At 31.8% G+C, this 110,673-nt stretch overlaps 7 protein-coding genes and 1 long non-coding RNA gene across 20 annotated transcripts; 3 read left to right on the top strand and 5 right to left on the bottom strand.

Annotated features, from left to right (window-relative positions):
• The first annotated feature begins 4,243 nt into the window (after window positions 1-4,243).
• Window positions 4,244-4,996, top strand: LOC107942416 (uncharacterized). The gene has a single exon (XM_016876078.1). It carries the CDS (start codon window positions 4,244-4,246, stop codon window positions 4,994-4,996), a length of 753 nt encoding a protein of 250 aa, XP_016731567.1.
• Window positions 4,997-26,590: 21,594 nt separating this feature from the next.
• LOC107941124 (sec1 family domain-containing protein MIP3) lies at window positions 26,591-32,024 on the bottom strand. 6 transcript variants are annotated; one of them, XM_016874649.2, is made up of 8 exons: window positions 31,860-32,024; window positions 31,668-31,720; window positions 31,084-31,227; window positions 30,414-30,563; window positions 29,711-30,217; window positions 27,702-29,237; window positions 27,535-27,603; window positions 26,591-26,989 (listed from the first exon to the last, which is right to left on the bottom strand). In XM_016874649.2, the coding sequence occupies exons 2-8, from the start codon at window positions 31,713-31,715 to the stop codon at window positions 26,861-26,863; spliced, it is 2,583 nt and encodes an 860-aa protein (XP_016730138.2). In that variant the 5' UTR covers window positions 31,716-31,720; window positions 31,860-32,024; the 3' UTR covers window positions 26,591-26,860. The 6 variants fall into 6 exon arrangements, with proteins under 6 accessions (XP_016730138.2, XP_016730140.2, XP_016730139.2 ...); XM_016874651.2 differs by having other exon boundaries at window positions 30,522-30,563; window positions 31,860-32,022; XM_016874650.2 differs by having other exon boundaries at window positions 31,668-31,759; window positions 31,860-32,014.
• Window positions 32,025-32,891: 867 nt separating this feature from the next.
• On the top strand, window positions 32,892-42,111 carry LOC107941126 (uncharacterized). Of its 8 annotated transcripts, none has more exons than XM_016874661.2 (11): window positions 32,892-33,283; window positions 33,381-33,450; window positions 33,616-33,740; window positions 34,023-34,131; window positions 34,214-34,277; window positions 34,367-34,422; window positions 34,858-34,965; window positions 36,315-36,467; window positions 41,216-41,395; window positions 41,555-41,765; window positions 41,929-42,111. In XM_016874661.2, the coding sequence occupies exons 1-11, from the start codon at window positions 33,075-33,077 to the stop codon at window positions 41,988-41,990; spliced, it is 1,347 nt and encodes a 448-aa protein (XP_016730150.1). In that variant the 5' UTR covers window positions 32,892-33,074; the 3' UTR covers window positions 41,991-42,111. The 8 variants fall into 8 exon arrangements, with proteins under 8 accessions (XP_016730150.1, XP_016730148.1, XP_016730149.1 ...); XM_016874659.2 differs by having other exon boundaries at window positions 41,926-42,111; XM_016874660.2 differs by having other exon boundaries at window positions 32,893-33,283; window positions 36,318-36,467; window positions 41,926-42,111.
• Window positions 42,112-43,551: 1,440 nt separating this feature from the next.
• LOC107941127 (DNA repair RAD52-like protein 2, chloroplastic) lies at window positions 43,552-47,686 on the bottom strand. Its single transcript, XM_016874665.2, has 4 exons — window positions 47,261-47,686; window positions 47,129-47,166; window positions 46,964-47,055; window positions 43,552-43,806 (listed from the first exon to the last, which is right to left on the bottom strand). The coding sequence occupies exons 1-4, from the start codon at window positions 47,617-47,619 to the stop codon at window positions 43,666-43,668; spliced, it is 630 nt and encodes a 209-aa protein (XP_016730154.2). The 5' UTR covers window positions 47,620-47,686; the 3' UTR covers window positions 43,552-43,665.
• Window positions 47,687-56,378: 8,692 nt separating this feature from the next.
• Window positions 56,379-58,977, bottom strand: LOC107941122 (uncharacterized). Its single transcript, XM_016874648.2, has 5 exons — window positions 58,695-58,977; window positions 58,463-58,626; window positions 57,964-58,390; window positions 57,796-57,890; window positions 56,379-56,676 (listed from the first exon to the last, which is right to left on the bottom strand). The coding sequence occupies exons 1-5, from the start codon at window positions 58,944-58,946 to the stop codon at window positions 56,568-56,570; spliced, it is 1,047 nt and encodes a 348-aa protein (XP_016730137.1). The 5' UTR covers window positions 58,947-58,977; the 3' UTR covers window positions 56,379-56,567.
• A 9,191-nt stretch (window positions 58,978-68,168) lies between these two features.
• LOC107888518 (pentatricopeptide repeat-containing protein At3g12770) lies at window positions 68,169-70,518 on the top strand. The gene has a single exon (XM_016812658.2). It carries the CDS (start codon window positions 68,418-68,420, stop codon window positions 70,392-70,394), a length of 1,977 nt encoding a protein of 658 aa, XP_016668147.2. The 5' UTR covers window positions 68,169-68,417; the 3' UTR covers window positions 70,395-70,518.
• A 7,381-nt stretch (window positions 70,519-77,899) lies between these two features.
• Window positions 77,900-84,095, bottom strand: LOC107888519 (DNA replication licensing factor MCM2). Its single transcript, XM_016812659.2, has 17 exons — window positions 83,570-84,095; window positions 83,118-83,275; window positions 82,857-83,046; window positions 82,558-82,777; window positions 82,266-82,473; window positions 81,877-82,011; window positions 81,596-81,787; window positions 81,303-81,475; window positions 81,025-81,213; window positions 80,777-80,893; window positions 80,432-80,516; window positions 80,191-80,343; window positions 79,974-80,099; window positions 79,674-79,856; window positions 78,844-79,005; window positions 78,608-78,755; window positions 77,900-78,182 (listed from the first exon to the last, which is right to left on the bottom strand). The coding sequence occupies exons 1-16, from the start codon at window positions 83,958-83,960 to the stop codon at window positions 78,630-78,632; spliced, it is 2,808 nt and encodes a 935-aa protein (XP_016668148.1). The 5' UTR covers window positions 83,961-84,095; the 3' UTR covers window positions 77,900-78,182; window positions 78,608-78,629.
• A 2,009-nt stretch (window positions 84,096-86,104) lies between these two features.
• On the bottom strand, window positions 86,105-89,417 carry LOC107888520 (uncharacterized). Its single transcript, XR_001681388.2, has 4 exons — window positions 89,253-89,417; window positions 88,141-88,197; window positions 87,335-87,398; window positions 86,105-86,514 (listed from the first exon to the last, which is right to left on the bottom strand). It is a non-coding gene; the product is annotated as an uncharacterized lncRNA (long non-coding RNA).
• Window positions 89,418-110,673: the final 21,256 nt, after the last annotated feature.

Below are 110,673 nucleotides of genomic sequence, written 5' to 3'. Positions count from 1 at the left end.
GCTTTCAAACAACATAGCATCAATAATGGCGTTAACTATCACATGGTTAAATCCAAAGCTGAAACAACATAGCCTCAATAACAGCGTTAACTACAACTTATGGTTTCACATGACAGAGTTTGACAGACCGCACCAAGGTGTTATTGGCGGGCAATATCGTGTACACTTGCAAAATAGGACTTGCGACTGTAGGATGTTTGACGCACTTCGTTATCCATGCGCTCATGTAATTGTAGCTTGTCAGAATCTCCGTCTGGATCCAATGAGCTATGTCGACGAAGTGTACAAATTAGAAAACATGTACAACGTCTTGAGACACGTATTCCCACCGGTCCCAGATGAACGTAAGTGGCCGTCTGTATCGCTTGCTCCCTTTAAGCTGTTATCGGATAGAGAATTGCGTCACAAACCAAAGGGTCGACATTGCTCGACTCGAATACGTAACAATATAGATATCCGAGAAACAGCCAGTCAACAGAAGTTGTGTGGATGATGTAGGAACCCAGGCCATACAAGCCGATCATGCCCAAATTGCAATAGTTGAACGTTATTGTAAAAAACTTTGTATTATTTATATTTTTTTAAATCGAAAATTGGTGCAAATATTCAGAATATTGACTTATTTAAAAGAAAATATATTTTATTAAAAATACTAAAGTAAATTACAATTAATTTATTCAAAACAGCGTTTTATTTTATTAAATGAAATAATATAGAAATATTCAACATATTGCCTTATTTAAAAGAATTTCTATTATATTAAAAATGTAAAAGTAAATTTCTATTTTAGTACATGAAATAATATAGAAGAATTTCTATTTTATTACATCAAATAATATCAAAATATTCAAAATGTTTGTACAAATATATTAAAATAAAAATCAATCTTCATGCCTGCCGGATTTAGTGCCACATGGCGGTCGTCAACGGTTACACGCTAGATTCCTCCTTTGTCCAGCTTCCGGTGGGGGTTCTGGTTACTCCGGTAGGGGATCTTGTTATCGGTGTTGGGACGATAAGCCACCTTGATAGAATAGTGACTGTGGAGGTGTTTGCATCACCAACGGCGAAGCTGTTTGAAACCCATACGGTGATGGGGACTGGTAAAAAGAAAAGCTCCCCGACAGCCCCTCTTGCGATCCCTCGTGCGACGCTGGCTTATACATCGGCGGTCCACTCGGTGTAATCAAAAATGGAAATGAACCGGGTCATGGACTCAAACCTGCCATAGGACTGTAAAAAGAAAACATATAAGGGTTAGGATACATAAAAGGGCTAGGATACGCATTTGGCATCATCTGAAAAGGCTGTGTCGTGGGTATCGTCCGTTGAACTGCTGGGTCAGGTGACTGTGTCAGTGCTGTTACTGGGCCTGGTGATTGTATGGGCGCTGATGATGGGCCGGGTGAATGTCTGGGACTCATTGATGGGCCTGCGTCGTCGTCCTTTCTTCTTGGATTTAAAGGGTCACATTTTTCCCTTTGGACACGCAATTACCGCTACCTGTCCTCTGTCGGCAGTAAATACGGCTTGCCATGGATTCTAAACCATGGCATGTATTCCGGCACGCACGCTAACTCTGGAATGATGATCGGCTCTCGAGTAGGTATATAATCATACAGATCTTCCCACTTTTGGATGTAGTATGACCAGAATCTCGGCCAATTCGTATGCAATTGCCTTAGGTCGATTTTGTGACGATCATCCAACACCTCAGGTGCCACGGGAATCGGTTGTTGGAATCCAAATTACCGTAATACTTTGTCTGACTGGTGCATCTCCACGGTCGCATAGTTGACCAATGCGACTTTCACATGCCAAGCGTTTGGATTTTGGAACTACTCATCCGGAATTACTGCTCGAATTGTTGGATCCTCGTATGGTGTCCATTGAAACTCTATGAACATGATGGAAATATTAGTTATATACATAATACATAATACTAAATATTAAATACTAAATACTAAATACCAATCGACTAGCTCATAATGGAAATATCTATTTTATTTAATACTTACTTGTGCTTCCGACTGTTGGTCTAATAGAAGCCGTATATCTTCAAGAGAGGTAGGTAATCGAGCATAACTTCCCGAATGGTTCCACCTAATTAAATAAATTTTTAGCATACTATTATATTTTAAATCTACGTAATAATTGTAAAATCTAATATAAAATTTATCTCGTTATAAGTGAGAATGTATATGGGTGGTCCACTCGAGGACGTAAAAATGGAAAGTGAAACCGTGCCCATGACTGCAGTAGTGACAGGCAACCTCCGATTTTCGCTTTATTCGGTCGCGTCGCCTTGCACATCTCCCAGTACAATGTTACCAACACGGCAGACCCCTAACTAAATTCACCAGCTGCTCTAAAATCAACGAGTTTCAGTAGCCATCTTAGATGTACAAGGTTCCGTGACAAGTTCGGCATTAGATAACCTCTAATTATCTGGAGAATGTATGCCCGAGCATATCGGATTCTTTCTAGTTCAGTAGAATCATCATCTGGATCCGAGAATGTGTCTCGTAACTAGCCCATCTCGATCCGACCTCCGTTAATATTCTCCGAAATAACGCCCAAAAGCTCGTAGCATACCGGTCCCCAATCACCAGATTGAACAGACCCGATGATTGCGTACCCATCCACCGGCAATCTCAATTACAGATTCACATATTCCAAAGTGATAGTACACTCTTCACATGGAAGATGGAATGTGTGCGTCTTGAGTCTTTACCTCTCAATCAACACACTGATAAGTTTCGGGTCCAACTTGCATCCCCGGCCTACCGTCACCACTTGCCAAAAACCCGCTTCCCGCAGGTAATTCTCTACAAACGGTGATGGAGAACCATGCATATTACGGATATAGCATTGCAATATCCGATCTACAGACTTTTATAAAAAAATAATAAAATAAATAATAATTATTTAAAATTGTATAAAAAAATCTTAAATAATATTTAAAAATTAAATTTGACACTTACCATTTTCATTTGTTTGACGGATATGTGCTTGTCATCAAGACGAATTAATTCTCCAGTCATTGTTAAATTTGTACAAATTTTTACGATTTAAAAAAAAATTAAAAAATAAAATTTAAAACTTTTTTAAAAATAATTAAAAAATTAAAGCTTTTTTAAATAGGAATTTGACAGGAATTTGAGAGAATATTAGAGAGAAATTGAGAGAAAGAATTAAGTTGTGAAAAAAAATGAAAGGGGGTTTTTATAGTTTTTTTTACCGTTGGGGGGTCACCAACGGTCAAAAAAGTAGCCGTTGCTACTCTTCACGTGCGGGGCAAAACGCGTCCCCGAGGGAGCGCTGACGTGGCAAGAAATTGCGTTCTTGAGGGCGCATTTTCTGCCCACGTGGACAAAGCGCTTCCTTGAGGAAGCGTTTTCCTGTAACGTCCCCTGACAACGCACTGACGTGGACGCGCTTTCGTGGAATTGGGTCATTCCGGTAATTAATTATTTACCGGGCCAATTTTAATAAATTTTTTTTAAAAATGGCTTTTAATGGTATTTTGCCCCAAAAATGCCTTTAAAATAGTTGTAATTTTCCATCGAGTGTCGTGCCTCAAAATGCCATTTTGTATATGCTCTAGATCTGATTAAGAGTAGTGACATCCTCCTCACGACTCGTCTTCCCATCTCACCTCAACCGTGCAAGTCGTAATATCCATCAAAGATATTGCATTTCATCCAAGTGCCAAAATAATCACAATCATCTACTTTGTCTTGCGACTTTTATTTCGCTTTAACACTAAATATAGAAATTAAAACCCCACATTAAAACACTTCAAATGCAAGAAAAATACATAAATATTATTGAGAATCTGCCTTACACTTGCTTAATAATAGATCTGTATGCTAGGTCTTTAGGGATTTTTAATTTTTAATTTTTTATCACATGATTTTAGGAATAAGTTAAGTGTTTGTGGCATGATTTTAGGAGTAAGTTTAACAAGTTTTTGTTTTTTTTTTGCCTAAATAAACAATACAACTGATTATAATGTGTTTCCAATATATCTTTCTTTCACATTTTCTGTGTTTCATATTTTTTTACTAAAATACCAATAATTGGTATCTGAGCTTTTATCTTAAGGGATCTATGAGTTGTGAGAAACATATAAGCTTTAGGCATGAAAGTTGACACAACGCTTTCTCATATTGTTCCACCAATTTTTTATGGTGATAACTATCAAGCTTGGGCTATTAGAATGACAGTCTATCTTAATGCGATGGATCTTTGGGAAGCACTAGAAGAAGACTACGATGTTCCGTTTTTGCTAGTAAATCCAACGATGAATCAACTGAAGACTCACAAAGAGAATAAGACAATAAAGTCCAAAGTTAAAGCATGTCTTTTCTCTGCTGTTTCAAGCAAAATATCTACAAGAATCATGAATTTGGGGTCAGGAAAAGAAATTTGGGACTATCTCAAGAAAGAATACCAGGGGAATGAAAAAACAAAAAACATGCAAGTGCTCAATCTAATCAAAGAGTTTGAAATGATGAAAATGAAGGAGATAAAAACCATTAAAGACTGTTTTGACAAGTTGAAGGGCATAGTAAACAAGGTAAGATTGTTGGGTAAGGATTCTTTCGATGATCGAGTAATGCAAAAAATTCTTGTCACTTTGCCTGAAAAATATGAGTCTAAAATTTCTTCTTTAAAAGAATCTAAGGATTTGTCAAGTATATCCTTGGCAGAATTAGTGAATGCATTGCAAGCTCTAAAACAAAGGAGAAATATAAGACAAGAAGCATCAGTAGAGGGTGCTTTTCGGGCAAAGTTTGAAAAATTAGAAGGCAAAAAAAAGAAAGATAATACCAGTAATAATAACAACAATGAGACATATCCACCATTTCCAGATTGTAAGAAGATAAATCACTTGCCAAAGAAGTGTTGGTGGAGGCTTGATGTCAAATGCAGGAAATGTGGCAATATTGGGCGCAGAGAGTGGATCTGTAAGTCTCAACAACATGAATAGGCAAAAGCATCAATTGAGCAATAACAAGATGAGTTCCTTTTTGTGGCGACACGTTTCTCTACAAGTAATAGCTTTAGTGATTCCTGGTTGATTGATAGCTGCTATACGAATCACGTGACCACTGACCAAACATTTTTCAAAGAACTTGATAAAACTATCATTTCTAAAATAAAAGTTGGAAATGGTGAGTTTATTCTAGTTAAGAGAAAAGGAACAATGGCTATTGAAAGTTTAACAGGTTTGAAACATATAACCGATGTTCTATATGTGCCTAACATTGACCAAAATCTTCTGAGTGTTGGACAATTGATTGAAAAAGGTTTCAAGGTTATATTTGAAGATAAATGGTGCTTGATCAAAGACTCAAAATGCAGAGATGTATTCAAAGTAAAAATGAAAGCAAAAGGCTTTGCTCTAAATATAATGGAGGAGAAACCAACAACAAAGCAATTACTAGATTACACAAGATCTTTATCTAAAATTTATGAAAGGTGCAATGTTGTTGTACTTGAGTCTGCTGAGTTTAAAAAAAAAACTGAGAAGGATGACAAGTGGATTGAAACAATGAGAGAAAAGCAGTCCGAGGTATTCCAAGTCAAGAGATAGGAAGAGAAAGTTTGCATGTTAAACAAGGCCCATATGGTCTTAAACAAACTTTTAGGACCTGGTACAATAGGATTGATGAATATCATTTGGAAGAATAGAAGATTGGTGAAATCAAGTCTGGTTTTTGCAAAACTGAAGATCAAATAATAGATATGTTAACCAAGACTCTTCCAAAAGTTAGACTTAAAGTTTTAAAAAATAAATTAGACTTTTGCAATTACTAAGGCAAGGAGGAGTGTTGAAAATGTGCCTTAGACTTGCTTAATAATAGGTCTGTAGAACAAGTCTGTAAGGATTTTTAATTTTTAATTTTTAATTTTTTGTCACATGATTTTAGGAGTAAGTTAAGTGTTTGTGGCATGATTTTGGAGTAAGTTTAATAGGTTTCTTTTTTTTTTTGCCTATATAATCTGAACAATACAATAGATTATAATAGGCTTCCAATATATCTTTCTTTCACATTTTCTGTATTTCATATTTTTTACTACAATATCAATAAATGCAATCTCAAATAATGAAAATACTAAAACACTAAGAAGCAATCCTAAAACTAGTAATTTCATTTCAAATCTTTAAATCTAAACTAGTAATCAAATTAATTTGATTTCTTTAAATCTAACGCCACGTTTGGTTGGGGAAATTGAATAGCCATTCCCTCCTTATTCTGGTATAAATAGTGAAGTTGTAGTTTGATTCACTGCTTTCTTCATTCGGCGAATGGTTATTCCATTCTTATTATTTTTATTTATCGAATCATCATTCGATGAAGGGGGCTAAGAATTGCCTATTCAACAATGGAGGTATAGCAAAAAAAAATTCCCCAGACAATTTTACCATATATTTGTTCACCCGATTCATTCCACGGAATAACCCTCACCGCCTCCTCAAACTTGCCTCCTTTCTTATGTCAGAACCTCTGTATTTTCCCCTTTTTTTACTTCACATTCTTGTTCTGTAATTCCAACTATGTTTGTATTATTGGTTCCATTTTTCCTCTTTCCTTTTGGAAATTTTTTCAATTATCATTGTTATAAGAATGACCCAAAAGAATATTGAGAAACCTTGATTAAGTAATTATTTTTCCATAATTTTCTTGAATTTTGAAGAAAATGGAATTTTTTTTAGTTGCAAAGACTACAATATCAGGATAGGGCTAAAAATTGTAGATTTTGATATTAGGATCTTTTTCATTAACCAACTAGTTAAATCCAAGTTCAGAAATTGTAGATTTTGGTATTGGAAGTATTTTTCCACAAATCCATTTGTCTTACTTCATATGTATACACAAAGTTGCATGATGCTGTAAAATTGCAATTGCTTTCAACATTGAGGCGATGCTACGTTCTTTGGGATGAGATGAATCGTTTTTTTTTACCTACTTGCAATACTATATCATGTTTGAAGTCTTGGAGGTGTCAGGGTCCAATTTTTCCAATGAAATGGAAGTAGCCAAAGATCTTGATGGTCTACTTGCAGCACATGAAAAGTACCTCCACTTAATTGTAAAGCTATCAATATGTATGGGTCTAAGGAGTTACTGCTCATATTTAAGACATAAATGTAGTTCTTCAATTCACTATTGTCATTTCCACAATGCTTCCACTTGAATGAACAATTTCTTGGACACCTGGTAAACATTTAGACTGGCCAATTTGTACAACATCTCTTCGTTTTTTGGTAAGACAACTTGTACTCTTTTGTCAGTTTTGTTCAATATTTTTATAGGCATATGACGTTGTATATTATATTTTAGATGTCTTTCGAATGGCTTGTTTGGAATGTTGCAGTTGATTTGAAGGTATTCCTATGATTTTGTTTATGGTGTTTATATAGTAGTGAACAAGTTTTCGATCTGATAGTCCAAAGTTATTGGTGTTTTCTTACTGCTCTTACAACTGATATGTTCAAGGGTTGTATATATGTACCGTATTTCTCTATTTCTTAATTGATGAGCAATTCATGCTATATGTTTGATTTTTATCTCTCTTATTTTAACTTAACTAGTTCTTGTGTTATACCTTTGGGGACTTTATTGTGGCACTAAGATGTGGCTTTTATCTAGTATTTTATGCAAAGCTTGGGTTTTTTTTTTGCATTGGTTGTAAGTTTGGCTCGCAATGCAAAGTGTGGTGGCTCAATGCATGTGAACAAGGAAGTTTTACTCTTTTTCATAATTTTATACTATAAAGGACCATTAACCTACTTGTAATATCTATTCATTTTCATGTTCCTTCTCAATTTTTCATAGAGTAGAGATCAATAAGTACTAGAATTTTGAAGTTTAAGGTATGACTAGCAATCTGGAAAGAACCTTTTACAATTTTATTTTTAGGTAGTAGGAAATTAATAATATTTAAATGTAACTAGAATTTTATTGTCTTGACAAGGATTACATATGTTTATGTTCATTATTTTGTTGTGTTTCGCTATGGAACACAAATAGATGATATATTCAATAGTTTTGGATTATTTATACAATTCTTGTATCATGTGAACCTACTCCTTAGCTATGATCTTAATTTTGTAAGTTTTCCCCCCTAAAGTGCTTTTGCAAAATCCACATTACCAATGATGCTAATAGCATCAGGTGGTTGGGTTTTTACTGTATCAATGTGAAAATTCTTATTCTCATGGCTTATCATTATGGTTTCACCCAATGCCAAGAAAGTCAATGGTGTATGAGGTGAACTGAAATCCTCTATCCTTTCTACTTGCTCCTATTCGTGCCCCACTAATCTAATTGGTCCATGTGTCAGATTGAATTTTATATTTTTACTTCCTGTTAATGTCATGAACTCTTTTTCTTCTCCTCCTCAAGTTTCATTTACATTTTTCTTTATTTTACTTCCTATCAACTATTTATTCTCTGATTTCTCATGGTCATTTGTATTATTGAAGGATATAGAGTTGATTTATTTATTTATTTTTAGGTTTGTTTACAAGTCCTTATTTGAGTAGAATTTTCTACATGTTTTGCGTTTTGACCTTCCAATTTTAAAATTTGTAGGTTTTTATATTAATTTATTAGAGTAGGTGTGATTCTCTTCATTTTCTACTGTTTTGGTTGTATTGGCACTGCAAAAAGGAATTTATGTTGCTTGACTTGTGTATCCTAATTTCTTCCTTCCAATTTTACATGTTTTGGCCATATGATAACACTTCAACTTGGTATTCTCAGAAATTAGGAGGGCATTCTGCATTGGATTATTAAAAAAATACACATAATTTGGCATCGTAGTGCAGATACATGGAACTTAGGGAAACAAGATGAGAAATTTGATTTATTTACATATATTACATGGTAGGGATTAAGCATCATGAAAATCTAATCAGCTAACCAACAAACCAAATTATGAATTATTGTGAACTTCTATTTGGTGGGAAGAGAACATTGAATTGGAGGTATCTTCTGCATGGCGTAGTTGAGTAGTTGAATGACAGCTAAACACAATAATATATCTCGTGCATAGATGGTGAAGTTTGATGATGCACAGAACAAATTTTCCTTATAGATTTCTTTTAAACCTTTTTGTTCACATTTCCCTGTAATCAAGCCCCCTTTTTACATGAACCAGAGTAAGTAACATAGAACTTGGTTTTTTGCGTTTCTTGTTATCTCCTTGATTTAGACAGTAATGAGGAAGTAAAATTCAAGGTTGTTCATATCGCTTGTTGATAAACCTCAATCTATATAATGTGAAAATTGAAATCATTTTTTCCTTAATGAAACAACATTTTATGCCACAAACTTGACCTCATGTTCTAGCAGGTACAATGCAAGTGGTTGTAATTTGGAGGTTTAAAGATCAAAATAAACTATGCAAGTGCACTACTTTGACCATGTGCTTTTCTGTGTGTCAACTGTAATGAAGATAACTTGAGAAGTGATGGATTCTAATAATAGTGTATGATTTTAAAATGTAGTAAATTAAATATTTTAAATATTTTAATATAATTTAGTATAAAAATAATTACAATAAGAATGATATTAAATTATATATTTTAATTTTTATTAAATTATATTTAGTAATAATTATATTAAAATATGATTAAATTATTTATTTTTATTTTTATTAAATTATATTTAATAATAATCCTATTAAAATTTAATAAGAATAACAATAATCATCTACCTTTAAAAAATTCTACTAAGAGTACTTTAGTCATTTCAGTTTTTTTCTTTATGTTATTATAAATCTATTCCATTCAACTAAACACAAGAATACTATTACAGGTTTATTCCATTCCATTCAACTAAACAATTGAATTACTGATTACAGCTCTATTCCATTACAATCTTATTCTATTCCCCCAACCAAACGTGGCATAAATTGTAATTACCCAAATTCAAAGTTATCGGAATAGTGGTTTCGTAACCACAAATTTGATTTAAAGAGAAATTTATTTTAATATTTTTGCATGAATATTGATATGATAGGAAAATCATATGAAAATATAGATAGAAGAATTTTACTGATTTAGTGGTTAGTTAGAAAAAGAAAATATTGTAGAAATTGGGTAAAAACAAGGTATCAAGACCTCGATCTCGTAAAACCAAGTCAAAAATATTTTTATAAATATTTATGAAATGTTTGTAATATGGTATTAAAATTTCGTTAGAAAATTTTAATGTTTGGGTAGTCAATTAAGTGAAAAGGACTAAATTGAAAAAGATGTAAAAGTTACTAGAAGGATTAAATAGCTCAATTGTTAAATGATGAGGAACATAAATTGCAAATAAGCCCAAAAAAAGATATTTTGGGCGGCATAAGCTGAGAAAAATTAGGAGAATTGGTGAAATAAGGGTAAAATGGGAAAACAACAAATTTTACTAACATAAAAATAGGACCAAATTGGAATATCTAGAATTCTCTTTATTTTTCTGCATTCTCATCAGCCAAAAACGTCCTAGGGGTTTATTCAAGCTGGTACTTCATAATTTTTGCACCAAATGAGTTAATCCTTGCCTTTTTCTTGTAATTTTTGTATTTCTAAGACTTTTACAACTATGTCCTATTACTAAATTCATTAGTTTTTGATTTCATGAATAAAATTGAAAGTCACCATGGTTGAGTGATAGAAGTGTTTGATGAAATGGCATGAAATTGAAGCTTTAATTTGTTTATGAGATGATTTTAATAGGTAATTTCAATAGAAATTGATTTGTAGGACCTAATTGTGAAAAAGTTTGGAATTAAAGTCTAGTGCTAAAATTCTGATTTCCAAAGGTTATAAAGTAGTTTAAAGTGATAGAATAAAGTGTTAATTGAGAAAAATCATATCAATTGAGAGGTTAATTAAGCAAGGATGAAATTATCATTTATTGAAAGCTTAGGGAAAAATGATAATTAACATCTTGCACTAAAACAGTTTTGGACAGCAGAAGTAATCTAAATTTGAAAAATCACCATAAATCGTGGAAATTGAATTTAAGTATGAATAAAATATGGAATTAAATCTTATTGAGTCTAGTTTCTTATAGAAGAAATGGTGTAAGCAATGGAATTATAAATCATGGTATATAATAGGTTTTGTGAGAAAAGGTCAGAATGATTTCGGGTTCCCCTGTTCTGACTTTGGAAAATCATCAAAAATTGGAGAAAAATAATTAGGGGCTTAAATTTATATGTTTAAAATCGTTAATGAGTCTATTTTCAAAAGAAACAAGTGAGGCATCATTCAAATTCTGTACAACAAGATAATTAATTTTTAGTGAAGAGGGGTCGGAACTGTCAAACAGTGAAACAGGGGAAACTTTAAAGAATAAACTGTACTTATTGGCTAAACCAAAAATTTTGAAAATTTTATGATAAGAAGTATGTGAGTCTAGTTTTAGGGAAAATTAGCGGATTTTAATTTGGAGTTCCGTAGCTCAATAATTTAGTGAGTATGACTCAGTGAGACAACTTTGAATACACTATAAATAATAATGAAATTATAGAGAATGTTACATATGAACATGAAATGTATTAGATTAATGATTAAATTTATTTATTTAGATCCAGAAAATTCAAATTCGAAGCTAGATCGAGGAAAAGAAAAAGTTTGGGATTAGTAGATTTTTGTTTACGAACAAGTATCGAGGTAAGTTCGTGTAATTTGAATTATATTCTTAAATGCTTGAAATATATTTTCTTGATGTGAATATGATTTGGATGTTTATTGTATGATAATTGATGAAGTATTGATATTCTTGATGAAAAGAGAATAAATCCCAGTTGAATGAAAGGAAAATTCGATGGATCTTTGAAAAGGAATTGACGGTAAAAAGGATCTAGCCCGGACGGGTGATCCTATCCTGATATAGCCCTCTAGAAGAATATGTGAAAAATGGATTTAGCCCGGACGGGTAATCCGAATTAGGGTTTGAATTTAGCCTGGATTGGTAATTCAGATCCAAGCTCATTAGAGTAATTGTCATTGCAGGGGATTTAGCCTGGACTGGTAATCCCAACAATACTCTATGAGTTTATATTACATGGGATTTAGCCTAGACTTGTAAGGATGAGATTTGCGGGAGTGTGCTATCTGAAATGGAAATGTGCGCACATGAATATGAATTGACGGACCCAGATTTGTACACTTAGGTGTACTCCTGAAAATCCATCGAAATTCCGAGAAATTCAACGGGATAAATATGAAAAAATAACAAGGGAATGGAAATCATGGAATTGATGAGCTCATCAATCATGGTATATATTATTGATACATGGAAATTATTGGACTAATTTGAATGTTGAGTTTGTGCATTGAGTGGGTGTATGAATGTTTATTGCATTGTATTGAAAATATTAGGTAAGTATAATTCTTGTTACATGAGCTTACTAAGCACAAAGTGCTTACCCTATTTCCTTTTCCCCTGTTTTGTAGTGTTAAGAGCTCGGAGGTCGGATTTGGTCGGAGACGCATCACACTATCAACCTCAAGATCTCGGTATATAAAGAAACTTTAATTTGGAAATCAATGGCATGTATAAGATAGTAAAGTAAATGTTAATGTGAAATGAATGTATGGTTAGCCATTGGTATGGCTAACAAATTTTGGTTTTGGTATGTGATGAGGTTATCTTATGAATATGTTAAATATATCTTGAAAATATGTTGAAATGGATTGGTTGTGTTGGATTAGTCTCGGTTTAAAATTTCCGGGAAGGTTACAAATTTATAAAGGTGTTATATTGAGTTCAAAAAAAAAAACTTTGGGATTTTGCAAAAAAATTTCTTATGGTTTCGATTTAATCCCGATTTGGTCCCGATGTATGTTTTGGGCTTCGGAGGCCCAACCAAGGGATGTCATGACATGTTTCGATAAATGAATAGTATTTAACTCTTAATAATGGAAAATTAATTCAGTAAACTCTGGTAATACCTCATACCCTATTCCGGCGACGAATACGGGTAGAGGGTATTACATAAATTCTTCACTAATTGATTCTAATTTAATTGATTGAATTTTAAATTTGAGATTTGACCACTACACTTTAGTTTCTAACTTAATTTCGTCATTGTATTTTTATAATGATATTAATTAGTTCAAATAGTTAATATTATTAACTTTTCGATTAAAATATTACGTAGTTATATATAATTTAAATGTCCTAATGATCTTAGAGACGAATATGTGACTTTTTACTTCTCTTAGGTTTGGTTGACTTTTTGTTTTGTTTTTTTACATTATAAGACAATGATCAAATTTCATTTTTAGCCGCTATACCATGTTGAAACTTGGGATTTAATCTGTGTACTTTAGTCTTTTTGCATAATTTGATCATTCTACTTTTATAATGTCATTAGTTAGTCTAAATAGTTAATATTGTTAATTATCTCAATCAAAATGCTGACGTTAATTTTTCTTAAGAACATTATTCCAACAAAAGTTTATTTTATTATGATGAACGTTTTTAAGAAAACAAAATCCACATTAACATTTTCAACATTATTTTTTTGTTATATGAATACCAAATGATATATTTTTTTTAATTTCAAAATGTGACACCAATGAATTTAATAAAAGAATTTTAACAGTAATAACAACTGGACCTAATTTTTAAAATTCAAAAAGTAGAGAGTATAAATTTGTGAAAGTAAAAATAAAGGATTAAATTTCAAATGTGTAATGACTCAGTAGTAAATTTTAACCTTTAAAATTTAACACAAATAAATCTTTAATTTTGATAAGGAATTATGTTAATAGTTTTGAGTTATATTTTATCACTAAGATGGAATGCTTCTAGATCAATAATTTGTTAAATAGTAAATCATATAATAAATTGTTCATTTAATAAGAATTAAATAACTTTGTGTTAATAATTTACTTCTTTTTTGGTTACATTCAATTAATTAAATCATCAACCTTTTAAGATCGCTATTCACTAATTAGCTTACATTGTCATAATTAAATTACCACGATGACGTTTAAGAAAAAAAAAACATTTGATATAAATAGATATTCGTATTGTTAAAAAATTCGGTTGAAAAAAAATTAAATCGAATTTGTTGGGTTATTTATAGTAATAAACCTAAATTGAGATATATATGTACTTTGTGCAAGACGGACTAAAGTCGATCTTGGCTTTCAACCAAACAACCTCCTTCACTATCCTCAAACCATGAATTGCCTCAAGTGTGCGCTCGATCAACATGAACCAAATCACAAAATGAAAACAACTTATTTACTTTCAGTAGGGAAGTAAATTCTCTCTATAACCTGATAACTATTTGATATTCCCAGAAAATAGATTTTATTCTTTGTAGATAAAATACCACTACTTTCTAGCAAAATAACGACATATGTAAAAAGCGTGTCATTAGGCTTGTTGAAACCATTCTTATTTTTAGAAAAAAAAAACAAAAATTAGTTGTCGATGAAAAAGGGAGTCGCCACCAATTTTTTATTAAGGTGTGATTGGATCACCTAAAATGGCTTTGGTCTACGAGTTTTAGAAAAACAGGTTCGGGAGTCAGTTACGTACGAGGAAGGATTAGCACCCTCGTAGCGCCCAAAATTTGGTACCAAGTTGATTAATTAGTGTCTTAATGTCGAAAGTTAATAAATACGATCCTTATTTAAATTAAATTATTTAATAAGATTTTCTCATTTTGGAAAAAGAAAATATCACACCCAATGCGTTAGGGCACAATATTTTATTCTTTTCAAGATGAGTTGGTCCAAAAAAACTCGTGTAATAAAATTTAATAAAATATTTAATTGTTCAAAATTTATGAAGAAATCGCAGCCCAATACGTTAGGGCACGATCTCTTAAAATCCCAAACATTGAATATTTCCTTTATTTTTTTTTAAAATCTTTATCTCGAGAAATCAACGCGTCACATCCAATACGTTAGGACACAACATATTGAATTTCCGATGACAAGTTTTTATTTTGTTTGTTTAAAGAGCAATTCTCGATTGTTAGATTTAACGAAGAAAATTGGAACCCAATACGCTAGGGCTCAATTTTCTTGAGAATCCCAAATGCGAGTATTATCTCTATTTTGAAAATTTTCTATTTCTAAATTGAAGTAAAAGATGATGTAATGTTATATTGTATGTATAAATGTCGCAATAACAAATACAACAATAATAAATACAACAATGGCATAGAAATAATATAAACAAATAAATAAACGAAACTAATATACATAAGAAAAAAAATAATCAATGACATGCAAAGTATCAAATAAATGAGCAAGATAAAAAATATATATAAATGAAGACACAAATTAATAAACAATGAAAGAAATAAACAAAGAATATAAAGGAAAAAAATACAAAATATATATATTGAAATTATGAAGAATAAAAGACGTAAACATAACTTACACATAAAATTTTGGGTTATAAAACTTATATATATAAAATACATAATGCATTTATGAAAACAAAGAAAACAATATAAATATGTACATATGTACATATAAGAAAAATATATATATGTATGTGAATTATAAAAAATAAAAAAATAAAAAATATAAATATATATTTTTTAATATGTAAAAAAATAAGTATGTATATAAAATTATGAAACATAGAAAATATATAAAAGTATGTGTATATATATATTTATAAAAAATTAAAAAATGTGTACGTATATGTATATATTATAAAACGTATGTATGTATACATGCATATATATAACAAAATTTGAAATTTAAAGGCATAAAAAAAGTAAATAATAATGATACAAGATTAATGATGCCACATAATAGTATTAATAATATTAAAATAATTAATTTAATAATAAAAAACTAAAATAACAAATAGAGGATTAAATAGCATCAATAATAAAAGACCAATGAATTTAAAACAAAGAGTATAAAAAAATATAAGGCAAAATAAAATGTAAACAAATTTGAAAATAATGAATTTGAAAATGAATAAAAAGGGAAAAAGAGATTTGAAATCAACAATATACAAATCAATAAATAAATTATACACGAATCAACAAAATAAGAACAAGTCAAAGAAAATAAGAACGCAAAAGAGAGAAACTCGAGTGAATACTCTTAAGAATTATTATTACTCCCAACTCCCCCTCTATAATGAAGGGAGAGGCGTCTATTTATAGTTGAGCCTCCCCAAATCTAACGGTACAGATTAATTACATCAACGGCTAATATTAAACGGTATTTACAAATTAAATCTCTAAGATTACAAAATCATATCTTCTATGATTGCATATCATATCTAAGATTACATATCATATCTAAGATTGCATATCTTTGAAGATTATGTTTCCATATGCATCAAGCTTGTAGATAGACCTTCAACCTTTTCAAGTAATGGGCCATCCCGATCGGGCCAAATGATATAATTTTGGACTTTGCTTTATTATTTTAGGTTTATTATTTTTTTATGAGCCCGGGCTAAATTGGCCTATCACAAGGTTAACCGATGGTCTCTATTTATAGAGAAAAGTATAGGACTCTTGTTCGAATTAGGGTTGATTAAATAATAATATTTTAATAAAAAAAATACAACCAAACTCTATGTAAAGTAGAAGGTGGCTACAACATGCCCCATATCTTACTAGGGTTTGTTGCCCCTATGTATCATACAAGGCTTAGTTGGATTTTTTCTTGTATTGGGTCCGATTATATGTGTTTCCTAAAATTTTGATCCAACACTTATAATTTTATCCAACCCAATATTTATTTTCTATTATCCAAAATTAATTTCTTAATTAAATGATTTTCTCAACCTAATTCTAATTCTGTTAAAGTCATAACAACTTTACGATAATAGAATCTATGAGGAAATATATTTAATTTCCTTTTTCAACAAATCCAAAATGACTAATGAGAATATGGTACGAATAGTAAGTGGCATATAAGTATGAGAGTGTAACTAACATTGTGAAGGCATTTGCCAAAGACAGATGTGGAAAGTCCAAATATTCAAAATGAAGAACTTATTAAGAAAAGTTAAAAGGTAAGATGTGTTCATATTGAGAATTTCGTTAAGTTTTCTGTGTAGTAATACCTGAAACCCGGACTCGGTGAATTGGGTAGGGTGAGGGCATTATATTACGCCTATTAATTACAACATTATTTCGTCACGAAACCATTCCACTAAAGTATCATGACTAAGCACTCCCTTATTATATAACAGTACAAAAGTTATTAAATAAGTGCTCGTCCAATGACCTTGTCATAAGTGTGTTACCTTCATAGGATATCCTTAATCTCTTTGGGAGAAATTCGTTCTCCCAATATGATCTTACTTTATCTCATGGTAATCATTGCATCTTCCTTTATGAAAAGTCAATTACTATCATATATTAATTAAATAATTTATCACAAAGACAAATAACACATGGTTATGTTTACTTTTTATCTATCATGCAATATCGATAGGAGGATATCATTTACCCTTTATTGGGCTATGAATTCCATTATTGTGGAATGATGTTACATACCGATAGGAGGATACTGCAGAAGTTGTATACCTAACGTACCAGCTTTTGATTCCTTATCTATTTGAACTCAGGTTTTCTTTTACATCAAAGTATACAAGTTACGAATACATATTCATCATCCACTCAAGAAGGTATGCCACATTACGAACATCACAAGTGAATAAATCTATAAATGGATCTAGGATATATTCTACTTGGGTTTTGTCTGATGTACTGTCAGTCTAATCAGTCACATTTATCTCTCTACCTTTAGGGAGTCATTCACTTTGATACCCAAGATAAGGCATCTCCCCAATTGGACTTGGTAGACAACACATAACTGTTTCAATTGGTATGTTCATTTCTAATTTGACTAAGAACATGTTGAGGTTATCTACTAACATAAGTTGTCTTTTCGTATTATGATTGGACCACGTAATACCACTTAGTATTAGTTAAATGGTAGATAATTGGTAATACAATATTTGCTTCCATTTTGCTTTGCATGCAAAAAAATATTGAGGACAATATACAAAATATCTTAATGAAATTGATGGATATTTGATTAAACCAATTTGTTTGAAAATACAAGTACATATAGAAGAAAATACTACACTAAGGACACTATATCCCTACACATATAACTCCCAAAACCGCCAAGAATTTATTCTCTTGTAACCCCTAAAGAAATTATAAGGTACATTAATTCTCTTATCTATGTCTTTGCAACCTATGGTTATTGAGACCCTATAAATAGAGGACATGTATAAGCTTTTTGTATCCTAAGAAAAAGTAGAATTATCCTTTCACTTTTGTGTCTACTTGTCTCTCTTGTTGTAATGCCCCAAATCTCGGCCTAGAAGTTTAGATCGAATCCTGGAGGTTACATTGATCACTGAAGTGATCCAAAAGTAATCTTTCAAAACGAATTGTTATAATCTTATTTTGAACACAGTTTGCTAAATTCGAACTAAACCGTTTAACCATTTAGGATTCTAAACATAAGAGTTAGATTACATTAAAAACATTCGAGAATATAAATCCGCAGTTTCTAAAGTTCAGTCCGAATAGCAATTTGTGAAAATCCAGAACAAGGTTTATATCACAGTTCCTATTAAACATTTACAGTCCAAAATAGTTCACAAATCTAAAATTAATAGAAACACTTTATTTGATTAGTTCAAAGTTGAACCATCTGAGACTTCCGGCAGGCCGAGTCCAGCTATAGAACACGAGAGTACCTGAAAGGGAGAAAACTAAAGGATGAGCTACACGAGCTCAGTGTGAGTCCGAAACAGGCAAAAGACAGAGTAACTCCATGTAAATTCCAGTAAAGTATATGTTTACAAATCACATACAATATCTCAACAGGCAATCTGATTTACGGAAAGTTACCATTAACAAACCGAACACAATTATAATATCATTCCAAACACTTATGTAATAATATGTAATTATTCACACAATCATATAGACAGACTTATAATCGAATGAAATGATTGCAACGAAACAAAACCCACCCCAACCATCCAAACACTACTTCGACCACCATGCACACCACATATGAGCTATATCAAGCCCATCCACCCTGCACACCACATAGGACCATGATAGGTCCATCCACCCTACACACCACATTTGTAGAACCAAGCCACTCAAATCATAACACTATGCAGCTGAGCTGTCATATGCATAATATAGTGCGATAAACCACCGTATCGAATTATTACAGTTAAACTGCCAAACAGTCTTCCTTCTCTTTGTTACCAAATCCCAAATCTTAATGCAAATGCAAAAATGTCCACCACATACAACAGGCATACAGAAGCAGAAACACACATTTTTAGCTGCCCAAATTTAGTAACAGATTATCTTACTTACATACACGAACACTCGATCACAGAACTTCAAACAGATACACCAAATGTATAACTGTCCAACCAAACAAAATCACAACTCACTCACACTCAAACAAACTGTTAATTTAATTCCACAATTACAAATAAATGAACAATTCTGAACTGATCAGAGTCCCAAACATCCTTACTGAAGGTCGAAATACACAGAGGCATTAAATGAGTCAATTGTGACACACTATAAAAATTCTGTGAAATAGGGCCACACGGTCGTGTGGAAGTGCCTAGGCCGTGTGGAGGTCTACACGCCCGTGTGGAGGTGACACACGCTCGTGTGACCCAATTACATGGTCGTGTGAGTAGCCTGTGTAACTCATTATCTGAATTTTTTAAAATAAGGTGCAAAGTAGACACGGCTGTGTGGAAATCTCATATGCCCGTGTGGCTAATAGACACAGCTGTGTGTTTAAGGCACACGCCCATGTGGAAATCAACAAAAATCCCCAAATTGCAGCCACACGGTCATGTGGCACCGAAATTCACCCAAAAACCCTAATTCCCAAACTCACACGACCGTGTAAGCCACCCATGTGCGCGGCACATGCCCGTGTGGCCACTCATATAGTCACGAAACCACACCGAAACAAGCCGAAAATGTGAATTTCCTTAACGAAACGAATTGCTAATATCATTAGTTCTAAAACCCCATACTGAAATCAATTAGAAATCATGTAAACCAACGTCAAACGACCCCTACCCGCTCTAATTTTAGAAACATACAATTTACTTTCAGAAACATACGAAAATCACTGAATTTCATAGAATTCATCAACAATCCAATATCAAAATTTAATGGTTTAGAAACACACTAGATTCGTGGTAAAAAGCACCCACAAATCAATCGATGCACGACAATAACCACAATTCGAACTCGGAACTCCTATCAACGAAAAGTATAAACAAACTAGCGAAAAAAACAAATAGAAATTGGGTATGCACATAGACACCGACTTAACGACAAGGGAATAGAAATTTTCTGAAACAACAAACAAAAACAAAATTTCCCAAACAAAGAAAAAATGCAATAGTAAAAGAAGACGGGGAAGAGACAGACGTGAGAGGGGGAGAACGTGGAAAAATTTGGGGATATTTTCCTCTCTTCAAATTAATAAAAATAAAATAATAAAAATAATAAATAAGTATTTTAAACATGAAAGCAAAAACTAGAGTAAAATTGTTTCCCCAAAACACACATGATGACTCAAACCCAAGACCCAAAGATAAACTAACACACCCTCTACCACTGAACCAGCAGGCTCATTCTAGCATTAAAACGCGACTACAAACCCAATTGCTCAACCTACTTTCTGACCCTAAACACATACCTCAAACTTCTAACCCCAAATTTCAGGGTGTTACACTTGTTCTCACTATAATTCTCTTCGTTTTATAACACGTTATCAGCACGAACTTGCTCGATAGTATTCAATATTCCATTGGTGCACAAGTAGTCTAGATGTGCAACATCCTTGTTGGAGCATCAATCCTAAGGTATGTGATTTTCTAGGTGTGCTTAAACTATTTTGAGACTTTAGTACTCTTATTGAAAAAAAAGTTGAATAAGATATTATTAGATGCTTAAAAATGATGCTCATTGGTTTTTCTTTTTTAGGTACGAATTTATATTTTATATATCACATGATATGTTTGTTTATGATCTAAGATTTTGAATAAGACTGAAGTACCAACAAATTGTATATCTTTACTTAAATATGTATATCTTCAATAGGATATGTTATTAATATGGTTAAAAAATGATAGTCATATTTTTTTATTAGGTGACATTTACCAAATGTGTTATGTTGTCTATTAGATTATCTTTAAAAGTCACACATGATTTATGAGTATGAGCAAATTTAACTTTTTATATAAACAAAGCAAAAGGCATTTTTTTTTGTCTTACATCATCTACATGAAAGATCAAAAGCAGAATATCAAACTATGAAAGATCATCATAACTCTTGAATTTTGGAATAATTTAAAAGAATGGTTTGACCATCAAAAAACGATAGTACTCCCTAAAATTTATTATGGTTGAAATATCAAATGTCATCCTATAGAAACAATATTGTGAAAAATTCTTTAAAGTGTATTTCAAAATGATCTTATACCTTTTGGTGGTTGAACAAAATAATGAGTTATTGATGAAAACCATGAAATTCGTCCCACTAGTTATGCTCCATTACCCGAAATGAATGTAATAATACATAATAATTATGAAAGTGAAAATATAGAGGTCGTAGTCGTGGTCATAATCAAGGACTTGGTTGGGGACATACTAATAACTATTATCACAGTGGTTATAATAGTGATACTTTAAACCATCAAAATAATACTTATGAGGAATAAGAAAATGGTGGTCAAAGTAATCTTTCAAAGGTTATTGAAAACTCATGTTATTGATGTGGTATAAAGGGACATCGGTCACATACCTGTCGAACGTCTGAACATCTAGTGAAACTTTATCAAGTATCCATTAAAAAGAAGGGAAAGAATATTGGGACAAATTTTGCATCCTAAAATGATGAAATAGAGGCTAATTTCTCAACAAAAGATGAAGATTTTCACTATGATACTAAAGTTGACCATGCTTATAAGGATGATGTTTTTTGATGGCCTTAATGATATAACTCATCTAGATGTGACATATTTCTTTAAGAATCAGGAAGTCAAAAAGTAGAAAATTTGATATTATCTTAGAGTTTTGTTCTTGATGTTTTAAGCATGTTTTTATTTTTCCTTCTTGAAGAATGGTTTTATATATTTTCCTATGACTATTTGTAATATTTCTTATGATATCTTTTTTTAATGAAAAATATGGATTTTTCTAATTCTTTAGTTAACTCAAGAGCGAAGACACAAGTCCCATAGACTCTGGTACAACACATTTTATCTTTGAAGTTAGAAAATATTTTTCTCATTTGATACCATATCAATTAATTCAAAAATAATCGAAGACTCCAAAAGAGCTACGATAGTATTATTGCAATGGTAAAATTTTATTATAAATGATGTATTATTTTCATTTAAGTCCCAAAGAAATTTATTAAGTTTCATAGATATTCGTTGAAATGAATATCATATCAAGACTAAAATGAAAAAAATTAGTATTTACAAATCATAATAATATATCTGGAAAGAAATGTGTCTTGGAAAAAATTGTATGTCGTGTCTTCTATCTTGTATCATACCGTTAAAAGTACAATTGAAACACATGTTAAAGTAAACCAGAAGCTTACTATTGCATTTACTATTTGGCATGATTAGTTAGACGATCTCAAGTCATTTATGATGCGAAAAGTAATTGAGAAATCTTATGGATATTTATTAAAGAACCAAGAGATTTTTTAATTTAAAGAATTCTTATGTGTTGCTTGTTCTCATTGAAAATTGATTATAGAAACTCACTAGCTAAAGTTGAGTTTGAATGTATTGTATTTACGAAATGAATATGGGATCATTCATCCACAATGTAGATGATTTTGACATTATATGATTCTGATATATTCATCTACATGATAACTACATGCGTGTTATCAACTCGCAACCTGTCATTTGTGAGATTGCTTGTTCAAATAATTATATTTTCAAATTAGGCTTTTAATGATTGTTGTATATAAGTTTGAACAAATTTTGCAAAGCCTGTAATTTATATGCATAATGGTTTAGAGAAATTATTGATTGAACGTCTCTAATTAATATCTAAATCATTACTTATGAGAACAAACTTTTCTATTCAACATAAGACTATATTGATTTACATGTTACAACATTCACACGCATCAAGTCAATAAGTTATAATAAATACTCCCTATTACAATTAGTTTTTAGTTAGAAGCTAAATTTCCCGTCTTAGAATTTTTTGGTTGTGCAATGTATGTTTCAATTGCTCCACCGCAATGCACAAAGATGGATCTATTGGATATAGTATCCTTAGTATAGTGATTTTGTCTATATGCTTGTAATTTTTCAAATAAATTAGTTTAATAAAAATTCATCATTATGATTAATATCTTTTGTATAATGTCCTCAACAAATTTTTCACAAAAAACAAAATGAAAGCAAATATTGACTCATTGATTATATAACATTTAAACTAATATTAAACGGCATTATGTGGTTAGATCATAATGTGAGAATACAACTTATATTAGTAGATAATCAAAATACGCCCTTAGCCTAATCGAAATTGAGCATATCGATTGAAAGACTAATATGTCATCTATAGAATCCAAATGTGGAGATACCTTGTCTTGGGTATCAGAATAGATAACTCTCATAAGTTAGAGGCATAGATGTGACGAACTAAACTAATAGTACATTGAACAGGACCCAAATAGAATAGATCTTAGATCCATTTATAAATTTATTCACTTATGTTGTTCATTGTGTTACATACCTTAATCCTGAGTGGATGATGAACTATGTATGCATAACTAGTATATTTTTATGTAAATAAAATCTTGAGTTCAAATAGAAAAAGAATTGAAAACTCGTACGTTGGGTATACGATTTCTACTTGATGTAGCACCATTTCCCAACGGTGGAATTCATAGCCCAATAAAAGGTAAATGATATCCCATCATCGGCATTACATGATAGATGAAAAGTAACATTACCACTGATCATTTGTCTTAGAAATAAATGATTGAATTACTATTTGTTAGTAATTGATTTTTATGAAGAAATTTGTAATGGTTACCAAGCGATAAAATAGGATCATATTTGGAGAACGGGTTTATCCCAAAGAGATTAAGGATATCCTATGAGGGTAACACACTTCTAACAAGGTCATTGGGCGAACACTTGTTGAGTAACTTTTGTAATGGTATATAATAATAGAGAGTTCAATCATGGTACTTTAGTGTAATTAATAGGCGAAGAGCTGAAACTTAATTACAAATTATTTGAGCCTAATTATATATGCCCAATTGGTCCCCGCGCTAGCTTGAGATAACCCGAAATGAATTGTATGTAAAACCAATAATATGAATGAATGAAAATGATGAAGTAAGAGAAGCACACCGCATGCATCACTATCTGCACGGATTTTTTGAATGAGACAATTAAATTATTTCCTCATAAATTCTAATATAGTAAATTTGTCATGACTTTAACAGAATTAGAATTGAATTAAAAAATAATTTAATTAGAAAATTAAATTAGTTAAACCAATTAATTAAATTAATATTTTGGGAAATAGAAAATAGTTATTGGGTTAGATAAATTGTAAGTGTTGGATAAAATTTCAAATAACACATAATTGCATCCAATATATAAAAGACCCAAATTCTGCCCAGTTAAAGAGAGAAGTGTCAAACCCTAGTATTTTCTAGGGCATGTTGCCACCCATGTATTCTACCTAGAGTAGAATTTGTACTTTCTATTAAAATGTTATTATCTAGTTAGACCTTATTTGAACATAATTCTTGTATCATTTTCTATAAATAGGAAATATGAGATAAACTATTAACACACAAATTATTGAGCATTGTTATTTTGTCTAGAAATAGTGAACATTTATTTTGAGTATAAATTATATTTTCTAGAAAAAGCTTATAGTTTTCAGTTATAGAGAGAATTAACTTTCCCGCTTAAAGTTAAAAAAAGTTTTCATTCTGTGCACTTGGTTTATTTTGTTTGAGCCCACACTCAAAGGAATTTGGGGTTCCAAGATAGTGGCGAAAGTCGTTCGATAGAAAGCCGAGATTGACTTAGACCGGTTCGTACAACACATAGATATAATTTTGACTAAGAGTTTATTACTATAAATATCATAAGACTCAGTTTTAAGAGAATTTTAAACTTACACTATGCTTAAAAATACTATTTTCTAAACCAATTTTTCTAACATAATCCTCATAAGAGGTTGGGAATATATATTGATATGACTCTCCTTATATTATTAAATATTTTTTAGCTATTAATTGATATTTAGTTAAGACATGAATTGTCGATTATTATGAGATAGTTTTCACAACATTAGGGGTAGAAAATAAACAACTAGATAAATAAAATACTTGGAGTGAATTATTATTATCTAAGATCTTCATACAAAAAATGTAAACCAGAAGTTCATAAGATAATTCATTTTACAAATCTTACTTCAAAGGTCTCCGTGATACTTTTACTGAGCTTATACTTTTTTGCTTTGTCTTTTATTTTATCACTTTCTATTAAAGGTGTTCATGGGCCAAATGGCCTACTTGATCCCATCGGTCTAACCCACTTTAGTTAAAGTTTGAGTTCATATTTTTCAACCTTGAGCCTACTTGATCCAATCCATTTACTATTTATAAATAATAAAATATAAAAAATAATTATATCAATATTTATATAATTAAATTTAAATAAAAATACTTTTTATTATTTTTAAACAATAAAATGGACATTTTAGAGAGCCTGGATGGGTCGAGCTCAAATTTTTTTGGAAACCAAGTTATAACCTAGTCCAGCCATGTTCATGAACATATCTACTTATTAACCAAATGAACCTTAAACCCTTACCAACTTCTAACAATTCTAACAATTCTAACTTCAAACACTTCCAATTAAACTTGATCATGAGCTAAGCCATTTGACCAGATTCGAAGACCTACTCGAAAAGTAGGAGAGTTTGAGTAAAAATATAAACCCAAAAACTGAGCTTGAATAAAAAATAAAACTCATTTTCTAAACACTTACAATTTATCTAACCAATAACATTTTATTCCTACTATCATTTTTTGTTGTTTTACTACTATTTTGCTATTATATTGCTACTATTTCGTTGTTATTATTTGAATATTGTATAACTCTTACTTTATTATTTATTTTGCTTCTATTTTGGAAGCATCTGCTTGATAAGTTACAACTATATTAGTGTTATTAAGTATAGATATTTTTTTAATGTATTTTCAATTTATTGAGAAACATTTATTTTAATGTTTTTAATGAATTTGATGTATTATATTTTTAAAATTTAATTTTATATAAAAATAATATAAAAATTAACACAAATGGGTCGAGTCCGACTCGAGTTTAGCTTTTTTATCTAAGCTAGGCTTAGACAAAATTTTAAGCCAATTTTTCAGGCCAAGCTCAAACTTAAGAAACAGACCTAATATTTGACATCAACCCAACCCAACCCAACCCATAATCAAGTCTACTTCAGGCCATCATATAAACTTTGTGGATAAACAAAACTTTGTTCAATGATCTATGGTCAGCAAATGCATTTACACGCTTTTATCAAAAAGCAGAAGACAACTTACCATGTTGGTTGAGTGCCAATTTCCCTATCGTCAACGGTAACCATTGAGTATGAATAAACATATCAAAAACTATAAACACCTGAACCAATACATTATGACACAGGTATCAAACAAACATCAAGTTCTAACTTAATTCTTTAACCATGTATTCTTTCTTTGCGGTAACATTAGTGTATGTTAGAGAGAGAGAAGTCAAATGTAACTAGATTCTCCCAATAGCAAATCAAGCATGTCATCAGGAGTTAGAAAAGTGGTTCCACCAAGAACTAATTCGATATCAGGTCTTCCACTTTCTGATAATGCCTCTTGTGCTTCTTGTACCTTGCCACAATGAACAACAAAAGAATGTTTCATAGTTATTTGGGTTGAAAAAAGAAACTGAAGATTTAGAGTCATCTTGCTAGTCAAGCCGTATAAACATGGGAATACTTATTTGTACCAAAAAAGGTAACACTTAAGGTGAGATCTTATTATAATGGGATCTTGTGAGATCCTTTTTAAATCAACGACTAAAAGATAGAAATGAGGAATCTATAGCCATTTGATCAAGCCATGTCAGAAACTAGGAAATTGTGTTGGTCTCCTGAAACCTATTAAATCGGTTATTGAATATGTTGCTTTTCTCTAAAAATCAATTTCTTTCCTTCTTTAGATGTTTCTCAATGCAAATCCTACATGGCACGTTCAACGGTGGATTGATTTTCTTTTCCTATTTATTTCAATCGTTGATTTAAAAGGATCCCACTGTAATGGGATCTTTAGACAGATGCCACCCAAAATAAACACAGTTTAAGCAACAGAGATTTCCAAAGGAAGAAAAAGGCAAAAGAGAAGGAAATGCTGTAGAAGATGAAAGAAATTCAGACCTCAACACCGTTAATGCCTCCAACAACAAAAACCAGAATGAGATTTTGGTCTGCTAAACTTGGTTTAGCCTGTAGTATTTTTGAAAACGAAGTTGGTCACGTTAAAACTATTAACATATATAGTGCAGGCAATTTAAGAAAAATCTGTGGAAACTAATTAAAGTTACCTGTCCAAGACCAAATCTTCCAAACCCACTTTTAAACAGTCGACCTACTGTAGATGAATGGTACTCTAATCCTGGTACATCAAACTTGCCCAAAATCTTTGTTAGAAGCTTATAAAGTAATCCTTTATTTGCATAAGGATCGCTACTCAAATTGCTTTCCAAACCCAATGGCCCTTTCTTGCTCTTTAAACTAGATAACTTATGAAGATATTTGAAAAGGTTGTCCACTCTATCGCGCAACTCCAACTTAAGCTGCATGTCATCATATTCTTGCTCTTTATTATCATTCTCTTCATCTTCATCTTCATCTCCCCATTTACCCCACTGATCATCATCAAAATCATCAATGTTCAATTCATCTGTTGATGTTTCTTTGGTTACATCTGATTTAGTTTTGTTTAAATTGGCCTCAAGTTCTTGCGTTAGACCATGAAGAAACTTCAACCTAGCTACCGATGGGTTTTCAAGTATAGCATCCAAAATAGCTTCTTTAAGAAAGTGCTCCTCTTGCCAAGAAAAAGGGCCACCGGATCCAGAAGTTGGGAAGTTTTCGCCAGCCAATATATAACCAGTAATTGTGAGGAGCAAAGCATCTTGAAAAGAAAGTAGCCCTTGTGAGAGTTCCTTTTTCCCACTCTTTTTGCCATCTGATCCTGCAAAAGCACTCTTATTGATTAGATCACTTATTTGGGCAGCAAGACTTTGGCTCGTATCCCCAGCATTAACACTCAATATTTTCTCTGCACTGATAAATGCATCCCATCTGGCACTACATGATTCATCAAGGGCACGTAAAGTAGCTGATGCTAACTGGATAATTCCTCTGTTTCTTATTAAGGATGATTGGCTTTTGGTTAATGCTTTAATCATGGTTTTTAATTCTAATTTTGAAGCAAAACCAGGGCGAGTTTTCACATCAGTAGTCATATTCTCTCGACGTAGAGTTTCCTGAAGCCACTTCTTCACCAGAATAGCCCCATCTTTTGTCTTCCTATCTAGTATTGCTTCCAAATATGGTGTTCCTTTGAATGTTTCGGTAGAGACTAAGGACCCCTGTAATAGCTCAGCAGGAAAAAACTTCTCATCACTAGCTTTCTTGCTGAGACTAATCAAATCTACCATTTCTGAAGCAGAGTTATAGGAATCCCACCCACAGCGAAAAGCTTCAATGCCATTTGAAAGACCAGAATCATCTATTTCAAAATCTTCTTTGGTTAAAACTTCTCCAATTGGTATCTGAACCTCGAGGGAAGCACGTGCTAGGCTAGAAGGACCAGGTTTAAGCTGGGCCTGTGAGCATTTGATACTTGCAGAGGATGATGTTCTTTCCTTACGAGGTAGAGCTGAAAAGATACGATCTAAAAGTGAATCTCCATGACAGCATGGAGTAAGAAGGTCAAGGGTACGGTCAATAAGTAATAACCCCACCGTCCGTTTTCGACGCCCTACATCATAGAGACTTGACATGTCTGTCAAAATCTTCCCAATTGTTTTTGACAGATCACCAAGGGAAAAAATTTCCATTTTCAAGTCCATCTACATGTTTTAAAAGAAGACACAATGGTCATGATTCTGAAAAACAGCATGGCAAGCAATAGTGCAATGTAACAATTGCAGGAGATAGAAGAACAAAGTAAATGTATGGTGAAAAGGATTTTATATATTAAACGATAGTGCAATACAACAAATTACAGGACATAGTAGAAGAACAAGCTGCATGTATGCTATGAAAGATTTTATATGATCTTTCTTGTTCTTAAAAGTTCCATCCATTTCAAACCAAATGTTTAAGAGTTTGCCACAGGAAATAAAAGTAATTCCACGGGCTTCATTATACAGCTTTCACAAATATCTGCACTTTGAGTGGTTTCTACACTAAGCTAACATTTAGAAGATATGAAAGTATCTGAAGATAAACATATTCAGATCAATGGGACTTGAAAAATATATATATACATAATGTTACACAAAAGTAAATTTTGGGTTTAAGGCTGCAAAGAGCTTCTTACCTTGGCAGCCAAATGATACAGAAAATGAGCAGTAAGGGTTGCAGCAGGAGGAACCTCATCAACATCAGATGGCAATCCGGTACTCAAGGAAGGCAACCCAGCACTAATGGAATCCTCGTGTTCAGATGATAAGCATGCTTCAGCTATAGATCCCTCAGAAGGTAAGACAAACACTCTAGGTGAAATGGGGGATAAGATCATGGGGAAGTGATGGACAGAAACAATGGGTTTTTGTCCCAAATCTACCATTCCCTGTCTTGGACTATCCCCATATTGATTTTTTCCAGCAGAACTAGCCTCAAGGGAAGGAACATCTTCATTGGAGGTGAACCTGGACCATCCTTCATCTTCAAGGGTCAAATTTCCTTTCGTATTACTATCAACCAACTGACCAGACTTTAAATCAGAATTTTCAATAAGCTCCTCATAATCTTGGAGAAGCAAGGATTGATACTCATGGAATGCATCAGGTCCAAGAGGTGAATCAGGATATGTTGAATGAGCTACCTAGATTAGCGACATTCAAAAAGCATCAAACACAATGAACCCAAGAGATAAAGAGATAATAGTGTATTAAGTAAACACAAAAAGAAGAATCTGAAACATATAAAAAGCATGGCACAAGATTCCATCAATTGCATCTTTGCAAACTTCAATTTAGTAACCACCTAGTAGTTGAAAATGTCCAAAAAAAAGGAACTACCTCTGAGATAGATGTAAATATCGTAAAACAATGACCTCCTTTATGCATGCTCAGGCAACGTAGTATAAAACGGTGTGCATCACTTAATAAACGAGAAGTCATAATTACAATTTTCCTTGCTGATTCAAAACTTCCATTCCAGTCAGCTACCTAGAGGAGAAAGGCACGTAGCAAATGAGAATTGAAATGAATATGATCAAGGGAAATCTTATAAACATTTCCTAGTAAAACAAACAGGAGTTAATAATTTGCTAGATAACAAATGGGTTCTAGCTGCTGTACATCATTCTGTTCTTCCACCTTTATATATCCGTAGTCTAGGTTTAAAACAGCATGGTGCAGCACAACCAATGGATCTGGTGCACAAATTATATCTACAAAAAGTATTAATTAATGGCAAGAAAAATTATTTAGGGAAAAAAATTGCTAATCAATTTAAAGATAATGATTGGTACAATTATGTTTTGAGGTGTTTCCACATTTTAACATCCTGAAATACATAGCTGTTCACAACATCCTTTCTTTTCTCATATTTGACAGATTTAGACTTACAGCATTCTTTACTTGTTAATAAAATGAAGGAGGGAAACCAGTCTATTTATTTTCAAGTGGACACAAGACAATAAGCATTCAAAAGAGTTTAGGGCTGGAAGTGCCACAACTAGCTTACCGCATCAAGAGCACACATGTTTTCTGAGCTGCAAACTGCACGTGCTCCAAGGTCCAGGAAAAGAGGAAATGCTCCCATAAGCTGGAAACTTTCCGTGCATCCAGCATCTAGGTATACAATTGCCCCTTCGATGTGTTCTGATATCTAAAATGACAACAGAAAGACCATAACATACTTAATCCTGACACAACAGTACAATCCTTTTTCGAATTTAAACCAGATCTATGCATATTTAATGTTACACTTAAAGAAGGTTTTCCTATTAACACCATATGAACAAAAAAGAAAAGCAAGAAGGAAGATTCATTGCCTGATCATTTGCCGTATTAGGCACCAAATATCGGCATAGCAAATAATTCAGATGTAATTTATAGATAAGACAGAGAAAATGCCAACAAAAATCAAGCAGCAACAGAAATTTCTAACGTTGTTTAGTGAAAGTAATACCCATTGTAAGACAATTTTCGATTTCAACCAAGCTTCACGTAGTTGATAATGATAATGAAAATAGAATTTCTTTCAATACACAATTTGATACAAAACGGAGATGCTTAATTCAAAAATAGATTAAATTAAGAACTTACTTGGCGAATCGAATCAAGGCAAGATTTGGTGACATCAATCAAAGCCATCAGATCTTAAACCAAGAGAGAAAATCCGTCAGATAAAAAAGAAGCTGAAATCCAGATAAAATCATTGTTTACAACAGCGACAAACATTGCTGAAATCCAACCGATGAATTTGATTGAAATTAAGGGGTCACTTTTGAACTTTACCTGGAATGAAACGTTGTATAAAGGTTGGGTGTTGGAAAGCATATGATAATGATATGAGTGGCCTGAGCTCCTACAGACTCCTCTCCAAGCTCTGAGCCTCTGCCTCTGCCTCTTGCTACCTATTTTTTCTTTTCTCTCAAATCCTCAATTTTGTCTATTAATTTCGTCATATAATTTTTTTTTATTTCGTCCAGTTAAGTTAATTACTATTAATCTCATAATTTTTTAAATTTTAATAAATTTAGTTTTTAATTTTTATATGTTCTGTTAATTTACTTTTAATTTTAATAATTTATTAATAAATTTTCAAAAATTTATAAATAATTTCCATGAAATTCAATATATATAAATTCAGATTTATTAAAATCTATTATAAAATTTAAAAATATTAAAAAATTATTTAAAGTACTTAAATTGTTAAATTTTAATATATTGTCATGCCCTTTTTAATTTTCTTTTTTTCACTTTATTCTTTCCTCTCTTTTTTTTCTTTTTTAATATTTTTCTTCGCTTTATTCATTAAACATAGCATGTCCATCAGACTCTCCATGTAATGCATTGAAAGTTATCCAACCTACTGTCCAAATACAGCATGAAGTGCCCATGTAACTATGATACCCTCTAAAATGCAGTTAGGTCATTATATCTATAACTTATATTAATAGGAATTAAAATAAGCAATTAATTAGTAGGACTATTAACGTATGAGTTAAATAGTTTATAACATTAATAATGTTATCCATATTAATATTTTTGTGAAAGAAAGTGATTTAGAATACTTTAGAGATATTAATAGGTAATCTAATTTGTTCATTGATTACTACCACTAAGCTGGTACTAATTACTTCAAAAAAGTTTTCAAAGGAAATAAAAAAAAAAAGAAGAAGAAACATAAAGGTGTTCTATCCTTATATACTTAATTTCAAAGAAGAAACATAATTATTCTTATGTTTTTTGGCATTATTATTATTTTATAACATTTTACCATATTTTTATTATAAAGAACCCCAAGCCTACGTGACCAAAGCGCACTTGCATGTTTGTTTGGTGGAGCATGGTCTTTGCATCAAAAAATCAAAAGCCAAAGGAGGAGCCTATAGCTTTGCCGCATGCTATGGCATATGGGACAAGGACAAACGTGTTGAAACAAGCAAAGCAATTTCCAAGAGATACATACAACTAGAGACCAGTCTTAACAGGTAAACCCTGAACGATATGGCTAATTGCGTCTTCACTTCTCCATCTCCATTTCAACTTCATACTCACATTAGATCCTTCTCTGAATCTCTTCTCAAGTTTCCTTCACCGCCTGTAATTCGTCCCCGTTTAACTCGAAGAATCTTTTGTAATTACGATGGTTCCAATCGTAACAACCAGACACAGTCCTCTTCAAATTCAGTTCAGCTCTATCGGGATTTTGAGAGGTATAATTATGTCCTTTCTCTTCTTCCAATCCTGGATTTCTTTTATGGCTTCTTAATTTACCTATCGGTTCTTCTCCTGGTGTGTTTATGTTTTCAGATTACTTACCGAGACCGTAAGACAATCGCAAAGTGCTTGGGGTGGTTCAAGCGATTGGAGCCAAGTCGAGGTTTTATCCGATTAGTGTATCATATCATGTTTATTCATTATAGCCCATAAACTGTTCACGATTTTATTAAATTTGCGAAATCAGCTTTTTTTTTTATTAACTCCATCTTCAACAGAATCTCACCTAATTGCTAGCTTATTAATGAGATTACTTTGATGCATACAGGGAGCATGGGTTCTCAAACCCAAAGGCTTAAAACCTAAGTCAGTTATTCATTTTGTTGGTGGTATATTTGTTGGAGCTGCTCCTCAGCTTGCCTATCGTTTGTTTCTGGAGCGCCTTTCGGAAAAGTAAGTCTCTTCTATTGCTAGCCAGTTGCTTGCTTTCAAAAAAATTGATTGAGGGCCTCGAAAATTGACATTGATTGTGTGATAGTAATTGTACTGCCTGTAATTTATTTGTAAACCATTTGGAGTCATTCTTCTTAGCACCCAGTTTGTTGTTGATGATACTATCTTTGATCAGCCTCTTGACCTAAACTGCGATTTAATCTAAATAGAGCTGGACTCTAAACAAGGTTGTCCTACTGAGAAATAAGGGAATTCACCATTTAACCTTTTCCTATTATGAAGGGGCGTTTTGGTGATTGCAACACCATATGCTAGTGGGTTTGATTACTTCTTCATTGCCGATGAAGTACAGTCCAAATTCGACAGGTGTTTACGATTTCTACAAGAAACAGTGAGTTTTTACTAAAATCACCCCTTCATTTTTCTAAATTCATTTATGAATGAAACTGAAAATGTGACTTTAAGCTTCACAGGGGCGTGATCTTCCTACTTTTGGTATTGGCCATTCTTTGGGTTCTGTCATCCACCTTTTGATTGGTATTACTAGATCTTCTATCATAGTCATCCTAAGCTTGTAGCTGATTTCGTTTGCAGTGGGTTTTTTGATTAATGAATTCATTGTACAGGTTCCAGATATGCCATCCCAAGGAGTGGGAATGTGTTAATGGCATTCAACAACCAGGTAGTTCACCATCTTATTGTGCACGTCTAAAATTACTGAAAAATGAGGCAAGTTACATCATATGTGTGATTATGGAAGTTTCTGCATAGTCCTAAATCAAATTAGTCCATCAGAATTATTTCAACTTTCAATTTGCATGTCAAGGAAATTTGCAGGAAACTTAATATTTAAACGTTGCAAAATATTAGTGAAAGGGTCATCTTTTCCTTCTCTTTTGTGACTCTGATCTCAGTTTAAGCAAATAAATGAGATGGATAAGATCACCTTCACTTTGCTTATTTCGTGTGTCCTTTAAGGCAGAAGCAATCAGCTGATCTCATGTTGATATTTTTTTTTAGTCTGCACTTGTCATCTTTTATTCATCCTAAGGTAGCTACCGAATATCTCCTTTTATGAATTGAAATGAGATTGAAAATGTACTTTATACCCTCGCAGGAAGCAAGCTTAGCTCTCTCATGGCTCTCACCTGTTCTTGTTCCAATGGCCCAAAGCATTGGACCATTTCTATCACAGATTGCATCTTCACCCACAATCCGCATGGGGGTATTTTTTTCCTGCATTACATGCAATGATGCAAATAATGTTTTCTAAAGCACTCAACTTGCACTTACTTTTTTTAATAATAACCACAACTTCTAATCTATTGATCAATGTTATATTTTTGTTTATGAGATTTTTAGGATTTTAAAATCATGGATTTCTTGACTACATGCTACTTTAGATAAACATTGTTTCATTTTGAGATTGCCTGTTCCTCCCTTTGAATGCTTTATTTTCTTTTATTTACCAGAATGAATACTTTATTTGTTACCATTGTAACATTGTTCTTTGTTATGACTTCTTTTTTCGATTTTTGATGCTTCAATTCTTCTTATGCTTGACCTATCTGAAAATGTGGTCAAGGAATGAAAATATCAAATCTGGAACTGCAAACATGATTTTACATATCTGACTTGGTGACAAGAGTTTGATCTTTGTGTCACTGAAGAGCCAATGATAAAACCAAGAGAATTGGTTTCACCAATGATGACGGTGGTGAGGATGCCACTGTAGAAGTTCTTGAGGCTCAATGACCTTTTTAACCTTATCTGGTCCTTTGACCATGACAAGTCTTTTTTCACCTTTAGAGAGCTTGTCAGCCTTGGATTTGGCTTAGAATATATCTTATCCTTTTTTATAGTGGAGCTAAGAGTGGGACAGATATGCATTGGATTTAGAAAAACCAAGGATGATCTTTAAGGAAGTGTCTTGGGAAAAACTAGGAATCCACAGTGAATGGACATCGTGAGAGAGAATGAATGAAATTGGAGAAAGATGAAGTTAAAAGGAATGAAAAAAGGATAAAGAAAAAATTGATTAAGAACAGAGAACAAAAGCAGAATTATGGAATATTATAACCAATTATGATGTGACATCATAACTACGTGTTACTGTTTTGCCACAAATTTTCATTTTGGATAATGTGGAAATTTTAGGTTTTGTTACCATTAGATACTTAAATATATATTTGCATGCCATCACATGATACTATCAACGTTCTTATGAAAAATAAAGTGATGGTTAGGATATCACATTGAATATCATTTTAGTAAGTTGCTAACATTTGATTAAACTCTATTTATAAGTGACCTTTTCTTTTACTTGCCATTTTCTGTCCGATTTTGAAGCATGAAAGTTTGATATGAGGAGTGCTTTTCCTTTGTTTTTTCTTATCCGACCTAAAAGGAATGATATTATTGTGTGAAATTTGTGTCTAAAGCATCTTTTTCATTTTCCTCAAATATATCTTCCATTTACAATACTTCATTTTGTTTTTTCTACCTTGAGTATGTTCTTTATATACGGTTCTGTTCTGGAATGAATGACTAAACCCCTTTTACATCAACTACTAGCAGGCTGAGATGACGCTAAAGCAAATAGAAAGCCTTAGTCCTCCCATTATGAAGCAGGTTCTCCCCCTAGTTGAGCAACTTCCTCCCTTGTACATGGACTTAGCCAAGGGAAGAGAAGATTTTTCTCCAAAACCTGAAGAAGCTCAACGACTTGTATGTAAAATCTCCAACTCTTTTATTCCGAGGTTGCTGCATTTGACATTATTGTTTATTCTTGTTTATCATATCTCTCAACCTAGGCAAAGTGTATTGTCTACTTGTTTCGTGCTTTGACCTCATTGTAGATAGTTTTGAGCCATAGCTAGACCTTGTAACACGTGGTTGAGGTTCTTATAAAACCTTTAAAATATTTTCATTTAAAAACTTAATTCTAGACCATCTACTACCCGCAAGTGTATGGGATCATTATCGAGTAATAATTATAGCGAAATACAATTCTGGTGTAAATGGAAGTATTGCAATGATCAAATCCATAGGACGATTGTGAATTACTACAATTTAAGCTTACTTACTAAAACGGAACTCTAATAAACTAATTAGAGCTTCAATTACAAATGTTAGTTCGTTCTTATCTTGGTAACACAATCAACTATATATGAAAAGACATGAATTTAGCTACTTTCTATGATTATCTAAAACTTAACTAGTGTTAAACTAATAATGGATTGAAAACTTGAAACTTGGATGGAAGTATGGTTGATTGGTGATTTAGATTCAATTCATAATTTACTAATTCAGTCTCCATTCTTGTCGATTCACATATTAATGACTATCGAGTTGTAAGGTACCTAGGACTCTATAAAGTTAGAAAAAGAAAGAGAAGAATTAAAAGAGTGAAGTTTGAATTTTCAGCTTGATTATTCCCTCAAGCTAGTTGGATATTTATACTATAGGAAATGTACAAAAAAGAAAAGAAATACTGAAATTACAGTAGAACCCCTAAAATTGAGCCTATAATCACACTAGAATTTACAACATATAATTTCTACTTTTTGCAGCCTATAATCCCTATAATCATGACACTTCCCCTCAAGCTGAAGCATATATATCATATACTCCTAACTTGTTACATATATACAGAATGAGAATCAAATATTACTCTACAATTAAATTATATGGGAAGTTTACTAAGGGAAATCAAGTTGTATGGGCATTTTGGGGCATATAAAACTGACAATAACATAATAGAAGGAAGAGAATGAATTTCTCCTTACTCTTTGATGACTGTTTAAGATCCATTAGCTAAGGTAACTGTAGAAGAGTTAAGAGAAGCAAGAGTAGAGAAAAGGTCTCTATTACCAGAAATGTGATTAAAAGCACCGGAGTTAAGTATCCAAGAGCCATTGAAGGAAGACTATGTTAGGCAAGCAAAGGAATTACCCTGTTGAGAAACAAAACCATTGAAGAAGGAGAATGTTGTTTCGATTCTTGATATTCCAAATATTCATCATAATCTGCCCCTGTTAATGTGACTGATTTAGTTCTTTGAGCTTGGACATTTGGTAGTGGAAGAAGTCTATCTCCTTGAGACTGAGTCATGTGAGCAATGAGGTCGATTATGATGAGTATTGCAAGGAGGTCATCCATGAAGGGCCCAACAAGTGTTGCAAGTGTGACTCCCTATCACAATAAGTGCAATGGGATTTGAATCCTTTGCCCTTCCTCTTTTGATTATCCCCTTGCTGATTAATTTTCTGTATTGCTAACACAAAGCATTCAATCTCAATCTTGTTGGCGGAAATGCAAAGTAGACGAGCAAATGCATCTTCAAAAGTAGGAATGATTGGACTAGCAAGAATTTGATCCTGGACTGTAGCCAAATATGTGCCAAGTCCTATCAGGGATAATACCATGAAGAATTTGTCTCTTTCCTGTTCTTGATCATTAACATTTTCAGAAAGAGACATAAGGTAGTTAAATTCATGTTTTAGAGTTCAAATTAACCCAAATAACTAGTCATATCCTGTTGATTTTGTTTTAAATGGACAAGATTTGACACCCTTTTGTAAATAGGTTGAATATTGTTGGTAATATAGTGTATTAGCCTTGGTTCGAACATTGTAACAAGTTTTGCATGAGTGAAATAAAGTTATTTTGGCTTAAGAGAGTGCCAGAACAAACAACATAATTGTGCATCGATTTTCATCCACACATCTGCATTTTTCTCATCAATTATTTTAGCATCATTCTCTAAATGATCTTTATACCCTTGTCCCATAAACCATAACTCAACAAATGCAGCTCAAAAACATAATTATCAGTACCTTGTAGTTTAACAAAAGTAATAGCAAGAGAACTAGATATGGAGGAGAAAATGGGTTTGATAGAATCTAAAACCTCAGACATGTTTAGCGAAGAAAAAAAAAAGAAGACAAAGTCAAAATGAAAAATAGAGGTACCACTGGAGTTGGATGGGTTGGGTAAGAGGTCTGGAAAAATCGTGTCTAAAAAACAATGACCAGAGGTGGGCTCATGTGTGAAAAGGTTGGGTGTTGTGAGTAGAGAAAAAGAAAAAAAACCTAGTGGCACTTGGATTTACCAACTAGGCTCTGATACTATATAAAATTATTAAAAAAAAGAGTGAAGTCTGAATTTTTTGCTTGATTATTCCCTCAAACTAGATGGATATCTATACAATAGCAAATGCACAAAAAATGAAAAGAAATATTGGAATTGCAGCAGCTATAATCCCTAAAGTTAAGCCTCTATAATTCCTAAAATTTATAATCTCTACCATTTACAGCCTATAATCCCTATAATCATGCCAAATCCTTATAATCATAACACTCTCGCTATCATAAGCTTCCAGCTAAACACCAAATAGCTTCACTCTCTAATTTGATCCTTCTAGGATAATTAAACCTAAATTCTCGTTGAGTTCTCCCTTAAGGCCAGTTCTCTCATGCATTTTGGTTAGTTTTAGCTCTCTCAATACTAAAGTTGGAGGTATTCAATTGATTTAGTTAACTAATGTCAATTTTCGTTTGTTCCCTAGTTCATATAAATTAATGGGTGTCAATCTTTAAATCAATTTTAAGCCCCATCAGTTGAACACATTAATCATGCTTATCAACAAGTATCTCAACCAAATCAACTCAATTACTCATCAACCCTAATCAACCAATAGGAAATTTAGCTCATAATTTTGAAAAACAATTGAAGCAAACATAAATACCATCACTAACAACAATTATTCAAGCTACAAATACAAAAAGGTGTTTAGGAATGCTCATAATCCGAAGTGAAACTCCCTTCTAGCTTGACACTTGAAAATCATCCTTTGTCCAATTGGTTCCCTTCATCAAATGGCTCAAATTCAACTTACAATCCACAAAAACTAGAGAAAACTACTGAAAATTACAAAAGTTTTACGAAATTACAAAGTTCTAATGAAAGTCTAAAGAAAACTAATGAGGAAGTTGAGAGAAAAAAAATTCAGAAACTGCTTTTAACAAACTAATCAGCCTAAGAAATCTAATCTGATCCAGAATAATGGTTTTTATGCTCCAAGGCATGGAAGGATCGAAAAGACTGAAATGCCTCTGCTTAAATCTTCCAAAACCACTGATTTCCTGCTCAAAGGCAGCGTGGCATTGCAACACCAGAACCCGATGTCGCAACCCTGACTGGGCTGTAAGGTGGCGTTTGCTCCCTATTTGACTGTACTTCATGGCCCTGTTTCCAATACCAAAAGCTTGGAATAGAAACTTATTTATGTACAATTATGATATTAACTAAAATTCTAATAAAATGAAATGAGAATGGCCCTAAAATTTGCAAATGGAAAATTAACAGAATCAACTGAAATAGTCCTTTTCTGGTGTCGCAGCACCACAACTTCATCAAATTTTACTCAATTTTAAGCTGAAAGCTACCATAAACACAAAATGCAAACATGGACACAAGTTATGGGGCAACGGGAGGGAAAATATGCGTTTAATAGCAGAGCTTTTCCCTTGTTTCTTGTTCCTCCTATTATATTGATTCACTTAAGCTCATTAAAAAAAAGCATGAAACCTTAGGATTCTTTAGAAAGAGACCCAGATATACCCAGATCTCTATAGGGTTTGACAATATTCTGCTTACCTTTGTTTATTCATCATCTCTTTTAATAGAGATTTCGTATTACAATAATTAAGGAAAGTCATATCAAACTAAATAAAGACATACTCTTTACCTACATAGGCGTCCACAACTGCATCCCTGTTTGAAAAAAAAATGCTTCTTGCTCATTTTTGCTACTCTACTTCATTCTGAATGTTAAGGGCAATGTATATTAACGAGGGAAAGGGTTGATTGGTTGCTAATTCTGGCACTTCAGCCATATGCTTTTGTAGAGAGGCAATGGTTTTTACGTATATGCAACTCTAGAACACTGATGAGAAGCATGTTAAATCTGAAGATAGTTTAGTTAATAAATTTAGGTTAAAATATGTCATAGGTCCCTGTACTCCTCATATATTTGGAATTTAATCTCTATATTTTTATTTTAAGGAATTTAGTCTTTTTACTTTTTAGATTTCAAATTCTGATCCAATTGTTAACACTATTAAATTTTTTCTGCTAAATTAATTGGTATGACATTTTGAAATAAATAAAAAAAATACTCACCTTACGACAATGCAACTAAAAAAATGACATTGTAATAAATCTGAATTTAACAAAATAATTTTAACAATGTTAACAGTTGAACCTGAATTTCAAAATCTAAAAAGTAGGACTAAATTCCTTGAAATAAAAGTATAAGAATTAAATTCCAAATTTACTAAGAGTACAAGGACTTGTGACATATTTTAACCTTAATTTTATTGCAAAGTACTTCAAACTGCAATGTCCTTCGGATATAACCTTAGGCTAAACTTTTACACTTCTGCTTTTTGAGTTTCACATATTTTTTTCAGATAAAGTCATACTATGGCATTTCAAGAAATCTTTTAATAAAGTTCAAGGATGACTCGATTGATGAAACTCCAAAATTGGCTAAGGTGCTAAGTTCAGAGTCAGCCATCAGCTCAATGCTAGACATGTCAATTCGATCATTACCAGGAGATCACGGGCTTCCTCTACAACAAGTAATGCTTGTAATTTACTTTACAATGCCTCTGCATGAATGGATATTACTTCGGATCATTTCAGTATATGAATTTTATAAGACTAATGTGCTTCAGCCTACGCTTGGGATTGCTTTTCTTGCTGGAAACGGCGAGCAGTTTTAGTTATACATATTATTTATATTGCAGGCTCTTCCAGATGTTCCACCTGCAATGGCAGATGCAGTAAATCGTGGAGGTGAGCTTTTGGTGAATCTGAGTGCAGGAACACCATGGGAGACTGTAGCCAAAGAGGTCAGTAATACATTAGGTGTTGAGTCGAGCATTATACGTGCAGAAATTTCAAAGGACATGAACAATCTTGTGGAGGTGATCACTTCTTGGATGGCTTCAAATTCAGGTACAAAACTTTTTAGGCCTTGATACGCGTCCAGCTAAAATCATCAAAGGAACTAGTTTATTTCGATCATACTGCATTGTTTAGATTTGTAGTGTAATATAGAATAGTAGAAGAATATTGCCTCAGATTCATTCCCCTCTTTGACATTTATGTATCATAGCAGGGAGGGATGTCCAGTTTCACACACATATGATTAGCCATGAGCTTCCACCAATTTGTAATTAGCAATGCTTGTGTGTATGTAATATACGGGTGTGTAGTGTTAGTCTGTGTATAGAATTTTCGGCAATGGGATAAACAAGTACAATTTGACAAATTTGTTAATGCATTTGCTTTTAAACTTTAATTCTTAAAGTTCTTTTTACATAGATCAAAACTTAGACATGGTTTTTTGAGTGACCAAAATAAAAGTGACCTAGAAGTTAGATGATCAAAATGAAATTGTGGACATGATTTTTAGTAATGGAATAAATAAGTACAATTTGACAAATTTGTTAATGCATTATTTTAGTTTCTATCGTTTTTTCACTTTAATTATTAAAGTTTTTTTTTTATTACATAGATCAAGACTTAAAAAGGATTTTTTTTTAGTGATCAAAATTATAATGAATTAGGAGTAGGATAGCCAAAATGAAAATGTAAACATAATGTGGACATGATTTTGTGTGTACAATCAGTTGTCGTTAAGGTTTAACGCTTGAGTGACTAAAATAAAAGTGTTCTCTAATGGCAATGACGAAATTGCAATGATTTTTTTTGTGATAAAAATAAAAATGCTCTAAAAATTGAGTGACCAATTGAGTAGTTTACCTTAATTTTTAAATAGATTAGTATTATATGAAATCTATTTTTAAATATTAATTAATTTAAGTTGAAATAAAATAATAAAATTAGATAGTATAACTTCATTAGTTTTAAAATTTTAAAGAGTATTTACGTCGGTCAAAATTTACTTATAGATAAATAAAATACTAGACCTGTTCTAATTTATATAAATAGTGTGAAAAGAATTATAGAAAAACTCTATTTTAACTTATATAAACACTAGACCTGTTTTGGTTGGCTTTTCATTCTTTTTTGCTTTTCTCTTTCATAAGAGTTGTAAAGAAAATTAATAATGAACAATACACATATCTTCATTAGATGATTGTTGTTAGGTGCAAATTCATTGTTGTTGTTTTGTGTGCATAGTGGAGTAGAATTAATCCAAAAGAAAGCACATGGTAATTAACTAGCTATATGCTTCAACTTTATAAAATTTATGAATTTAATCCTTATACTTTAAATTAATTAAATTTAATATTTTTTTAATTTTTGTACTTTTGAATTTTTATTCCTAACAAAAATTTTTGAAATTTTGATCCTAACACATAGTAACAATTAATTCCATTTGATCAAATTCAATTACTAGTCTTTATTATGTGTACAATTGTGAATTTGATTCGTATTCTCCAATTGAATCATTTTAAGTCTCTATAATTTCCAAATTTTAAAATTTCAATTTTAATACAAGTGATAATCGTTAATATATCAACTAGATTTTTAGTGAGTAATATGTAAAAATAATAAACTAACATGACACTAAATATATGATAATAAGTTAGGCACATCAGATTTTGAAAATAGAAAATTTTAATATACTTAACTATTATCGTTTGGTGAGGACTAAAATTTTAAATTTTAAAATTTAAAGTATAGATATTTAATACACAACTTTCGCAACGTACAAGAACTAATAGTAAAATTTAACCTCACATTTCTAAAATAATAAATAACAATTTCAATGTAGGCTAATTTTAAAACCTTCATTTAATTATTAGGCGCATTTGGGTAATTAAAATGTGCTTGAACAGTAAGACTAAAAGCATAGTCCATATTTCCAATATGCTTTTGTGTGTATCTATTGTTTTTCATGATAGAGATATAAACCAAGACCAAATCGAGCACAGGCCCTGCAGAATGCTATTTCCTCTGCTGCGCCAACTGGATCTTCTATGTCAATGTCGCTAAGTGATACTGTCCCTGTTGACTCCCTATGTGCCTTCAAAACCACAGTAAACATAACACATATGTAACAATACCATCACAATACACATAAATAACAATACTATTAGTAAAACTACCATAGAGACTTCCCTACTAGGAATTAGATTATATTTTATCCTTTTTACTATGCTAAATCAAAGAGCAAACTATTAAAAACTGATGTAGTTGACGGAATAGCAAGACAATTCCACATGACATGCCACATGCACCTCACGATGACATACAGGGACCAATTTTTAACAGTAAAAATGGATAAAATTTTTAACAGATTTGATCTGACATACATGGACTAATTTACTATTTTTTTTGTAGAGGAAGCAAAATACAATCTTATTCCTAGTACAAGAGCTTCCATAGTATTTTTACCCAATACAATCACACAAGCAAGCAAAAAGGACAATAACAAACAACAAAAATATGAACATGGAAAATTGGTGCCGCCCACTGGCTACATTCATTTTTCCCTAAATGTTCCACGTATTTGGAGGATCAAACCCCCATATCCAATGTTAGTTGAATATATATACCGCGCACATAATTCAAGGAAAATGAAGTGTGAGAATCTAGTTAATTCCACACCGGTTCTGGCCAGTGCACATTGTTCCGGTAGTAAACCAAAACATTTCAACTTTCTTTTCTGCACCAGTGAAAATATTGGCATATATCGATCACATTGGCTCATTCCACCCAATTCTAGTCATATCAGCCGGAACATTGTGCACCAGCTGGTGCACAAATAAGAAAAAAAAAAGTAAAATTACATATATAAGACAATCTTCTTGTTTAATGTATGAGATCTTTTTTTTTTTCCATGGACTTGTCAAATGATGAATTTTTATCTGTGAGCTTTATTGGAGTATTTTATACAATTGATAAATATTTTATATTTGAAATTTATTTAATTTTTAGTCAATTGATACTTGTAAATTTTTCTAAAAGCATATATGAAATATTTTTCAAAAATATTGATAAATCCAAAACAGAATACCAAAACAGATCAATATTGGTATGTATCAATTCCAGTTGAAAAACAATACGTCCATCGGCACGGTATTGAATACCTTGGTCAGAACATAATTGATAACTACAATGAACATAATTTGGGTTTACTAAGTTCTGAACATCAAAATAGTGAAACAGGTTTTTGACTGGGCTAGCAAAACATCGTATTTTGGTAGCTGTTGCAAAAAATTTGGGAGTGAGACATTAACTAAACAGGATTTAATGACATAACAGGGGGTTTGAATTCTCTTCAGTTTTTCAAAAACTTGGATTATAGAATCACAGTAAATGTATGATAAAGGATTCTTCTAGTTCGAAACACTTCTCCACTGTTATAGCCAGAATTTCTGAACAATCCACACTAATCAAATGCCTTGGGATCCTTCATGAGGTCAGTTAAAAATACTATGGCAGAATCTTCCAAAAAAAGAAAAAAAAAACACTATGGTAGTTTCATTAAAAGCAGCAGCTACTTAAAGAGAAGTGCCTTTATAGTTTTATTAATATTTAGCTTTCAATCTAGGATAATATGGGATTTTGACCCTATGTTGTGATTTTGTACCTTATAACAACAAATATTTGAGGGAAGCTACTATTCAAGGACCATCTTGATATATTGAATTTGAGGCCGGCCAAAGTGAACAGTGGTGTAGGATTTCTGATATGATTCCATGGATATGATACTTTGGCTTCTTTTCCTTGGTGGTAACTTCTAGAAATCACCTAGGACTAAAGCTTAAGAAGCTTACTTGTCAAATGCGACAACAAAGACATAGTTATTACTAATTCAAGCAACGCCAAGGCTAACTTTTATTGAAGCTTAAGAAAAGCTACCGAATTTTTGGCCAATGTCGTTGCAACCCTACTAAAAACCAGCATCTAGTTTCATATGACAGAACTATCATGTGCTCCTAGAAAAGGAAAGGGTCGCTAGTAGTGTTCTATGCTATAAATGATTTTGATTTTCCTCATCAATGATAGTAGGTTTGAGATCTAAATACCTAGTGAATATTGAGATAAAAAAGAATTCTTCAGCATCGTTCCAAAGAAGATAATATAAATTATAAAGAAGATAAAATGATAAAAAAGAGGAAATGGAAAGAAACAAGAAACTAAAAACAGTTTCTATTTTATAGGTTTATAAATTATTTATATGTTCAAAAAAATTCAAAACATAATATTAATTATTTCTTATTTTGTATTTATTTATTAAAACATACATCAAGAGAATGACAAATTTTAATTTACACATCATATGGCATCTGTTATTTCATGGCCATTTTCTAATAGGGATTTAGTTGATATAAAGCATGCCATAAAGTTTGAGACCATTGGTGCTTAATTGAACTACAATTATATTTAGAATTTTACAGTTACAACACAGTTCAGTATCTAAAGTTCCACCTCCCCCCCCCCAAAAAAAAATACTTTAAACTTTTGCTTTCAAGCCAAGTTAATTGATTTTCAATTGGGAGTTGAGTATTTTCCGAGACATCCTACTTCAGATAGTGTAATTGTATGACGTAATCAAAATGCATGGTGTAATCAACCCTTTGTGCGATTAAGGAATTCTATACATGATGCTTATGGTTTCTTCTGTTCTCGGTTGTGCAATGCAATCAAGGAACCAAAGGAATGAAGCTTAGGGATCATTCGTTTTTTATTTCCCTTTTGCTTTATACAAATTAAGCTATTTATTTAAGAATGAAAGATTATTGTTTTCAGTTTTCCCAAAAGCTAGTCCCGTTAGCTGTCATGGATCATTCTCACTAAGCCCCGATATACAAATATATATATATCTATGAGAATCCCCTACAAGCCCCACAGTCCCTATCAGGCCATTGGATCATTCATATGAATAATATACTCAGCATCATCTCATCTAACAATAAATCTGAAAACATGGAACTAACATCGAATAGAAAACCTTAATGATTGTAGGCAACTCAGTCAAGATAGCTCCTTCCTATGAAATATATTATTTTTAGTTTATATTTCCCAATTAACTTAAAGGTGAGGCCAAATGTTCCTAGAAAAATGGGGACAAAAAGGAAGTAGAATGTAATATTGTTAGGTGTTTATGGTAAGGATGATGTTTTTATCATATAATTATAGGATAAAGAAGTAAAAGTGAGGAGAAGAAAGCATACTTCTCCATCAGATCCTCGAATAGTGAGTCGATATACAACAGTGATAGTTCCATTCTCAGAGAATATAACATCACGTACTTCTCCACACCATCCTGTGAGAAATACTGAATCAGGTTTGCAATTCAAGGAGGATATACAAAAGGAAATCAAAGGAAAAGGGCAAACCAGGGGCGTAGAAGCTCAACATGCGATTGGCATGGTACCTGAGGCAATCAAACAAGACCAGGTCAGATCAGATCGACTGATTTATTAGTAATAAGATTCCGAAATTCAAACATAAAAATTTAGTGGCAGTACCAAGGGAGAAAAGTGGAAGAAGAATCAGAAGGAGGCTTGACGATGTTATCAGGGATTCGCTTGTTGAGATCGCGAAGGATTTCAACTAGAGGACGAGTGATGTACGAAGAGTTTGATGCCGAAAACGACTTGTTGAGTGGCACAACGTAGTTTGAATTAGGGACACCCTTTTTAGCATCGCTGCTACCATTATTGCTGCTTCTGCTGTTGCAATGGACAAGGCCGATGAATCGCGATCTCTCCCAGCTCTCGCCCCCAATTACCAACCGCCGCCCATTCCTATTGTTACTATCCAACACTAGCTGCGGAGACCACCGTGAGAGGAAGACGCCGCCGCCGATTCGCAATTGTATTGCCATTTTTTCCAATGGATTTCCAAGCTCGTTTAGTCAAATCCTTACTGCCCTATTTTTTTTATTTATTTATTCCCTTTGCTTACTTGTTCTACTTAGAAATGGCAACTGGGTGGGGGTGGGTGGGGGTGGGTGGGCTGGGCGGGGCGGGGCGGTTTTGCCCCGTAATCCCCTACATCTCAACCTAATCCAATTTTGGTTTAATTCCAAATTAATAGGGTTAATGTGCAAATTAGCCCTTATACTTTGGATAGTAATTGAATTTTGCCACCATATTTTTATTAATATTTGTTAAAAGGTAAATTTATCACTTTCCTTTTAACTCTATATTGAATTTTGCCATTTCACTTTTATTTGATTGAATTTTGAAACTAAAGAATTTTACTATTCAATTTTAAATTAAATTAAATTAAGTTAAATTTAATAAAAAATATTTTATTTAAATAATTAAAAATAAATAATTAACATAATATTAAATATAAATAAAAATTTTATTTATAAAAGTTAAAATAAAGTATTTTAAAAAAAATTCAAGTCTTCTTCATTAAATAAAAAATCCAAGTTAATTTATAAATTTTAATAATTTTATAAATTAACTTAATGTTGACTATTAAAATATGAAATAATATTTTTTCATTATTTTTTAATGTCATTAAGTTTTGTTTTCAAATAAAAGTTTGTGGAAAAATTAATTAAAATTCAAAATTTAGTAATTAAATTTTTTTGGTAAAGAAAAACAAATATAAAAAGCTAACTACACGAGTTCTTTGAACAAGACTATCATATGCTTGAGCAATAGAAATGCCAGCACCTCTCTTAGAATCACCTTAAATATCTTCAGGCCATTGTTTGTACCAAAGGTCATCTTGGCTAGACAGTCAACAACTTTATTATGGTCTCTAGGAAAATGTTGTATGACCTAAAGTTCTGCATTCACTAGAAGAAGATGGACACGTCTAATAAGAACAAAATTCGAGCTTGTCAAGGAAGAATCCTGAATGATCTTGACTGCTTCCAAGTTCTCTGTTTGAATCATCACACCCGCATATTGCCTGTCGTGAATGAGGGTCAATCCATCAAGAATACCCCACAATTCAGCATCAAGAATTGAGCAGTTGCCCAAATGTCTGTTGTACCTCATAATCTACTCCCCATTTCTGTTTCTTATGACTCTTCCCGCTGCAGCATTACCAGAAGGAATTTGAACCTCTCCATCAGTGCACAGGCTGATCTAATTTTTTGGAACTTGAGTAGTTGAACTTGACTCCTACTATCTAGACACGTCCTCTCTGTGAAAAGAAACAAATTGTTTTGCCCAAATATATGATATTTTAACTATCTCACATGTATTCCATAAGGCACCTTAAAAAAGAAAAAGGTTTTGATTCTTCCAAATTCACTAGATTAGTAAGCCAAATACACAAGACCGGTTTACCTCATCTACTATTGATTTAGCAGGATTCTGCAAGTTAGACTTTAACCACTGAAGAAGGTCACCTGCAAAGAAACACCCATTAATTTTTTCCGGAAGGACATGCGTCCAAATTTCTTTAGCTGCCGGACAATCTCTGAGCACATGCAAAATGTCTTCAGAATGATGACCAGATATACCAAAAAAACTATCATACCCTATACCCCGCTTAACACGCTCTACATTAGTAAGTAAGCGTTGATTCAAGATGAGCAATATGAAAAGTTTGACTCTATGGGGTCCCTAAAATTTCCACGCCTAATTCAACTTCACATCCTTCGTATTCCACGATCTTTCCCAAATGTGCCAACACACGCTTTTGAGAGAGAAAATACCATTCGAAGTACGAGCCCAAATAATCCTATTAGAACCTGTAGATGGATGAGGTGGGGGAATACCCACAATACGTCTAATTATATCTTCTGATAGCCAAAGACGAAAAAGATCCAAATTCTAATATCTCTCATCAATGGTCATATCACTAGGAAGATAGTCTAAATTAATATTAGCAAGGATTGGAACTTGAAAATCAAAGGCCCCATATCCGAGATCCATAGGTCTCTCCAAAAACTAATATTGTTCCATTTCCAACTGACCAAAGCAAACTTTCCCGAATTAGGGGCCATGCATTAGAAATGGCACTCCAAAGAAAGGAACATCTCCCTCAAGAGATATTATCTGGTAAAGCCTCTTTCATACCATATTTGGACCGAAGAACTCGAACCTATAAGGCATCCTGTTTGGAGACTAAGTTATACCCCAACTTCATCATAATTGAGGTATTTTGGTTTCTCAAATGTGTAATGCCAAGCCCTTCACAAGAACGAGGTTGGAAAACAGACTCCTAATTCACCAAAGACATCTTCTGCCTGCTATCAGATTACCCCAATAAATTTCCTGACGATACATTCAATCTCATCATATAACCCCTTAGGGATCATCATGGATTGCATGAAGTAATTAGTAATAGATAGCAAAACTAATTGTGCTAAGGTAACTCTACCAACTAAAGAAAATTTCTTAGCATCCCATCTGTTTAGTTTACTCTGAATCTTGTCAACAATAAAACTCAGGATACTATTTGAAATCATTTCATGAAGAAGAGGTACCCCCCCAAATAGATGCTAATATTATGCACCCTATGAAAACTAAGAATTTCACTCAACTGCATACCAATAACATCATCCGTTCCTTTAGAAAAATAAATATTAGTCTTCCAAGCATTAACCCGGTGACTGGAATACCCATATAACTTTTCTAAAATATCTTTGAGGATCATAGTATGCTGGAGATTTGTGTGACAAAAAATGACAAGATCATTCACAAAGAAAAGATCAGAGAGACTCAAACCAGATCTCGATAAATGAATAGGCCACCAAAGACCACAATCAATTGCTATGAGAATTCTAATGTTAGGTGCTATGCATGACACACACATACACACACATATATATCTGAAGAATGAATGAGTCCTCTAATTTATTCTTTTCATAGAATTGTCATTTTATAACTAAACCCTTGTATTTGCCCAATTGTGGAGTTCTTTAGTTACTGTTTTAAAAACGCATTTGATGTTTTGAAATGTTTTGGCCCATTGAATATGAATATTTAATGTTTCTACCTTGTGCACATCTAATTTAATATTTGAAACTTAAGACCCTGTTTAAAATGTCTTTGAACAATGAAGTCTCGTTGGGTTGTAATGTACCAATCTCGACCCTATTGAAGGGGGTAGATTTGTGGCGCTACAAGCTTTGTCATCATAGATCCACAAACCATTATCACTATTCAAAGTAGTAATATGGTTTTGATTTCTTCTTTGAAGAGTACGATAGTGGAAGAACTTGGTGTTCCGGTCTCCCAAGTTAAGCCACTCGCATCTAGGTTTCTATTTCTAAAGAAGTTCCTCATGGTTGAGAACACTTTCCAATTCTTCCAGGGTTTCCACCTCAGACTATAAGAGCGTACTAGAACCAGAAAACTCCATCCTCCTTTGAATATATGAAAGTTTATTCACCAGGTGTCTTTTACGAGTACCTAAGTGACTGTAAATAGTACTATTCCACTTCTTAAGTTCAACATAAATATTAGAAAGAGAGTCAGTGAGGTTACCATTAAACCCCCACTAATTCTTAATAAAATCCTGAAACTTTGTGTGTTCCAACCAACCAGCTAAAAATCTAAAAGGCCGCTCTTTTAGAATCCTAATATTTGGTCTCACAGACAAGAAAAGTGGTATGTGGTCATATTTAAGCCTTGGAAGATGAGTGACTAAACTATTAAAGAACACATTCAGCTAAGAATCATTTCTAATAGCTCTGTCTAATCTTTCAAAAATCCCAATTCTGCACTAAGTAAAAGATGGGCCTCTAAGGCCCAAATCATCTAAAGCAGTAGAATCCATAAATCCCCCAAAAAAAGACATCTCCTTCCCCTATCTCATCCTCACTATCAGACAAGATAGCATTAAAGTTCTCAATATCAAACCAATGAAAGTTGCCTTGTGGAATAGTAGAAGATAACATTCCCAAAGCACTTTCTATTTCTGTTTGTCGGGACTTCCGTAAACAAAAGCTATAAAGATAGGTTGTGTAACACCTTACAGACGGGCTTGGGAGTTTTGACCATGCAAAGAGAAGGATCGCTAGTGTTAAGCAAAATAGGGGGTTCACCAAGGGTTAGGCGAGCTATAGGTTTGCCAAGATTTATACGAACAGGTGTTCACCAAGAGTTGTGCGAGCTAGGTGTTCGCTAAAAGAGTATCAGCAAGAGTGTTTGCCAATAGCAGTGTATGCCAAAAGTTATGGCAATTGGGTTCGCCAGTTTCACTGCGAGGCAGGTTCACTTATGTGTTGGTGAGCTAGGGGTTTGCCAGTCTATGTGGCGAACAAGATTCGCCAGGTAAATTGCAAACTGGGTTTGCAAGTCAAAGTGCAATACAGTCATATTCAAATTAGGAAAAAGTGATTTAGTGTACCTAGGAATACTAGGTTTAGCGAAAAACTTCATATTTTTATTTCGCTTTTGCAAAACTACTTCATTTGTACCCTCACTAGCTTTATACCTTTGGATATTTGGACTACTGGTCCAAAAACTCCACAAATTTAATTGCACTTGAGCTAGGTCTTTCTATTTTGACCAATTTATTCCATATCTATATTTCTCAATAGATTTATTGAATATCCTCATTTTATTTCATTATTTAAACAATAATATTGCATGTAAAACCATTGTCGACCACTTTTATTATCGGTTCCACATTTTTTCGAATTGACATAACGTATCAAGATTTCTTTATTTTCACTATTTTAATCTTCAGTTTCAGGTATCTAAATCTCTTATGGAGTTTTAGTTATGTTTTGAGTCTCTTCTGGAACACTCCACCTCCACTATATAACCATGTAGAAGAATTTTAATTTTTGGAACCGATCAATCTATTATTTATTCTAACTGATTGTCCTATTGGGACTTTGATTCAAAATATTAGATGGTATATAACACTTGATTATTCTCATTAAGTTTGTAAATACATCTGATAGTTAACTTGTAATAAAGTGAGTTATCCTTTTCGAAATTCAGGTTCAAATTACTCTCTTTAAGGATCTAGATCATGATAACTCATTACAAGTAGTGATTTCATTCAGCTATTATTCCTCTCCCCCTAATATCAAGAAAACTATCAAATCAAAATAGTAATTACGAATCATGTCATAACTGAATCTTCAATACATTTAAAACATATAATAATACAAGGAGACTTGTAATTAATATATATTCCCAACTTTCTTTAAGGATTCACTCATATTTGTGCGTTGCGGTGGAGTAATTGGAACATATACGCACGTACAAAAATGAGAAATATTTAGCTCTTGACTAAAAGCCAATTGTAATTGGAAGTATTTATAACTTATTGGCTTGATGCGTACAACACGTAAATCAACATAACCTCATGTTGAAATAGGAAGTTTAGTTCTCATAAGTAATGGTTTAGACATTAATCAAAGGTGTTCAATCAATAATTTCTCTAAACCATTATGCACATAAATAACAAACTTCTACAGAAGTTTTTCAAACTCAATTAATAAAAAACTGAAATGTAAGCTCATCAGCTTTAGCAATATGAATTGTCTTAATTGCATAATCTAAAATTATTTATTTAAACAAGCAATCTTGCAAACTACATGTTACAAGTTGATGACACATACGCGATTATTTTGTAGATGCATCTACCAAAATCATACAATACCAAAACCATCCACATGGTGGATGAGTGAGCCCATATTCATTTCAGAAATGCAAGACATTAAATCTCAACTTTAACTAGTGATTTTTTTAATAATCAATTTTCATTGAGAACAATCAACAAATGAGAATTCTTTAAATTAAAGAATCTTCTAGTTCTTTAATAAATGTTCATATGAATTCTCAATTAATTTTCGCATCATATATGATCCAGGATGATCTGACTGGTCAGGTCAAGTAGTAAATGCATTTGTATCAGTAAACTTCTAGTTTACTTTAACATGCATTTCAATTGTACTAATAATGTCCATATAAATTGCGACAAATTGATAATTTTACTGCCATTCCTTTTACTTTGTATCCACATATAAGTACTATTGTGACATTTACTACTGGAAATGTCTAAATCAATGTGAAGTTTATAATGCCACTAAGTCAACAAAATAAATATAATTTTCAAAAAAGTTATATGCATTATTCGCTTTAAGGAATATGCCAAAATCTTCAAATATCAAAAAAAAAATGATGACATAATGAGAATATTATATAATCTTTTCCTCATCCACAATCTCAATATGATATCCATTATAAATATCTTTTAAAACCAATGGATTAACCATCACAAGACATTAATATATTAGTTCTTCTGAAGCTTTCGACTAATTTTGTACTACAAAATATTGGAATAGTATTGGTTTATATTTTCTTTTACGTTCACTTCAGGGAATGCAATAGATTTACTAGGATGAACTCATAAACATCCCAAAAAATTATTTATTTCATAATCACCATCGCAAACATCGTGGATTTCAAATCAAAATTTATCAATTCATGTTGTCATGATTAGTCTCCAATTATAATAAACATGATATAATAAATAAATCCTAGTAAAATATACCTGAATATATGAGTGGTTAAAGGCTCTAATGATTACTCATAGTGCACAAGCCTCAATTGAATACTGAAATTGCAATAGCTCTAGCAGGCAATCGGCAATAACTTGAGCATCAGATTTGGAGTGACTATATTATAAAATAAAAGAGAATTGTGCTGATAACGTGTTATAAAATATAAAAAAATAGAGGGAAAAGAACAAAGAAAATGAGAGAGCAAAAGAGTGAGCGTATTTTATTGATCAATCGGAATGTTTATAATGCTTTTCCAAAGCCTCTATTTATAGGCATAAGAAGTATAAATGAAGTAGAGATCTACTTCTAATCACTATTAGAATTTAAAGTACATCAAAATTTATCTTGATATTGATGGACATCCACTTAATAGAATATTCATAACAGGATTGGGTTTATATTGGGTAGGACTTAGGATTGCTAGGGTTGGCCGATGGTTGGGGTTGGGGGGATAGTGGGCAATGGGCAGTGGGCTAAGCTTAATACATATAATATATAATATTAATTATTAAGTTCGGTTAATTTGGTTAATTACCCGATTTTGAACCGAATTAATCAACAACCAAATTTCCAAAAAGTCATTAATCGACCTCCAACCGAATTAGATCGACTAACTGAATTAGATCAGTTTGGTCGGTTAATTTGATTTTAATCGAAATTTGAGCACTCCTATTTAGAGTGACTAATGAGGGTAGTTTGCCCTATTTCTTTTAACATTATATATTTTTTTGAAAGTAACATTATATTATATTTTTGGCATAATAACTTTTTACGCCCTCCAATTTTACAAAATGTCATTTTAGCCCTCCATTTAAATTTTCGCTTTTTTTATCCCTGGAATTTGCATTTTTTTTTAAATCACCCCAAAATAAATGGAAAGTTAACGTTTGTTAACTTTGCTGATGTGGCATAGATGTGGATTGCCACTTGGCATGTTAGCATTTAATTAATTTTAAAATATTTTAAAATATTTTTGTACTTTTTATGTAATTTTAATGATTTTTAATTTTTAAAAATAATTTTAAAAATTTTTAAATATTAATTAAATGTTGACATGTCATCCACGTGTATGCCACATTAGCAAAGTTAAAAAATGTTAATTTTTCCATCATTTTGGGGTGATTTGAGAAAAAAAACCAAATTTAAATGCTAAAAAGGACAAAAAATTATCTAGAGGACCAAAATGATTTTTTTTGTAAAGATGGAGGGCCAAATAAGTCATTATGCCTATATTTTAAAAGGTTAAAAAATGTCATAGGTCCCTTTAGTCTTCTCAAATTTGGAATTTAGTCCGTACTTTTATTTCCAAGAATTTAGTCATCCTTTTCATATTTCAAAATCCAGGTCCAATTGTTAACACTTTTAAGTTTTTTTGGTTAAATTTGTTGTTGTGACATTTTAAACTCACTTGGTAGTAATGCCACTAAAAAAATGACATTATAATGAACTTGAATTTAACAAAATAATCTCTTTTTTTGAGAATTACAAGAGGAGGGCAAAGCACTAACAACAATGCAACTAACGCAACTCAAACCCAAGTCACACCTGAGGCAGTGAACACCCTAGCCATTAGACCAACACACGGGGTTCTTAACAAAATAATTTTAATAGTGTTCAACAGTTTGACCTGAATTTTAAAATATGAAAAAGTAGATGAACTAAATTCCTGGAATCAAAAGTACAAAAATTAAATTTCAAATTTACAAAGAGTGCAAAAACTTATGACATATTTTAACCATTTTGAAAAACAATAGATTTGACTTTGTAAATAATGTGTTAAAAATGAAGATAAAAATGTAAAATTTATTTTGCCAAACGGTCTGATATTATTCTAAGTAATATATCAAATACATTTTATAACCTAAAATTATCATGAGAAGTTGCTAACTTGGTTGATCAAGATCATGTTTGTTAATATATAGAGCTTTAGTTGAAGGTTTTGGCATAAATCAAGATCAGCCCACTTCTGGCTTATGCATACCAAAGCATTGGTATGTTTGCCTTCAATGACCTGGCTTTACCTCAGGAGAGGCTTGAAGAATGGCGTGAGCTTGGCCAAAGTTTCCAACTCGCAGACCCACAGGGGATGTTAGAAATTTAAATAAAAGTAGGATACGTTTTGGAAAAATGAAGTAATAAGATATATAATTAAAAAAATAAGAATTAGCATCGATATTATTTTCAATACAAGAGGACGTGGGTTCGAGTGTGCTGAAAAAATGTATTATCTTTCTATTTTAAGGGTTAAGGAAACACTACTATGAGTAGTTTTAAGCATTGAATCTAACGCTAGATAAATATTGTGAAATTAGACAATTAACCAGTTGAATTAATTACTCCCTAGTCCCTAAGTAGCGAGGGGCAGTAATAAGATGATAGTTGGCAGCTTCCAGCTTACTCAGCTTCCCAAATTTGTTTTCATATTCCTCAATCAATTCCACCCTGCAAGCACCAATCCATCAGCTGGAATTTCCAAATTAAAAATTTATACAAAAGGAGAGACTTGAACAAAAGAAGTTTAAAATTTATTGAACAAGTTTTTTTTTATTAATAATTATTAGATATTAAGGACCAGTTCTTCATTGCTTAAAAAAATATTTCTGACTCTAAAAGCACTTTCAAAAGAAAAACTGTGAAGAAAAAACTATTTTTGGCTGAAATTTTTAGCTTTTCAAAGCACTTTTGAAAAGGAGCTGAATAGGAGAAGCTAAAAATTTTAACTTTTCCTCTCCCAAAAGCACTTTTGGTGATTAATTACTTTTTCACCCCTTCAATAACATAGTATTTTTCTTTTTTTTTCTTGGTGCTCAATTACAATTGTGTTAAAATCATTAATTAAAAATAAACAATATTTTTTAAAATACTAATTACAAATATTTAATGGTTATATTTAAATATTTAAAATATAGTTTATATATTCTAATTAAATTTTATAAATAATTAATATTTATTGCTTAAAAATATTTACAATTTATATTTTATATATTAAAATATTAACAACAAGTTATAATAATTTTTTTATATTATTACTAAAATATAATAATATTAACTAATTTAAATATTATTTAAATGCATATTTGTTACTTGATAATAACATGTCTAAAATAGACATTTTATTTCTCAAAAGCACTTTTTGAGAGCAATGCTAAACAATCAAATTTTAAACTAAACTTTTTAAAAGCACTTTTCCACAGTACTTTTTAAAAGAAATGAAGAACTGGCCTTAAAATAAACAATGAGGAATTTAAATGCTTCTTAATACATTAATATTTTAACAAATGGATTTAATGATATAATTGTACCCATCACAGTTTCAAATATATTTATGATAATGGTAAAGAAATATGTTTTCACATTAAACATATGATTAAAGAATTTTAATTTCATCATAAACCAAACATAATATACAATAGGGTAAATTATATCTTTTATTTTTATTTAGAGTGGCTGACAAGTAGTTTATCTTAATTTTTAAGTGATTAATGTGAAAAAGCACTACTATGTCGAGTGACCGAATTAACAAAAAAAGATATTGAAAAATTTTGAACCTTGTTTCCTCACCAGTATGCCAAGCATTGAAATGGATTATATTTGCCATAAATTTCCTCAACATCTTTTCCAATTGTCTGTTTAGAGCAATTTTGCTTGCCATGTACCTAATTAATATGAGCAAGACAATAGGTAAATAATTGAATAAAAAAGAAAAAAGAAAAAAAGAGAGAAGACGACCTGTTTCAAGTGCCTGATAGTTTCAGAATCGGAGGGAATCCTTTGATAAAATCCGACACACATCATAATATTGGAACAGACAAAGGGACCAAAACCTTTGATTTTCAACAACTTTTGATATAAAGTCTCAAAGGATGTTGGATCCGAAGATTGTTCAAGTTTGGCGATGTGATCCTCACGAAGATCCCCTTGGGCAAACATTGTAGCAAGTTGAAGAATACGAGCAGCTCTATACCCAACATTGCACTGTTTTATTAGGTACTTCTCATCCACCCAAGACCATGCTAGCAGCTCTTTCCAGCTTGGAAAATTCCCTATATCATCTGAACACTTGGATCTTTTTCGTTTCGAACGAGCATTGCCATCCAATGCTATTTTTGGCTGAAGCAGGCAGAGATCCCGAGCCATGTCCAATGACCTCTTCCAGCTTCAGTATTTTTAATGGATTTAGCATCAAAACTCAGTAATAGAATGGAAGTATTAATTGGAATAACTGAACCTGCAGTTGCAGAGAAGGATGGACTTGACAGCATCTTCGAAAAAGGAAGGGGACCGAAATATTCGACCCAAACCATTCTCCCTCGCCGATGAATGCATTTCTTGAAATTCCGTCACGTCCCTCTCATCTTTCTTTGATATTCTAAGCATTCTTCCAACTTGTTCCTGTATTCATTTATATATAAACGGTATATAAAAGAAAATACTTGAGAAAATTGATATGATATACATACCAAAATAACAGCTTCATCGGCAGAGGAGATGGGGGAGTGATGGACTTGTATAAGGAGGAAAGGGTGATGGAGAGGGTGTGAGATGGTGACGGGAACGGAGCGAGTAGAGTCAGCGAGTCGAAGTGGACGGCGAAGGGATTTAGTGGAAGGGATCCAAAGGTTGGGAGACATCATGAAGAAACCATGATTGCAAACTGCTTTCTCCATGTCGAACCTGCCTGACCACTCCCCTAATGCTAATTTCAATTCCATAAAGCTTCCCTTGAAGGAAGAATGGAATATGAATCCCAAGAGATGCGTTTTAATGATAGTATATATCAATTATGACTCTAAATACAATGCATGACTTCAGCTTTAATGCATTTCAATTAATACCCATGATTTATTTAATTATATTTTTTTTTCTCAATTTTCACTTCTTTATATAAAATCTAATTTGAAATAGTGAAGGACTAAATTCTCATATATCCCATTGTGGTAAATAACGATGACTCTAAGTTGCATATATATACTAGTTTGTTTGTTTTTTTTTATCTTAAATTATTATTGATAAAATATAAAAAAAAATTTAAGAAATTGCAACATATATTGTATGCCCAAAAATATAAAAATATCAAATTTATGATCATATTTTGATATCATGCCAAAGATTTAATAATTAAAAATATAACATTTGGGTTAACGTAATATACCGGTAAATTATAGGATTAGTCACTCAACTATTAACGTGTTTCTATTTTAGTCACACAACTATGAATGCTTTCAATTTAGTCACTAATGTTTTAGATAATTTCTATTCCGGTCACTCACGTTTTAGATCATTTCTATTTTAATCACTTTCCATTAAATGGTTAACCAAAGTGATGACGTGACATTTAGTTAACTGATATAATAACACATCTAGTCCTAAATACTTACACATTCTATCAATTTGATCCTAATTCTAAATAACTCAAAAAAATTAATCTTCCACATTTACAAATTCTATCAATTTGATCCTCAAACATGTTTCCTTAAAATTTAATTAAATAAAAATTTATATTAATTTAAATAAAAATATTTATATTAATATTATATAAAATACAAAACATTCCTCCCCTCTCAAAACCTCCCCACCTCGATCACTTAAAAGATATGGTTTTGCCAAGGAGAGACTTGATAGGTTTGTGGTCTAGGCTCCTGGAAAATTTTAAAAATTGTAAAGGAGCCATATGGAAAAGTTTTCATTTTAGAGGGGACTGGGGTCCCTACTAGCCCCCTAATTTCGCCACTGCATACAACCTGTGAAAGAGCATGAAGTTCACAAAGCAAACATTGATGTTGTCTTGAAATTTTCTATTTACAAAACCAAATTCAAAGTAACATAAACCACAATACAACCACAAGTTTGCTTTGAATCAGATTAGCAATGAAACTCTCAACATAGGGCACAATGCACCCTTTTCATCTGTTGGGACCACTGGTACATCTCGTGGCGCAACAGAATTATTTTGGCGATCCACAGCCAAAAATCCATGTACAATGAACGAATCGAGTTGAAATAGAGTTCAAAATATAGCCTCTTTACTGAAAACGTTGAAAGGATGCTACTGATTCGATGTCAATTCCAAGCCAAAATGAAAACATCCTAGCCTCTACGTAGTCCACCCCGTCAAAAATGAACAACCACTTTCTCTTGAACTTTTCAGAGAGAATTAAAAACGGTTGCTAGACCTTTTAAATTATTAAGTTGATAACTTTAACACACTAAGGGATTATCATCCTTTTATCATCTTTGATATATCACATATTAAAAAGGAAAACTAGAATTATTCCCTTATTAATAGAGAAGGCATATGTAAATTAGTTAGAAAGAAGAACCATATTCTTTCCAAAAGAATATAGGATTATCCCCTTATTAATAAAGAAAGGCAAATGTAAAGTTAGAAAAAAGAATTATATTCTTTCTAAAATAATATTAATTTCCATGTCTTTTATATTTTGACTGAAATTAATTAATATAATTGTTTATATTAATAAATTCGATAAAATGTATACAATTATTATTTTGTATGAATCAAATTCATATATTAATTATATTCTTTCCAAAAGAATATTAACTTTCATGTCTTTAATATTTTGACCGAAATTAATTAATATAATTATTTAATAAATTCGGTAAAATATATACAATTAATATTTTGTATGAATCAAATTCATATATTAGTTATATTCTTTCCAAAAGAATATTAATTTCTATGTCTTTTATATTTTGACCGAAATAAATTAATATAACTGTTTATATTAATAAATTCGATAAAATATATACAATTAATATATTGTATGAGTCAAATTCATATATTAATTATATTCTTTCCAAAAGAATATTAATTTTCATGTCTTTTATATTTTGACCGAAATTAATTTATATAATTTTTTATATTAATAAATTCGGTAAAATATATACAATTAATATTTTGTATGAATCAAATTCATATATTAATTATATATATATATGTTTTCTATTTGTGTACAACAGGTTTATACATATAATGTGTTTAATATTTAACTATCAAATTAAATTAATTCAACAATTAATTTAATTCATGTGACAACTAAATACAATAGCAAATGTATTTGGATTCTGTTCGTTTCAACTATAGAGTGTGAACCTATAGGCTCTTGTAACATTGGTAGTAATACTAGAACGTTTTTAACATTACAAGCAATGAGTGACATCTAGCAATGCATCATTCCCACCCAAGTTAGAAGAAGTCGTGATTCGACATAATCTTTCTATGATCATTTTTTCATGTATTATATCTTTTTATCCTTAATATCTAGATTGGACACAAGTCATGGAATAATCACACTTGTATAGTCCAATGTCATATTTCTTGATTTTCTGAGCAGACTACAATGAATAAGTGTAATATCTTATATCAAATTATTCGAGCATGGCTATGCATTTCTAGTCTCACTCCACCAAGAGGCCTAAGATATTGCTCCCATTATGTAGGAGGGATAAATCCTATCTTGATCAACCATATCCCACTACATGGATTGTGGTATATCCAACATCAGTCTTTATAGTACAACCTGTTATGGTAGATGTTTTGGTTGTATCAAAATATACGACTCACGATGTTATGATCTCAAGTCTGAGGATCATATACATAGTTGTAACAGCTAGTTTTTAGTGGTGTCGAAAATAGTGGTTTTGAGACCACAATTTTGACGATTAAATTATTATTTTAATGTTTATTTAAAGTCTACTGGATTATTTTAAGGTCATACAAAAATTTCGTTAAGAAATTTTGATGTTTAAATGCTTAATTAGGTAAAAAGAACTAAATCGTAAAAGGTATAAAAGTTGAATTCTATTAGTTAAAAGGGCTAAATGGCTTTGGAAAGGAAATTTAATGGACTTGAGTGGTAAATATATCATATTTAGAGTTAGTGGATATGCATGGATACGTTCATTTGAAATTTTTGATTAATAATAAGGTTATAGTAGTAAATTGGTAAATAAAATTAAAAATAAGAAAATAAAAGATAATAGAAAGATGACATCTTCTTCATCTTTGTTTCAAAGCCTAGATAGACATTAAAGGAGGAGGAGAATTTGGCCAAGGCTTGTCTCACATGCATAGTATGATTTTGTGTCCTGTTTTTAATGATTTTTATATTTTTGAGTTTGTTTTAGCTTAATCTAGCTAACCCGGGGGTTAATTTACAAAATTTTTAAAGGTTGAGGGAATTTCCATGAATTTTTTAATGTTTTTTTTATGTTAGTTGATAGATTATTAATCTTTGTTGTAAAATAAACATGTTCTGTTAAGTGATTTTTTATGAATTTTTGAAATAGGGATTAAATTGTTAAAAGTATAAATCTATGGGTTTTGTTGTGAATTTTTGGTAATTATGGGTTTTTTCAAGGTCCCTTGTAACATTGGTTAAGTTGTATTTAGGCTAAAATGATTTATATTTAAGTTATGAGCTTAAGGACTAAATTGTGAAAAGTCAAAGTATTAGGGTTAATTTTGTAGTTTTTCATAATATGAACTATGGATTAAATTGAATACTAGAAATACTTAATTGAATGAAATTATTTATTTAGATTAAGGTAAACCACAATTGGACTTAAATCTAGGAAAAGCTAAAACTTCGGAGTAGTTCAACTCTACTACTATAACCCTAGTTATCGAGGTAAGTTCGTATGAACTATAATCGTTTTAATGTTAGCTACATTTACTATTTGCTATTTTGTTTTAATATAAATGGATTTAAACATACATGTATCAATGCTATGATGAACTGACGGATAACGAGTCTCATTTGAACCTTAAGAATTCTTAGGATACAAATGACATGTCATTAGGGATTTCATGTTTCGGGTGCTGGTCTTTAATGTCCTACCGATGGTTGAGGTCCTGTATTTGTTGTTGATTCTCCACAGCTCGTGTGAGCAACATTGTGTAGCTTACATTCCGAACCACAGCTCGTGTGAGCAAACCCATTTCACAGCTTGTGTGAGCATTGATGTAAAGTAAATGTTACGGTTATATAGAAAGGCACACTTATCTTTCGTTCGACTAATCTCGACAACGGATTCTGCCTCAGCCATGGCTACAATAAGTTCGGTGATTCCTTGCCAATGCAACTCATGTTTTGCCCACGGCTTTAACCCATCTTTGAACCAATAGAATGATTTTTTTTGCTCAAATAAGAGATTTCATAAATCAGCTCACTGAATTCCCGAACATACTCCTGAACAGTGCCTTGTTACGTAATACAAGGCAACTTAGCCCGAGCCTCCTTCTCGGCATACTTTGTGTATCAAATCTCTTTGGAACTTCTCCCAAGCCATAATTGCATTCCCACCATGTTTCTTATCCGTGGACCTACGACGCCACTACAAGAGAGCAACATCAGTAAAATAAATTGAAGTAGTGTTTACCTTAATGGCATCACCCTTGATGCTCATCGCTCGAAAGTATTGCTCCATTTCTCACAAGAAGTTGTCAACTTCCCTTACGGACCTTGCACCCTTGAACTTCTCCAGTTTGGGAACATCCATTGCCTGTTGCTTTGGTCTCAAAATCAACATCTCATTCCTCAAAGCAGCTTTGTAAATTGTGAGCTCCCCCTTAAGCTCCGTGATTTCCTCATTCATGGATAACACCATAACCTCGAGAGCATCATCCCTCTCTACCAACTTTTCCGTAGTGGATTTGAGTACTCCATTCATCTTTTCTACATTAGAACTAAGAAAATCCAACACAAATTCTCTGAGTTGCTCCTCCATTGAGTCAAACCCATCTGTGCGTTCCTCGACCAACTCGAGCATCTCCCTTATGTCCCTTAGAACTTTTCAAGATTGATCACTCAATTTTCCAAAGCTGACAGCATGTCCCTCGATCGACTTACTTTTCTTGCCCTCCTACGGGCCTCTATTGGCTCATTCTAATCGGTAACTTCTTTCGACATCACAACGGTGCCTCGCAACCAAGGCTCGGATACCACTTGTCACGGGGCTAGAACTTTAGTCTCGCTTTCCATGCGGCCTTAGACGATCCTTTCAATACAAACACACCTAAATCAGCCTAACCACCAAACAATTGAGGATTCACAAAAAATTCCTCCAAGACACTAATTTATATAATAGAAGCAACACAAATCAAAAGAAACACAAAAGAACAGAAAGCCACAGAAAATAATGCACGAGAGGTGTTTGAATAAATTCTCTCAATTGTATTACTTTCTCTCAAAGAATACAAGAAACAATGAAAGAATGAAATCACAATGGATGATTTTCCAAATGAAGGGGAGACTCTCTATTTATAGTTAAGCTCCCTAGAATCGACGGTCTAGATCAAGTTACATCGGCGAACGAGATTAGCCTATCCCTTAAATCAAGGGATTTACAAGATTACATAATCAAATCCAATCTAATCTTATAAGATATGATACCCCTCAATCTTTGAAGATTAGTTTCCCTATTTACCAAGGTAGCCTATGTTGCCATATCTTCATCATTGGGCCACTCAGGTTTTAATCTGACAGGCTTCTCCAACAGCTCTTTGAATCGGGCCAATTCTTGTGGGCTAAATGATCCTCATCTAATTGATAAACCTCTATGGGACGCATATTGTGTGATGGTCACAGGCTTTGCACTTTGGCCCATAACACTCGAATACACGTCCTCTTACATTGACAACAATACACATACTAATCGAGCTAATACTCAATCAACAAATAAAATATATTTTAAATACACAGTAGTTTATCTATATATTGTAGGTGGAGATATTAAAAATAAAAATTAATAAAATGATTTAATGGATATATGTTTAATGCATGAACCACCAATAAAGGCGTTTTTCAGTACTTAGAACTCATATTTCCCAATCTCCTCCACTATATATAAATAAAGTGAAACAAGAAATTTAAAAAATCTTTTAAAATGTTAATTTAATTTTCAAATTTTTCTTATTTTTTCATTATTTATTAGATATTTTACTATATAAATAAAGAAATACTCATTCTGAAAATATATTCCTCTTGTTCACGTATGTGACTTTCGAATTTTCCTATCAATTTTTTGCTTTTACTTATTTTGCATTTTGTAAAAATATTATTTTCCGATAATTTGTTTTTGAAAAAATCATCAAACAACAAATTTTGTTTCAGAAATATGAACTTTTATGAACTCTAAAAAAAAATGAAGGATCCTTTTATGACTACACCTTCATTACATCTCTTGCTACAAAATCACCACTGCCTTTCCTAGAATTTTCTTTTAGATAAAAGGATAGTTGTTATTATTATTAAATTTTAATAATATTATTAAATATAATTTAATAAAAATAATAATATATAATTTGATAACATTCGTAATATAATTATTTTTATATTAAATTATATTTTAAAATTTTATTAAATTAATTTAATATTTTATTTTTATATTTTCTAAGTTAAAGTTTTAAATAACCAATCTAGAAATTAATTTTATTTTGTTATTCAAGGTTGTATGAAATAGTATTTGGTGATACCAACGAATAGCTATTACGGAAGGACAACGAATAGGGAAATAATGATCATTTTATTAAACAATCAAACAAAAAGATGATTTACCAGAGAGTGCTACTGCATTCCCTCCAACTAAACATAGTGTAAGTGTGGGGTCCATTTTTCAACACGAGGCCTCCAAATCTGTCACTTTTTTAGTGATCGTTTACTTTTTTTATCATTTTCAGTTTACCTCTTATACAATTTGATCCCTAAATCAATTTAAGATTTTAATTGCATTCAATTTGATCACTATTATTTTGTTTCTTTATATAGATTTAAATTTAAATGTTTAATCTATATGGTTTTAATTTTTAATGTTACTATATATAAATTTATTTATAGTTAATGATGATTTAGTATAATTATAAAGTAAATTAAAATTTCTACCTCACGTGTATGCTACGGGAACCACAAATATAGATCATAAATATGTGCTTAAAAATAACATGCGATAACTAATAAAGCATATTGCTTGAAATTAATTAATAATGACACATGAAATATGTCGAGTTAATTTGTGACACTAAATACATTATGATAGAAATAATAAAGTATGCATAATAAAATTAAAATATTAAAAATAAAGCTTTAACTCGGTGTAAATTAAAAGTTTTACTAATGCAATTAATTCGGGTTTAAATCTCATCATATGCATATTTTTGTTGGTTTTTCTAAAAATAAAAAGATTAGAATACCCTTGAATAGTATAATTTATTTTAATTATGGAAGGGCAGATTCATAATTTTCCTAATTAAATTGGTAACTCAGTTGAGGGTGATACCAACTCATCATAAACGTATAAATATATAATACATATAAATTCTATAAAAGGTGGCTTTTATATTAGGTTTATAACTCCTTGATAGTTTATTTTTGCAATTTAGTCTCTAAAAATATTTGAACCCATGGTATTAAATACTTTCTAAATTTAAATTATTTTTATTTCCTACACATATATTTAATAATTAATTTAATCTAGTCCCTCAATTTGATTGTTTTTGTATATTTTTTATTTAGCCATTCCCTTTAAATTCTAAATTATAGCTTTCATGATTAATTGATTATTATTTAATTATTTTTCATAAAAATAGACAATCCTTGGTTGGTTTTAAAAATAAGAATTTTTACTCTTTGGTTTAACTCAAAAACCTCCTTTTGTAAACATAATATATTTTATTTTAATTTGTTTACTGCCCTTTTTAACTATTACAAATAAGTATGAAAAAGTCTTAACTTTTTAAAATATTTTATTTATGTAAACTATTAACAAACATTATTTTATTTTTTTCTTTCATATTTAAAATTTGAGGCAAAATTTTATAATGGATATTAATTAATAATTTTTTAATAATATTTATTTTTAAATAAAAATTAAAAGTTAAACAAAAATAATGTTTTTATAATATTTAATTTTTTTAAATTGATTCTAATATCAATTATCTTAAACTTAAACAATGTTTTAATTTTGCAATCATTTTATTGATAAAATGTTACAATTTTTAAAAAAAACTATTATGAAATAATTAAATATATTAAACATTGATATCATTTTATTTTTACTTTATCAATAATAATTATCAAATTTTAAAGATAAATATAATATATTTTAATTAATACTTACAACCAAACTCATACATTGCACGAGTAAGAAAACTAATAATATATATTACAATAAGTAAAATTTGAAAGAATTAGATAAAATTTTTATGTAAGAAAATAAAAATATATAAAATTATCACAAAGGTAAATAATATTATCATAAATATAAATATTATTTAATTATCATAAAAATAAATATTATTTATTTAAATATTTAAATTTACAATAGTTAGATCATTATAATTTAATTAAAATATAAATTTTGTTTAAAATTTTATTTTTACTTATTTCATTGAATTTAAAAATTATGTATTATTTTATTTAAACTTAATTTTAAATTTAAGATAAGTAGATATTTAAAGGGTAAAGTACAAAATAGTCACTTTTGTATGCCTCAAATTACATTTTAGTCACTTATGTTTGAAATATTATGTTTTAGTCACTTACGTTATTGTTTTGTTATGAAGTGACCACTCTTCCATTAAACTCCGTTACTTCCCTAATAGCGGTCCTACATGGTAATCCAAATGTGTTTTAAATGTCAACTTGGATGTCCTATATGGCAGTGTAAATTAAATTTATCTAATTAAAAACCTATTTTTATCTCAGCAACTAGACATCCAAGTTGGCATTTAAAACCTACTTGGACTGCCGTGAAGGAGGTAACGGAATTTAATGGTAAAACGACCATTTCGTAACAAAATGATAACGTAAGTGACTAAAATATAATATGAGGCAAATAAAAGTGACTATTTTTGTAGTTTACCCATATTTAAATAAATTTTATTTTAATTAATACATTATAGCTACCTGTTTGAGAAAGAATATAATGCAAGTTGTCGCAGGGCAGTGAAGTAGTGTTGGAATGAAATCAAAAGAGAAGAGCAGATAAAGATGGAGGGGATTCAACTGTGAATAAATCCCGCTTACATTGGCTTGGCATCTGGCTTCATTGTGAGACAAAACATGCGGGAATCAAGACAGAGGTAAGTAAGTGCCTGTTTACATTATTTCCACATGGTCATGGTCATAGGAACATAACCAAAGCTGTAGCTGTTGAAGAAGAAACAAATGGCTGCGCTTCCTTCTTCAATTCACGTTCACCTACTCCTTCCCATGTATAAAGATGAACCCTTATCTTTCAACAAACCCAAATTCCAGTATAGGGCTATTGTGAATAAATTGGACCTCGCCCATAAAGTGGTTGATGAAATTCCCCAACCAAAGGCTTACGCCTGGAACCAGTTGATCCAAACCCATCTCTCCAATAACCATCCTCACAATGCTCTCTCTGTTTATCATGGGATGATGCTTCGTGGTATCCGTCCCGACCATCATACTCTCCCCCGCGTCTTAACGGCTTCTCGTCTTTGCTCCAACTTAGCGTTTGGGAAACAAGTTCATGCCCATGCTTTCAAGTTTGGCTTCTCCTCCGACCTCTATGTCATCACTGCTTTAATAGAATTGTATGGTCGTTTGCACGCTGTCGAAACTGCAAAATGGGTGTTGGATAATGCACCCACTTCCAATTCTGTTGCTCGTACAATACTGGCTAAGTTGTACTTAGTGGACAATAAACCCCACTTGGCTATTGAAATATTTAACCAAATGCTTAGATTGAAGGCTGACATTGATCCAGTGGCATTGGTCACTGCTGCTGGCACATGTTCCCTCTTAAAGTCACTGCATCAAGCAAGAAAAGTGCATCAGATTGCTAGGGAATGTGGTTTGGAATTTCATCTACTTGTTAGCAATTCACTAATGAAAATGTATATTGATTGTGATAGTCTTGAGGAAGCTCGATCTTTGTTTGATGCAATGCCATCTAGAGATCTTATTTCATGGACGGAGATGATTCAAGGGCATGTCAAAAACGGGGGATATAACGAGGCCCTCAAATTGTTTCGTCTAATGACTAAGGCTCGAATCAAACCTGATTCCCTCACGGTTACAAGCATTCTTCCAGCTTGTGCAAGAGTACCGGCTCATAAGCAAGGGAAAGAACTACATGCTTACTTGTTTAGGAATGGAATAGACATGAATCCAACAGTCCAGAATGCTTTCATGGACATGTATGTCAAATCAGGTTTCATTGAATTAGCTTCAAATGTTTTCACTTCCATGGTGGAGAGAGATATTATCTCTTGGACTATAATGATATTGGGATATAGCTTGCATGGACAGGGGGCACAAGGACTAGGATTGTTTTTGGAGATGGAGCAAGACCCCAGCTTAGAGATAGATGAGTTCACATATGCTGCAGTTCTCCATGCTTGTGTGACTGCTTGCAGGGTCGATGTAGGAATGTCTTACTTTGATCGTATTAAGGCACCTACTGTTACACACTGTGTTCTGATGATAGCTCTTCTAGCTCGTGCTGGACTCTTCAATGACACACGCACCTTTATTAAGGAACACCAGATTGAGAATAAGGTAGAGGTATTAAGAGCTTTGTTAGATGGATGCAGGATCCACCAGCAAGTAACGATGGGGAAGCGAATTGTTGAGCAGCTTTGTGAGTTGGAGCCTCTCAATGCTGAGAACTATGTTTTACTGTCGAATTGGTATGCGGAAAATGCAAAATGGGACATGGTTGATAAACTAAAGACAACAATCAAAGACATGGGTTTGAAACCTAAAAGAGCATACAGTTGGATAGAGTTTCGAAACAAAGTTCATGTGTTTGGAACAGGAGATGTTTCCCATCCCAGATCTGAGATGATACACTGGAAGTTGCAGCATTTGATGAAGAAAATGGAAGAAGGAGGAGGAGATAGACCTAGTTCGATATTTAGCTTCCATGATGTCGATGAAGAACGTGAATGTATTCTAATCGGACATTGTGAAATGTTAGCCATATCTTTTGGACTTATCAGCACACGAGAAAGAACAACTGTTCGTGTTACAAAGAATCTCCGAGTATGTGGAAGCTGCCATGACTTTACAAAGGCTATATCCAAGATAGTACAAAGAGAAATTATTATAAAAGATCCTAATTGTTTCCACCATTTTAAGAATGGTCACTGTTCATGTGGAGATCTTTGGTGATTTCCCTTTCCACCTTATATCTATCTGTTTATCTATCTACCTATATATATACCTAGAGCTTGACTGCTGATACCCAATAACAACATTTAAAAAAAGGTTAATACATACTATGGCACTTTGTACCTATTTGGTACCTAAACTTTTTTTTTTGGACTTGATTGGTTTTAAACTTAAAAACCATAAGTCAACTTGATACTCATTTTTAGGTATCTAACACTGTTAAAAATATGATGATGTGGCATTGACGACCAATAACATAGAGCACGTATATTGACATGTGCATTTGGACAATCATTTATTCAGATTTATTCTTGATAATTTTTTTATTTTTTTAAATTAATATCGGAACTATATAACTCGAGGCAAATTTATTCAAGAAAATAGATAACTTAAAAGAAAGCCTTCTGTTAAAAACGCATATAGCAAAAGGCTCGTCATAGATTGGAAAATTATGCATCTGAGTATCAACAATGGGCGTGCTAATGCTATTACTCCTTCAATCAGTATGTGCAAATTGATTTTTATTTTTTTAAATTGGGTTTGGGCTGTTGGGTCAAGCTGAAGTTTGAGTAAAATCCACTACTTGTGATATTTACAAAAGTATCCTAATTATATATATATATATTAAAATTTGGATTAGTATTTGATATATTGATAATGTATTTTTTTTATTTCACAAGCAGATTTAAAAATTGATCATGTGCCTCTATTTTATTCCAATAAAGGGATTTTTCTAAGATACACAAATCCCGATGAGTAATTATTAAAGCAGTAATTGCATTTTTTTATAATTTTCTAGATGTGTTTATCTCACAAATTATTTCATGCTTGGTAATATAAATTGTAATTGCACATTTGCATAATTTATATTTTTTAAAAATATTAACTACTACAAAATCAGTATGATAAAAAATTATGTCATTGTTATTACGATACACTACATATTTGTTGAGTTATTCCCTCTTTAATTTTTAACATATACTCATTATCCTTGATCAAATTCATCATCCGAATGTGAATATGCATCGTTAAGATTACCAAGATCTCATACTTCCATATACTCTTCAAAGTATGAATAATCTTAATTTTACTTATGATTGAAGTTATGAAATATGCAACATTTTAATACAATCTAACATTTTTTTAATGTTATACTAAGGTGATATTGTTAATATGAGAAATATTTTTTTTAGAACAACTGTGTCTTCTCAACCACATTTTGAAGCATTGAATACTTTAAATTAAAGAGTTCGCGAGTTGTCTATAGTGCTTCTGCTTGGCACCATTTTCTCAAATGGTATCATACTCCATGATATGATGCAAGAAAATATTTTGTATTTAGAATAATTAGCATCAACCTTATAATATTTGGGTTTATATTTCAAAGTTTGTAGTTTTAATTATAAAAACTTAAATAAACTTAATTTGGAGAAAGACTTATATTAAGTTATATCCCTATTTATAATATGTATATTAAGCAAAAAATAATATAAATTTTATAATATATATAATCATTATAAATAAGGTTTTACAAATGGCATAATGCCAAATTTAGCCCTCAATGTTTACATTTTTTGTCTAGTTGGCCTTTTTTTAAAGTTAAATTTGGCCCTCAACCTTTAAAAAAAGTCAAAATTGACCATTAACCTTTAAAAAAGAGTTAAATTATTTTTTTAAATGAAAAATACTAAATAAACCGTTAATTTTTAAACATGATAGCTCGAATGAGAAACCACTTGTACTTCATGCTAATTTTTTTGAATTTGTATGAATTTTTTTTAATTTTTAATTTTATATATTTTTTAAACTATTTGTTGACATGGCATATAAGACAAATAATGTCATGTCTGCATATAAGTACATGTGAACTGTCGTATGTTAAAGAAATTAATGTTTTAGTCAGCATTTCTATTAAAAAAAGCAATTTGACTATTTTTTGAAATGTTGAGGACCAAATTGACCAAAAATGTAAATATTGAGGGCTAAATTTAACATTATGCCTTTTACAAATTGTCCAAAAACTTTTGTAACACTTCTTATAAATAATACAATTTTTTGCTTAATTTTAGAAATTTATTTATTTTTATGATATATAACATGGACACATAAATAAGTTATCTCTATATTTCTTAGCTATAAATTTTTATAAATAAATAAATAAATCATAACACTTTTATAACATATAGCTTCATAAAATAATATAATAAACTTTCAGGATTTATAATGTAAGAAATGATTGGTCATAATCATCCCAAATACTCATAATATAATTTGGGTGTAATTACCCCAATGTAATTGGGATGCTCCAATTACATCCATCAATCACAATGACTATCCAACCATGCCATCCTTATGCTCTTACAAGTAATTACACCAAAATCCAATTACAGTAGATAATTGCTAACGCTACGTATTGAAAAGAAATGGAAACAAACCAAAATAGGAGGTTGATTTAGCAAATAGCCCAAAAGAGTTGAACCCATAGGACCGAAGAACCATGATACGCAAGTATACATATAGTCACATTTATTACTCATTATGATGTTAATCATAAATCATTAATATATTTTTTCAACTAATCAATAATAAAAATCAAACATTACAATTTCTATCTCTTCCGACCTGAGGTCCTAAAATTCCCTTCTTTTTTCCCAAGCAATTAAAATTCTAATTTAATTTAGACCCCATTTATGACTACCTAAGATAATCAGATATATTCCTATCTTAATTACGAATCATGAATTCACCCAAATAATAATCAATACCGCTTATTTTTTGAATTTGGTCAAATTGCATTTTAGCCTCCAACTTTTCAAAATATACTATTTGATCATTTTTTTCACATTTTTACATTCACCCTTCTCTACATTGATTTCCATTTCGAATATCAAATTAATTTCTTATGATCACTCTTTATCCGACTCATTTCCGAATTTCCTCAAAAATTCATTGTGCCAAACCTCGGAATAGTACAAGATATTTTACCAAAAATTTTGGGGCGTTAAATTTTGGTACACCATAATATCTAAGAACATTCTCTTAGAGGTTGTGGTATTTTGTTAGAAATATTGGTATTGGCATGAAAAATGATTTTTTGGTATTCCTTATAAATTATGATATACCAAAAAATATATATAAAGATATGCTATTAGAAATTTGTATATCGTTATAAAGATTTGTATTATTGGCATGAAAAACAAATTTTTGGTATACCAAATTTCTAACAAAAATTGTATGAAATTTTAGTATTCTCTTAGATATTTAGATATACCAATAACTAAGGATATGCTCTTAGAAATTTTGGTATAATTGTTTACAAATTTTGATATATCAAAATATTTAAGGATATGCATTTAGAAATTTTAGTATATTGTTAGAAATATTAGTATTAACACTACTAATTCGTGACTTAAGTGGATTAATAGTTATTTCCCGTAATTGGTTTGATAACAGTCTTCCCCAAACTACAATCCACTAGATACGATCCTCTGAGTACTTACCTACTTCGTTGTAACTATATTACAACATGACCCGTATACTTGCAGACACCGCCTCAAAACTATATATTTAGTTGCAGTATTCACACTCTGGACGTTGGTACATCCAGAGGCAATCACCTGTTTGAAACACCAAAACAAATTGATTCTTCAGGGACTAATCATCAATTTTTGCTTTTTCTCGATTAACTTCGTTTTAATCCAATCTGTGATCTATACAATTATTTTATATAACCAATCAATACCAAACATTTTCATATTATGACATGATATAAACAAACCTATATGAACTCAATTTTTTGACATCCCTAAAATTTTATATTTTATTCAATTTAGTCATTAAACTCAGGATAGTCATAGCTTTAAATTCCTAGCTTCAGATTAAAATTCAATTTCATATATTTTCATTAGGGACTTTATACCTTCTATTTCTATCCTAATTTCATGACAAGTTTTAATTGTATTCAATTTTGTCCCTAATGTAACAAAGTTACAACTAAGCTAAATTAACTTTACAATCTACTCCTTTTCATAATCTAATCTTAAAATCTATCAATTTCAAGCTTAATTCTTCAAAAGATCAATAATGACAACTTTTAAAATCTTTAACAGTTTTACAAATTGGTACATGGGCTAGCTAAATCAAACTCCCACGGCCTCAAACCTATAAAAATTATAAGAAAAGTACTTCAATTACATACCAATTCGCTTAGTCAAATGTCAAAAGCTTAAAAGGATTTTTCTCCTTTCTTTCCTATGAAGAATCAGCCATGGGTGGAAGAAAAGATGAAGACATTCTCTTTCCTTCCACTTACAAGCTATTTATATGGTAATTAACACATAATTAACTTAATATTTCTTAATTAATTAACATAATCACATACTTAACTTCTATTAGTGGAGATCATCATCATTTCCCACTGACTTTCACCAAATATTGGTTTAATTACCATTTTAGAATCTTTAGTTAATTTCTATTTAAATTCCCAAGTCTTTAGTAAATTAATAATATATAGCGATTGAACTTTACAATTTAGTCCCTGAGTCTTAATTAGCTATAATTCGGTAAAATTTCTGGACCAATCTTTAATATATTTTTATATTAGCTCTGTAAATATTCATATTTAATATTTACGATCTCGTTTTACGAAAATATGTTTCTGAAATCGTATTTTTTGGTATCACTAAAAATCGGACTATTATATTGCTATATAAAAATGTGATTCAATGCATGAATGATATGTGAAAGCAATATAATGAAATGAAATTGATATGAAAATGATATGTAAACTTGTGCATATTGATATTATAAATGAACTATTAAACGGTTTTGAATAGAGTTATGGGTATAATTAACATGTCACAGGATTCGTTATATGAAGATATCTTAGCGTTGGTCGTATATTACTATGATTATAAACCAATGAGTGTTGGGCACATATTACTTTGGTACTTACAGATAAGCACTGGTGCGCATATATATATACTTTAGCGTTGGACGCATATTACTTCAATTATAAACTGATGAGTGTTGGCACATATTACTTCGGTACTTACTTATGAGCATTGGGTGCATTTTAGGTCTGTTGGTGGATAAATTAGCGTATCCGATCTTGAATCCATATTCGGATAATAGGGGCCACAAAATAAGTACTAACTGATTAATTGTACAAGTTGATATGTGGAATGAATAGCTTATACTTGAATTAATCAATTGAATACTAATACTAATGTGATGAATGATAGCATGTGAAAAGATCATGAGAATTGCGTATTAAGAGCCCCAGGGGTTGATGATTTTATAAAACAAATCTAACTAATCAAATTGTGAAAATGAAATATGAATGATGGTATTAAATTGTCATACGCTTGTATATGAGATTGAGATAGCAATGATAATGAGATTTGAATATAAATGTTGATATTAGATATGATAAAGCTAAGGCTTGGAGGCGTATTGATATGTTCATATACAAAATTCAAAGCGAATGTTAAGTCATAAGAAAGCACTAATTAAATGGATCATGAGGCAATGCTAGAGAATAGAATCATGTATATAAATGAAATTATAACTAGTTTACATTCTTGATTTGCTTATACATTGCTTTCAAATTATGTTAGCATCACTGAGCTCTTTTGCTCAGCGTGCAAATTTGTTTATTTCTGTGCGCGAGTGAGGAATAGGTGATTAGGTCTCATGGGCTTGAGTAGATTGGTAGCATCCAACACTCACTTCTCAACTCAGCTAAGTTTGAGTTGACATGTACCTAGTGTAAATGGTAATAGTTAATGTCCATTTTGATGACTTGAGTATGCAATGTTAGAGAATTGTAATATAAGTATGTATATATGTGTGTAATGGTGTAGGTATATATGGTTATGATGGTATGTCATGATTTTTGCATAATGTTTAAGCTATCTCATTTGTTGCATACATGCAAAATAAACTATTTTTGATGCGAGTTTGATAACTTGTGATCATGTTGGTGTCATATTGATTGAATGTATTTAGGTGATTTTAAATGGTGTTTAAAACATGAATTTTGTGTATTATAAGCTATGGAAATGATTTGGTATTTTATAAGGTCAAAATAAGTGATTTTTGGGTTCAGACAAACTTATTTCAATAAAAGTGGTTTGAGGAATCAATACAAGTCAGTCAATAAGCAAAAATGAACAGTACCAGTTACTTGTATCGGTACAAGTTAATGGATTTACCAATGCATCTAGGTCAGAACAAGATTCCTTCCTTATTTTGAGTTGTTTCGATCCTCGAAGACCCATATTTGGTCTTGATCATCTCAAAACACCTAAAACTCATTTTTAAATGTTTTAAACATGTTTTAAAGGTGTTAATAATGATTTTTAAACTATTGGAATGATTTGATTTAATTGTGTTATTAAATTCTTCTCATGCTGAATTTAAAATTTGAGTTAGTTCGAGCTGCTCTAACAATGGATGTAGTTTCGCTTTCGAACCCGACGACCAAATTTTATGTGGGGCGTCATAATCTTGAGAAATCGAATTATGATATATGCTCTTAGAAATTTTGATGTTTCATTAGATATTTTGGTAGATAACAAAATTTTAGTACTAGCTATTTTTTTAAAAATTTTGATATACCAAAATCTCTTTGAAATTTTAGCATGCTGTTAGAAATATTGATATTGCCATGAATTTTCTTACAAAATTTAATATACCTTTGAAATTTTAATATATCAAAATATCCAAAATTATACTCTTACAAATTTTGGTATAAGTTTAAGAAACCAAAATTTGTACAATATTTATTAAAAAATGTGACATACCAAAATAACTAAAAATATATTCTTAAAAATTTTGGTATTAATAATTTTCTTATAATTATACCAAATACTAAATTTGGAAATATGAAATTCAAAAATTGGATTTAGATTTCATTTAGTACATATATGATAAAATAAAAATAAGATACATAAATTATGAGCAAATTAATTGAGATTCAATATAATATATATTAGAAAGAAATAAAAACATGAATTTATCAAGTCTAAAAATGTTTTAAAATTTTTAAATTCATTACTAAATAAGAATATAACAAATCCATGATTTTGAGAAATCATCATGAATTTTTCATTTCTAAATAACTTATTATTCATTTTACATCATTTTCAAATTCAAATCCAAATTCAAAAATCTTAGTACAAATTACAAAACATCCCTTTTTTTTATTATTAATCTTATCAGACAACACACCATATAAAACACCCAGTCATAAATAGAGAGAATAATGCATCCATACATTTCATTAGCAATGTGCATACATTTCTTAATGCAGTATATCATAAATCAAATTTTAGTATTCCATTCCATGCAAAAAAAGAAAAAGAAAAAATCAATGTTGAAAAACAATGGAAGAGTTGAAATTTATTCGTGTTCTTTAAACAAATTTCAGATTTGAGCCCTTAGGTTAATTATCCTTTCAATCAAGTCTCACTGCAGAAAAAAGGGAACATTATTTCAGCAGATTTAGAATCCCACTTGATCTTACCACCATTTCATTTACATGACAGTGAAAGCTAAAGTCCACGCTGACAGTTCCATTGTTCCAATACAATTTTTAAATTAGACAAAATGTCAATTTAGATTTGGTCATCAAGTAAAATATGGCTACCTAGTACAAAGGTATTTCGGTGCTAAGAAATTATCATATTATATATCCATCTGATAGCGACCAACAAAACCTACCACGATTGCTGAAACCGGGGTATGTATTCTTGCAATCTGCTGCCTGCCACCACTAAAGCTTATCTGCAATCATCATCCGAAAATGGTAAAGTAATCAGTACCTAGCATGCATGGTAGGAGCCTTTTAGTTCAAAGTTCAAACATAAAAACGATAAATAGGATTCAAATTGCATTTCTCAATTCTATTAAAAAATGAGTAAATTAATACTCATACATTCAAACTGATCTTTCTGATAAAAATTGATTTGTACATCAACATAAGATACACGTGGCACACCATTGTAACTATAAGTTATTTTGTTAGTACGTCCATTTTTAATAGTAAAAATGAAAATTTTTTTTAATAAATAAATCAATTTACTACATAAATAGACTACTTTGCCCATTTTTTAAGAAAAGAGAGCAAAATACAATCCAAATGCAATTTGACTCTTAATACAAAATCCTCCTTGATACTTTTTCCCATAAAAACCAAAAGAGCTAGTCACCTGTCATGTAGAAATGCTGCAGCTATGGTTTGTCATCATATACAAGGTGATGCCTAATAACCCTTCTTTGTTCGTCCAACTGATAATGAGCTCTAAATTCGGAGCTAGAAAAGAAGGCCTCCAAATTAGTGATTTCATATTCTTCAGCCTGCGCAAAAGAATGTAATCCAAGTTCAATTATTAATCTGGTAAAGGGATTATTAGTAAAATAAAAAACTTGATTCAAGTTAGTGTACCTTGGCTTGTAGATCTGCCATTTTCACATCAACATGGGTAAGCCCTGAAGTTGATCCAGAAAGTATTTCTTCAAAGCGCACTGCATTATTCACAAGCTCCCTAAGAAGTACAAGGAGAAGTCCATCGTAGTCTTTCTTGAAGGTTATGTATTGCCTGAAGCTCTGCAAAATACGATACCAGATTCTTCTAAGCCTTGTTATGAAGGTATGTATATTATTTTTCAAATTAAGAACCAATCAACTTTGGCCCTTCAAACATATATGACAATCAACAAGTCCTCTTGGAGAGCAAGAGAGAGAGCATAAGCAACATTTACTGTTTGAATTCAAATAGAGAAAAATTCAGACAATCTAACAGTTTCAGTTCAAATAGATCACATAGGAAACTTCTATAATCATATTGTAAGCTAACATTCAAGATTGCATTAGCAAAAGTGTGACAGAGCAACAATGCCCATGGAAGCCTGACATAGCTTGATATACAGTAGAAAATATCAATTTCAATGGCAAGAATAATACCATATCAGGTAGTTAACTTGTCCGTACAAAACGAGCAAGCCTAAAAACATTCATGTAACAATTGTCAAAACAATCAGAATAAATACGTCAATGTACATGAGTGCTATGCTTGAGAAATGCAGGCTTTAAGAGTACTACCTCCCCCATCTTATTTATATTAGAGGTGAAAAGAATAAAAGAGACAAAGTACTCAAATCTTTTTGCTGAACAAAATCATTAAGAGAAAACGTACTGCACTATGGCATATTTTTAGAGGTATTTGCAAGTTATGGAGAAAGTTTTTGCAATATGAAGTGAACCTCTTGTTATACCTTTCTTAAGGCTTTTTGTACCCCAAACTTCTGTGTTGAAATGAATGACTCAAGAAGGACACGAATAGCCATGTCCACATCTTCTTCTGTGACATGCTGCCTAAGGTGCATTCTGGCATGTGCTTCAGACATCCTGATCATTGATTCTATGTGCCTCACTGCTATAGGGACACCTTGTCCACGCTACAGAAGCACAATGAATATAAAGCATTGGAACATTAGAGCAAAAACACTTTCAAATTCACTCAAGCAAAAGGAGGAAAAGAATCACTCAAGCAATATGAGAAAAAGGACTCTTACGGAAGATTCTTTTCGCAAATCAGCATAAACTTTGGTAAGCTTAGCCATATCTTTTTCATGGAACCTTGGGAAAACATTTAACTTGGCATATGTTAAATATTTCCTTAGCAATTCTTGAGAAAGTATCTGAAATAAAGACAATTTCATATGAATATTTGGGATACAAGATCTCAAAACTAGAAGCAGCTAAGAGTGCAGTTTAGAGTCCTTTACGAACCTTTGAATCATCTGGCCTAGCAGAGGCTTGAGCTTCTTCTTGGGACTCACTGAAGGCTTTGTCATCTAAATTAGCACCCTTAGGTTGAGACCTGAAGTGGCTGTCAACTACAAACTTTGCAAGCATCTCATCTGTCACAGGGTCAACAACATCCTGCATTTGAAATAAATTCTTTATCCAATTAAAACTTGCTAATGGAAATTCACAAAGAAAATTAATATTGAGCCCTGAGGGGAATAACCTTGACAACACATAAGATGTCAAATCGAGAAATAATGGGATCTGTCAACTCAACATTTTGAGAAAAAGTTTTTGATGAATCATATCTGCAAGCAAGTATGCATATTAGTTTTATGAATTGATTCTTAAAATGATAAGTTATGGAGGAGAAAAATAAATAACTGAAAATAAGGGTTCTAGGGGGGGGGTCACTATGAATGGCCAAAAATGATAAATGCATAAGATAATGAATATTAAGAGTGGATTTAAGAAATCCACTTGTTGGTGCTACTCATGGCCCATGAAGAATGTGCTAAAAGAAGCCATTGGGCAAATGATCTCATGTATAAACTGTCTATTTGCATACCTCCCTCCAATTGGATTTGCAGCAGCAATGACAGAACACCGAGCCTGGAGAGATGTAACTATTCCAGCTTTTGATATGCTAATACTTTGTTGCTCCATTGCTTCATGTATGCTCACCCTGAATGCACATATATTTCATTAATTTTATTGCTCAAGTAATTCCTCCGAAAGAAAAGAAAAGCCAAGGTGGAAGGGTGTTTCCCAAAGTTAATTAATCATAATGCCAACAATAATGCTAGGCTTCTTTACCTGTCTTGATCATTCATTTTATCGAACTCATCAATAAGACAAATTCCTTTGTCGGCTAAAACAAGGGCTCCTCCTTCAAGGGTCCACTCTCTAGTGACTGGATCCTTGTGGACAGCTGCTGTAAGACCCACAGCAGAAGCTCCTTTGCCAGTGGTATAAACAGCTCTCTGCCCCGTCTTTTCAACATACCTTAGAAATAAAATCCTTCAAATTTTAGATGCATGTTTATTGTTAAGGGATCAAATTCACACCTAAGAACGGAGAGAGCTAGCTCATACTTAAGGAATTGTGATTTTGCTGTGCCTGGATCACCTAGAAGAAGTACATTTATGTCACCACGGAGACGATGTTTCCCTTCTACATTTTTCTCTTGGCCTCCAAACATAGCAAGAGCTATTGCAGTTTTTATGTCTTCATGACCATAAATTGACGGGGCAATGGACTTGATAATCTGCAAAAAGAGTCATTAAGCATTCAAGTTTGATATTAACCAAAAAAACGCATTCCAAATATTTGTTATTGAAACAGTGGCACAGTTCACATAAACAGAAAAACATTGTGAGTAACAAACCCGTTCTCCTATTTGTGTATCCTTGGCCAACTTCTCAATCTCTTCTTTATCTTCCTGAGTGAGTTTGTAGGCAGAAAAGAGATCCTGCTTCTTAGTAACATAGTTTGCCTCGACCACAGTGGCAAAGACAGGAAAACCATTCTTTGTGTTCAATGACATATCAAAATTATTTGTATAAATTCCAGTGACCTCCTGAAAGAAGTGACATTGGATGCAAAACAAAAATTAGTGTTCCCAACACAAGAAATAGGTGCAAAGCAAATACAAGAAGAGGATCCTACAATTTCTTCACCAGGACGAGCACAATCGATCAGATCATTGAGCAATATAACTTCCTTGTATCTTGGAAGCCTTCCTGCAGGCACAGTTCCTGGGCTTTCTTGGAGTGTGAGCTTCTGGTAGTTCCTGTATACCGTCTGCAACATGGCAAGGAAGAATACATGATGAAACTAATAGACATTATTCATTAAATTAATATGAATAGGGGCAGAAAATTTATCAATAAACAAAACCTCTGGTAAGATTAATCCAACCTTATTGGCCGTTTAGCTAGAGTTGGTATAATTCTTGAATTATGATAACAAATAAAAGCTCAAAAACAGAATCCAATTTATAAACCCTTTCTTGTAAATAAAGTCAAATGCAGGTATACAAAAGGTAAAAACCCCACCTGTTCAACATTGACAGTAAATGGCCCCTTTGATTGGCATTCAGGGCAGGAACCAACCTTGACCTCTGAATATGAATTTTGGAAGAACGGTCCCAAAATTGATCCACACTTGTTGCAATCGTATTTTACCTGTTGCAACTGGGGAAAAACCCCAGAGCGTCTAGTGACAACACCCCCAATACGAACCATGGTGTTCAAATGGATTTGCCTAGAAATAACCAAGTGAAAAGGTAAGACTAAAACTATGAAAAAAAATACCATTTTTGTGATAAAAGTGAATATTCCAAGTTACCTAATATCCCGAATTTGATCATAAATTGGAAGGTTTGTAATACGGACATATATCTTTTGGTGGATGTTCTTGTAGTTTGGATGTAAATCAAAGACCACCCTTTGGGCAACATCTTCCATAACTTCTAGGACAGATTGAGGAGCATCAGCCAACCAGATTGCAATATTAGGATGAACAGAAATGAACTGTTTGTAATCAATCTCCAAGCTGCACTTGTTAGCTACAAAATGGAACAATGATCAAACGCTTTTGCAATTAATTTTCAGAAATTAAACGGTAGGGAAGTAGAGATGCTTTACCTGATACTATCTCATTTACGAGGCGCACGTATTCAATGTCTCCATGTCCATTTTTTGGGTTCACATACGTAAGTAAGAAATCCCTGAACTTCTTGAAAATGAAGCGACGAACTTCATCTCTAGTAACCCACTCTCTCAAAGTTCCTTGAACCCGATACATCTCAAACTCAGCTTGATCATCATCATCATCCTGAATATGACGAGCAAAGTTAGACGCAATTTGAAAATTCTAAATGAATAATGTTGAGGAGAGGTCTGAACCTCATAAGGGTAATCATCAGTTCGATCAGTCATGGGTACATCATCCCTTGAGTGGCCTTGCTGTGACCTTCCTGGTGAACTCTGCATGCCATCAATGTCATCAGGCCTGAAATCAGCTCTTGTTCGCTTAGAAGGCCTATAGTTGTCATCATCTGTATCTGCAATCATCATTCAACTCTATACATTAACTACCTTATATATAACCAAAGAAAAAGCCGGAGCAGTAACGAAAAAGAGTTCCTCCTAATGAGTAATTACCCCTCTTTTTCAATATTCCTCCTCTAACCGGTTAACTACAAACAATTGCTAAACTATACATAAAAGTACTACACTAATTTGAGCAATAAAACATAAACTGGTAATTATAAGAGAGCTAGATGCAATTTCAGACCTACGAAGCATGCTCATAATTTTTTTTCCATTACAAAAAAAAAAAACAAGTGGATACAAACCTTGGTCATGGAGAAGCTGGGGCAGCTTCCGATTAGAAAGGCGAGCATCACGGGCATCGAGCTCCAATTCGGCAGCCCTACGATCTTGCATAATCTGATCCAAATCTCTCTCATCCTCCATAGACTCATCTAGCCCTACTGACTCGTACCGGTCATGTGCATCCATCCCCCTATAATCCTCCATGAAATTATCATTGTAAAGATCTTCTCCTTCGTCATCCTCTTCTTCCACCTCATCCACATCGTCTCTTATTATAGCAGGATCCACCGCCGCCTCTTCCTCATCCGATGAATGGCTGCTGTCGTGAGGTAATTGATCAGTGTTAAATCCTGCAGATGTCAGCGATTCTGGCGTCGACGGCAACGGACCCCGGGAATCTTCTCCGGCCATTCTTCACTGACTCTCTTTGCTCACTGAAACAGAAATAGCTCTCTCTTTTACCTAGGGCGGACGAATAGAGAATAAAACCTCCTTTTCTTGGCGGGAAGTTTTGGCGCCAAAATAGAGTACACGTCAGCTTTTCCTATCCGGCTTCTAGCTTTGGGGGTAAACTACAAATATAATCACTCATCTATACCTTTAGTTCTATGTTGGTCACTCAACTATTATTTTTTTCAATTTAATCACTCAACTTTTTGAAATTAAATATTTTAGTCGCTCTCTGTTAATTTATATTAGAAAGTAAAGGAAAGCAGATTTGAACTTTTTTATTGGTCTAATAACAAAATTATCCCTCTAAAGTTTACATATTTTTATCAATTTGATCCTAAATCTAAAAATTTCAATAAATTTTAGCCCTTAATGTTTGCAAAAAATTTCATTTTATTCTAATTCTAAAAAAGTTAACAGATTTAGCCCTAAAAATTTACAAAAAATTTTCAATTAAATTCTAATTGTGAGAGTTTAAAAAATTAAAAAAAAACATTTTTGGATAAAATATTATAAAGAAGATTTAAGAATCTAAAAAAGTATAAATAAATTATAAATAAAAAACCATAACATATGTATTAAAAGTAAAAAAGAGAAAAATATATCAAATTATTCAAAAAGAAATGAACACGAAATGGATTGATAGGTTATCTACCTTGGTTTAGTTCAACTGGTATTTTCAACTCTTGGACTAAATTTTTTGAGACTTTGGTTGTTTGACCGACATACTTGGACTACTCAAGTTTAAAAGTTACTTGTGACATATCCAAGTCAGAAAGATTAAAAAAATTTTCTAGGTTTTTCATTTAATGAAAGATTTCGCGTTACATCGTTTTCTCTACTTGAACATTAGGACTCTGTATATTTTTAAAATAATAAAAATAAGAAATAATTATTGTATAATGGTTTAAAAATTTGTTAATTTTTTAGAGGATTTTAATTAAATGATATGATATTAATCTAAATATGACACTTAGATAGATGTATTTAAGCCAACTTGATGTTTTAGCATATTCAGAAAGGTGGTGGCAATTTAAAATAAGCACAATACCAATAGTGTTAAATACACATTTGATTCGCTGTAATGGAATAGAAGTATAATAGAATAGAGGCGTAATAGCAATTCAATTGTTTGGTTGAATGTAATGGAATAGAGGCGTAATAGTATTCTTGTGTTTGGTTGAATGGAATGGAGGTGTAATAGCATAAGGGAAAAAAACTAAAATGACTAGAATACCCTTAGCAGAATTTTTTTTAAGTTGATGATTATTGTTTTGTTATAAAATTTTAATAAGATTATTAAAATAATATAATATAAATATTTTAATCATATTTTAACATAATTATTATTAAATATAATTTAATAAAAAATATATAATTTAATAAAATTCTTAATATAATTATTCTTATATGAATTTACTAAAATCATGATATATAATAATATAAAAAATATATAACTTACTTTATTAATTTTAAACCGCAATACATATTTAATGTGCTAAAATATCATTAATGAAACAAATAATTTAATTATTCTACAATTAAAAAAATTAGAAGTAATAAATAACTTAAGAATTAAATTTTGCATAAACATAAATATTCATATATTTAAGAATTAAACTGAGAGGTTCGTCCATGCGAGATGGCTATGACGGAGGATCTAATAGATCTCGCATTAATTTCGAAAGAGGACATTAATATACATGGTTTTGCAGCTTGTTTATTTGCTCATCTTTGTTGCCCAGTGAAATCTTAAACTATCACCTACAGCTAGATTCAGATCATCCATAATTTCAACTATCAAACCATCACATTATGCGCAGATGAAAGTGACACAGCTTAATACTAGCTTGAGAAGCTGATTCATTCATTATTTGCAAATTACTCAGAAGTGGTTCAATAGTTTAGTTTATATATAGATACGAGTCTCCACAGCATAAACAAGAATAATACCTAAAGTTGAAATGCAAATCTTAGCACAAACTCTTGGCCAACAGATCAAGAAAACATTTAACAAAAAGGTACATGCTTTATTAGGCAAACAAAGACGAGAAAAACACATTGCAATGTTGGAATTGAAAAGAGAAATGAAACAAACATTGAGATTTCGAAAAAGTACTTTACTCCAGAGGTGTCAAGCAAATATACCAAAAATAATAAAAGCCAAAAAGTTTAGAAGATAATACTCAAGAGGTTTATATAAAAGTTAACAGGTGGAAAAAAACAGAAGGATTAAAATCATACCCGATGCCCCTACTACTACCTCCCCAATCAAAATCAAACACAAGAAAAGAAAAGAAAATCAAAATAAAAAACTAGAATTGGTTCAGTAGAAAAATGTTGGTTTTGCTGCTGCTCGGGGTATGAGGATGTCCTGCAGAGATGCTTTGAGTCCAAATTGGGTGACAGATGTGATGACCAGTGCTTGTCTCTGGGAACACTTTCAGTTTCAAGAGCCTGCTGACCAAGCCAATAAGGTACTTCCTCCCATGTGGCCATTCAGCAACAGATGAACCTTGAAGGAGAAAACCAAGCTCGGGGTATGATGATTGTTAAAAGGTATTAAAGGAAACCTTGAAAAGTGTCAGATGATGATTATTGATCATGATAGTAATGTGTCATCGTGGAACACATTAAGCAAAGGAAGGGACCGAATTCTTTAGCATTTGTTAAAGCATTTAAAATTTAAGCTTCTTGATATAATAAAAAGTTCTTCAGCATACACATTAAGGTTGTTCAGTTCCAACGTTTGGATATTCAATGATGTTCAGACTTTAGATGCTTAAGATACTTGAATATACGTAAAAATTCATGATTTATTTAACACAAGAAACAAGTGGGGGGTGGGGATAAAGCCAATTGAACTAAAATTCTACTTTGTAATAACCCAACCTACTCAATAGGCAACCTCTTAACCACCAAAGGAATCCATCCCAGAATTTTTGTAAAACTATCTATCATCTTATCTTCTACTCAACTATATTACAGAAAGCATATCCACTGCACCTAAGGATTTATATGCATAATACAAACTGTATAGGAGTCTTATCAAATGTTACAAGCAATGACCTTACACCAAATAAATTGATCATAATCCGGATATAACCAACCCACATTTTTCCATTTATTTTATCTAGATATGAAATCAACAACCTAAAACACTACGAAAACAGTTATCCTGATCTATTTTCTTAATATTTATTCAACTTCATCCCCTGATATCTTATTTTATCAGCATTGATACCAAGTATAACATATAAAGAGCTATAAGAAACAAAACCAAAAATGATTGGACCTCAAAAACATAAATTAAGTAATGAGATAAACAAATTCACCTTCTCTAGATCCCCGGTCACCAACAATCCCTGAGCCTCTTGGTCCATTGATGGTTGTGTTCAACTGCAACAAAATCACAAGGTAACATAAGCAAACTCTTAATCATCAATGATAGACCAGAATTAACCACCAAGAATCATGCATCTCCATACTTGCCAGAGGTGAACTGTGATTTCCAGAAACATCAAGGAAAAAAATAGGAACTTTATCCCATTATGGCTTTTTAATAGTACAAAAGATTTTATCTAGAGACTAGCAAACAAGAAGATATAAATTAAAAGGAAATTATCTTTTTGAAGAATTATAAGAAAATTAACCCAAATTATAAAGCAAAGTTAAGGTTTATCATAAAAACAGCTTAATGCTAATGCCAATGCTCTTACTTGACAGCTTTAATAGAAGTTTGGAGGACCAATCTCGTTACAACACTGTTGGTAGAGTTTGGAAAGGAGTTGGTGAAACATTTTTTTTGTCAATCTTAAGAATCTGAACAAGCTTAAAAGTAAGGTGGGGCTTCAGTTAAATACCGAGATTTCATCCTTAAATTCAGTCAGCATGGAAATAAGGCCTAAAGCTAACAGTAAATTTGGTTCCAGAGGCATCTGCACCAACTATTGCATGATTGAACTCTCAACAGATACATTTCTAGGATAGTTGAGAGGATTAAACTGATTTAGCCCCACATATAAGAAGACAATACATTATTAGTTAACAAATGAAATTAGAAGCTAACCCTTAGGACAGGAAAAGATCTTTTGAGTATACCACTATTTCTAAAATATAGTAAATCATGTAGTTGACTTACCTTTGAAAATGTACTGGAAAGATCATCAATTTCTGATAAGGGTCTCAAAACTTCACCCTACAAATATGAAGAGAAATTAGACCAAGCATCAAGCATATGAAATATTCTACTAAAATCAAATATGAGATGAATGATCTTGAAAATTAGTTAGTTACATGTGCCAAAAGTATAACCTAAAGTGATGAACTCTTGATTAGAACAAGAAATGTTAACTACATTAGAAACCATTTTAAGTTTTCTATTCCAGGAATACAAGGAAGAACAACTCCTCAAGAAGAAAGGGACAGTCTTCTATATATTGCAATAGGGGTTGAGTTTTTGTCTAAAACTTCTGCACGATGGGTATAAAACATCCCACAAACTTATTCCATCAAGGAGGCTTCATATATAACTAGAATTTGTAAACCCAAATATCCTTATCCTTCTGAGGAAAGAGGTGTTGTGAGAAAATTTTCAGGTTGAAGGTGCAAGGGAATTCACAAAATTCCAGGTCTTTCCCTCAACAAAAGGAACAGATAAATAAAGCACATGAGAAATCCTTGAGAAAATCTCCCTAATACCTTCTCAACATATTTTCTCTGGGAAGCGATAGCATATGAGAAACAACAAATGTTACTTTAAGAAGCACCTAAGTACAAGTAACATAATTTCCAAAACATATGCAGGATAATCAAGCCACTACATCATGGCAGCTTGTACAATATAACTTTCTCAGAAAGAAGTACACGAGCTAATTTCTCATTGTGAAGAGTCACAAAGAGAAGTAAATTAGTTTCAGAAAACAGCCCAACCAAGATGCTTACACTGTCAACTTATAAATAACATTGCCTCAAGGTTTGTAAAGTCTTGCAGAGATGTTTAGGACAATGTATAATATGAGCTACTGCAAAGTTTATAAATAAAATCAAAATCAAAATCGATTCTACAGAAAAGAAAAGAAAAGAAAAATAGGGAAAAAATTTAGAAGAAAAGCAGAAATCTGGAGAAAAGAAAATGGAGAAAAGAAAAGAAATGTGAGAAGAAAAGAAGCATACTGTATCAGAAGAAGAAGTAGAAATCTGGAAATGAAAAAATTGAGAAACGTCGGGAGAGGATGAGGGAAAATAAATTACCTGTGCAAGGAAGCGTGGGAGAATTGGAGCGTTGAGGACGAGGGCAGAAAACGAAAGAGAAAAAAGGGAAAGAGGCGGAATGGGTAATCGGCGCTGAGGGGGCGTAATGCCTATTACGCACAATCAATGTATGGGGGAGTAACCGATTCGGCGCGGAATGGGAAAACAGCGAACCAAACGCCGGAATAGGTGGGAAATGTAATAGGCACATAATCGGGGCGTAATGGTATACCTATTACAGTGAACCAAACACGCTGTTATTGTTTAATGAATCTTGGAGGTACGTTAAGGAATACTTAAAAAATGAAATTTTAAGTATTTTTATTTTTTGAAATTTTAAGAATTAGGACTCAATTAACAAAATTTATAAATGTTAAGGCCTAAATTTATTTAATTTTTAGAATTCAAACTAAAATAACAAGTTTAAGGTCAATAATCGTATTTATGCTATGAATGACATTTTAATTTGATTATTTTTTATTTAATTTGATTTTTGAATGGTTAAATGTTAGTAATTGATATTATGTGTCGTAAAACTTCGTAACCCTAATCCGTTAACAGAAATGGGTTATGGGTGTTACAGATAAGGTACTGGAACGTTTTGCAATGATCAATGTGAAGCCAGACATTCAGCTGACTGCACCGGGTTTTCATCTTCTTTAAATGACTATCCTAAGACAGTGGATGAAAGATAGCATATGAGTAAGGTTTCATATACTTCAACAGTTGGAAGCCTTATGTACGCGATGCTTTACACACGTCCAGATATCTGTTTCACAATAGGAATGGTTAGTCGATATCAAACGAATCCAGGTCTCAAGCATTGGCAAGCTGTAAAGTATATATTAAGGTATCTTAAAAGAATCAGGGATTATATGCTTGTGTATTCTGGGGAGAACCTTACTCCTATTGGATATACAGGCTTAGACTTCCAAACCTGTAAAGATTTGAGAAAATTGATGTTAGGAAATGTATTTGTTCTAGGTCATGGAGTTATAGTATGGAGAAGTGTAAAACAAACTTGCATTGTTGACTCTACTATGGAGGCCGAGTATGTGGCTACTTCTAAGGCAACGAAAGAAGCAATATGACCTCGAAAGTCTTAATCGAACTTGAAGTTATTCCTGGTATAGAAAAAATTATATCATTGTATTGTGATAACAGTGCTGCAATAGCAAATACTAAGGTAATGAGAAGTCACAAATGGACGAAACACATTGATCAGAAGCATCACTTGATACGAGAGGCAATAGCCGAAGGAATTGTAGATGTGATGAAAGTAGCTTTTGAAAATAACCTTGTGGGTCCGTTTACTAGGACTTTTGTTACTAGGACTTTTTAACAAATACGTCGAGGATGTAGGAATGCGAAACATGATACATTTACTTCACTAGGGCAAGTAGGAGATTGTTGGGAAATGAGCTCATATTGTAGTAAACATGTAACTATTTTCTATTTATTGGAACGATGAATAAATAAATAAAGTTAATTTCACACTTCACTATTATGTCTTTTGTATTTCTGTCTTTTATATTTTGCATGCATAGTAAAATTGTGATAAACAAATATTAGCTCATTGATTGTCTAAGTTCAAATTGAAGATAAGTGGCATTTTAAGAACGTTTACATTGTCAGAAAGATGACTTACTTCAGTAAATAATCTAAATGAGTCCGTAATCCCATAAAAGAATCAAAGTGAGCATTTGGTTCAAATACTAAGAAGGATTATTATGTATTCTACAATTCCAATTGGGGAGATGGCTAGTCTTGGGTATCGGAGCAGTTGACTCCATAGGTAGAGACATAGATGATACAGCCACGCCTCAAGTCCAACCTAGCTCGAGCAAGGAGCCTTTGGAGCTGCCTCAAGGTCCAATCACCCGATCACGAGCTAAACAATTCAAGGAGGCTGTTTCGGCCTTAGTAGATCAAGTTTGGGGCGAGACTTTGGTTGGACGCATTGATGAAGCTTGGACAAACTCGATGAGCCTTCCTTGCACTTTGTTACGAGCTGAATTAAGCTCCACTTCAGCTCATTAAATTCAAACCAGCTCAAAATTAGCTCAAAATAACTTAGTCAATCATATAGTAGCTGAAATAATTAATTGAGTTAGTTAAATTAGTTATTTACAAGCTTAATTAATTTTCGTTATTAAATTGGTCTTAAATCTGGTCAAACTTAATTATGCATGATATTTTAGTTATTATGACATGTTATTAATTTTGTCTTAATTTATACAGCTTATAAATATGTTTTTAAGCTTGTTTTTAATATGTTAACTTTATTACTTGTTTTAATTATGTCCTAAGGCTGCCGAATTTAATGTGCAGCATTTTAGTGTTAATTTAATGTGTCTAAACATGAATTTGAATTATTTGATGAATGTTGCTGCAGGTACATCATCCATGAACGTTTTTGGAGCATGTAAGGTATTAAAAGAGGGTACATGAAGGGGACGGCACATGCATGAATGGGAGAATGAAGTTGGCTGCTGTTTGAAGTCTCCTAAGTGACCATTCAGCCGAATTTATTGCTTACACACTGTTGAATACATCATGGCTGTTCGGATCAAGGTGTTCACATTCAAAGACTCTTCAAAACTTGGTTTTCACACTCAAAGTGACTACTCAACATCTTCTTAATTGCTGATAATTTTTCAGCAATAGTTGCCAATTAAATGAGCTCCTTTAAGCACATCAACCGAATGTAGCTGCTGCCATTTACTCCCTCAAGCTCCAAGTTCAATTGTCCATCTAGAAGGTGACCATTGGAGCTCCAAGTTCAGCCGAATCTAGCTAGCCCATTTAAGTAATTCATTTGCTTAATTTTTAAGGAATTTAAGTGACCATTCGGCTAGCCTAGTGGATTATTATAAGTAGCTAAATTTTCACTTTGTAAGGGACTTTTGACATTTTAATTAGCGAATTGCTGCCAAATTTGTGAGGCATTTTCTCTCAAATTTCGTTCGAGACCCGTAAGACTTATCTAAGCTTTTTTAGTGGCGTCTTTCCGAGTCTTTTCCTAACTTATCACTCCTTAAACCCGAGTGTGGCGTTCACCTTTGATACCTTTGGTTCATACTTTCCTAAGTATCGGGTCAAGGTCCTTTTGAACCATTACCAATTCGTACCAAATACCATACCATTTCGTACCAATTCCATACTATTTCGAACCAATTCCCAAATACCAAAACGTACCAAAACCAAATACCATTTCTTAATTATCCTAAACCGAACTCGTCCATTCTATTCATACCTTTTCGACTTAAACCAAATCCACATCCAACTTTGCACGAACTTATCTTACTTCTTTGAACACAAATATATTCTATCTCCTTCTCGTCTATTCTACTTCTTCGTTTACGATCGGGAACTAAACGACTCGGCCTCAACTACTAAACCGAGATCGTATCAATAGATATAGTCATTGGTAGAATAATACATTAGATTGGACCCAAGATGAATTAATTCTAAGTCCGTTTCTGAATTAATTCACTTGTGACGTTCATGGTGTGATTTACCTAAATCCTGAGTTAGTCATAGACCATGCGTATGCAACTCATGTGCTTTGATATAAGTGGAGGCTTATGCTCTAAAGATGATCGAGCCCGTAGCTGGTATGTTGGGTACATGACTTGTGTATGGTATGGTTTTACTAGAAACAGTAGAATTCATAGCTCAATTAAAGAGTTAATGATATCCTCTCATTGGCATTGTGTGGATTGATAAATATGAACCATGACCACGGGTTTCTCGTTCTTGAATAAGCAATTTATCAATCATTTGTTAACAGTGATCATATTAATCATTAAAAAGACATAATGGTGACAATGAGATAGAATAGAATTGTATTGAGTGAACGAATTTAACTCAAAGGAATCAAGAATATTAAACAAGGGTAACACACACGTGACGAGGTCATTGGACAAAGCAATTGGATGAATTGCTTTCGTAAATAGTATACAATAAGGAGTTTTCAATCATGATACTTCTTGTGGGCTAACTCCATGATTAAGTAATTGCGAATTATCGGAACGATGCTTTTGGACATAATTGCAATTACTAAAGCCTAATTGTATATGTATGACTGGTCCCTCCGCTAGCTCAACAAAGCTCAATTGAACTGCATTTGAATCAGAAGAAAGTTTTACAACTTTGAAAATAATGTAATTGAATCGTTTTATTCGATGTGGAATTAAATTAGGTGGTCATGAGAATTGTTCAACTAGAAAATTTGATTAAAGAATTTTCTTGAAAAATTAATTTGGAAAATCTAAGTGATTTTTGGAAAAATTAATTTTTATCAAGTAAAATTAAATTAATCAAATTGATTAAAATTAATATAATATTTTTGGAAATTAATTTTCAAGACAATTGGTCCAATGGGTAATTGAACTTGAAAATTGGACTTGAGATCGTAAATTGGGCCTGGGAGCCCAAAATCGAGATCAAGACCCAAAAATTGGTCGAACCGGGCTGATGGTCCAATCGGTGGCTTGACCAGACCGATTGGGTTGTCACTGACCCAGACCAAACCAGCTCGAGTGTCGTATGGGTGTCTCAACCTACATCACCGATACGGTGGAGTCGGCGGCTGTGACGACGGCATCCTAGTGGCTGGTAACAGTTGGTCTTCGATGGTTGAGAAGTGGAAGAGTTACACTCTTACTGGGACTCTACCAGAGAATTTGATTTCAAATTAACTATTTTATAAATAACATTATTTTAATAGTTTAATATTAAAATTAATTTAATACTTATCTCAATAGTATTTTATTAATTTAATATGAAAGTGAGTATATTAATAATAAATTTAATTTAAAGTTTATCTTGTAGATAAACATTCTATTATTTTAATAAGATTTAATATGAAACTTAATCTAATATTTATCTCGATAGATATTAAAGTGATTAAGTTTAATCATAGTTGAACTTTATAAACTCTCCCTATATAAAAAGAGCATTGGGCTATTATTTTTCACACACTTGAATTCAAGAGAAAGTTGTAGAGAGAAAATTCACTGAAGAGATTATTTCAGAAAATTTTTAGAGATATTTTTTTGATTTACAACTTGACCCAAAAGTTTAGAGAAATTGCGAAATTACCCCACTAGTAATTTTTGTGAAAATTTTTCTAATTCTAAGCTAGCCTACACTCGACAGACGTGAGCTTGAAGATAGCAGAGAATACTACTCGGTTGAAGCACTCATCCCAAACGAATCAAAAAGGTATAATTTTGATTAAGTGTTTATTACTTTAGATATCACAACCAAGATCTTATTTTGGAAAAAAAATTAAAAATCGGTTTTTTCACTAAATTTATTTTCCGTTGCGTTTTCCAACCATTTTTCCAACATACTGAAGCCAAGGAAGCTTGGGAAATACTAGAGACAACTTATGAAAGGACCAATACAATGAAACAACCCAAGCTTCAGATGTTGACAACTAAATGTGATACTTTTAGGATGCAAGAAATAGAGACCATTGAAGGTTTTTATTAGGGGTGAGCAAAACTCGATTCGACTCGAAAAAATCGAAAAAAATTCAAATTTCGAGTTAAACGAATTGAGTTATTCGAGTTAATCGAGTTAATCGAATTATTCGAATCAACTCGAATTTTTTTTTCGAATTTCGAGTTCGAATCGAGTTGAGTTTTCGAATTCGAATAACTCGAATAATTCGAATAATTTGAATATCAAACTATAATAATTTATATTTTTACCCTAAACTCCCAACTTTTTACTTTTCCCTCAAACTTTACTCCTTCCCACTTTTCCCCAAAACTTTTACTCACCTCCCCTCCCAACCCCCAATCTACCCAAAATCTATTTCTCACCAAAAATTTACTCTCTCCATTTACTTTTTCTCAAAATTTTACTCCCAAAAACCCTCAAAACCTTTTATTTTCTCCCAAAATTTTTACTCCCTCTCACTTTTTCCCTAAAACTTTTATTCCTTTCCCATCCCACCTCTCATTTACCCCAAACCCTTCCCCCTTCAATTTTTTTAAATATTTTCCTCTAAAATTTTATTCCCCCCATTTACTTTCCCTCAAACTTTTATTCCCCAAAACTTTTTATTTTTCCCCTAAACTTTTACTTCTCACCCTTTACTCTCAAATAAAAAATCAAAATTATCCAAAAAAAATCACTAAACATAAATAATAATAATTTTATTTATATCTACTATTTATATTATTAAATTAAATTTCACATTTATATTATTTATATTATTGAATTGTTTAGTCATATTGAATATTTATATTAAAATTGAATTATTAATTATGCCATAAAATATTCGTGTTAAAATTTTATATTGGTATCAATTTCACATTTTATTTTTAAAATAATTTTATTAAAAAATCATATGTTTACATTTAATATATTTTTTAATTCCAAAATACATAGTGACAAGAATTTGAAGATAATTGAAACAACTAAGCAAGCAAAGAAGCTAACCAGTATATAAAAAAAATTAATAAATAAAATATGAGGTGATGAAAGTTAATAAAAAAATTGATTAAGGTGGACAAATTTTATTACGATGGGTGACAATGGTTACAAGAACCCAAAATTATTTTTTAAAATTTAACTCGAACAAATATATTCGATTCGATTCGATACAAATTCCATCTCACTTGACTCGATTCGAGAAAACTTCAAATAAAGTTAGGATGATAAAATGAGATTTGAAAACTCGATTAACTCGAAAATTTTTGATTCGATTCGATTTGATTCGATCGAATGCTCACCCCTAGCTTTTATGCAAAAATCTGTGACCTAGCAAATCAAGCTTTTGCATTAGGGAGTGAGTACTCAAATTCTAAATTGGTGAGAAAAATGCTTAGGTCACTACCTGAGAGATTTAGCATAAAAGTAACTGCCATCGAGAAGGCCAAAGATATCAATGCAATGAGGATAGATAAGTTAATTGGATCTTTTCAAACCTTTGAGATTAACTTGGAAGAGGCCAAGAAGGGCAGGTCGAAATCTGAAAAGAACTTTGCCTTTTCAGTGGACAATGGAAGAAATTGTGCCCACTGTACAAAGCATTGTTATCAAGGAGATGCAAGAATAATTGGCTTTCATTACTTAAGTGTTCAACAAGAAAACAAAAGACAAATTGGAATGAGTAAACAAATTGAGTTATCTAATGTTACCCAGAAGGGAAAATTCAATAACAAATCTAAGTCAAGTGAGCCTGTTAAGGAGAAGAAATAGAGAATTCAAAACCGAGCTAATTTATAATATTTATAGCAATAAACATTTTCCCAAAAAGTACTTGTGCTTTGTGCGAAACAAATTTGAAATGGTCCCGACTCTCAACCAAATGGCCATCTCCGTTATCCTCATACCTTGAATTGCACCGAGTGTGGGTTCGAGCAATACGAACCAAACACATAATAAGAAACAATTTAATTACTTTTAGTAGGAAATTAATTCCCTAAATAGAAACTGGTAAAAATTACAATTCACAGAAAATATAATTTATTCTTAGAAAATAAATTCCCACTAATTTCTAGCAAAATAAAAATATATGAAACTTGTGTGTTTAAAAACTTATGTTAATAGCTTTATCAATGTCATCTATTTATAGGGAGAGATAGGATAATCATGCTTGAATAAGTATAGCACAAATAATATTTATTTAATAGAAAAACAATCTTCTAGTCTAACTAGAAGAGCAGCGCAACACTGTTGGAAAAACAAGTTTGGAAAACATTGAATCAAAATTGTACATTTTCGATTTGTCTAGGATGAACGCTTCGACTAAGTAGTCTTCTCTGTTATACTCAAGCTCACGTCTGCCGCATGTGGGTTCGCTTCGAATAAGAAAATTTTTCACAAAAATTACCAGTGAGGTAATTTTGTAATTTTTCTAAACTTTTGGGTCAAGTTGTAAATTATAAAAATATATCTAGAAATTTTTTGGAGTAATCTCTTCAAAGAATTTTCTCTTTACAACTTTCTTTTGATTTCAAGTATGTCTAAACAATGACCCAAACCTCTCTTTATATAGGGAGAGTTTAGAGAGTTGAACTATTATTAAACTTAATCACTTTAATTTTAAAATTAATCTAATATTTATTAGATTAAATTTAATATTAAATATTATTAAAATAATAAAATGTTTATCTACAAGATAAACATTAAATTAAATTTAATATTAAATTAATAAAATACTATTAAGATAAGTTTAAATTAAATTTAATATTAAACTATTAAAATGATATTATTTTTGGAATAATTATTCTGAAATCAAATTATCCGATAGAATTCCAGTAGGAGTGTAACTCTTCCACTGCTCAACCACCAACGACTAACCGCCGTCAGCCACTAGGGCACCGCCGTCGCAGCCATCGGCACCGTCGTGTCCAGTGATGCAAGTGCGACACCCTTACAACACCCAGAGTCGGTTCGACCGTTGCTGATTCGGTTTGGGTCAATGATGACCCGACCGGTCCAGTCTAGCAACTGGTTGGACCGTCGGCCTGATTACACATACCGAGCCTAGTTCGATTAGTTTTTAGGTCTTGGTCTCAGTTTTGTACTCCAGGGCCCAATTTACGATCTCAGGTCCAATTTTCAAGTTCAATTACCCATTGGGCCAATTATCTAACTTGAAAATCAACTTCCAAAAATATTATATTAATTTTGATTGATTTGATTAATTTAATTTTACTTGATCAAAATTAATTTTTCCAAAAATAACTTAGATTTTCCAAATTAATTTTTCAAAAAAATTCTTTAATCAAATTCTTTAGTTGAACATTTCTTACGACCACCTAATTTAATTCCACATCAAATAAATCGACACAATTAAATTATTCCCAAAGTCGTAGAATTTTCTTCTAATTCAAATGCAGTTCGATTGAGCTTTTGTTGAGGTAGTAGAGGGACCGATCAGACATATACAATTAGCCTCTAGTGGTTGCAATTATGTCCAGAAGTATCGTTCCGATAATTCACAATTACTTAATCATGGAGTCAGTCCACAAGAAGTACCATGATTGAAAACTCATTATTGTATACTCTTTACGAAAGCAAGTCATCCAACTGTTTTGTCTAATGACCTCATCGAGTGTGTGTTACCCTCATATGATATCCTTGATTTCTTTGAGTTAAATCCGTTCACTCAATACAATCCTATTTTATCTCATTGTCACCATTGTGTCTTCTTAATGATTAATATGATCACTGTCAACAAATGACTGTGATAAATTGCTCGTTCGAGAACAAGCAACTCATGGCCATATTCTATATTTATCAATCCACATAATGCCAATGAGAGGATATCATTAACTCTTTAGTTGAGCTATGAATTCCACTGTTGCTAGTAAAGCCATGCCATACACAAGTCATGTACCCAACATACCGGCTATGAGCTCGATCATCTTTAGAGCATAAGCCTCCACTTATATCAAAGCACATGAGTTGCATACGCATGGTCAGTGATTAACTCAGGCTTTAGGAAAATCACACCATGAACGTCATAAGTGAATACAAATGGATTCAGAATTAATTCATCTTGGGTCCAGTCTAATATATTATTCTACCAATGAATACATCTGTCTCTACCCGTGGAGTCAACTTCTCTGATACCCATGACTAACCATCTCCCTAATTGGAATTGTAGACGGCATAATAATCCTTCTCTATATTTGAATCAAATGTTCACATTGATTCTTTTACGGGATTATGGACTCATTTAGATTATCTATTGAAGTTAGTTGTCTTTTTGGCAATGTAAACATTTTTTACAATGCCACTTATCTTCAGTTTGAACTTTAGACAATCAATGTGCTAATATTTGCTTGTCACAATTTCGCTATGTATGCAAAATATAAAAGACATAAATACAAAATACATAATAGTGAAATATGAAATTAACTTTATTTATTTATTCATCGTTCAAATAAATAGAAAATAGTTACATGTTTACTACAATATGGACACATTTCCCAATAGGCACACCCCATAAATTCCCTTAGGGTTGTCGCCCCTCACATGTTTATTTGAGGCAGATTGGGCCTTTCATATATTGGGTCCAATTATATATGCTTCTTAAACTTTTAACCCAATACTTTATAATTTAAAGAGGAAAAGTTGAAGAATTAGAATTCCTCAGTTGACTAGTGATAGTGTAAATTAACCAATCATCTTCCTCCCCCTGTTTCAGATGATTCAAAGGCATTTCTTCTGGAAAGAATGTCACCTGTTTTGAGAATGCAACATCGATAGGCACCAAATACCTATTGAGGATTGGACTATAACACATGTTCCTCTTTTGAAGGTGAGAGTACCCAAAAAACATGCAGTTTAAGGATTTTGGATCCAACTTCGTGACACGAGGTCAAACATCTCAAGCTAAATAGGTCCCTTGAAGCTCAAATGTCTAAAAACTCTGTATCTTTCAATTTTTCTGATCGAATCAAAATTGACTTCATATTTATTCACTAAGGACCTCAAAATTTTAATTCATAATATAAATTTGTAACACCCCTTACTCGACCTGATTATTGGGTTCAAGATTTAGGATGCCACATTCATTATCGAAGTAACTATGATTCAATTTAACAATGTATACATGATATAAATTATAATACTCCTCCATAATATGTTATACATTCATTTCTGAGTCATATACAAGCTTACGAAAGCTCTTAAAATGATCCGGGGTCGAATAAAGACAAATTTTAAAGTTTGTAAACTATCGGGTTGACATCGCGACTTCGGGGGTTCCTCGTCACAATGCAACTCATTGGCTTGATCTCGTCACGATGATAAAGGCTCGACATTGCAACATGACTATCTATTTCCATATGGTACCGATTTTGCAGCACCTAAACAATAAAACTCATTTTTTCAACCATTTCAGTAGGGATACCTTTCAAATATACATATTCCTAAACTTTAACATCTTATTTTCATATGCGTTACATAAAATTCATATTTTCAAACTAAACACATATGCCAAGTTCCATAATTCTAACCATTTAACCATTTGATAGAAATACACATATACCTCACAAGTTATGCAACATCTCAGTCAATTCAACTCTTTACCAACCTCAATTATATAAACTAACCATTTGGCCATAACAAAACTTACCATTTCTAGCTTTAAATATCAACATTATCATATATTGTGCTAAACCAACTTAAAACCTATATACATGCCATTTATCGAAACAATTGGAACTATACTGTAACGATCAACTTTTCAGTGGTGTCAGAAATGGTGGTTTCAGAACCCCATTTCTGATGTTTGAGCCTGTAACAATTATCATTTAATATTTATGAGTTTATTATAAATTTTAATTAAAGTTTGGTCCTTTGATTTTGTTAATTGGATAGTTAATTAATGTATAAGGACTAAATTGTAGAAGTGGTAAAAGTTAATTGCTACGGATTTTAATTATTTGAGGGACCACTTGAGCAATTGGATCCTTCCAATTATGTTAAAAGGTGGTGGGGAATAGTTGTAACCCACCAAAATTGTTAATTAAGCTTAAGTTTAATTAAACTTAGGTTAATTAACTTAATTATAATTAATAACCAATTATAATATATAAGCAAAAATTAAAATAAATGAAAGCCATTTCTTGTTTTCTTCATCTTTCTCATGACACAAAAAGGATGAAAAATAAAGTTTGAAGTTTTCAATCTTTAGTCCTTCAATCGGTAAGCAATTTCAAGTTCGTTTCATGTAATTTTTATGTTTTTGAGATCCTGGGAGCTTGGTTTAGCTGACCCATGTACTATTTTGCAAAATTGTTGGTTTCCATTGTTGGTTTCTTGACACTTTTGGCACTAAACTGCTAGATTTTAAGCTTAGAAATGAAAAAAAAGGTTAGTTTGTAAAGTTTAATTGTTAATTTTTGAACATAGGAACTAAAGTGTAAACATTTCAAAATTGGTATGAAATTATTATAGATTATGGACAGTAGAGAACCTTAGAAGTTTGCCATTGAGATCGATTTCAAAATCAAGGCACAATTTTGAAAGATATGGTAATTTTGATTTTAGGGACAAAATTGAATAAAATGTAAAACTTTAGGAAATATTCAAAAAATTAAATTTAATTGATATATGAATATAATAGAAGGTTATAAAGTATTTGGGATTGATAAATTAAAATGAATTATCGTATAGATCGGATTTGAATAAATTGAAGAATAATCGAGGAAAGGTAAAATTGTGGATTAGTCCTCGACATATTTTTTTCTAGGTAAGTTCATATAGAACTTACTATGTTATTTATGTTATGTTTGAATTATATTATAATGTCTATTAGCTAGGTTAATCATAATTTTGATGATTTGGGCATCTAAAAGACTAAATCGTAAAGTATGAAAAATATGATTTTTATGAATAGATACAATGTACTGGATGGATGTGAAATTGTTATTTGATTGAATGATATGTATATGACGATGTTATAAATTTTAAAATGATACAGAAACATTAACAGTGCACGTGTGAACTTAGTAAACGATTAGGATACGAATGGCATGCTATTAGGGTTAAAAAAGGAAAAATGGTGTTTGATTAGAGATTTTATTTAATGATGACTTGAGATCTACCATGGGTTGTGGATTATTTGAAGCTCGTGTGATCAACATCGAATATGTCAACTTGTGTGAGCAACTCTGGTCTGAAGCTTGTGTGAGTCACCCGGATATGTCAGCTTGTGTGAGCAAATTAGTCACGTGCATCCAAGTTCAATTTGCTATAGTTCTTCGAGCGAAAAATGAAATGAAAATGGTATTAAATGGTAACGAAATGGTTGAAAAGAATGCTCGTGAATGAAATTATATGTGTTTGCAATTGGTTTATGAATTGGTTATGACATGTTGTAGGATGAATTGTAAATGTGTATAGAATTATGTTATAAGTTCATATCATGTAAATGAACTAACCTTTGGATGTATTTGATGATGTGCATTTGAAAGTAATAGGATGCCAAAGGATTTCCATGCGTATTTCCAATATGTTTTAATTGCTTATTATTAGATTATTAAGGTAAATAAATTTCATATGGACTTACTAAGCAGTCGTTATGCTTACCCGTTACTTTTCCTTTTACCTGTAGATTTTTGACTTGTAGAACTTGTCGATTGGATAAACTGAAATACCACACTACCCTACCATAGACTCAGTAGTCATTTGATCATTTTAGTCCAATTGTGTGGCATGTACACAGGTGTTAATATATGTGTTTACTTTGGATGATAGTTTCGATTTAAACATTGGTTAATGCTTGATTCTGGGATTACTAATGGTTATTTACAGTTGCATATATTTTAGCAATGTGTTAAGGCATACAAAAGGTATATGAATGTTTAACATGAATGTGAAATGTCTTAGTAAAATGATAAGTTTGGATGGTTAAGTGGTATGTGTAACATCCCAAGATCGAGTCTGGAAGTTTTGGTCTCGTAAGTGAGGGTTCACTAGTATTTTGACGAACTAGGGGTTTACCAGTACTTTGGCAAACTGGGGGTTCACCAAAAGGACATCAGCAAGGAGTTCACCAGTAGCAATATACGCCAAAAGATGCAGTAATGAGGTTCGCCAGGTTCATTGCAAGTTGAGGTTCACTAGTTGGTTTAACAATCTGATGTTCGCCGGTTAAGCTACAAGTTGGGGTTCGCCAGTTCATTTGGCAAGCTGGGGTTTTGCCAGTTGAGTTGTGAACTAGGGTCTGCCAGTCAAAGTTGAGCCAGACTTAAATTATGAAGTAAAAGATATCGCGTATCTAAGATAATTTCCGTGCATGTAACTTTCTTCTAAACCAACTAGGGTTCCTAAGTCAAGTAGGGTATCCTAAGATTACTAAGACATTTAGGCTTAGAAATATAGCCTTAAGTCTATGAAAATTCTCTCATCAATATTATGTTAAAGTCTCTGTTCTGAACTAAGTTTATAGCATCCAAGGTAACCTTCTGTCTTGTTAGGGTTGCTAGTCTAGAAAGCTAGGTTCGCTCATGTGTTGCATTTTGTGTATGTTCTATTTGTTTAAGTAATTTGTGTGCATGTTTACGTATGTTGCGAAGTAGCCGGACCATCTACCAGCAAGGATAAAGGCAAAGCCAAGCTTGTTTAAATTCTTAGCTTTTTCGGTGAGTGTTCTAGATTATCTTAAGTATGCTCACTACCATGTTTTCAATGTGAATGAACAGAGTTCGCAACTATGTATGAACTATTATGTTTTTCTAAGAAGCTTTGTTTTGAACTAAGTTTCAAGAGTAAGCTTTTCTATAAAATTTGTTTTTAAGTTTTGAAACTCTATTTTCAAGTTATGTTTTAAGTTACGTGTGCTCTTATGCGAGCCTATGATTTTAAAGATATGTTTTTAAAAATATGGTTTTAAAAATTGTGTTTTACAAGATTTTTGTGCGAGCTCTATATGATAAGTGCTTTTACGCGAGCTCCTTATGCGAGCTTATATGTTGGATGTAATGACATGCCATAGGATTGTGAGTACTCACCATAAGTTTTCTGTGATTCGAGCGTTAAGGCTCTAGGACATGTGGAGAAATAAGGGAATGTCGAGTTATGCTCCATTCATAGGGACATGTTGGCATATAAGAGAGTGTTTAGCTTTTTCTACATTTTGGGAGATGTTATGGACTCTCTCAGTCGTTCATGAGGAGTTATAAGGAGATTCACATATCAAACAAAAAAAGTGTAAGTGGTCATGTTTATGTTTCATAAATGTTTCTGATCAATAAGACAAGTGTTAGTGTGTATAAGAACAAGAACAAGAACAAGAACAAGAACAAGCATAAGTATACATTATGTTTTTAAGTGTTCCTTTCAGGAACAAGCCAAGATTTTTAAGTACGATTTTTAGTAAGTACATGTGAAAGTGTTTTCAAACTTATTTGTTTTATGACTGATAAGTACCTGTGAATTGAGTCTCCCACTTTTATGGCGTGCCCAACTCGCGAATCTGATTTTGAACTAAACCCTATGTTTTTTACTCCACGTTTTTCTAAGCATGCTTTGATGATTCCTGTGTATTCATTGGGTTCTCAATGAACTCATAAAATCCTTTCTTACTTTGTAGGTAAGTAGGTCGCGAATGGCAGTCGCAAGGTAGATGACTTGGGCGAGGCTCATACCTGAATGGATATGCGAACCTGGAAAAAGGCCATGGAATTATTATGTGAGTTTATATTTGTTATAGTTTGATTTTGTTACTGAAACTATTTCCTTTAAGTTTAAGTTTAAGTTTATTTTATTTGTGAACCATGAATATATACCTTGTTATTTATTTCTCTTTCATAACATGAATAAAAGTTGAATGTTTTATTAATTCTATGTGTGTTTGAAGTATTTCCTTTTTAATTATGTCGAGGTATGTTAAAAACCCACATGCGAACCACTTGTATTGAGAAACACTATTTTTCTGCGACCCCTATATGCATGCAAAACCATTAGGAGGAACATCTCACAATTTAACGAACCTTGTACATGTATGCGAACTCTTGTGTGAATAATCTTTCTGTTGGAGAAGCCTATATTGCGTGCGAATCTAGTCTTGTATGTTTAGGTGCGAACTTAGGAAGTATGCGAATTGCAGTTACTTTGCTAACCTGTAATATTATGCGAACTTATGCTTTGAGTTTTTATGCGAACTTATATGTTACTTAAATATACGAACTCATGTTGTATGCTTGTGTGTGAACCTATGTTGGTGTGTGAATCTTAATAAAAATTTCTATGTAATTATGATTATGTTTGACTTATTTGGCTATTCATACGAACCTTTATGTTTTTTTGTTGTTAGACTTGCGAACACTTCTGTTGTTTGTTTTGTAAGCTCACTTGTTTTGCATTCTATGTAAGATTATATGAAATTCTATTGTGTGATAACTTTGCATAATATATGGTGCATTTCCGTGGTGTGTTGGAGGTTAGGTTAGGAGTTAACGGAGAGTCACTTCGGTGGCTAATGTAGCTCGTCAAATTTGGGTCGAATCTACTCGGCTGGGTGTGGGGTGTTATAGTATGATTATGTAAGTTAGGTTTGTATAGGTTGAATTGATAAGTTTGATGTCAAATTTGTTTAATTGTTGCATTGGATGATTTAAATTGGTTTAGTAGAATGTTTTGGTATGTGTTTTGGTTGGTTTTATGCATATTCTAGTGTGCATTTAAGCACCATTTGAGTTGGTTGTTAAGTTGGCATGAAATAGGTACCGAAATGCATATTCTTCACATTCGGTTGAAAAAAAACAAAGAAAGATGAAAGCTTTTTTTTAATTGTTTTAACTTATTATAACATTATTAACCAAATTACAAAATTAACCTTTATAAACATTATTAATTACACATTTGCCAAGCCAACATCTTCCACTATCTCATTTATGGTCTAATCACATCATAAGGACCTCACATTTAATTAATCATAACAAATAGACACTTAAACAATTAGTATGCCACTTTTTCATTTTACGCGATTTAGTCCCTTTATCAAATTAACTAACCAATTGGTAAAATTAAATCACGAAATTTTCATACATATCAAATAACATGCTGTAAATACCAAAAATAATATTAAAATAATTTTACAACCTCGAACTTGTGGTTCCAAAACCACTGTTCCAATTTAGCTAAAACCAGGCTGTTACAAAAATGTTATCAGTATCTTTATGAGGTATTGATACTTATTCTGTAAACTTTGAAAACATTGTAATTTGATCATTTATCATGCTCAGGTCTATAAAAGAGCTTTCGTAAGCTCGATTTAGTTTCGGTTTAATCATTTATCTTAATGTGAATGTGTTTAACACTTGATGGAACGTGTGAATGATTTATTTACAGTGTATTTGACGGTAGTTGCTTCGCTAATGATGATAGCATCTTGTAACTCAGACCAAATGACCAGGTCGCGTGAGAGGTGTAACATATACAAACATTGTTGAGTCGAGAGTTGCTTTCTAGATGCTAGATCACTCTTTGTAACCTCAAGATTCACCTATATCTGCACACGAAATAAACAAACCTTACGTTGAGCGATAAAGCTCAGTGGTACTTCTATGATTACAGTCAATTCAACTTTAGTAACATTATATATAACATATGTCATGCAATGTCTAGTTTTCAACCAAAATCATTATCCATCATATATCAAAAACCAAGATTATGCATATTTACATTTATTTACAAATTATGAACAATTAATTGTAGCAATCAATGTAATATATCATACCTTTCTACCTATTTAATAATAATACATTTAATATCAATTTAATTCCACCCATTTATTCGTATCATTATTCCATTTTCGTATCGAATCCATTGATTCACCATATTCCATATCGACCCTTCGGGCTCGTATAATAGGTTCGCATGGTGTTCCTCATGCTATCCATATTCATATAAAATATGTATGCATTTATAGTATCAATTTTTATTATCAAATCAATATGAGCATTATTTTACCGAATCACATTTTATGTTCTTTATTACTTGACTCGGACTTGAACGGATACACGGATTCCAACCAGCACACCAATTTGGCACCTAGTGCCTCATCAAAATGTTCGAAGTATATAAATTGTGCACAGCAGTCATCGGTATAACCGAAGAAAAAGGTGTGCCCAACACTCATTGGAATGTCTGAAGAAAAATACGCCCAACACTTATCAACTTAAAGTCAAAGTAACCCCGTACACAATCTATCCTATAACATGCCAACTATATTTGACTGTGCATGAATAGTTAATAGGGCATGCAATGTCCAATTACATATTGATTCATATTCAAAATCATAATTCTATTCCAAATTTCATCATCAACTATATCATAAATCATATATCACCATTTCATATCTACTCAATTGATCACTTGAATCATTATCAATTATATCATGCTTATTTCTATTATATTCAATTCAATCCAATTCTCGGTATTCAATATCGTTCAATACAAATAATTTCATTTGATAATATAAGCTTACCTCGATAGTAGATCATGTAATCAATACCACACATATATAGAGAGAGATGTATAGATTTGATGATCTCGAATCACAGAAATGCAATCTGAATCCTATTGTCACTCGTCGATGACTCTTGCTTTTCCTCTCCCTCTCGATGGCTTGACATCGTCTTTAGCTATGTACGGTAGTTCAAAAATAAAACAACATCAGATTTCATCCTATTCACATTCAAATACAAAACCATATATATTTTGTATTTTATTTAATTTAGTCCCCGCACTCGGGATATGCGTATTCTTCGGTATTTAGCATTGAATGAAAATCTGATTTCATATTCTTTCATTAGGGACCTTATATTTTCTATTCCTAGCATAATTCCATGATAAGTTTTCAATTTATTCAACTTGGTCCATAATGTTACAATGTTAATTATCAATCTTATTGAACTTTACAATTTAGTTCTTTTTCATGATCTAAGCTTAATATCTATCAAATATAAGCCTAACTCATCAATTTCTCTACAATGAAAACTTGATAAAAACTTAACAATTGAGCAAATTGATACATGGGTTAGCTAAATCAAGCTCATATGATAAAAAAAAACTAAAAAAAATACAAGGAAAAAGGGCTTGATTACCTTAAAATTGTTTGGTCGAATGCTCAAGCTCCAAAAATGGAGTTTCTTCTTCTTTTCTATCTTTAGACGGTGGAAGAATATGATATTATCATATTTCGTTCCACTAAAATAATGTACATATACTATAATTAACTTTACTTAATCTTAATTAATTAGCTTAATTAAGGTTTATTATATTTTAATGAACTATTAATCAAACTTAGTGGTTTCCACCATTATCAACCACTATCTATTGTTTATTATTGGTTTATTTACCATTTTGGTCCATTAGGTAATTTCTATCTAGGTTCCCAAGATTTATGTTAATTAAAACTCAAAAATGATTGGACTTCTATAATTTAGTCCCTAAGTTTTAATTAACTACTTTTCAATTAAATTACTTAATCGATATTTATTATATTTTCATAATAACTCCATAAATATTCTTATTTTATATTTACAGACTTGGTTTACATAAATGGGGTTCTGAAATTGAATTTTTCAAAACCACTGGAAACCAGTTTGCTATAAACTTCCAACAACATTTATCCTTTACAATTATGTCCCTAATAACATATAATACACTATATAACATATCTTAAATTCAAGCTTGAATCATCAATCCTCGTTACGTTTCTAACATAATCTTAACATAATTTAAGCTTAGCATTCCTGAATTCTTAAATTTCAAGCCTTAAATTCACTAAAACTCAATAATGGGAATTTGAAATAAACTTAACAATTGAGAAATCTAACATTCGGGTTGAACATGCTAAGCTTAAATAATCAAGAATCCATAAAATTTACCAAGAAAAGCTCTATTACCTTAATGAATTATGACTAAATATGAAGGAGAATGCAAGCCTTTTTCTTTGTTTTGATTTTAAGGGAAGAAGATGAAGATGACTTTTCATCCTTCTCTCTCCCACTGTCTAGATCTATATATGTGTGTAATTAAACACCTAATTAACCTTTAATTAAATTAACATGAATAGTCGTGATCTAAAGTTAATTGGCATAGTGGAAATGGATGGAAATGATCATTACATTCTACTAATCATGAATTAAGGATGGTATAATATCAATTTGTTCCTTGGTTAAATTCCCTAATAAGGTCTCAAACATTTTATAACTCAAATCTCACATGTCCAACCACTTTTGCAATTTAGTCCTTGTACTACAATTAGCAACTTTTGAATTTAATTACTGAATAATTTAACATTATAATTTCATAATTGATACAAAATTCTTTGATTAATATTGTCACTAATTAAAATTATGATATCTAGTTTTGAAACCATATTTTCTGACATCGACTAAAGTCGAGTTGCTATAAACATTTTCATGAAGGAAGATGTAATGGTTTCCATGAGATAAATTTGGATTATATTGGGAGAACAAATTTTATCCTAAAGAAATTAAAGATTTCTTATGACGGTAACACACATATAACAAGGTCAAACACTTGATAAAGTATCTTTCAGAATGGTATATAATAGGGAGAGCTCAATTAAGGTACTTTAGTGGATTGACCCATGACTAAATAATCTTGTGATTAATAGGTGACGACCCAAAACTTAATTACAAATTATTTGAGCCATAATTATATATGTCCAATTGATCCCTCCGCTAGCTTGGTACAACCTTGATGGTTTGCAATTTAATCGATGATATCAAAATGGAAACAACGAATTAGAGAAATAGATCACATGTATCACTATTCGCAGTGAATGTTTTTTCTCGTTATGGACAAAAGATGACTTGGTAAATAAATTAGTTTCTTTGAATTATTTTTTAATTAAATAATTTAAGTTTGAAGTGAAAATCAAATTAATTAAGTTATCGTAGTTTCATGAGAACATGTTAATTAAATTAAATTTCTTGTAGATTTTAGTACAGTAAAGTCGTTAAGATTTTGACAGGATTAGAATTGAGTTAAGTATATAATTTACTTTGGTTTAATTAATTAAATTACTAAATAATATTTTGAGCATAGTAAATATATTTATTAGGTTGGATAAATTGTATAGTTGGTTTAAAGAGCAAATAACACATATAATTAACTTGATACATGATGATACCCAACTAGGCCCGGTTAAGAGTTAGGGCCAACAAGCCTTAGTCCTAGAGAGGGTGTTTTCGTCACCCATTGCATACACTCCTAGTAGGAGTGTGTTTTTCCTATTAAAGTATTATTATTCAGGCACACATTGTTCATTTGAGACTCTTGTTATTTTCTCTATAAGTAGAGAATAAGGGTTAGGTAAAACATACATATCTCTTGCGTTTATATTCTGTTCAAATATAGACAAATTATTTTCCAAAATAAATTATATATTTTGATCAGAGTTTGTATTTAGTTTATAGCCTTTTGAAAGTCCACATAATTTTTACTAATTTACGAATAGAGCTTACACTCTAGCAAAACAAGGTCGATATTAGTGGAGAAGATCGAGTGCTAGAAAGCCAGGAACAACAAAGTCTGCCTAATCTGAAAACACATGTATAATTTGTGTAATAGGTTTGTTGTTATAAATATTGTAACACCCCTAACCCGTCTCTATCGTCGGATTAAGGTTATAGAGTATTACCGAATAATAAAAAACATTTAACATCATAATATTCAAATAGATTAAGCATATCATAATCCATCTAGTCACATGTACTTTGTCCCTTAATCGAGCCTTCGAGGCCCTAAAAATATCATAGAAGTTGTTCGGGACTAATTTCAAAAAAAGCAAAAAGTTTAAGAAAAAGATGTAAAACTTGCAAAACAAGGGTCACACGGCCGTGTAACTTTCGAACAAGGGACACACGACTGTGTCCCAGCTCGTGTCCTCACTGAGTAG

This window comes from Gossypium hirsutum, chromosome D09, assembly GCF_007990345.1.
Source record: "Gossypium hirsutum isolate 1008001.06 chromosome D09, Gossypium_hirsutum_v2.1, whole genome shotgun sequence".
NCBI lineage: Eukaryota > Viridiplantae > Streptophyta > Magnoliopsida > Malvales > Malvaceae > Gossypium > Gossypium hirsutum.
Note: the sequence above shows the minus strand (reverse complement) of the source record. Positions and strands in the feature narration are given on the sequence as shown.

Excerpts from the sequence above, each read along its gene's own strand:
- LOC107942416 (XM_016876078.1), top strand. The coding sequence starts at position 4,244 with ATGGATCTTTGGGAAGCACTAGAAGAAGACTACGATGTTCCGTTTTTG.
- LOC107941124 (XM_016874649.2), bottom strand. The coding sequence starts at position 31,715 with ATGGCTTTGATTGATGTCACCAAATCTTGCCTTGATTCGATTCGCCAA. Across the intron at positions 30,564-31,083 it reads ACATGTGTGCTCTTGATGCG|GTAGCTGACTGGAATGGAAG; the intron begins GTAAGCTAGTTG and ends TTTCTCCTCTAG. Across the intron at positions 26,990-27,534 it reads GAGGCATTAACGGTGTTGAG|GTACAAGAAGCACAAGAGGC; the intron begins GTCTGAATTTCT and ends CATTGTGGCAAG.
- LOC107941126 (XM_016874659.2), top strand. The coding sequence starts at position 33,075 with ATGGCTAATTGCGTCTTCACTTCTCCATCTCCATTTCAACTTCATACT. Across the intron at positions 33,284-33,380 it reads CTCTATCGGGATTTTGAGAG|ATTACTTACCGAGACCGTAA; the intron begins GTATAATTATGT and ends TTATGTTTTCAG. Across the intron at positions 41,396-41,554 it reads CTCTACAACAAGTAATGCTT|GCTCTTCCAGATGTTCCACC; the intron begins GTAATTTACTTT and ends TTTATATTGCAG.
- LOC107941127 (XM_016874665.2), bottom strand. The coding sequence starts at position 47,619 with ATGGCAATACAATTGCGAATCGGCGGCGGCGTCTTCCTCTCACGGTGG. Across the intron at positions 47,167-47,260 it reads TCTTCCACTTTTCTCCCTTG|GTACCATGCCAATCGCATGT; the intron begins GTACTGCCACTA and ends TGATTGCCTCAG. Across the intron at positions 47,056-47,128 it reads GTTGAGCTTCTACGCCCCTG|GATGGTGTGGAGAAGTACGT; the intron begins GTTTGCCCTTTT and ends TATTTCTCACAG.
- LOC107941122 (XM_016874648.2), bottom strand. The coding sequence starts at position 58,946 with ATGGAATTGAAATTAGCATTAGGGGAGTGGTCAGGCAGGTTCGACATG. Across the intron at positions 58,391-58,462 it reads ATCCTTCTCTGCAACTGCAG|CTGGAAGAGGTCATTGGACA; the intron begins GTTCAGTTATTC and ends AAAATACTGAAG. Across the intron at positions 56,677-57,795 it reads TTTCAATGCTTGGCATACTG|GGTGGAATTGATTGAGGAAT; the intron begins GTGAGGAAACAA and ends TGGTGCTTGCAG.
- LOC107888518 (XM_016812658.2), top strand. The coding sequence starts at position 68,418 with ATGGCTGCGCTTCCTTCTTCAATTCACGTTCACCTACTCCTTCCCATG.
- LOC107888519 (XM_016812659.2), bottom strand. The coding sequence starts at position 83,960 with ATGGCCGGAGAAGATTCCCGGGGTCCGTTGCCGTCGACGCCAGAATCG. Across the intron at positions 80,894-81,024 it reads AAAATGAATGATCAAGACAG|GGTGAGCATACATGAAGCAA; the intron begins GTAAAGAAGCCT and ends ATGTGCATTCAG. Across the intron at positions 80,100-80,190 it reads CTAGGCCAGATGATTCAAAG|ATACTTTCTCAAGAATTGCT; the intron begins GTTCGTAAAGGA and ends TCTTTATTTCAG.